A 107,500-nucleotide genomic window follows, 5' to 3' on the forward strand; every position below is an offset into this window, starting at 1 on the left:
AGGTGGTAGGTGCGTTTTATGATTGATACGTGGCAGGACTAATCGACAGTCCACACCACGAGGAAATGAGACTCAGATTTGGGCCAAAAAATCGTCCATTCAACTTTTAAGTGCATTTTCTGTGTTTGACCAGGGATCGAAAAAGTACTCAACTAATAAAAGTACAGATACAGGGAGCAAAAAATGAACTCGTATGTACACATAGATTTGGAAATCAAATGTAGTTAGGCTGCAGTTATTTTATTACTTGGTTTACAGATTTTTAAATGAAATATATTGAACAGGCGGGCGAAATATAAATATAAATACAATTTCAATTTCAAAAGACTTTTTCTTCCGGGTTTCCCAAAAACGCAGCGCGCAGGAGCGTGTAACAGTAGATTTAGCATGTTTTATATTGGTAGAACTGACGCCTCTAAGTGTGCAGTCTTAGTCACGGCAAAATGCGCTGGAGAAAATGTGGTTATGTGTATTTACGATATAAAGACGCGCAGCAGACACGGAAACAGGCGCGCGTCGTCACATGTTCTCTCGGGGCCGCGCGCTGGACGGAGCCGCTCCGTCACAACAATGCTTCCAAAATAAATGACTCCCGCAGGATTTTGGCGTACAATTGCTTCACGCGCCCTTATCTTTTGACTTAATACCGCTTTTTATATTTCATTTGAAGCTATTTTGCCTTGTCGGCGGTACTTTGTATAAAAAAAATATATAGATTATTTATATTGTAGAAATCAATAATCTAAGTGCGGCGGATCCGTAAACCAAGTAATAAAATAACTAAGGCCTAATCAAAAGAATGCAGCTGATTTTTGGTCAACAGAAGCGACAATTTTTAATATTTCAAGTCAGTTTTATTTAAATCTTCTCCATAAAAATGCTCTCAAACTATGAAAAAAAACGTTTATATTTTGAATTACAGTTAAAAAAGTAAAAAAAAATCCCATGTTAAATGTACTAAAGTAAAGTTACAGACACTTCATTGTAGTACTTTTAGTAGTTTGTTACACTTCTATCACTGATCAAAAGAAAACAATATGTGGGAAAAAATGAGTTCTGCATGTGAATTGATTCATTAAATTTCACGCTGCAGTTGTTCTGTCAAATGAAGCGTTCAGGACACATTATTTTTGTTGTTATTCATAATATGTAATTCCCAAACTAAAAGTGCCTATGTCAGGTTTTTACGATGTTCTAATTTTGACTTTATTTGTTGTATTTATACCTATTGTACATATAAATGATGGTTTTACACCAACCGAGCAGGTATTTGTGGAGAAAAGTAGAAACATCTGTAGAAAATGACAGGAAGTCCAGTCAAATTTGATGCAGAATTTACACAAAGAAACAACTTTTTTCACTCTCACTCACTTTACACATTAATTCAACAAAATAAAGTCGCTCTCATATATTTTTATTGGTCAAATAAAAAATGTGTGACATAAGATGAGTTTGTGCCCGGTGTTTCCCAGTGTGATGTCATAAATTACAAACAGGAAGTGGTGTTATAAACCGTGATGATATCTGTATAATTATTTAGCAAAATCCAATACATATTTATCTTAACTGCATTTTAGTTCAACGAGTCGTCCGACCTGTAGGGGGCACTTTAACTTAACGCAACAGCTGATTTACACCTGAAACACTGTGTTCCAAATTGACAAAATAGAAGAGAATTACGAACAATTACACTTTTTTCCGCGGAGGAGGCGGTCTGGCGGTGTATGTGAACACGAGATGGTCCAAACCCGAACACTGCACAGTGAGGGAGCAGCTATGCAACAAGGCTATTGAACTATTGGCTATTGGCATGAGGCCATATTATCTGCCCCGGGAGTTCTCACATGTGATTTTGATCGCAGTCTATGTGGCCCCGTCTGCCAATGCTGAATATGCTTGTGAAGCACTGCTCTCCTGCACTTGTAGGCTGCAAACACAGCACCCACAGGCTCTCTTCCTCGTCTCTGGTGACTTTAACCACGCTTCTCCCTCTTCTGTTCTACCAACATACACCCAGTACGTTACCTGCCCCACCAGGAACAATAGAACATTGGACTTGTTTTTGCCAACACCAAAGAGGCTTATTCTTCTTCCCCCCTCCCTCCCCTGGGCAGCTCGGACCACAACATTGTACATCTGAGGCCTGTGTATGAACCCATCGTGCGCAGGCAGCCTGTGGTGTCCCGTGAGGTGAGGATGTGGTCTGCTGAGAGCGAGGAGGCTCTGAGGGTCTGCTTCAGCACCACTGTCTGGACTGAGCTTTATGACCCACATGGGAAGGACATCAACACCATCACAGAGTGCATCACAGACTACATCAACTTCTGTTTTGAGAACATTGTTCCCTCCCGGACGGTGCGGTGTTTTCCAAACAACAAGCCATGGATTAACCGTGAACTGAAGGCTCTGCTGAAGGAGAAGAAGAGAGCCTTCAGGTCAGGGAACAAGGAGGAGCTGAGGACTGTGCAGAAGGAGCTGAGGAGGGAGATCAGGCAGGCTAAGGCCGGCTACAAGAGGAGGATGGAGGAGCAGCTGCAGCAAAAGAACATTCAGGGAGTGTGGAGGAGCCTGAAAACCATCTCGGGCTTCAAAATCCCCCCTGCCCAGACAGAGGGGTATCTACAGTGGGTGAATGATTTAAATGCTCACTTCTTGAGATTTGATCGGTCACCCGCCCCTCCCCCTGCACAGCTGCATGCTCCCTCTTCCACAGCTGGACAATGTCCTGCATCTGCTCCTCTTCGCTTATCTGCCCCGGACCATCAGCTCCCCACTTTGCCTGGACTCACCCATCCCCCCAGCACACGGTCCCCCTGCCAACCACTGACTGTCACAGCAGCACAGGTGAGGAGTGAGCTGAAGAGGATTAAAGTGAGGAAGGAAGCAGGACCTGACGGCATCAGCCCCAGGCTCCTTAAGTCCTGCGCAGATGAACTGTGTGGAGTTATGGAGCATGTCTTCAACATGAGCCTGAAGCTGAGGGTGGTACCACAGGTCTGGAAGACCTCCTGTCTGGTACCTGTGCCTAAGACACCGCGCGCCAAAGACTTCAACAGCTTCAGGCCAGTGGCTCTCACGTCATACCTGATGAAGACACTGGAGCGGCTGGTCCTGGACCACCTCCGCTCCACCGTGAGCTTAGCCATGGACCCGCTGCAGTTTGCATATTGGCCTGGCATCGGAGAGGAGGACGCCGTCATCTCCCTGCTGCACTGCTCTCTCTCTCGCCTGGAAAAGCCTGGCAGCTCTGTGAGGATCCTGTTCTTCGATCTTTCCAGCGCCTTCAACACCATCCAGCCGCTGCTCCTGAGGGACAAGCTGGAGACGGCTGGTGTGGAGTATGACCTGCAGAGTGGATCCTGGACTACCTCACGGACCGACCCCAGTTTGTGAGAGCCCGGAACTGTGTGTCTGACACTCGGACCTGCAGTGTGGGGGCGCCCCAGGGCACTGTCCTCGCGCCCTTTCTCTTCATCCTTTACACTGCGGACTTCAGACATGACACGGACAGCTGTGTCCTGCAGAAGTTCTCTGACGACTCTGCCATCATCGGACTCATCACGGACGACGATGATGCGGAGTACAGAGGACTGGCGCAGGACTTTGTGGACTGGTGTCAGCGGAACCACCTCCTCATCACCGCGGGGAAGACCAAGGAGATGGTGGTGGATTTCCGCAGACGCCACCCCACTGCCCCCTCACCAGTGAACATCCAGGGACGGGACATTGAGAGAGTGGACTCATTCAAGTACCTGGGTGTTCATCTGAACCACAAACTGGACTGGACTCATAACACAGACGCACTGTTCAGGAAGAGCCAGAGTCGGCTCTACCTCCTGAGGAGACTCAGGTCTTTTGGAGTGACAGGGCCACTCCTGAAGACCTTCTATGACTCTGTGGTGGCATCAGCTCCTGTACGGTGTGGCCTGCTGGAGCAGCAGCATCACAAAGAGGGAGAGGAAGAAGCTGGACAAAGTCATCAAGAAGTCCAGCTCCGTCCTGGGCTGCGTTCTGGACTCGGTGCAGGAGGTGGGGGACAGGAGGGTCCTGGCTAGATTCACATCTGTGCTGGACCATGAGTCTCACCCCCTGCAGGACACTCTGTCCGCTCTGGAGAGCAGCTTCAGTGAGAGACTGATCCACCCTCGCTGTGTGAAGGAAAGGTTTCGTAGGTCTTTCCTTCCTGCTGCTGTCAGACTTTATAACAAACACTGTTAGTCCTGAAAACTCGCAATACTGACCTAACCATGTGCAATTCCGTCATATGTGCAATTACTGTTGTGATTCATGTGCAATTACTGTGAAATTAATGTGCAATCTATGTGCTGTCGTGACACATATTCATGTGCAATTACTGTCGTGATCACATGTAATGGTATTTATGTATTTATTTATTCTACTGAAAGTGTTTTTCAGACTTCCTATAAGTGATCTGTTCTTTTCTTCTGTATCTGCCTCTGTATCTTCCTGCGTTGCAACAATGAAATTTCCCCATGTGGGACAATAAAGGAATATCTTATTTTTAAATTCTTCTTTTGAACTTTGGTTTAACGGTCGTTTCATCTCAGCGGACGCCATCAGTAAGAACCTCTCTCGCTTCACCGGCTCAGAGCGGTTAACGTAACTCGGCAGCAACGCTATTAAAAACATTAGCTCAAGTGTCCTGTCGATCACGCCTCTGGTCAAACGCTGCTGTGACTCTGGTCAAACGCCGGCAGTCCTAGTTTGGTCCTGGAACAGTCCTAGTTTGGTCCTGGAACAGTCCTAGTTTGGTCCTGGAACAGTCCTAGTTTGGTCCTGGAACAGTCCTAGTTTGGTCCTGGAACAGTCCTAGTTTGGTCCTGGAACAGTCCTAGTTTGGTCCTAGAACAGTCCTAGAACAGTCCTAGTTTAGTCCTGGAACAGTCCTGGTTTAGTCCTGGTTTAGTCCTGGAAGAGTCCTGATTTAGTCCTGGAACAGTCCTGGTTTAGTCCTGGAACAGTCCTGGTTTAGTCCTGGAACAGTCCTAGTTTGGTCCTGGAACAGTCCTAGTTTGGTCCTGGAACAGTCCTAGTTTGGTCCTGGAACAGTCCTAGTTTAGTCCTGGAACAGTCCTAGTTTAGTCCTAGAACAGTCCTAGTTTAGTCCTAGAACAGTCCTAGTTTAGTCCTGGAACAGTCCTAGTTTAGTCCTGGAACAGTCCTAGTTTAGTCCTGGAACAGTCCTAGTTTAGTCCTGGAGCAGTCCTGGTTCAGTCCTGGTTTAGTCCTTGGAATTGTCCTGGAACAGTCCTGGTTTAGTCCTGGAACAGTCCTGGTTTAGTCCTAGTTTAGTCCTGGTTTAGTCCTGGAACAGTCCTGGAACAGTCCTGGAACAGTCCTGGAACAGTCCTGGAAAAGTCCTGGAAAAGTCCTGGTTCAGTCCTGGTTCAGTCCTGGAACAGTCCTGGAACAGTCCTGGTTTAGTCCTGGTTTAGTCCTGGTTTAGTCCTAGTTTAGTCCTGGAACAATCCTGGTTTAGTCCTGGAGCAGTCCTGGTTCAGTCCTGGAACAGTCCTGGAACAGTCCTGGTTTAGTCGTTGGAATTGTCCTGGAACAGTCCTGGTTTAGTCCTTGGAACTGTCCTGGTTTAGTCCTGGAACAGTCCTGGTTTAGTCCTGGTTTAGTCCTGGAACAGTCCTGGTTTAGTCCTAGTTTAGTCCTGGAACAGTCCTGGTTTAGTCCTGGAACAGTCCTGGAACAGTCCTGGTTTAGTCCTGGAACAGTCCTGGTTTAGTCCTGGAACAGTCCTGGAACAGTCCTGGAACAGTCCTGGAACAGTCCTGGTTTAGTCCTGGTTTAGTCCTGGAACAGTCCTGGAACAGTCCTGGAACAGTCCTGGAACAGTCCTGGAACAGTCCTGGAACAGTCCTGGAACAGTCCTGGTTTAGTCCTGGAACAGTCCTGGTTTAGTCCTGGAACAGTCCTGGTTTAGTCCTGGAACAATCCTGGTTTAGTCCTGGTTTAGTCCTGGAACAGTCTGTTGCATAATACTTATCAAAAGACTTTAATCTCACCTGGAGTAACTGGAGCGTAGCAGGTTCCAACTGGGAAGAACTTTAATTGGAGGTCACCGTCTCTCCCTCTTTCTCTCCCTCTTTCTCTGGTCTGTGTGACCAGGCCGGGTAATCCCTGTAAATACGTATAATCCCCAAGAAAGAGTAAATATTACAACACGCTCCGCTCCAGTGGAAACCTGCTGCTGCTGCTGATCCTGGGCCACGGGACGTACGTTTTTCAGGAAGAAAGGCCGCGGGAAGAGAGCGAGACGGAAAACACAGGCCGGGCTGCAGTGGCGCTGAGCAGATTCCAGGTGGCTCTGAATGACAATCGCAGCCTCATTAGCATATTCAAACAGGGAAAATAAAAGTTTTTAAAAGACAAAGGGCAGCTCATATGCTAAGTGCTGTTAGCCACCGAAACAAACCACATACAGCACTGCAGAGAGCGTGTGCTTGTGCCTTGGCGGTCAAACACGTGGAAAAGAAGAACGTTAGAAGTTAAAATGAATCTTAAGTTTCTTTGTCTGTATTTCTTGGGCACGAGAGGGGGAAAGACATTCAGCAAACTCCCGTAGCCACAATTGAACTCACGACACTGAGGCGAGTTCTTATTTCAAACTGACTTAACTCGAAGCCGGACGGAAAAGTCACAAAACTGTTCCGTGAACTGCATATCTGCCTTAAAGGTGTACTATGTAACTTTTCTTGTAGGAGTGTAGGAACCCACTTGTCTCACAACGATGTCATTTCTTTTCCTGGAATGCTCCACAGTACGGCATTAAACGTACCCATGTTGTATTCATTCAATCACAAAGTATGTGTGGCTTTGTGGCTCAAAACCGCCTCGAAAAGCACGCACTCTTCCCGAGAGTCGCGTCGCCTCTCCACAGATCTGACCTGCTGTAACCCGGCACCACGCCGCCACCTGCTCGTCTCCACAGACAAGTTGAATGCCACACTGCGGAACATTCCAGTGCAAAGACCAGGTGGCCGGAAACGTCGCCCGGCGCAGGCTAAACAAAGACGAGTATTTCCGCAGCGCGAGGCTTCACTCGAACATTTTTGCAAACACAGTAAAACCATAAAAATTGCGCGCACATACCGGGGGGTGGGGGGGGACAAGTGTAGAGTCTTCTTTTGTCTGCACTTCTGAGCTGAAGGCGCCGACGGCCCGGATGCTTGTTCAAAGTCTCCTCAGTATTTGGAGCCTGGCGGTCCATTAGTGTCCTGCTGCTTCTCTAATCCTCATTCACATGTAATGGCCGACATCTCATCATAATGTGGTAATTCATTAGCCGCATGCTCAGCGGAGAGGCTCCGCGGAGAGACGGCTAAACGCTCGCGCGCTACCCGCCGCGTGCGTCAACCCGCTCGCCGGCACGTCATCGCTGACACTCGGACTGAGGCCCCCCCCGTGAGTGGAAAACGTTATAAAACTGCTGGACCGACGCCCAAAATCGCTGGAAACTGCGGACTTTCGATTATAGTTGTCAAAAGTGTCAAAACAAGATACTCAAATTATACGGACAGGACGATTACTTTGTGTTGAGAATGATGGTCTAATGTTTCAGAAATCAGCGTCGAGTCCATTCATTGGTATCAAAATAGAGTTAAAATGTTGTGACAATAAACTTGAGATCATATTATGGCCTAATTGTGTAGCTACCTTTTTACATTTTCTCTGTTCCCTATGGACTTTTTTGTGTTTTGAATCGATAACGAAAAATTATTCCAACAAACGATGGCTTCTCCGCAGTCTCCAGGTAAAAAAAGATGATCAGCATTTAGAAAAACAATATATTTTAGTTTTTTTACACTTGAAAAATGACTTATTGGGACCAGCAATGTCAATTATGAAGTGGAATGATCAAAGCAAAGAGTCACAATGAGTTCTGACGAGTGAGCAATACGGACAAAAACAATCTTGTAATCTTGTATTTCAGGTATTATTTTATTTCAAATGTTAGTATCCGAGTTAAAACACGTCTTTAAACATGTTGGTTGAGGTTTAATTGTAACAGAAACGCTGCTTGACTAAACTCACACCGGACGGGACGCAGACGAGAGACAGTAGGACAACATTTCATTCGACCGGGATCGCTGACCTCCAAACGCCGGGTGCAAACACACGCTCCCCCCTTCACCCGGGTCCCAGATGTGTCCTCCGGGTGCGGGGGCAGGGGACAGCTAGGGTGACGGGCCAGGGTGGAGCTCCTCATGGCTCCTGCTAGACAAGATGGGTCAGAAACGAGCAGATCTTGTTTTCCTTGTGTTAATGTCCCTGTTAAAGACGACACATTGTTTTGAATAAATCACATGTAACGCACTTTTAAACTTGTTACAACAATATTTTCTCTGCATCTTACGTACTCAGTGTTGCATTTTTCGATTGATTCCTGTACTTTTATTGATCCTGCGCACTGGAAATAAGGCTAGACTGTTTTGAAAATCCCCGTTTTCACCTACCCCCTATCCCTGCCCTGGAAAAAAAACAACGAAATAAACAGAAAACAGGAGTGACAAACGTTGTGTTTCAAATGTCACAGACACTTTTCAAAACACAACACATTGAAATCACGATATTGTGAAGCGTCATGAGGAAGAGGCGGGGATTATCGGTTGGTTCTGAAGCTTTGAACAGGAAGTCAATGGACCCGTTTCGATTGATTCATGTGCGTTTGAGTGATCTTGTGCACTAGAAATAAGACTAGACTGTTTTGAAAATCCCCGTTTTCACCTACCCCCTATCCCTGCCCACACCCTGAACTTAGTCGAGGTTATTTGAAAAAAAAAAACACAACAAAACAAACAAAAAAACAAAGAAAAAAACCCAGGAATGACAAACAATGGGTTTCAAAAAAGTAAAACATTTAAATCACAATGTTGTTGTGAAGCGTCACTCGGAAGAGGCGGGGCTTAGGTTGGTTCTGCCGCTTTGAACAGGAAGTCAATGGACCCGTTTCTATTACTTATAGACCAATCTGTATATATTTTCCCCCCAAAGAACAAAACGCAATTAAAGGCACGTTCGACCTCTGTTACGGTCCAACACCAAGCACCTGAAAGAGTCTAATATGTCTCCTTTAAAGAGGCATTTAAAGGTACATGAGAGGCAGAGGAGGGGCGCTTCCTGTCTACATAAGGGTCAATATGTGCAATGCTAAAGAGTGTGTGTGAGAGTGTGTATGTTGTGTGTTGTGTGAGTGTTGTGTGAGTGTTGTGTGAGTGTGTGTTGTGTGAGTGTGTGTTGAGTGTGTATGTTGTGTGAGTGTGTGTTGAGTGTGTATGTTGTGTGAGTGTGTGTTGAGTGTGTATGTTGTGTGAGTGTGTGTTGAGTGTGTATGTTGTGTGAGTGTGCGTTGAGTGTGTGGTGTATGTTGTGTTCTGTGTGTGTGTGTATGTTGTGTTCTGTGAGTGTGAGTGTGAGTGTGAGTGTGAGTGTGAGTGTGAGTGTGTGTGTGTGTGAGGGCGGGGTTGTGGTGGTGGCAGTAGACCCCACCCTCCCTCCCTCACACTAAAGGGCCGTATAAAGCCGAGGGGGAGCGCGCCACCTTTGTCACTTTGCTCTGGACCACGGGGACAATCGCTGGACACAAACACTTTGGACAAACACATTCCTTTAGGGCCATTCCTGTTCATCCAAAAGAAGAGGAAAAAGAGAGGAGCCGCTGCAGGACTATTCAGCAGGAGCAGACGGAGGGGGACAAATACACACACAAAAAAAAGACAACGGGGTCAATTGTCCAGCATCTTCTCTCCGCGGAGGACTTCACGCGCTGTGGAAAGACGCGAGCGCCATGAAGATATTTCACCTGTTTCATCTGCTGCTCCTGCTCGTGGCTCTGCTCGCGTCCACGTCCGCGGCCCGGCCAGGTAAATATCACGGGGGACACGGGCAACGTAAAGGGGGACAAACCCTGGACAAACCCTGGACAAACTTGCACGGATGCGCTGCTTTTTGCGCGTTTTTTATTATGATTATTGCAATGTTTCAAGTGCTTGGCGCGGATAAAACATAGTGTACAGATAGTCAATTTATACTCAACGACTTGTAATGAATTGTGCATTAATTTTTTCCACGACTAAATGACCCGTAAGTCGCAGAGTCGAGCACGAGCCTTCACGGCCTTTGACTTTTCCGGTAACTTTAAAGTTGAACGTGCTGCTAATTGGGCAAAAATCTTTCTTAAAACGAAAGGGAAAAACACAATCGACGGACACGACGTTATCATTTTAATAGATGGACAAAAAGCACATTTATATTGTTAGTTCCTTTCCTTTTGCAAGCAATTAGCGACGGAGCTTAAATTGGACAATTACACATTTAATCACGTGTCTCTTTTTTTCCCCCTGCTGCTTCTATTATCTATTATTTTAGCCAACACACTAAGGTTGCCAAAACGTTAAAAAAAAAACTAAAAAAAACTCTGGGATAAGACTTTTATTCCCCGTGCTGCGGCAGGTGCGCGCGCCGTGGCCCGTGCGTAAAATCCATCCCGTGCGTAAAAGCGCTCGCGTAATGGCGCAGAGAGGAGCGCGGAGAGGCTCGAGCGCAGCCAGAGGGAAAAGAGGGAAAAGGTGAGGAGGGCCACAGTGAAGCGCCGCCGGGGGAGCCCAGGGCCCCAGAGGGAGCCTTTGTCCCGGGCTGGAAGGCGCTCCGGCGCGCTTTTGTTAACGGCGGTGTAAAATGACATGCAAATACCAGGGCTCTATTAACATGACATGGAGCAGCGGTGCCAAGTGTAAAAGATAAAATAAAAGCCTATACCTTGAGGCGAGGGGAGTCGACCCTTTCAGGAGGCATCTCACCGGGAGCGGGGGGAGAGAGAGAGAGGGAGGAAGAAGAGCCATAAAGTCATCCGCACGTTTATCTCTTCCTGGGTTTGGCTCGCGGCTCGTGAGTTAAAAAAAAAGTGGATTTATTAGAGAGTTTAAACATAATCACGTGTTAGGTTCTCGAGCCTCCGTTTATTGCGGGGCAGAGGAGCACTACAGCTGTGGCTTCAGCAGTAAAACACAGGTTGGGTTGTTTGTTCAGAGTGGTAAAAAGGTGACTCCCAATTGTGAACCTCAACGGGAATAATAATGACTCAAATGCAAAAGACAATTGGATTCTGTCACCTGGAGAGACGTGTTTTATAGGAGTGAAGTCGATCCAAATACTGTAAAAAAAAAGAAATCACTCTTAAACGCTTTAGTCCAGGTCCAGGTGAATAAAGATGATCAACATTTCGAAAAACAATATAATTTAGGTTTTTTACACTTGAAAATGTCAAGCTATGTCAATTATGAAGTGGAATTATCAAAGTAAAGAGTCAATTGAATTTAGTCAACTGGGGAGACGTTTATTTTTAGAGTGAAGTCGATTCAAATACTGTAAAAAAAAATCCCTCTTAAACCTTTAGTCCAGGTCCAGGTGAATAAAGATGATTAACATTTCGAAAAACAATATGATTTTAGGTTAATTTACACTTGAAAAATTACTTATTGGGACCAGCAATGTCAATTATGAAGCGGAAGTTGTTGTTTTAGAGTGAAGTCAATTATGAAGCGGAAGTTGTTGTTTTAGAGTGAAGTCGATCCAAACACTGTAAAATAATCACTCTTGAACCCTTTAGTCCAGTTGACAGATTGATTTCCTGCTGCACAGACAATAATCCCAGTGTTCCTTTTCTTCTTTGTGTGTTGCAGACTTTCTAAACCTCAGGAGAAGGTACCACCGACACCACTGCCCGCACAGACGCTGCCTGCCGCTGCACTCCAGAGTACCCTTCCCCTGAGGTGAGACTTGTGCATTCACAGATGTGTTGGGTGGGGAAAAAGAAGGGGGGGATACGAGGCACACGACCGGGGCAAGAGCCAGCAGGTGGCACTTAAGGAGGTGTGTGTGATTGGTCGCAGAGGCGCACACTCGCTCCAAAACAGGGTTCAAGGGGACGTAAATCTCACTAACAAGGAGGTACAGAGCTTAGGGCGAGTTAGGGGGCGGGGCGCGCTCACTTAAACGTCGACCGGCCTTCGACAACTCATCGCTGTTCTGATTATTCGCAGATCGGGCGCACGGAACGAGGAGAAGCGGCACAAGAAGAGGCCGCCCCCGGCGCAAAGAGGAGAGCGGGCGTCGACGGGCCCCGGGCGGCGCTCTGCGGGAACGCCACGAGCGAAATGAACCCGGCGGGAGCTCGGAGCGCGGGGGAACTCGAAGCCGGCGGTCTCGTAACCCCCCGTCGCCCACGAGGGGAGATATTTGGACTCTCGGCCGGACCAAAGAGCTGCCGTCACCGTGTCTATATTGCGTGTATGCACTTCAGATGTTTATCCTATCGCATTTAATCCTTTTTAATAAATGTATATGTAGTAGAGTCTTTGTGGTTCTTTTTGTCCCCTTTTGGTCGCAGCGTTTTGTTTGTACCTTTACGATTCGGGAGTTGTAAACGCTGAGCCCCCCGCCGAGTTAAGAACGTCGAAAGCATAAAAGAATTACAATGGGACACGAACGCAGAGGAGTCAAATACAGAAATGTAGCGCGGAGAGGCCAAAGAGGGGACGGCCATCGCACCAGATGATGTTGACATTCCAGTGCGGGTTTGGCTCCTAAACTAAATTACACAGAGCAAACAGTCTCTAAAAACTCACTGAAGCAAGGTCACTTTCCCCCGGAAGTACAAACGAAGAGGCCGAGCTGAAATCAAAGATAAGAAATAGATTTTATTAGACTCAACACATATTATTCACCGATATAGAAAATTAATCAAAAAGGGGCGGACTGCAGCATATTTGGACATTATAAAACACAATAAACGTCATTATATACAGTACAACGGTCCCATGTCTTCACAGAGGGGCTTTTTTTTTTTTTAGTGCAGATCCTCTCTAAAACAGTGGTCCGACCTGGTTGCCCACAGCGGCGGCGGCGCGTGGGTCACTGACGGTCGTAGAGCGGCGATAAAAGCCCCCGGGCTGGGATCTGTGACCCCCGACGCTCCTCGTCCTCCTCCCGCTTAACCTCCTTAACGGCCCCCCCCCCCGCCGTCCCCGAGCAGGTGAGGAAGCTCGTCAGGTGCAAAGTGCGTTTCAGAGAGTGAGATGACAGATGCAGGTCGAGCGCTAGTGCTGAGCGGTGAGACTGAGCAGCCGCCGGCTCAGGAGCGTGTTGTGCTGTTTCAGATACTCGATCAGGTCCGCCTGCTTGTCCACCACCTCGGCCAGGTTAGAGCCGTCCCTGCGAGACACAAAACAGACCGCGGGTCAACCAATGTGAGCCTCTGCGGATGATAAAAGCAATGTGCAAGGAAGCTGTTCGATCATCCGAATAACAATTATAGTATGTAGGAAACAAAGAATGACAGTTGTGACAGTTTTAGAAGCTAAATTAAGTACTTTTAGGTTAAATATTTAGCCCAAAAATAGACCTTAAAAGTTGAATGGACGATTTTTTTGGCCTTTTGTGGACTGCCGATTAGTCCTGCCACGTATCAATCATAAAAACGCACCTACCGCTCACCTGCAGCCTCGTGTGGCTCGTCCCCCAAGAGCAGCACGTTTCTGCGCGTCTAAGCGCATGGATCTATCATAATATAGTTCCCTCAGTGTACGGGACAAAATTAGGACGGAGAAAGGCAGTTTGAGCTTATTCATAAGAGACTGAAATCTACGGGAGACGAGAGATGCGATGCGATCCGTCGCGCTGATAAACAAACGCACGTGTGTGTTGTATCAGTCCACACGGGGGAGTGCGCATGTCACGGGGGAGTGGCATGTGCACTTCCACCTGAGTTCTCAAATTGCAGAAAAATCATCCATTGCGCCTTTAATGTAAAAATAACTTTATTTTATCTGAACCTGAATCAGAAAAGGTTTATTGCCATTGTCAAAGAACAGAATTCATAAACATAGGAACTTGCTTTGGTGATTCATGCAACATAAAACAATGATATAAACAATTCTGTAAAGCTGGTCACAAACTTGAGGAACAGTCACATGTCAGATCTCGGGCATGAAAGAAAACTAAACATTTCACTGTTGTTGTTGCTCACAATCTGCAATAATCGTGAATAATCGATAAACTGCGATGCGTTTTCTCAAAATAATCCTGACACTAAACTTGGATATCGTGATATTCCTGTTCACGTCTTTCAAACAAATGATTCCGTCTGGATTTGAAGGATTTAGTGAGGACTTTTACCCATTTAAATCATGTATTAATTTGATTTTGAGACCGTTGCAACAGCTTAAAAGACCCACGAACATCAAATTTAGAATAACACTATCTTTCTGTGGAGTAAACTCTAAAGCCTTATTATGTTGCTCAATGTGATCAGATAACGTGAATAAAGTCAAGTCACAGCTGCATGACTTATACTATACTGTTGTAACTATGTATGTTTGAGTGTATTTCTGTGTTAATCCATTGCATATTCAGCTCAATAACTTAGACACATCTCATGACAGAATGAATAAAACCTTTACAGCCCCAAAGGGAACTCAAAGGGATCACTCATTCGTACCTGAAGCCCGTCTCCGTGGGAACGCTGGTCACACTGAAGTTGCGCAGAAGCTCCTCTTGGCTCACGTCGGGCGCCGCTCTCTCTCCGTTAAACTGCACGACTTTTACTGCGAAAGCGCAAAACGAATGAAAACGCGGCTCGTTCTTGGTGTTTGTTTTCCGTGTGTGTAGGTGTGTAGGTGTGTGTGTGTGTAGGTGTGTGTGTGTGTAGGTGTGTGTAGGTGTGTGTGTGTAGGTGTGTGTGTGTGTGTGTAGGTGTGTGTGTGTGTGTGTAGGTGTGTAGGTGTGTGTGTAGGTGTAGGTGTGTAGGTGTGTGTGTAGGTGTGTGTGTGTAGGTGTGTGTGTGTAGGTAGGTGTGTGTGTAGGTGTGTGTGTGTAGGTGTGTGTGTAGGTAGAGATGTGCGTGTGTGTGTAGGTGTGTGTGTGTAGGTGTGTGCAGTGTGTGTGTGTAGGTGTGTGTGTGTAGGTGTGTGCAGCGTGCAGTGTGTGTGTGTGTAGTGTGTAGGTGTGTGTGTAGGTGTGTGCAGTGTGTGTAGGTGTGTGCAGTGTAGGTGTGTGCAGTGTGTGTGTGTGCAGTGTGTAGGTGTGTGTGTAGGTGTGTGTAGGTGTAGGTGTGTGTATAGGTGTGTGTGTAGGTGTGTGTGTGCAGTGTGCGTGCGTGTTGGCCTTTCATTGCTCTCCCTTTCCTAAAACACACAGCGGGCGGCCGTTATGTCCCGCACTTAAGGCTAACGAGCCGCCACATCCTGTGCGCTCGCCTCTAATCGCACACCTTTACACAGGAGGCGGGGCAAGGTGGAGGGGCGTGTGCCTGGGGGAGGGCAGAGGGGCGTGGTCAGGGGGAGGCATCGCCGCTGGTGCAGATGTGGCTGAATCAAGATAAGGCCGTGTTGTTGTGTTGGATCGAATGTGGGGGGCATTGGGCGGGGCCAGAGGAAACTGTCAGCCAGGTTCGTCTTTAATGTGCTTAAAGCATCAAAGCAGCAGAAAAACTGAAAAAAAAAATGTGCTGGTTTGTGAGCACGTTAAGACAAAACATGCAAAGATGAAAAGAAATGCTGTTTTTAAGCTGTACAAAATTGAACAAAGATAGCTTGAAGTAATAAACGTAATAATACTGAATATACTGCTTTCTTTCTTGTCTACGATTACAGCGGTCACTAACAATCATTTAAGAATTAGATTAGTCAAGTGCTCATTTCTCCTTTAAAATACAGAGGCTTGAACAAGTATTAATACACCAGAGTTCAAGGAGGAATCTGTGGAGAAGTTTGTGTTATAAAAATATTTCCCAGCGTAAGGAACAAGGAGAGCTCTGACCAGAGCTGCAGCCAAGAGGCTCATGGAGGAGCTGCAGAGAGGACAGAGAATCTATCCACAGAGAATATGTCGAGCACTTCACAAATCTGGCCTTTAAGGAAAAGCCATTGTTGAAGAACGGCCATGAGAAGTCCTGTTTGCAGTTCACCAAAAGCCATGCGGAGGACACAGCAAACGTGAAGAAAAGTGTGTGTCAGACCTGGAGAATGAAGGAAAATGAAAGAGTTCACCGTTGTCAGAGTCTCAATAATCATCAAATCGTGATGTTTTTTCTCGGAATAATTGCAACACTAACATTCTATATCGTTAGACTTTGTGACGCAGCTAAATCACTAAGACGATTTTGTAGAGAAAACCTAAAGAATTGCTGTTGCTTTAGCGTCTTTAGAGCTCGTGCAGCCGTGACGTGCAGAGTCCAGGATCTGTCCCACGACAGGACACCCTAAAGGAATTCTGCACATTCCTGCATAACGGCCCGCTAAAGCCGTGCCCGTTTGTGTGCGCAAACAGGCCGACAGTAAGCAAGCATGTGCCAGAGAATGACCGGCATTCCAGGAAGGATGACACCAAGGCTTAAAAAGAAGAATGGAATAAAGAGGGACAAAAAAAAGAGCGATGACGCGGCGGCGTTTCAGTTTGTGACCGAGCGAAGCCACGGGACAAATGGCCAAATATTGACCAGAGTTAATCATTTTACTGCTTAATGATTGCTATGGAGATGTAAACGTGGAGCACGAGTCTGGTGTGAACCACGACAAGACTCATCTTATCTCCTCATGTGTTTAAGCAGCTGCTGTTGAAGCTGCTTTAGACTAAAACACTAGTGCCTTTGTTTTCACTAAATAATAGTAAGAAACATGAGGAACTACTAGATAAAATAATGTTAATGTGTCGTTTGTATTTAATTTTTTATATTTTGACCAATATTATTATTTATTAGTTATTTAAATGTATTTAATCAGTTTTTATTGATATAAATGTGAGAAGGTATTTGTCAATTTTATTCATTTTAGAAACAGTTGAGCTGTTTTGTTCTGTCAAATGTCTGTTGTGTTTTGGAGAATGACAATAAAATATCTTTCTGTCCATTACTGAATAGTCACAACAAAGTGTGTTTATAACACACTAATAAGGAAATTCTATTCTATTCTTGTGTTGAAAATTTTAAGTTCTGGCGTTTAATTATTTTTCTTGCATTTATTTGATTATTTTTCTGGTCTTTTTTCAATTTAAAATATTACACAGCACCTCATCCATCTACAATCATATTTAAGACGTTTATTTTGTGGAATTCACTTAAAAAGTTTAGAAGGGCAGTTTCAAAACGGCACAAAACCAAGGATATTTGTTCAGCCTAACGAAGAACGAAGAACAGATAATGGCCCATAACTGAATTGAAACAAACAGAGTTAAAATGAACACGTTCCACAGATTTAAAGGTCTGATCCACAGTCTGGACAATTGCCCGGTCCAGAGCGGTCACTGTCTCGTGGCCGAGGCCTTCAGTCCGGTCAGGAGGAAGTCTTTAAAGCCGAGTAACAACAGGGTCAAAAAGATCCCAGGAAGACTCGATTGATGGATGGAATGATGGATGGAGCCGTATAAAAGAAGTGACACATTTCACACGTCTCTGCTACGGCCGGGGGGGGGGGGGGGGGGGGGGGGGGGGGGGGGGGGGGGGGGACAGAGGGGACAGTGGGGACAGTGCCAGGGTCCCGCGCTGGGCAGACGACGCTCGGACCGTCGCCTCCACCAAGCGCACACTTACGGGCAATTGTCAGAAAGCAAACTACAGACGCTCGCATTAGAAATCTACAGGAAATGGAAATAAAACCCGACATCGTTAGTTCTCAGCGTGTGAAAAAGCCCCTCAAATACTTGAAATGGCAAACTTCAATGATGGAGGGCGTGGTAAACGCTTTAAGACGTAAGATTGACAAAAGAAACGCTGTAAAACACTTGAGTCGGGCTGGAACAAGCGAATAATCACACGCCAACAGAAGAAGTTTATGACTCGGACGAAGCAACGTTTACTTTACAGAGACATCTCGCAACAACTATTTATGCAGTACAGTATGCAGTACAGTATGCAGTACAGTATGCAGTACAGTATGCAGTACAGTACTAACTAACTCACTCACTCACTCCATTATATAGAAGCTAAAGAGAAGAATTAGACGACGAATACAGTTTTTGGTCGACTAAAACCCCAAACGTCTGAGCTTCATCTGCGTCAAACTTAAAAACTCAAATTAGCAAAATATTCATTAGTTTCTGTGCATGAGCTGCTCCGAGCGGCTCTTGAGCGGCTCTAAGCGGCTCTTGAGCGGCTCGCATGGACAGGGGGGCATCCTGAGACTTTGATGAGCAGGGCACAGCCTTTGAAGTGCGCGTGGCTCTGGAGAGCACTGCATTCATGTTGAAATGAGGGAGCAGCAAACGTAGCGCCTGAGAGACTTTAAACACAGCCCAAAACAAGTGACCCAAGAGCCATAAAACAAGTGACCCAAGAGCCACAAAACAAGTGACCCAAGAGCCACAAAGACAAGTGACCCAAGAGCCACAAAGACAAGTGACCCAAGAGCCACAAAGACAAGTGACCCAAGAGCCACAAAGACAAGTGACCCAAGAGCCACAAAGACAAGTGACCCAAGAGCCACAAAGACAAGTGACCCAAGAGCCACAAAGACAAGTGACCCAAGAGCCACAAAGACAAGTGACCCAAGAGCCACAAAGACAAGTGACCCAAGAGCCACAAAGACAAGTGACCCAAGAGCCACAAAGACAAGTGACCCAAGAGCCACAAAGACAAGTGACCCAAGGCTTGCACGACTTTAAGACATTAAAAGCTGTATTTCAGTTGTAGTAGTTGAAGCAGAAGTGAAAAAAGACTCAAATTCACATATTTTATGCCCTGTTTCTGGAAGGTTTTTGAAAAAGTCGAGGGTTTACGGGCTGGTGCTTTCACGTCATAAAAAGTTGTGCTTTTTTAATGTGAAAGTCATTTTTAAAGTTATTAGTCAATCACTTTTTCAAAACGATCATTATTATCATCATTATGGTGAGGCTTTTGAGGACAAGATATCACAACATTTCAGTTATCGTCCCTCGTCGCCCTCCGCAAACCCTCGCCGCAGCTCTGTTTCCACGCCGCCCTGACCCCGCTGAACGCGTACACGCTCGCCGTGGGCTTTAAAGGGTCTGCGGCGCTGCCACTCTCGGGCGTCCCTGGGTTTAGCCTTGCCCGACTGCACTGATCTGAGGTGGAATGCGAGCGCCGAGAGCTGGAAACCCCCCGTCACGTGGCCGTCCCCCCACTGTAAACAGCGGGACAATGCGAGTGTGTGCGCGAGCGTGTCTCCCTGTGCTCGGGTGGGGTGTTTGGGGCTCCCCTTTGGGCTAAGCTAATGCATGAGGGCCTCTTATCTTCACCGTTTGGCCCCCGGTATCTGCAAGGCTTAATCTGTGCCCCTCGGCTGCCAAACACAAGTGTCAGATGGATTTCCTTTCGACACACATTCTTGAAGAACTATATCCTATCGTTCTTCGGACAAATAAAAGCAGTTTTCTGCCTTTTCCCCGCAGAATACGGAGGAATGTGACGACTGCAACGAACAAAACTAATGTGACCGTTTTGTCATTTAACTTTATTTTGTCTTTCAAAAGTTCAATTGCATAAAACGGTACAAACTTGAGGAACAGTACAGATTTCACTGTCGTTTCTCACAATATTTGCAACATTAACATTTGATATCGTGACAACAAAATGTGAAACGATGAAAAACACACATTGGTTCATCTCGACACCGTATATTATTGTGCTCATGTTTTATTGTGAGAAAAGCAGTGAACTCTGGTCGTTTTAAAATGTGCTTTATACAAATCTGATATAACTACATTTTGCCATATTGTATTTAAGGATGTCAAGATTATTATATTTCTTATTATCGGTTATTATTATAGTCACAATAGAAATATGTAAAAAAACATAAAAATAATTTTCAGTTTCAGAAGCAAAATTGAGCACTTTTAATCCGATCAACCGTCCAAAAAACAGCCCTAAACGTAAAATATATTTGTTTAAATTTGGCTATTTTTGTCCCGTTAAGTTTATTTTGTCAATTAGAAAGATACATTTGATGAAGACGGTCTCAAAATGTAGGAAAGATTCAGCGTCTGCTCAGATCATGAACAGTCATTAAATGTTGACGCTTTAACACAAAAACGGAGACATTGTGACGTGTTTAACGGCGACAGCGTTACAGCGGTTCATAATATCTCTCTCGTGACTTTACTTTCTACAAATGCGTGCGGTCGACGCCGAGGCCGCTGAATGGTCGATTGTCGCGCTGTCGGGTCTGAAAAGGGGCGGGGTGGGTATTGTGATGCGGATGCCCTGACGTGGATGCGAGGGAGCGGGGGCTGGCGCATAAGCTAATCTACGTCGGGCCACAAAGGATTTACTTAAAATGCGTTGTAGAAATGCACCGGTGCTGTATGGGCAGAGGACTATATCACTTTATGACTTCTGCGGTTCACAAAATTGACATAAAAAACATTTTATTCATTTTATATTAAAGTCTGTTCAACAATGACACGATGATTTCATTCCTATTTCATTTTAAAACGATGTATCTAGGACAAAAAAACACAGCCTATGGAGAAGATTGATGGATACTTGTGGAATTATGTACCTTTGAGTCAAAACAAGCAATAAATATGAAATAAAAATAATATAAATAATGCAACTTAAAAAATAAATAAATTTCACTGTAGTACATTTATCCTGCCTGATAATACATCAAACTTTGTGCAAGTTTGTCTCATGTGGTCAGACCCAGTAATTACAGCAATATTGAGCATTAAACTGCTTTTTAACAGCTAAAAGGCCAAGTTGATGATACGAAACTGCATGTAACGAGCAGTGTATTAGAGCACGTTTTTATGCGTCGCCGTTGTAAGGAGTGTTTTACCTGTATAATACATTAAACATGGCACCGCTACCAGAAGTTCCACCACAAGAACTGCGAGCACAAGGTACATTCTCAGCTCCTGCTTCAGGTTTGCAGCCAGAATCCACAGCAGCAGAGCATTGCCTACAAAGAACAAAACACACCATCAGTTTCTCTCATCACTCGTCACCACAAGGGGGCAGCGTCTCCAGGAGCCTTTACCTCCGGAGTGAAAGACCAGAGGCATGTGGATGACTTCTTGCATGCGCCTGTAGAACTTCAGGTAGCCTCTGCTTCTGGCCTGCCGGTGGTGATACTTGGTGCAGACCGAAAACAGCAGAACAAGCACCCATAAAAAGACTTTACCGAAGACTATGGCGCCGACCGCTCCGACCGACTGTAAGACGCTGTCGCACTGGTCGACAGAGTCTCCTTTCAGTATGCACACGACGGCCACCAAGATCGACAGGACGACGTACACCACCTGGAGGAAACACGCGCATCATTAATCATACAAACGTCACATTTAAATGGAACATGGGACGTGAAAAATTGACTTTTAGGGGATTTCAAAACATGTTGCACCGGCTTTTCCCTCATCATTTGACCGATTTATCCATGATTGAGTAGAGATATAGATAGACAAGCCCTGTGAAGGATTAGTCAACTAAAAGAGAGCGTGGCACCAACATTTTTGAGTTCTGCGGACAAGAAAATGAATCTTCATAAAAAAACAGATTAAACTGTCCGGTCACTCCCAACTAACAAAAGTCTCAGTCGACTAAGACTGCATTAACCGAGTTCTCGAATAAACGACAGAATGCAACACCAAACACAAATAAAACTAAGCTAATGCTATTCACAAAGACAAAAGAGGGATTCACAGAACATTCCTACAAAAATAGAAATAGTTAAGTCCATTAAATATTTGCGTATTTTAACTGATTACAGTGCAAAAATTAAAGCACGTGTTGAACAATGAATTAAGAAAATAAGACTGATATAGACTTTTACTTCAGAACAAGATATACTTCTCTTTTAATGCACTATATTAAACTTGTAGGGATGTCGTTTTTGTCCACTTGGATTACGGTTATTACTGAATGCCCCAACCAACGGTCTGGAAATGGGATCTATGGTTCGTAACTGTTTCTGTGATTGTCTAAATGTGCTTGCGTTGCGATTGATCTGGGCTGTTGTCTTGGCTTTGAAAAGGAGATTTGCTGTAATGGGACTTTCCTGGTTAAATAAAAACACAACTACGACAAACGCCTGTATAAAGAAGCCCAAAAGAACCCACGTGCAGCACAGAGAGCAGAGCGGCCTGGCAGTACGTGGGCAGTGTCTGGAACTCCCTCCTGATGGCAGAGTGCAGGCCATCGGCCGAGATCAGAGGCCCGTCCACCATGGAGTCCTCGTCCAGGCTCCGGGTCAAGTCTGCTTCAGGAGCACACTGAGGATTCGAAGACAAAGATCAGATAAACATACAACCAACTCCTCAAAAACAAGTCTAGTATTTACTATTTTATCATTGCCAATGACAACAAACAACAGACACTCCTGGCCATTCTTTTTAGCTTAAAATTGTAAGTAAATAATATCTTTATAGCTAACAAAACCTTGTATTCTTCTGATTGTAGATTGAGATTGTGTTCTGTCTGGACCAAAATACCCGATAGAGACGGTCAGCGAGTAGTGCCAAGTGAAAGTAAAATAAATTTGCTTTCGAGTTGAATTGTTTTCTTTTTCTAATCAAAATTCGGTTTGATACAATAGATTATTTAACAGTAAACGCGTTTTCAGTTCAAATCGAGCTTTAAAAACAATAATTGTGAACCAAAATCCTTTACTGTGATGGAAAAGTCGAGCTAAACCCGTGAGCCACCTTAGCTCGTGCGATTTGTGCACAAGAAAACAATATATATATAAATCCTATCGACGTGAGAAAACAATACAATAAATACACACCAGATGTCGAGGAGGCTCTCGCGGGTCCATCGCAGTTTGACGTCAATTGAAAAGGAAGAATATTGTGCATTACACACATCAAAATAAGTTCACATTCTGTCAAGTGCCGTGGTCATGTGACTGTAAACTTCCGGGTTTTGTGTGCCCATCTGAAGGTTCCGCGGGTTCACATTTAGTTCCTAGCACAATGGTTCCGACCTGCAAGCGAATGTCGGGCTTTTAGGAAACACAGTGTTTTAGACATTTAACTTCAGCGACTCGACACTTACATTTATTGCAACCGTGACGAATACAGATTAGATTTTATTCTTGTTTCGTTAAAGTTCAGTTAAAATATCACCTGCGACAAGTGATCCAGGACGTAATCACTAGAGAGCGGTTGGAGATGAATAATGCGAGATTACAGCGCAGCAAGCACGAAGAAGCGTTGCAAAGACGTAATGTATGCTGGGAAATGTAGTGCTTGGGAACAAAACAGGAGACACGTGACTGTGTTAAGCCATGCTGACTTCAGGGTAAGGGCGTCCTCTGGTGGTGCTTCACTGCAGTGTGTGGATGATACCATGGACAGCTCCTCATAATAGAGGACATTATTCATTTTTCAAAAGAAAAAGAGCCTTTTATGAATTCAGAAGGTCTTGTAAAGAGCTCAGCGGCACACGAAGCATCCGCTCTGATGCCAGCTTTAGACTAGAGCACATTTCTGGACACGGAGATGATCAGACATATTTCATGATGAGCAAAGTGTCACAAAGTGTTGTTGAACGTCTCAGTCCGTCTCTGTCTTCAGCTCAAACACCTTGTACTGTGGAATATAATCAAAGCCTTTTTATGGTGCACATTCTCCCTCCTCCTGTGGGACACCAGCCGGGCACATGGGCTTTGGTCTAGGCCCACACTTTGTCAACGCTTCTGTTTTTTTACTCATGAAAAACATGCTTTCCCCTCCCAGTACACTGTGCAGCAAAGCAAGTGCCACTGTCATTATGTAAATATAATATGCTAATAAAATATTAACAGGAGAAATAGGGAGTGTCCCACCGGCCGGTAAGTCAGTGGACAACCTCAAGTCTCCACATTTACCACAATCAACATCAAAATAAAATCACAAAAGAGAAAATATAATTACATGTGTTTAGTTCTAAATGTCTTCAACATATTAATCTTAAATTCATGTTGTGTAAAGTAGATTTAGGGCCAGTCACGAAAACACATTTTGAAGTGCCATATATTGTTACAGAAAATATCACTATAAACCACTTTGTCACTGACATGAGAACTCTAAAGCGACACGATCAAGTGTTAGTCCATAATGAGTCTGTGAAGTCACTTATTTGACGCTCCACAGCTCAAATCTTATCATACTACCAAAAAGGTACACTTTATATACAAAAACTTGATAAAATAATGATTGTGACGGGCCTAGTGCAATTATTGAAATGAAAATAATCACAACAAAAAGAGACTCAGGGAGATTAAGTGAACGAACCCAACGTAATTCAAAGTAAACCTCCGCAGACAGTTTACAGGAGCAAAGAAAACAGTACATGCGGTGAATTGCTTTTCAGTACAAATACATCGCAGTGCAGTAATACTTCATCGTGTTACTTCACAAATGTGTCATCTGTCATTTGTTTAGAGGAAATTCTCATGTATTTGAACTTCTCAAATTCAAAAATGACAGTTTTACAAAATATGTGAAATAAATACATTCAATATCACAAAATAAAATAATCACCGCTACAAGCAATTACGATATTTTATTGATTAAACATACACTTGCTATAAAAGACAATCCTGCACTTTCTTTCAGCCGTGACACGATGCGGTACGTCCAGTTATGGTGATGCAACACTCGTCAGGAGCGTCGACAAAGCAGCAGCGTTAAGGACGGTCACCGGTTCAATCCTCAGTCAGAACAGACGCTGGTGTGGAGACATAAACTGTACACGCGCCGCTCAAACATGCACGTCTGCCCCTCGCGCCGTGTGCCACGCCCCCGAGGTCCATGTGAGCAGCCCTCCAATTCTTTACATAAGGCACTGGTTCGAAAGTGGCTAAAAACATCCCCTAAAAACACGTACTAATAATAACATGCGTTCCAGTCAAAGAAATGAACGGAAAACGACGGTGAACGGTCTACACCAGAAAACAGGATAAAATATATTGTGTTAAGAAACATACAGCACTCTCAATGTTCCAAAATAACTTAGAAATAGTCTTACTTTCATGCAAATCCACAAACAGGAAGTCAGAAGGGGTAAGGCATTAAAATGGGCACGCTACTCCGGTTGTAGTGTGTTATTTTCGTCATTACGGATGTGCAAAGGGAGTAAACGGAGCAAATATAAATCCACGCTACGCTTATTTATAAATAGCTGGACTTTTGGAATATTGTTTGTGTCCGTGTGCAGAGTCCAGAGAAAGCTGGTTGTGCCGTTTGTTTTTTTCGGGGGAAAGGTGAACAGGTCCGAGCCGTTTCAGGGAATTCCGGAAAGTTCCAAAAATGTCAAGAACGCGATACAGAATCCAGTCATTTGTCCGTCCGGTCGCTCGTGGTGAAAAGCCGGGGGTCGAGTCCGGGGCGTCGTCATAGAGTCGTGGGCTGACCTCTCCCTGGACAAAACAGTGTCAAATCAGCCATTGTTCCAGTTCTAAACACACACGTTCACCTCCTTTGTTTTTAAAGCTCGCGCAATCGCTCGGACTGCGCAGTATTGTGATGTAATATTCATTTTCTACAACTACTACTTTAACTACTACTTCTGCATATATGATGTACTCCCACACACGAGCAAGTAATGGCTGCGTCGTTAGGCGACTGTGGAAAACGAGCTTCAAACCAGGGAGATTAGCAGGCAGGCAAGTTACGAGTCATATTTGTGGAGAGGCAAGTCTGCTCACAGTAAAAAGAAATGTTAGGTACTTTTTGACATAAAGAACAGAATAAATGCCAGATATATACGTTCTTTTGTTTAATTTGTTGGCTTTACTTGACAGGATAGTACAGTATTTTCCGGACTATAAATCGCACCTTTTTTCATAGTTTGGCCGGGGTGCGACTTATAGTCCAGAGTGACTTATATGTGACATTATTTGTTATTTTCACACTGACCACCACAAGAGGGCGCTCTAGGCTCTATGCGACGCAGAAGAAGAATCTGCACTTCCTCTACCTCCAGAGTTTGTGGAGTTGTTTAGAAGTGACACAGAGGACGAAGAATTCAATGGATTTAGTGATTTGGGGTAATACTGATGCTTTGGTAAACTTGTTAGCATGTTCTTTATGCTATAGTTATCTGAATAACTGTTAATATGTTACGTTAACATACCAGACACTTACCACAGTTCTGTCTGTGCCTCATGTAGCTGAAGGTGTTAGCGTTAGCATACGTACACCTATTCACCATGTTCTCATCTGTTATTATTTTAAATTGCATTTCAAGATGAAATGTCTGGTCTTGGTCTTGGATTTGATCAAATAAATTTCCCCCAAAAATTCGACTTGTTATGTTTTTTTCTTCACTATTATGCTTTTTTTGGCTGGTGCGACTTATACTCCGGAAAATAAGGTACATTCTTTTAGGTTCTTTAATTTAAATGATTTTATTTTGTCTGTAGGTTTTATTTGACAGGATAGTACAATGTGAAATGGGGATGAGACAGGGGAATGACAGATGTGTGCTTTTCACACAAAATACATACGATTAATGCCATACTGTGGAACATTGGAAGCACTTGGCGTACCCACATCCAGAAAAGTGACATCGTGCCCCTTTTAAAGCTCATCTACCTCCTGCTAAAACGCTATACAAAGCCCCACCGGAGCGTGAGGAACGAAGCTGCTGCCGGCGTGTGACGTTCGCACCTCGGGACGCGATGTAGCACTCGTGACAACTGAGCTGCCCGCTGCGGATCCTGACGTCGGTGCCCGCGGTGGCGTCGCCCAGCTGCCCCTCGCAGACCCCGCACTGAAAACACCAACGTTCAGACATTACATGTATAACTTTGTCTCGTTACTTTCACGGCGCGGATCGTGCTTTCCGTGTCTGTATGTGCATCATGTCCGACACGTACCTTGAAGCACTGCATGTGGAAAAAGAGCCCGAGCGTGTCGATAATCATGGCCGCTCCTTTCCCCAGAGGCTGAGAACAACCGGAACAGAGTCGCTTCCCGCTCACGCACCTAAAAAAACAGCAGGAAACGGACAAAACAACACTTTACGCACACAAAAAAACCTACTGCGCTTGTCAGATGTGAACGACAGAACCTGCTCGAAGACCTTAATGAGATTCTTGAACGAGTCGGGCCTGATTAATAGAATTTAGTTTTGTTTGTTTTAATTGGTGGTGAGTAGTAATCTCTGGTTCATATTCACATACACTAGGTGGCGTAATGCACCTGATTGGATGAGCGTCATTCGCCAATAAACGAAACGAAGAAGACAAAGAAGACGGTACCTGCTCGGCGACGGTGGGTGGGGCGACGGATGAGCCTGCTGACGCCCCACGGCCGTGTCATGTGATCCGGACCTGTCGATGCAACCGGGGGCGTGTCAGCAGGTTTGTAAACACAGAGTGAATAAGACAGATATGCTCTCCTTCACGCGGCCTTTTACCTCTTGACGTTCTGCGGCTGCTTGGGCTGAGGGCTGTGGTCGAGCGATTCCGTCTTCTGTAAATCTTGTCTTGTCGACGCTTCGACTTCGCACGCTGAGTCTGCGCAGGAATAAAAGCTGCGGGTTATATATGAGCAGCGTCACTTTGATTCACTTTAGCGGGGCGGCCCACCTTGGAAAAAGTGCAGTTTGGAGGCGTGCTGGCCCTCATTTCCCAGCGGGACCCTGTGGCCGTTGTGCTGTGGGGGGTCGGGGCCGGCGTCGGCCTGTGGGGGGCGCTGTTTCAGAATGCCGACGGGACTGAGCGGAGCGACGGTCTCCTCCAGAATGCGCCTCTCCTGGGCGAGGGACGGACAAAACGAGGTCGTGGCGTTTTCGAATAAAGACTACATATAACAACGATCTACATCAAGTTAGAAATGTGGGGGGAATAACGGACTCAGACTTGAACTTTAACAGCCACAGCAAATCAATAACATCAGCAGCTTTTTATTATCTAAAAAACATTACCAAAAGCTAAAGTATAGTGACTAAACCAGACTTGGAGAGTACATCCAGAACGCTGCTGCTCGAGTCCTGACTAGAAGCAGGAAGTACCATCACATCACATCCTGTTCTCAGGTCTCTGCAACTCATTATTTGAATTTTTCTAAAAGTCAATGCGAAAATTCAATGAGAAATTTACTTCCGATGTTTCAATATGGCGGGATTTTCTTTTCTCCAAAAGTATCAAACTAGTATCAAGACTAGATATTCATTTGAATGTTTTTTTTGCATGTATCGATACTAAAACGTGACCAACTGTGACCTTTCCGGAACAGTTTGAATGCTCTTGAGCCGTCTCAGAACAAGTATAAGCCCACATTATCTTATCTAAAGCTTGGACCTGAAAAAGAGCATCTTTAATAATCATTTTGGTATCGAGAATCACGTATTATCCTAAGTATGAAAGTGAGTTTGACGTTCTAGTACTGCGACAACACTACAATCGTCACAGTACAGAAAGTTACAAAATACACATAAATGACACAGTAAAAACAACTCTCTCAAGGAAAAACAGACAAATCTCAGTCACATTTACAAGCAGAAACTGCGGATTCCACGCATAGATAAAAGCTTAACGAGACATTTAAAAGGATTTTAATTGGCTCAGGGCTCATTAGAAGCTGCAGCATTGAGGGCTTCTGTTGGGTCAAACTTAACTCTGCTCAGGTCAAGTCTGCATTAGATTTAAAAGTAATTTAACCTTAAAGTTGGTGCAGTAACTTTAGTGTTTTTCTTTTACTGATGTGTACGCAAGAAGTCAAGTAAAAAGTGACACTGAAAGCGATGTTCCCCTTTTCCTGAGCTTATAAAGTGACACTGTCTTTTCGTACGACCATCTCTCCTTTTACCTCCTCGTTGTGTTTCCTCTCCTCCTCCTGCACCTCCAGCTGCGCTCGCTCCCACTCCTTCTTCAGCTTCTGCTGCTCCATCTCGTACTGCTCCTGGAGACAAACGCCATCGCGTCAGGCCCGTCCCGCACACGCACAACGCCCCACAACCACACCGCAGCCACGCAACCGCGAGGAAAGCCGGCGCGTGTCACGCATCCATGCATGTGCGCGCGAGCCTTCTTTGTACCTGTAGGAGGCGCTCTTGCTCCCGCTGCCAGCTCTCCAGCCGCCTGCGCTCCTCATTGGGGTCCCACACCCAGTGATTTACACGCTTAGCCAAGTTCAACATGGGGGTCTCAGTCTACCCAACAGGCATTCCAATGACGACACGCACACGCACACAAGTGGACAGAGTAAAAGGACAGAAAGAGAGGAAAGGTGAGAGGACAAGTCTGACTACGGCACAACTGAAGACAAGGGTCAGGACAGGGTCAAATTTCAGAATGAAGGCGGGACACAGAGAAGAACGGGAGCGACTCCGGGATACATACGGTCGAGCTGCCGTCCTCCAGACTCTCTGTGGAGGAAAGAAGACCGTCCAGAAGTTAGACCGTCTGTTACGTCTGTAACATCTATAACAACTGTAACATACAACATGTAACGTCTGCAACGTCTGTCACGTCTGCCACGTCTGCAACGTCTGTCACGTCTGTCACGTCTGTCACGTCTGTCACGTCTGTCACGTCTGCCACGTCTGCAACGTCTGTCACGTCTGTCACGTCTGTCACGTCTGTCACGTCTGCCACGTCTGCCACGTCTGCAACGTCTGTCACGTCTGTCACGTCTGTCACGTCTGTCACGTCTGTCACGTCTGTCACGTCTGTCACGTCTGTCACGTCTGTAACGTCTGTCACGTCTGCAACGTCTGCCACGTCTGTCACGTCTGCAACGTCTGTCACGTCTGTACCGTCTGTCACATCTGTCACGTCTGTACCGTCTGTATCGTCAGCAACGTCTGTCACGTCTGCAACGTCTGTCACGTCTGTACCGTCTGTAACGTCTGTATCGTCTGTCACGTCTGCAACGTCTGTACCGTCTGCAACGTCTGTACCGTCTGTCACGTCTGTACCGTCTGTCACGTCTGTACCGTCTGTAACGTCTGCAACGTCAGTCACGTCTGTCACGTCTGCCACGTCTGCAACGTCTGTCACGTCTGTAACGTCTGTAACGTCTGTATCGTCTGCAACGTCTGTATCGTCTGCAACGTCTGCAACGTCTGTCACGTCTGTCACGTCTGTAACGTCTGCAACGTCTGTCACGTCTGCAACGTCTGTAACGTCTGTATCGTCAGCAACGTCTGTCACGTCTGCAACGTCTGTCACGTCTTTACCGTCTGTAACGTCTGTATCGTCTGTCACGTCTGCAACGTCTGTCACGTCTGTAACGTCTGCAACGTCTGTCCCGTCTGTACCGTCTGTAACGTCTGTATCGTCTGCAACGTCTGTAACGTCTGTCACGTCTGCAACGTCTGTAACGTCTGCAACGTCTGTAACGTCTGTAACGTCTGTATCGTCTGCAACGTCTGTCACGTCTGTAACGTCTGTAACGTCTGTCACGTCTGCAACGTCTGTAACGTCTGCAACGTCTGTAACGTCTGTAACGTCTGTATCGTCTGTATCGTCAGCAACGTCTGTCACGTCTGCAACGTCTGTCACGTCTGTACCGTCTGTCACGTCTGCAACGTCTGTACCGTCTGTCACGTCTGTACCGTCTGTAACGTCTGCAACGTCTGTCACGTCTGTCACGTCTGCCACGTTTGCAACGTCTGTCACGTCTGTAACGTCTGTCACGTCTGTACCGTCTGTACCGTCTGTAACGTCTGTAACGTCTGTATCGTCTGCAACGTCTGCCACGTCTGCCACGTCTGCAACGTCTGTCACGTCTGTACCGTCTGTAACGTCTGTAACGTCTGCAACGACGTCTGTCATGACTGTCACGTCTGTAACCTCTGTAACGTCTGTAACGTCTGCAACGTCTGTCACGTCTGCAAGGTCTGCAACGTCTGTAACGTCTGTATCGTCTGCAACGTCTGTATCGTCTGCAACGTCTGCAACGTCTGTCACATCTGTCACGTCTGTAACGTCTGTATCGTCAGCAACGTCTGTCACGTTTGCAACGTCTGTCACGTCTGTACCGTCTGTAACGTCTGTCACGTCTGTCACGTCTGCAACGTCTGTCACGTCTGTAACGTCTGTAACGTCTGCAACGTCTGTAACGTCTGCAACGTCTGTATCGTCTGTCACGTCTGCAACGTCTGTCCCGTCTGTACCGTCTGTAACGTCTGTATCGTCTGCAACCTCTGTAACGTCTGTCACGTCTGCAACGTCTGTAACGTCTGCAACGTCTGTAACATCTGTAACGTCCGTCACGTCTGTAACGTCCGTCACGTCTGTAACGTCCGTCACGTCTGCAACGTTCGTCACGTCTGTAATGTCTGTCACGTCTGTAACGTCTGTAACGTCTGTACCGTCTGTAACGTCTGTATCGTCTGCAACGTCTGCCACGTCTGCAACGTCTGTCACGTCTGTACCGTCTGTAACGTCTGCAACGACGTCTGTCATGTCTGTCACGTCTGTAACCTCTGTAACGTCTGTAACGTCTGCAACGTCTGTCACGTCTGTCACGTCTGCAACGTCTGTACCGTCTGCAACGTCTGCAACGTCTGTCACGTCTGTCACGTCTGCCACGTCTGCCACGTCTGTCACGTCTGTCACGTCTGTCACGTCTGTAACGTCTGTAACGTCTGTACCGTCTGTAACGTCTGTATCGTCTGCAACGTCTGCCACGTCTGCAACGTCTGTCACGTCTGTACCGTCTGTAACGTCTGCAACGACATCTGTCATGTCTGTCACGTCTGTAACCTCTGTAACGTCTGTCACGTCTGTCACGTCTGCAACGTCTGCAACGTCTGCCACGTCTGCAACGTCTGTCACGTCTGCAACGTCTGTCACATCTGTCACGTCTGTACCGTCTGTAACGTCTGTATCGTCAGCAATGTCTGTCACGTCTGCAACGTCTGTCACGTCTGTACCGTCTATAACGTCTGTATCATCTGTCATGTCTGCAACGTCTGTACCGTCTGTCACGTCAGTACCATCTGTAACGTCTGCAACGTCTGTCACGTCTGTCACGTCTGCCACGTTTGCAACGTCTGTCACGTTTGTAACGTCTGTAACGTCTGTACAGTCTGTACCGTCTGTAACGTCTGTAACGTCTGTATCGTCTGCAACGTCTGCCACGTCTACCACGTCTGCCACGTCTGTACCGTCTGTAACGTCTGCAACGACGTCTGTCATGACTGTCACGTCTGTAACCTCTGTAACGTCTGTAACGTCTGCAACGTCTGTCACGTCTGCAACGTCTGCAACGTCTGCAACGTCTGTAACGTCTGTATCGTCTGCAACGTCTGTATCGTCTGCAACGTCTGTCACGTCTGTAACGTCTGCAACGTCTGTCACGTCTGCAACGTCTGTCACATCTGTACCGTCTGTAACGTCTGTAACGTCTGTATCGTCAGCAACGTCTGTCACGTCTGTACCGTCTGTAACGTCTGTATCGTCTGTCACGTCTGCAACGTCTGTCACGTCTGTAACGTCTGCAACGTCTGTAACGTCTGTCACGTCTGCAACGTCTGTAACGTCTGTCACGTCTGCAACGTCTGTAACGTCTGCAACGTCTGTAACGTCTGTAACGTCTGTATCGTCTGCAACGTCTGTCACGTCTGTAACGTCCGTCACGTCTGTAACGTCTGTCACGCCTGTAACGTCTGTAACGTCTGTTACGTCTGTCACGTCTGTAACATCTGTCACGTCTGTCACGTCTGTAACGTCTGTAACGTCTGTAACGTCTGTCACGTCTGTAATGTCTGTAACATCTGTCACGTCTGTCACGTCTGTAAATAAAATTAAATAATAAAACATATCTAAATAAAACTCCTGTAACATCTGGAAATAAACTTATTCCGATTCTGAAACGAAACGCAACATACCGTATTTTCTGGACTATAAGTCGCACCAGCCAAAAAATGCATAATAGAGAAGAAAAAAACATATATAAGTCGCACTGGAGTATGAAATGCAGTTGCAAGTATGAAAATAACAAATAATTTCACATATAAGTCACTCCGGAGTACAAGTATATAAGTATATAAATATAAGTATAAGTCGCACCCCGGCCTTATATTCCAGAAAATACGGTAAATACAGGGAACCGTCCTTTACCTGTGGCTGTGGGCGAGACGTCCTGCAGGCTGTTGTGTAACGGAGACACTGGACTCAGCTGCTCCTCCGCCGTCTCCGGGGCAACGCTGGACGTGCCGTTTACCTACAAATAAAGTCATTACAACAGTTATATTTAGAGCACAACCGTGAGCTATTTATGCATTTGTGTAGGTTTATCCCTTCAAAAAGAGAGCAAAAATGTATCTTGAGAAGGAAAAAAACATGACTCGCAAAGGTGCACTGAGCTACTTTTCCAGAGGGAGGTGCCCGTCTCCATGGAGATGTTATTGCTTTGCCCGGAATGTTCCACAGCGCAGCATTAAACGTGTCTGTCGTGTCTTCAGTTACCGGTGGAAGGATTGTTGATTAAAAATAATTTAAAACAAATTTAAAACACATTCTCTTCTTAATGTGAGCGCAGTTGCCTCGCCCCAGATCTGACCCGTAACTAGGCCCGTCACCTGCTCGTCTCCGTGGAGATACTTGACGAGGTAAATGCCGTCGTGTGGCATGTTCCGGGCAAAGCGATAACTCTTATGGAGACCAGCAGATGGTGAACACTCAATTGAACAAATGTCGAAGTTGCGAAATGTAAATGTGCTAAAATGTATCAAGTATTAAGTATTGAGATGTCACGATATATACAATTTAGTGTTACGATTATTGTGGAACTAAACATCTAAACATCACGATTTAACAACTACTCAGTTTAGACTGTGAAATATTTCATTTTCCTTCGTTCTCGTGCTCTGACATGTCACTGTTCCTCAAGTTTGTATCCGGCTTTTCGAAAATTAACTTTCCGAATGACAACAAAAGTAAAAAAATAAAATTAAACTAAAAAATGTACAAAAACAGCCAGATAAAATAAAGTTCTTTACATTTCGGTCTATTTTTTTTTACTAAATATTGAACAAAAAATACTTAAGTTTTCTTCTAAAATTATCATGATTATAATTGGTTCTTACGATTATAATGTGACCTGAATAATGACTGTTGAATGTCGGCCATCATGTTATTTATTACTACAACCTTTATGAGCTTTAGCCGCTCAAAATGGCAACGTTCCTTTAGCGTTAGGCCAAGTTTTAATCTTAATCTAGAGGTAAAAAGCGATATTATATGTACTTCCTGCGGCCCACTATGATCATTTGAAAGTTGCTGATCCAGACTGTTCACACTTTCGCCCACGATCACGTTACATAACACGCAGCTCGGTCTCGACAAAAAGTTCCATATTAAATCTAACAATGCCCCCGCAGGCTGTTGATGACATTGCAGTCGCTCTCGATTGTAGAACTGCACTTGTGCCTCAGAACTCCTGACATGGACACAATAAACGGAAAGAAATGGATGACACAAACATCGCCGACGATCAAGGGCAGGATCGACATAGGAACAGACATCAGGCAAATGAAAAAAATTGCATTCGGACGTAATTTGGAAATCTGACAGAATTTGGACAAAATTTGACTTCATTTAAATGTGGCGTGATTTTGTTTGTGTTTAGGTGATGTCTATTTGTGTTATTATTTTAATGTACACTCTCTGTATGTTATGTGCTCTGTTCTGTGTTTATTTGTTTATAATAAAATAAATAAAATAAATAAAATAAAATAAATAAAATAAATTAAATAAATTAAATAAATTAAATAAATTAAATAAATTAAATAAATTAAATAAATTAAATAAATTAAATAAATTAAATAAATTAAATAAATTAAATAAATTAAAATAAATAAATACAAAATATTATCTTCATGGTAGGGATTGTGTTGGAATTGGTTGGTTTAATAATAGTAAAAAGGTATTTACAAAAAAGCTGCACTGTGTAACTTTTCTGTTGGATGCGTCTGTCACCGCTTGCTTGTTTCCATGGAGATATTCCCTCTTTGGCACTGTATGGCATTAAGCATATCTATCGAGCATAACGGGTATTTCTATTGCTGTGAGGACAAAGAATTGCACACGACAAGACCTCGCGCTGAAGACGGAGCTGAGCCAGTTTGCCGAATGTCTCGCCTCGTTTTCCAACCGCGCCCTGCTCTTCGCCCCCATTACCTGCGCCGCGACGACCGGCTCCACGTGCGTGAGCTCCGTGACGATGGTGGTGGTGACGACGTGGCTCCTGCCCCCGATGAGCGAGCTGATGGCCGAGCGGGTGGCGGACGCGGGCCGGTCCGTGCGAGGAGGCGACGGCGAGAGATCCGGCGTCTGTTCACGGGTCGGCGTTTGGGGCGAGGCGGGTGAGACAGGTGAGACGGGCGCAGCGGGTTGGACTCCCGCCGGCGAGCGCGCGGGGGAGAGCGGCGGAGGGTGACTCGAGGACATTTCGGCGGTCTCTCCGTTCACCCTCACCAGCCCGTCCATCTGAGGAACACATGAAATATAGATTATGACCAGAACACGCTTCTTATTTTATTCATAGCCTTTTTCCTTCTACGACTGATTCAGAGTAAAGAAAAGCCTTCTAAAATCTGCTGAGGACGATTACGGAGGCTTCATGTTTTAATCCAGTGACTGAGGGTCATTTACAGTAATATTTTGTATTATATGGCGAGACACTATCGGGAAAAAAATCATTTCCATCTATAGATTTAAATGGGACATTGTAACTTTAAAGGTTTTCTCAAAATGTGCAAAAAGATCAGTTTAAAGTTTAACAAAAATTGAGTGGAATTTTTACAGCCATTTTCAGTCAGATATGGTTGATTCAAATACTAAATATAAATGATGTGCAAAATCCCCTCAGTAAATTTTCATGTATTTAGTCTGTTGACTAAATGAATCAAGAAATCTAAACCCGTCTCCATTTCTCAGATACTTATGTCTGAAATATGTGCAATTTTGGCCATTTGTACACATAAAATGGCAAATAACAAAATAAAAAAAAATCCCCATACATTTAAGTGAGTAAACTACAAAGAAGTTTCGAATTAATAAAAAAAAGAATTAGAAAAAAAAAGTTCATTTCAATTCACCTGCAGGTAATTATGTTTAAAATATATATATTATTATAAAAGCAATGCTAGTTAATTGTTGAAAACTTAATGCTCTTGGTTGTTTTATTCTTAGATGTTTTCCATGTATATTATTGTTTTTGGTATTGGAATTATACCGCTAATTTACTGCTAATTGCATGTAACGTCGTCTCCTGCCAAGTCAATCCTCAATAAATCTAATAAACTTCAATCATGTCACAATCTGAAAGGGAATAGTGTTCAAAAATAATAATGATCTAATATCTGCTTAACTAGAACCAACACCAGGTGGCAGTATTGCACACACTTGTTGTAGGCCTTTCCTAGACATGATGGTATAAAGTACAAATACAGGAGCAAAAGTATCACATAAAATACTGAAGTAAATACTGTGTCAATATTTGGTCGGTAAAAGTTAATTAATTGGTAACTTATTTTTCCTCGTCACAATTATTTGTTTGTTTTTGTTTGCTCAAAGGGCCGAACGGGACTTGAACTCACTTTGTACTTTGTGTAGAAAGTACAGTTACCTGCTCTCAGATGTAATGTAGTAATGTAAAAGTAAAAAAGTAAAGATATCTAAATAACAGCAGACACACCTTGACTGACTTGTGTCCCGTCTGTGAGCTCCAGGGTTTGGCCGCCAGCAGGGGCACCGCTCTGGAGGGGGGCGGGGGCACGGTGCTGACGGGGGGAGGGGCCGCGGTGCTGACGGGGGGAGGGGCCGCGGTGGTGACGGGGCGATGCAGCGGCGAAGGGGCCGGACAAGAGGCGTTGACCTGTGACTGTGCGACCGGTGCGCGTTGCGTCCAGACGGGGGGTGGGTGCTGCGCTGGCGGTTCCGGCGGCGGCACGCTCTCTGGAGCCTTCACGGGGGCGGTGGGCGGAGCAGGGGTGGGCAGAGCAGGGAAGGGCGGAGCAGAGGTGGGCGGAGCAAGGGTGGGCGGGGCAGGGGTGGGCGGGGCAGGGGTGGGCAGAGCAGGGATGGGCGGAGCAAGGGTGGGCGACATACAAACTACATCTTCACGTTTATTGTTTGTAAAGTCCACTTGTTCTTGATTGTGCGTCTTGGCCGTTTTGACGAGCGTTCTTTGCGGTTCCGAAGTCTCGGCGTCGTTCACGGGCGACGTGGGCTTACGCTCCTTGTCCGTCGGCTCTGGAGCGTGAACAATGGGCCTGGGCACTTTTAGACTGTCCAGAGTGGCATCGCTGATGGTAAAACGAAGCGCGTATCGCTGCAGAACCATGGCGGCCTCTTCGGGGGTCGCGGCGCTCCTGTAGGCTTCGCATAGCTCCACCTCTCTGCGTTCCCTTTAATAAAGCGCGTACTAAAGTTAGACATTTTACATTTAAGTGCTGACAGTGCAAAACTAGTAGCCATAAAAGACCCGACATGTGTTTTTGTAAATGATTAAGTGTCTTGTTTTAAAGTCACGCGCCCGTATTAACGATGCGACGGACGAGTTACACAGATTTCCAAACCGACTTCCGGGTTTTGCACAGTGAAAATTATGTACCTCAGCTTTGGGCACGCGATACAACCAAAGTACAAGTAAGAATTCTTGTTTTTTTGGCCAGTAATTAAGAGGATTCTGCACTATAAAGTCTAATCAAACAAAAAAACCAAAACATTGATTTGTTATCATCAGGGTAACATTTAGTAAGAAGTTCCTGCTATATTGAAGATATGTATGTGTACTATTAGTCGATATCAGGCCAATATTTGCACTTTCTTTCTTTCTTTGTGTGTCTGCCATCTTCAGACATGGCCAATGTTTTGTTTTGGCTGATCTGCTGTCTAATGAATACATATGATGAAACACAAAATTACTAAAACTAGTTTTGCTTTCTCTCGATTCCTAACAATCTGTATCTGCATTGGCCACAAAAACCCTGTATCGATCCATCTCTAATCACAAGTACAGTATTGAGATCACTTCAATTCATCCTGAGCTCAAAAGTATTCTAAGCAACTTGGATACTTGTGCCGATACAAATGTGCAACTAGTGCGACAACGCGAGGAAGCGCGGTAGCCGGACGCCTTACTTCTCCTCGATGATCTCCTTGTAGGTCTTGATGCTTTTCCTCTTATCGCTCTCCTCCTTCATCTTCTTCTCGATCATTTTCCTCTCCTCCTCCTTCTTGATCAGGTCCTGGGAGGCGCTGCGGCGGCGGTTCTTCCACCGGGCCAGGTCCTGTCACCAACAGAAGCGTTAGCACGTCCTGCGCAACAGTCCTCGTCAAGTCTTTAAGTCATTTTTTGAGTGTGTCTCGTACGTCTTGCCACTGGTTCTCGTCCTCCTTGAAGCCGCTGTACTGCTCCTGGCGGGTGGGGCCGATGTGCGGCAAGTGCCCCGCCTCGTCTTCATTGAGGATGTCGCCCATGCTCGCACTCCTGCAGCGACGGAGAGCGACACGCGTGAGGGAAGCACATGTACACAAAGACAAGTGTTTTGTCCGTTAAAAAGTATCTTGACGAGAGCAAAGAGAAAAGTGTTCATCGTGATTCGAATAGAAAATGAAAAAGCAGTGTTGAAAAGAAGGAAAGGCAAGAAATGTGTGTTATGGTTAATCAAAATCTGTATTTCCCAAACGTCTTTCCGTGTCATAAAGGATTTTAAACACATTTTTCATTTGATTTTCATTTTGGTTAATTCACAATAGTGTTATTTTTGAATCCGTGTATGGGTCACTCTTTGGTATTTCAGTTTTGAATCCAAATTTAAAAAAAAAAGAAAAAAGAGAAACGCAAAATTCAAACAAAAAAAAACACACCAAAAAAGTAAGTTTTTCTTTATTTGCCTCAATCAGCTGAGAATATTCCACGGAAATCCACATATTAAATGAACAAAACAGAAAAACCAAAGCGTGAACAATAAACGTATTTCTCTGTCATTTTCAATTTGATAAAAAATTGATCCTATTTCAAAAACGTGTTTGGGAAATACCGATTTGTCAGTTTGAAAAAAAAAAAAATCAAACTTGCAAAGGGTTAGATTGATAATCAAGCACAATTACTACTACTTTAACCATTCTGATACAAGTATACTTTCCCCCCCTTTTGACAATCAAAACCATAAACTAGATTGTACCATTTTCTTACTAATCCTTTGCATTAACGGCAAAAATGAAACGCATGTTAGCGAGTGTTAGCAAGGTGCGTTGGAATGAAAGAAAAAAAAGCAGTCTTTTTAAACAGGAAATTAAGCTCTTGTCATGCCAATCTCTGGGACTTACTCTGCGTCCTCAGATATAAACGCAACTCGCCGACTCATCCTAAAACAACAAGAGCGACAGCAGCACAGTGTGAATGAACGGAAAACTCCCTCGTTATGAACACTTCTCAAGGGCATTCACACAGCAGAGTGTAAACAACGGGCCCTTTAAAGTGTCATCAGTGTTCAGCATCTGATCTAAATGCAAACAATTTTTAATCTTCATAACAAAAAACAATGATAAGTACAAGTTTTTGAGTTTTTATTGTCAGTTAGTTGGATTTTCCATTAAAAAGATGGACAAAATACTGCTTTCTAGACTTAAATTGTATTTGAGCTTCACAAAAATGTATAATTTGTGTGGATAAAATGAAAAACAATTGTGCAGTCAAGGTTTCTGTGAGTATTTGTCCGGTAAAACCTGAACAACAAGATTTTGCCTTGAATGAATTATGCCAAACTAAATAGTAAATGTGTTCAAACCAGACTCTGATCACATTCTGTTTTGTATTTTTTCTTATTTTGTGATAGTCTGAGGTTAATCATGTTCCAGTTCACTTCTGCCTCATTCCAGGATTTACATTTTTTTGATTTACGGTCAAATAAATGTCATTATTGCCAATCCGTCACTTGAGCAACACACTCATGCAAAAAGAGGCATCTCACATCATCGGCGGGAGTTCATCATCATCATCATCATCATCTTTCAGCCAGAATGGTTTCTTTGGTGCGTGTGAGCCCACCTCACGCCCCCACTCCTCTCCGCCCTGCTCTGCCCCTCCCACAGCACAGATTTGGGGCGTGGCAGGAGGGGTCAGAGGGCGCGGAGGCGGAGAATCGGACGGGGCGCTACTACGCACTGCCCGGTCTAGAGTCAGTTTGCTAGTGCCATCCTTCTCCTCTGACTCGGGCCTATCTCGCACCAAAGCACACTTCCTGGTTTGGTACTCAGGGGGCGGGGCCTGAGTTTCCACGGCGACAGTGGCAACGCTGCTGAGAAGTCAATCACAAGGCCCAAGATTATAGCAAGTGTGAATCACAGCTGCGCCGTAGAAGAACATCAACTGTTTTATTCAAGACATTTTGCAGTTTAAAAGCCTTTTTAATTGTTAGTAATATGTCACTATTATATTTTGCTCTTAAAGGTTGAATGGACGATTTTTTTGGCTAAAATCTGAGTCTTGTTTCCTCGTGGCGTGGACTGCCGATTAGTCCTGCCACGTATCAATCATATAACGCACCTATCGCTCACCTGCAGCCGCGTTCGGCTCGTCCCCACGTTTCCGCGTGTCTAAGCGCATTGATCTATCATAATATAGTTCCCTCACGGGACAAAATGAAGACGGAGAAAGACAGTTCGAGCTGCTCAGAAGAAGACGGAAATCTACGGGAGACGAGAGATGCGATGCGCTCCGTCGCGCTAATAAACAAACGCGCGTGTGTGTTGTATCAGTCCGCACGGGAGTGTGCATGCGCACTTCCACCTGAGTTCTCAAATCGCCGAAAAATCGTCCGTTGCGCCTTTAAGTTAATATTTTACCAAATTTGTGATATTTTTTGATACATTATGGTGAACATAATATTGGGCAAAATCATAATGAACAAAATTAAAATATAATAAAAGTGATTTAAAACACGTATCTATAATTACTTATTATAATATAAAAATAATGTATGAATTAATTGTTTTCAATTATTCATGTTTTATCACTTTAAGGCTGTCACTAACAATTATTTTAGTAGTCGACTAGTCAAATGATTATTTCTATTGTACATTGAGACATTTTAAACACATTATCAACCACATAAAGGTTGAAGTATGCTGTTTGAAGGCTTCTGGATAGAGAATATTTACAAATAAAGTGTAGTATTTATGCAAATAACAAATTGTTTATTCTTTTTTGACAATTTGATTTAATGATGCTACTGTCTCTGTTATAAAAATGTTTTGGGTAAATTACTTGAATAATCATTGTCGTCATGATTAAAATGAGATTACATTAACAGCCCTGTTGTGCACAGTAGACGAACAGCTATTAGTTTCCTTGGCTCAGATTAAATGTTTTGGTGTTACGATTGGGCTTGTACACGGAGCAGCTGCGATTCACTCACGACAACGGCAAACATTACCACGAGCTCGTCTCAGTCTATCTCACAGACCGACCCAAGACATGCCAGACCGACCCAAGACACGCCAGACCGACCCAAAACATGCCAGACCGACCCAAAGACACACCAGACCGACCCAAAGACACACCAGACCGACCCAAGACACGCCAGACCGACCCAAGACACGCCATACCGACCCAGAACACGCCAGACCGACCAAAGACATGCCAGACCGACCCAAGACATGCCAGACCGACCCAAGACATGCCAGACCAAACCCAAGACACGCCAGACCGACCCAAGACACGCCACACCGACCCAAGACATGCCAGACCGATCAAAGACATGCCAGACCGACCCAAGACATGCCAGACCGACCCAAGACACGCCACACCGACCCAGGACATGCCAGACCGACCAAACACATGCCAGACCGACCCAAGACATGCCAGACCGACCCAAGACATGCCAGACCGACCCAGACATGCCAGTGCGACCCAATACATGCCAGTGCGACCCAAGACATGCCAGTGTGACCCAAGACATGCCAGACCGACCCAAGACATGCCGGACCGACCCAAGACATGCCAGCCCGACAGAGCGACCCAAGACATAACAGACCGACCCAAAGACATGCCAGTGCGACCAAGACATGCCAGACCAACCCAAGACATGCCAGACCAACCCAAGACATGCCAGACTGACCCAAGACATGCCAGACTGACCCAAGACATGCCAGACTAACTCCAGCTCACAGTCCAACTTCAAAAAACCATTGCGTGAACCGGCGTCGAAACAGCAGCAGCAAAACCGATGCAAATACTGCGCTGTCAGACACGCCGGTTACAGAAAGCTCACCGCAAACTACAATTAGAACGACGTAAAACGCATCCTTCCCCGGTTGGCCACAGTTAGTCGGAGTGCACTGACACACCACCTCATCGTGCCTAGTACCTTTCCACGGCAGCTTTCTCGGGGAAACACGGTCGACTCTGCTTCGGAGCGACGTTATACTTGACCGAGCCGGGCACGGGCAAAAAACGATTGGCTTTGCTTCCGACGGGCTTCTGGCTCAGAGCGGCGCGTCGGGCCATCATGTCGTCCTTCTCCGGCTTGGGCGGGCTCTCATCGTCCTCCTCTTCGCGAGTTGACCGTGTGACTGTTTCGCCGGCGACCGGTTGAAGCGTTTCCATTGAGGCGTCAGTTTGCTCGGCTCTAAAAGAAAAACTTAATTGACGACACTGGAGGAGGACTTTGCGATCCAGACCGAGCGCGTTAATGGATCACAGGTCGGTCGTTTGTTTCTTTCTTTCGGTCCCCACCTTACGCTCCTGCCCACGTCGGCTTCCTTCTTGCTCCATGGGAAATGATCGGTGGCGTCTGGCGCTTTGTGCTTGGTGCCGGGCAATGGCAGAAACCGGTTGTGAGATACTTTAGTGATGCTACTACTTTGTTTATGGAAAACACCGGTCCGCCTTGCCATCATGTCATCCTTCTGCGGATCGGGACTTTTCCCATCGTCCTCGTCCGGCTCTTCCTCCGCCTCTGTTCTCTTCATGTACTGAGCGAGGCAGGCGTCCACCTCGGCGGGCGTAGGGGTGACCTCGCAGGACGTCTGGGGCGCGTTTTGAGTGAGCTCGGTGAACTCTGCAAGGCTGGGACAGGGATATGTAAAAGTTGAGCAGCTGAACACACTGAGAGGGAGAATGTGTGCATGCAAAGCACCAGCAGGACATGCAAACAGCAGGTAGTGGGAGGACACAGGCTCCGTGTTGCGTAAGAGAGGAAGGGACTCAAATATACTCCTACGAAAGAACAAATGAGAGATTGTGCTGTGCAGAGGAGCGACCAATCGAGTACAAATATATTAAACGCACAAATATTCATATTGGCATCAGGGGGTGGTTCCTAGATCGGTGTAAAGTAAAGTAATAAGGATACTTAGAAGTCGTCATAATGTTAAAACTCTTATCTATTACTCAAAGACAATGGGATCAGTTTTGTTTAAAGGAGACATATAAGGTATTTTTCAGGTACTTTGTGTTGAAATATAACATACGTAGATATTTAATAATTGTATATTTTGTTAATTGTAAATCACAATATTGATCTAAAAGGGCTGAGTAATAGAAACAGGCCCATTTATTTCCTGTTTAAAACTGCAGAACTGATAAGCTCCGCCCCTTCCTAGTGACATTTCACAGTAAAAAGCAGCAGATCGTCTTTATTGTTGAAAAGTGGCAAAAAGTGACATTTCAGAACTCCACAATGTGCCACTCAAAGACTTTGTTTTTCAAATAATCACACCAAGTGCAGGATGTGGGCGGGGATAGGTGAAAACAGGAATTCTCTGTGCACTCGAGCCTCAGCTGCGGAACAATACAAAATTAACTCATACGTGCACGAAGCAATCAAAATACAACTTTGAGTAAACTAACGATGAGGAAACACTGTTGTAACGAGGTTTAAAGCTCCTTACGGTTGATTTGGCTTAATACGTCTCCTTTAAACGTTCCTATATTGCTGTTCGATAATAGTTTTGCTTTTGTTTAACGTCTCTCCACAGACAAAGTATCGCAGTTTGTCCATAATTAGTTTTTTATCCCCCTGATATGTTATTCAGCCTATGGGAAAACAAACTGGTTAAACGTAACAGACCTCCAAGCCAAACTCGAGCATCTGCCTCATCCACTCACAGCAGTCTGTTCTACACACTGTTAAGGCCACTGAGGCAGGGCGTTACCCACGGTGCACATGCCACCGCGCCCGACCGGGTACGATCAGTGCGGTGCAAACGTCTGTGCCATCACAAACAGAACAGTTCCCCTCCAGCCACAAAACAGCACCCCCAAATGTACATTAAACGTTATAAAAGGTTACGTTTTGTGAATATTCACGAAATGTGAATATTCAATGTTTTCAACTTTGCCATTTTCGTAACATCCATTCACTCTGTCATTTGCTTGATACCTTTGCAAATCACCATTTCTAGACAAATCAGCTACTGCCATTGTTTCCCTCGGTAGAAATCCCACTTTTATAACACTGGGATGACAGAATGATGGAGGAATGCCGCTGTAAATGTTGTTTTAAAAAGCTCTGGAAGCATTGATTGGAGGGGGACTTTTAGATGCAGCAAAACAAGCGCACTAGCCGTCCCTGGCCCCGCCCGTACCTGCGTTCCCGCTCTGAGAGTCGGGAGCCAGGGCCTATGTTCGGCACGGTTACCGCTGCTTTGGACAGGAGCCGCCTTAGCAACTCGGCCTCCTCCCCCTCTACCGGCTGCTCGATCTCGGTCACGGCCCCGAAGGTCACCGCTTTGCCGCGACCCCGCCCGACCTTTGAAGACCCGGCGAGCGAGCTTCTATAGTTTTTCTCCAGACAAGCGCGGCACACCGGGCTCTCCTCGCTGGATGCAGTCTCTCGCAATGCAACACAGAGAGGAACGCACGCACCAATCAAACGGGGTGAGAAGAGAGACAAGAAGTTGGACAAGTTGGACGACCGGATGAAAGCGGAACAAAATGTGCAGTCATGAACTTCACTCGCACATTTCACTCATACGTTCACAGACTCGGCGCTCTTTTCTAGAAGCACAGGACACTCTTTATGCCGTGTCATGACATCAGCAGTGGGGGAAGGACAAAGGCTGCTGAGAGTAACCGACAGTGACCTCTCACAGCCACGCGGTTTGAACAAAAACGAGGAGCGCAAACGAGGAATGTACGACGTGGTCAACAGGAAAACGAACCGATGCGGGCTAATATTGTCGGAAATATTAAAAGATTTAGAACAAATTTAGAATCTGCGCAACTACTTTTGCTATGGAGCGTATTTTAATGTTATTTATCTACTGTATCCCAAGTAAAACTGTTATTATCCTGCAATTTAAGCAAATAATCAATGAATCAAAAGAAGAAGAATAACTACCAAAATAATCGTTGCAGCCCTAATCAACATGCTTCTTGTATCATCATGAAGTAATAGAATATGTGTACTGTGTAAATGCTGTTACTGTGGGCCAGTTCAAGAGGAAAACAATGTGAAACTATCTTTAGAACGCAGAAAAACACAAACAAAACGAGCCTTTGGAATTTGTTGGCTTGCGTTATTGTACGTGAGAATTTCCCTTTTTACAGCGCGCTTGAGTAACCGAATATAAGTAATGTGCGTCCCCCCCGCATGTGCCGAGCGACCACTTATGTCACAGCCGGGGGTGATTAAAAGATGAACATGCTTCACATTCCTGACGCGGGACAAATCAATCCATTTACAGTCTGCGAGGCGGAACGAGAGCGTCCATACTCTTTGTGCCACTCAACAAATGCGCACGTTAAATCCCTTTTCTCCCAGTGTTTGGCCATAAGGGTTATAAGGTTTGCCATTAAGGATCTCTTTTCTTACGATGGGGGAGGACGTATGTTAAGGACACGTCAGTCGCAAGTCGCCACGGCACAAGCGCTTCCACAATCAACTGTTAAATAATACAGAATAACCTAAAAGCATCCACAATTACAGTTTGTATGATTAAAAAGGGGCACCTGGGCTCGGACATCTTGAGCCGCTCCCACTTTTGCATGTCGGCGTGACTCATGGGCGCAGAGGCGAAGCTCATTGGCCCGTCCCTGTGAGGGAGGGGCCTGCTCTGAGCCCGCCTCAAGGCCAGGTCGTCCTTCTGTATGTTGGGCACGGCCTTCGCTTTCTCTTCTTCCTCCTCCTCTTCTTCCTCCCGCTCGCCTTCTTCTTGCTCGGTGCGAGGGGCGGGCTTTAGGAAGGGGTTTTCCCTGCGGGTGATGATGTCAGGGGTCGCTTCCTTGTCGCTGGCCAATCAGGCGAGGCAGGTACGCGGTGTGTTAGAGGAAAGGAGGCGGGAGGGAAATGCAAGGCACAGGGAAAGAGGAAACACTTTTAGATGAGCTGTTTATGAGGAAGGGTTTGAAAAGGAGTTACGTTTACTTGCACTTGAGAATCATTTTCAGATTAGAGGTGGGCAATTTATGGAAACATAAATAATATTGTAAATGTTGTCTTGAAGATATGAAAAAATAGAAAATCGAGTGTATCGTTTATAGTAGAAAATGTAACAAAAACATCAGATAATTTTTTTAATGAAACAGTAATCTTTCAAATAACAGTATCAGCTCATATTTTTGCACTTTTGTGTTTAATTGGACAGACCTTTCTCTTTTGTCTGATAATTAAACTTCGCCCTTCGAGGCAACCGCTTTTGTGATTTTGGGGGTTATAAAAATAAATTGAATTGAACTACAATATACGCAGAAGTATACATAATATTGTTTGAATATTGTTATTGTGATTCTCCCAAAAATATCTAGATATTATTTTTTGTCAATATCGCCCAGCTCTATGAGCTAATTTTTATAATCTATTCTAAAGAAATAACTTTGGACTTGTTTGGTCTTGATTTTACATTTTGTGACCACGTATGGAAGCCTAGCAGGGACATAGATACAATTATTTTAAATATTTAGCAAGAACATAAAAAATTGCACAGTAAAAGCTCAGCACTTAACTTTTTAGCTAAAAATTTACTAAAACAAAAGCCTTGCTTAATTTTTTTAAATATTGGATGATTTTATTGCACTAAAAATGTAGTTTCTTTGGCTATAAAATGTACGGTATTAAACTTATTGTATCTAATGTTCCGAAGTATGGCTTTAACTTTCTGTTTCCATGGAATTATGCAAGTAAATTTGCGTAATGTGCCTCATAGTCATATGATTTCATGAACTATGCTAAATTATATTTGATTTAATAACCCAGGGCATGTTTAATGTCACTTCAGTCTTCAGTCTTGACAGATGGACAGATGGAGGGGAAAAGGGGAACAAGGAAAAGCAAAGTGAAAAAAGCAGCATGCAGGGCGCTCACCTGCTCTCCCTCTCCTGCAGAGTTTGCTGTGAGGCGCGCCTGATGCCCTCCCAGCGCTCCAGGTCCTTGTTACTACAGACGGGTGGAGGGACAAACCGCTGGACTTTGGGAGCGGGGCCCCGCGCCGCCCTCCTTGACGCCAAGTCATCTTTACGCACGTCGGGCAACTTCTGCGCCTCCACCTCCTCCCCGTCTGACGAGGAGTCCCACGCCGCCTTCTGAGTCCTCAAAAACTCATTGTCCCGCCGGAGGATGATATTAGGGGACGGAGCCCTCACTTCCGGCTCCTCCTTGTCGACGGGGCTGGGGTCAGAGGTGGCTGGTTGGACGGTGACGTTTGAGAGTCGGGCAGTGACATGCACGGCGCGGGTTTGGCTCTCGTAAATATGGATTATTGGGGGATTAGTGTGCATTCCATGTTCATCTGTGAGCCTCCAGTCAGGATTATTTTACACAGCAGTCCCAACGCGGGACAACAACAACAACCACAACCACAACCAGTGCCAGACGCAACCAGTGCCAGACAAACTGTAGTTATGAAATTAAACCAGGCAGTTAGTAAGAAAGGGCCATGTGCACAGAAAGGAAGTATAAAGAACCTCCAACCTCCCCATTACAAGGCCTCTAGCACAACCAGCTAAGCCACCAGTTAGAGCAAACCACAAACGAGTTAATTCCAGATTCTATAAGCCTTAAAGGAGACGTATTGTGCTGCTTTTCCCGGTACTTATTATTGAAGCACAGCCCAAGTAGATCATCGTTGTACATTCTGTTCACAGTAAAACGTGATATTGATTGTAAACGGCGTAGTCGTAGAAACGGGTCCACCGACTTCCTGTTCAAAACTGCCGAACAGAAAACTCACATTTCTTTTTGAAAAGTGGCTCAAAAAAACCTTTTAGAACTCTTCATGTTTCATTTGGTGTCTGTGTTGTTTTTTTTCAATAATCACAGCCAAGCACTGGGGTATGGGCGGGGATAGGGGGTAGGTGAAAGCAGGGATTTTCTGAGCACTCGAGCTGCTGGATCAACTCAAACGTGCAGGAGTCGATCAAAATACAACTTTGGCAACGATAATGATGAGGAAACACACCGTTGCAGCAAAATTAAAAGCTCACCATGAGATTCTACACAATACGTCTCCTTTAATAACCAGTAACCAACATTTCTTTGCAAACACACATTTCCGAAATCACGTTAAGACAAGTCGTGATCAGCGCAAACCACGTCAAATCCTCAGAGAATCGGCCCAAGCGCTTCAGCTTGGACCCCCAAACCAAGCGAGCGCCATGCCAGTCCCGTCTGACCTGCAGTATTGGGCGGCGGCGGGCAGGACTCTGACGCCCGCCTTTTCCAACCTCTGCATCTTCCTCTGCTCCGCCGCCTCCTGCGTCTCCGCCTCGTCATCCTCCACTATCGCGTTCTCTTTCTGGTTAAAACTGCTGTCTGGCGCCCACGTGACGCACTTGGGGCCTCTGAAGAGCGCTTTTTTCCCATGCTCTAGATCGGTTTGGCTGGGAACAAGTGACAGCGTCAACAACAGCGAACTATCTCCGTGTTTACGTTTTTTGGCAGCTGTGAGTAAGAACTGGATTAGATACAGAGGTTGGGTCAGATTTGAGCTGGAGGGCAGGTCAGATTGATACTGTGCGGTTTGAATTTGATGTCAAAATGCAAATGTGTCGAGCTGGTTCGCGGTTAATATATTTCTGTTTTGTGTGTCTATTCACGTGAAACAAAAACGAGCATAAAGTGCATTTTCTTTCATTGTAAAAGCTTCAGAAATGTGTACTAATCAGATAAATGTGATCAGACGTGAACCAAATCCATCATAATCTTAATTTCAGTTCCATCATTTAAACAAACCGGCGAATCGCCCATGAGCGGTTTTACCTTCGTTGCTCGCCCTCCTCGGCGTGGTGTTTCCGCCGGGGCCCCGGGACGTAGGCGCAGGCGTTGGCGCGGTTCGGGAGGAACTGGTTGAAGGGCAGGGAGCTCCTGGCCTCGCTGCTGGCCGTGCGTCGCGCCAGCATGTCGTCCTTCCGCACGTCAGGCCTCTTTCCCGGGGCGTCGGCCTCAGAGTCGCTGCCTCTCCCTGTGGGCGAAAGAGGAGAGAGCGGGCTAGAAACGCACGACAACGGTTTGGAGTAGAAGCTGTGATCGCGCACGGGTGAACGGATACGCTTGTACCCGAGTGTTTAACTTATATATAATAGTAAGGAGAACACGTTTCATTTGGTGTTTGTTTTGTTTTTTTCAATAATCACAGCTAAGCACTGGGGTGTGGGCGGGGATAGGGGGTAGGTGAAAACATGGGTTTTCTGAGTACTCGAGCCTCTGCAGGATTAACTCGAATGTGCAGGAGTCGATCAAAAAACAACTTTGGCAACGATAATGATGAGGAAACACATTGTTGTACCAAGATTAAAAGCTTTAATAACCAGTAACCAACATTTCTCTGCAAACACACATTTCTGAAATCACGTTAAGACAAGTCACGATCAGCACAAACCACGTCAAATCCTCAGAGAATCGGCCAAAGTTTCCGTATTTAAATATTAAAGCGTAAAAATGCATCGACAACTGTACAATACAAGAATGAGAACGACAAAACTGCAAACACAATCCAAAATGAGTCTCCCATTTTAAAATGTGCAATCATTTAATTATATAAGCTATACTATGTGTGATTTGAATCAAAATGTTGCAAAAATGACAAATTTGCCACACAATTCAAATAACATTGTTCCAGGTAATTACAGATTAATTGACAGTAATGAATCTTCTCTAATGGAGGCTACATGTTTTATTTGTAATATCAACATATGTATTATTTCAATAAACCAGAATATATACACTACTATCTGACAGTATTGTGTACATTGGCAAGTTGGTCTAGAGACTTTGTTTTTGTTTTTCAACGTTATATTAGAGACAAATATAATGTGCTTTCAACATTCAATCCCTGAACATAAACAATACAGACTTTTAATGAGTTAACGCAAAAAAAAACTGTCAAATTCCTTGTTCCAAAGTCAGAACTCTCAATAATAATACGATGAATTGCACAGCCCACTTCTGTAAACATGACGTAAACGGACACAGGGAATCTTACCTCTGCAAAATTGGTTCATTGCAACTTTACGACACAATAAAAAGTTGTGCGCGAGCTTCAAATTCGCTCAGAATAATAAAAATACAAGCTCAAACTGCCTGGACAACAAAGCCGAGTTCATAAACGATACTTCGATTCCTTCAGACTGCTGCTAATGCCGACTTTGGATGGATTTAACTCTGCAAACACAAAAGCACTGGCTCTTACAGACTTAGAGCGATTGTATCGTGAGAACCGGCGTCCCGCTCGCCCGCTCGCCCGCCGCACCGCGCTCTCTCCACGGCGACCTTTGGGGAATGTGGCCAATGAATCTATCCCTGTCTTTGGGATAGTGTTTTTTCACTCGACAACTGTTTGTGCACATGTAACGCTGACTGTCGCCTCAGACACACACACACACACACACACACAGACACATAGACACACACACAGACAGACACAGACACAGACACAGACACATAGACACACACACAGACACAGACACACACACACACACACACACAGACAGACACAGACAGACACAGACAGACACAGACACACACACACACACACACACAGACAGACAGACAGACACACACACACACACACACACACACAGACACACACACACACACACAGACAGACAGACAGACAGACACAGACACACACACACAGACACACACACACACACACACAGACAGACACAGACACACACACACAGACACACACACACACACACACACAGACAAACACAGACACACACACAGACAGACACACACACACACACACACGCACACACACACACATACACACAGACACAGACACACACACAGACACACACACACAGACACACACACACAGACACACACACACACAAACAAACACACAAACACACACACTCACACACACAAACACTCACACACACACACACACTCACAAACACACACTCTCACTCACTCACACACACACACACACACACACACAAACACACACTCTCACTCACTCACACACACACACACACACACAAACACACACTCTCACACACACAAACACTCACACACACACACACACTCACAAACACACACTCTCACTCACTCACACACACACACACAAACACACACTCTCACACACACGCAGGATGTTGGACCATATCTGCAGCGATTGTAGCTTTAGACCCGGGTGCAGCTGTCGACGCCCCCGGGTCCCGCTCGCCTCACGCCGCGAGGGGCTCGAGGGGCTCCAGCTGCTGACCAGAATGACCACTATGGACTCGAGTTAAAAGCCTGTCGCACTGTCGCACTATTTACGGACGAGCGGTTTTGCCTTTCCGCCGAAGAGAAGCTGTTGACGTTTTTGAGTCTTAGACCGGTCACAAGAGAGTACAGTACGGTTACAGTGAGCGAGGAGGGGGAGCGACGGGGGAGGAAGGGGGCGTTTCATGTGTGCCCACCACCCGTTATTTATCGTGACTGACCGTCACCGTTGCCTCGGTTCACCACGTCCGGAGAAGGGCTGTGCTGCGAGCGGGAGCCGAACGAGTCCAGACTGTGCAAAGAGAAGAAAAAACACACCGTTTGAGAAAGAATTACCATACACACCATCTTTTTGAGGTAGAGAAACAATAAAAAAGTATGATATCACATTTTTTCATCAAAATGTCCACATATTTCAGCAGGAATATGATAAAACTGTTGATAATTGAATGATTGAAATGAAATCGTGATATCAGTTTTTGCCAGTGCTGGGCGTTATGATTTTTTTTTTGATTTATTTGTAAAAAATCTGTTTTCTTTCCCTTTATCTAATTTAAGCAAATAATATTTTAAAGTTAAATTAAACACTTGTATTCAGTGCCATTTAACAGAAAAAATAAGAAAAAAATAAAACCTAATTCTCCTCCAAAGTCTGACCCAAAGCTGATTATTATTATATATATTTTTTTGTCAAGGATTAAACCATTTTGAGATTTGATGTGACATTTTTACATTCATCAAAAAATAAAATAAAAATATGCATACAATTATTTAAAACAAAAATGGTCCAAGAACAGAACCTTGTGGAACACCATAGACTTTTATGATAAAAGAGTAAAATTTCCTAATACTTTGTGCCTCAGGAACAAACAAGCAAAAAAGAAAGAAAGAAAACAAACATGTGTAATGCAGTTGGGATGGAAATAGATTTTTTGGAGGGATCAAAGTGAAAAAAAGATATATGTATGACATGTTTTAATTTATGTATGACATGTTTTAATTTATGTATGACATGTTTTAATTTATGTATGACATGCTTTTTTTTTAGCAGATGACAATTAATGATCAACTTTTGTAACTTTTTCCATCTTTACTTCCAACTGTTTCATCTTATAACGTAAATACTCGTGCAGTCGTTTAATCAGTCAGCTGCGTTTCAGTCGACTCATCATTCGATCATAAAGATGTACATAAAGTGTAGGGCGTGAGCTGGCTGAAGCTCTGGACGACAGAAGCGTCCGAACGACACAAAAATAGCGCGCCTAGTGACCTGTCCAGAGAGTTGTCCCGGGTGTGGCGCGGGGGCGACAGCGACTCGCTCCGCTCCGAGTCCCAGCAGTCGTATCCACTGTCTCTGACGCTGCGCTTCTGTGAACTCTCCCCCGAGTCGTCACTCTCCTGAAAAAAAACACGCACACAGCAGTATTTTATCGACCGACTCAACAGCATCGAGTCGGAGCTCCTTGAACGGCGCGTGTCATGCATTACCAGTTACACGTTGTCTGCTCGATGTGTGTTTATGAACTGCACTTGATTATGTTGCTATCGTTTAAAATGTTCACGAGTTGGAAAGAGATAATACATCATCTATATTGAAGATTCTATTCATTACGTCAGATCAAACGAGTGTTTTCTGGGCGTTGTTTTTTTACTTGGGCAAACAAGAATTACATAAAAAAGACAGAGGAAACCACAACATTATTTGCTGCATCTGGGTCCAATTCTGTACAAATCTGATATTTACTGGAATTCCACAATCAACTAATTTATTAATCGATGGAAGTAATCAATTAGCAAAGTAATTGTTGCAGCTCTACTAAATACACCAAAAAGTTGAATCTTAAAAGTTAAAAATTCCCAATAAAAAAAAAATTTAAAATGTAATTAAGTTGGGAAATTGTGTTGTGACTGATGAAGAATGGGAACGTAATGTACACGCAATCTCAATGGAGTCGCACAAAATCCCACGTTTGGAGAGAAATCATGTTGGAATGGCATGTGTGGCGATATCTTATAACGCTGTGTAAAAGTAAACATTAGTCACGGAGAAACTGTGACTGTCACCACCATGTCCTCGGATGTAAAACTCCCGACAATGGAAACGATCGATGGATACATGTGGAACGTGCTTTTGTCTGCAGAAGATGGACAACAGGGACAGACCCGACCGTCAAGAGCTGGACTCAGGTCGCTTTGGGCATTTACAGAAACTGGAAATGGACAATCGTGCCGGACACTCGGACAAACGGGACGGATATAAAATGGGACGATGCCAGACTTTGGACTGCTCTGTTTTGTTTTGTCATTTTGCACTTCGCGGTCGGACCAAACTGATGATACTCTTCCCTTGAGTGTCATTATTTAACGCACCTGGCGCAGCCTCTCGCACCCGTAGAGCCCGTCTCTCTGTCATGTTCTGTATGTTTTTATTGTGCGTTCTCACTCTCCCGTGTCCTGTTCCCCTCCCGTGACCTGGACCCTTTGAACCTAATCACGGCTTGACCACGAAACACTGTGGTCTGTGTTTACACCTGTCACAGGCTTCTCCTGGACATCCTGACGAAAACAGGAAGCATTTACTCCCTCCCCCGTGTCCTCTGCCGCTCCCTCTCCCTGCTCCCTGTCTTCTGCACCACCCTCTCCCTGCTCCCTGTCTTCTACACCGCCCTCTCCCTGCTCCCTGTCTTCTGCACCGCCCTCTCCCTGCTCCCTGTCTTCTGCACCGCCCTCTCCCTGCTCCCTGTCTTCTACACCGCCCTCTCCCTGCTCCCTGTCTTCTACACCGCCCTCTCCCTGCTCCCTGTCTTCTACACCGCCCTCTCCCTGCTCCCTGTCTTCTGCACCGCCCTCTCTCTCCCCCGTGTCTTCTGCACCGCCCTCTCCCTGCTCCCTGTCTTCTGCACCGCCCTCTCTCTCCCCCGTGTCTTCTGCACCGCCCTCTCCCTGCTCCCTGTCTTCTACACCGCCCTCTCCCTGCTACCTGTCTTCTGCACCGCCCTCTCTCTCCCCCGTGTCTTCTGCACCGCCCTCTCCCTGCTCCCTGTCTTCTGCACCACCCTCTCCCTCCCCCGTGTCCTCTGCACCACCCTCTCCCTGCTCCCTGTCTTCTGCACCGCCCTCTCCCTGCTCCCTGTCTTCTGCACCGCCCTCTCCCTGTCTTCTACACCGCCCTCTCCCTGCTCCCTGTCTTCTACACCGCCCTCTCCCTGCTCCCTGTCTTCTGCACCGCCCTCTCCCTGCTCCCTGTCTTCTGCACCGCCCTCTCCCTGCTCCCTGTCTTCTACACCGCCCTCTCCCTGCTCCCTGTCTTCTACACCGCCCTCTCCCTGCTCCCTGTCTTCTACACCGCCCTCTCCCTGCTCCCTGTCTTCTGCACCGCCCTCTCTCTCCCCCGTGTCTTCTGCACCGCCCTCTCCCTGCTCCCTGTCTTCTACACCGCCCTCTCCCTGCTCCCTGTCTTCTGCACCGCCCTCTCTCTCCCCCGTGTCTTCTGCACCGCCCTCTCCCTGCTCCCTGTCTTCTGCACCACCCTCTCCCTCCCCCGTGTCCTCTGCACCACCCTCTCCCTGCTCCCTGTCTTCTGCACCGCCCTCTCCCTGCTCCCTGTCTTCTACACCGCCCTCTCCCTGCTCCCTGTCTTCTACACCGCCCTCTCCCTGCTCCCTGTCTTCTACACCGCCCTCTCCCTGCTCCCTGTCTTCTGCACCGCCCTCTCTCTCCCCCGTGTCTTCTGCACCGCCCTCTCCCTGCTCCCTGTCTTCTACACCGCCCTCTCCCTGCTCCCTGTCTTCTGCACCGCCCTCTCTCTCCCCCGTGTCTTCTGCACCGCCCTCTCCCTGCTCCCTGTCTTCTACACCGCCCTCTCCCTGCTCCCTGTCTTCTACACCGCCCTCTCCCTGCTCCCTGTCTTCTACACCGCCCTCTCCCTGCTCCCTGTCTTCTGCACCGCCCTCTCTCTCCCCCGTGTCTTCTGCACCGCCCTCTCCCTGCTCCCTGTCTTCTACACCGCCCTCTCCCTGCTCCCTGTCTTCTGCACCGCCCTCTCTCTCCCCCGTGTCTTCTGCACCGCCCTCTCCCTGCTCCCTGTCTTCTGCACCACCCTCTCCCTCCCCCGTGTCCTCTGCACCACCCTCTCCCTGCTCCCTGTCTTCTGCACCGCCCTCTCCCTGCTCCCTGTCTTCTGCACCGCCCTCTCCCTGTCTTCTACACCGCCTTCTCCCTGCTCCCTGTCTTCTACACCGCCCTCTCCCTGCTCCCTATCTTCTACACCGCCCTCTCCCTGCTCCCTGTCTTCTGCACCGCCCTCTCTCTCCCCCGTCTTCTGCACCGCCCTCTCCCTGCTCCCTGTCTTCTACACCGCCCTCTCCCTGCTCCCTGTCTTCTGCACCGCCCTCTCCCTCCCCCGTGTCTTCTGCACCGCCCTCTCCCTGCTCCCTGTCTTCTGCACCGCCCTCTCCCTCCCCCGTGTCTTCTGCACCGCCCTCTCCCTGCTCCCTGTCTTCTACACCGCCCTCTCCCTGCTCCCTGTCTTCTACACCGCCCTCTCCCTGCTCCCTGTCTTCTGCACCGCCCTCTCCCTCCCCCGTGTCTTCACTCACCATCCTCATCTGAGCCAGCAGCCCTTCAAACTCCTTGAGGTTCAGCGTGGGCCCGGCATAGGAGGCGCAGCCGCGTGCAGCTTTCCCGAGCCAGAAGACCGTGTTCAGCACCTGAGACAGAGACACGAGCACCTCTGAGCGAACGAAGACGAAGGACGGGTGAAAAACAAGAGAAGAGAAGGGAGGACGGGCTTACGTTTTTCAGTTTGCGGTTGCAGTCTGAGTCCCTGATGAAAGAAAGGACATTGTTAGGTTTGAAAAGCTTTGCAAACAAAAAGAAGGGCAAGAGTTTGTTTAACCTTAGACATTAGAGCTAAACGATTTGGGAATTATTCATTTCAGTGTTTTGTGTTTAGATTTGCAGAACATTTTTTAAATAATAACACACTGGAAACACACTCAGGAAACCTTCTAAATGAATGTTTGATTGGACATCTTTTTTCCATCAACCACAACATCAATAGTCTTTAGATACATTTTATGAGTGCACATTGTAAAACAAACTCCGGGAGCATTAAAGCGCCCCCTACAGGTCGGACGACTCATTGAACTAAAATGCAGTTAAGATAAATATATTTTGAATTTTGTTAAAAAATACAAAAGTTTTATCACAGAATAAAAAATTTTTTAGGTTTATAATTTTACTTCCTGTTTGTAATTGATGACATCACACTAGGAAATTACCCAGCAAACACTGGGCAAAAACTCAATTCACAATTGTTTTATTTGATGAATAGAAATATATGAGAGTGACTTAGAATTAGTGTTTAGAAAGTTAAAAAAGTTGTTTCTTTTGTGTAAATTATGCCTAAACTTGACTGGAATGAGTGTCCCTAGTGTGATGTCACTTCCTGTCATTTTCTACAGATTTTTCAACATTTTCTCCTCAAATACCTGCTCGATTGGTGTGAAACTATAACTGAAATGTACGAAGGCACCCACCAAATACAGTGAAATCAAATCAAGATGTGTCATGTGCACTTGAATACTGAAAAATTAACTGATAAAATAATACTATAATCCCAGGCTTTTCAGACCGTGTTAGTAGATGTCTTAACTAGACTTTTCCATAAAAAGACAATAAGTTTTATTCTTTGCACTCAAACATCCGAATCATGCTCCACATCACGACTCAAAACACTTGAACGCCGTTTTTTGTGAGAGACGCGCGACACAATTTGACACAGAAAAAGCACAAAAGCCGTTTTTTTTACTTGAGGTTGGCTCGTACGGAAGTGTCCTGGAGGTCCCCGGGGTCAAACAGCTGCGCCCCCTTCAGGCCCAGCTCCTCGCAGCCGCGCAGGAACACCGACAGGTTGTCCTACGCAGCGGCGGCAGGAGGTTAGCGCAAGTCACAGTTTTTAGGACAACATGGCTGAGTGTCCACTTACCAGGCCGGCGATGGGGGTGGGGAGCCTGTTGATCTTCTTGACCAGGCCCGGCTTGATGGCGCTGAGGAGCCTGCGCGGAAAAAAGGCCGGTTTAATGAGGCCCCGAGGTGTTTACAAGCGCCGGGGCAAAGATCAGACACAGAAATGGGGGTCATGTAATGGACTTACTCGCATAACAGGATGCCGTTCTCCAGCGCGCTGCGGAAGTCCTTGTCCCCGAAGCTTTTCCCGGTGACGGCCTGTGGACAGATGCGGGGGAAACGCGAGAAATGGCACTTAAATGTCAGGTGGAAGAAAGCGTTCCCTAATCAGATTATTTAGTGCTACACGTGCTTCAGGGTACAATATGTGCCCCTGTAATCCATGCAGTCGGAAAGCGATCTCGTGTTTACGCTCAAATGCTTCACGTTTTGAGGCACAATAAAGGGTTTTCTTTATTTCACGGCGATCTGTTGACGCGGACAGTGGTCATTTTGGGCGCGTCCTTCTCAGTGATGACAGTGTCCAAGATTAGGGTTTGTAAGAATAACAGACGGCAAGTTTGTAAATGAATATCTGAAGTACTCTTTGTCTGGTAGTGTTTTCAAAAGCCAAAGCTATTCCTGAGTAAACCCCATCAACTAAACTGTTACTACTACAAACTTTATGACAAATTCTGAGATGCACTGGGTTTGGATTTCCTAAAGCAAAGTAGATATACATCTCAAAACACATCTTTATGGCAGATCAAATGTAGAGATTGTATTATACTTGTCACATTCAGTTGATAATTGATACAACAACACAATAAAAATCACTCCTTTTTCAATGAATAGACTCAACACAAAATAAGTGCTACTCATTCAATATTATCATGTGGTCTTTTACTAGTTCTGACAAAGATCAAGATTCAGGAAATGTCCAGTTTTGTCCATCGTGCAGTATCTGGGTATGGATTTTTTCTAGTCAACCCTCCTTTACAGCTATGCTCATTGGTATGAAGATAGCGGACAACTACTTTTGCCCCAAACAGAGGATCCTGAAGCTGCCCTTCCCCCTCTTCTCCTTTGGCACAAACCAAATGAGAGAGAAGCCCGTCCGATGCCCTCATTCCATTTCCCCACAGCGCCCACACGCACATGCCTGGTTAAAGACACAGTGATAACCTCCATTCTCTCATGTACTCTGCTCTGTTTGGAGGAGACAAGCCGGGTCCCGGGAGCAGGTCTGACGCCGTGGTAACACACACACTGTTGTGCAACTGCAGTCAAAGTTGAAGGGAAAGGCTCCTTGGACCATTAATCCAGATTAATGGCGATTAGTGTGGAGCAAAACTGTTAACTTGGGGAACACTGATCTAACTGCTCACACTGGTGCCAAGACAGGATTATGTCGTCTGGGCAGGAGCGGGACAAAACAGCTCAGTACATTACGTTGTGCAGTATTATTTGAAGATTAGATGCGAATGTTGCCCGTGTCATATTGTGCAAATCAAATTGTATTGTTGGTCGTCAAAATACATGCTGTAGTAGCGGTTCACGTTGGATCTTATCAGCATCGTCGGAGATAAGCTCAAGTGAATTCGGCAAACTCCTTGTTGTGTATTAGAAAAGAACAAAACCTGAAGCACTAGAAGGTAACGTGGTACATTTAGACACGCCATCGAGTGAACAAAGATATACTTCTATATACCGTACTTTTTGGCTTGGGTGCGATTTATATGTGATATTATTTTCACACTGGCGACGCAGAAGAAGAATCTGCACTTCCTCTACCTCTGGAGTTTGTGGAGTTGTTTAGAAGTGACACAGAGGAAGAAGAATTCAATGGATTTAGTGATTTGGGGTAAAACTGATGCTTTGGTAAACTTGTTAGCATGTTCTTTATGCTATAGTTATCTGTTAATATGTTACGTTAACATATCAGACACTTACCACAGTTCTGTCTGTGCGTCATGTAGCTGAAGGTGTTAGCGTTAGCATACGTACACCTATTCACCATGTTCTCTCATCTGTTATTATTTTAAACTGCATTTCAAGATGAAATGTCTGTTCTTGGTCCTGGATTTTATCAAATACAATTCCCCCAAGTTACTCCAGTGCGACTTATGTTTTTTTTCTTCTTTATTATGCATTTTTTGGCTGGTGCGACTTATAATCCGGATAATAAGGTAATACACGGTTCCTAGTTCCAAACGATTCAGACGACGTGTTCCAATTTCTTTTCGGGAAGATAAAATCCACCTTATGCATCAATTCAAAAATATATTCAAACGTAGTGGGCTGGTTTGTGCTTTGGGTCAATCATGTCATTTTCAAAGACTATAAAAAGCTAATCAGTCCTTTTTTATTTATGTTTTGAACCTTTATTTAACCAGACACGTTTAGGCAATCACAAAAACATAAAAATAAACCATAGATCTAATTTCCAAACCTATCAACATTCATTTACATTCAAACTGACCAAAGCGAATGAGTTCTTTTACTTTCTGAACCTTTGGTAAATGATTCCAGGTGGAGGAAATGCTTCTTTACCAGTTTCTGTGCCAACACTTGGTACAGAAAGTAACACTGAGTCTTAAGAGTCTTCAGCTTTTAGATTTCAGCTATTCTAAAACACGCTGTTGGCTCCGGTTACCAAAAACCTGGACGTTGTCTGCCAAATCATGTAAGACAAGCTCCCGGATTCCTCTGCTGTGCACTGGAATGTCACCGGAACCATGCGGACCCCACTTGGATAGGAAGTTCTGATAAAGAATTTGCTTGTGGGGAATAATGACATTGTGAGCGGACGCACTTAATCCCGTTCAGTTCAGGAAGAGCCCATCGTGCGGTCTATGGGTGGGCAAGTCAACAAAACACAGTATCTCCACATTTCTTTGGAGTATACATTTCAGACCGTATTATGTGTTATGATACTAGTCCTGGTTTTGACCTAGTTTAGACTTGCTTTAGTCCAGGTTTACTCTTGCTTCAGTACTGGTTTAGTCTTGGTTTAGTCCTGATTTAGTCCTGGTTTACTCTTGCTTCAGTACTGGTTTAGTCTTGTTTTAGTCCTGGTTTAGTCTTGTTTTAGTCCTGGTTTAGTCCTGGTTTACTCTTGCTTCAGTACTGGTTTAGTCTTGTTTTAGTCCTGGTTTAGTCTTGTTTTAGTCCTGGTTTAGTCTTGTTCTAGTCCTGGTTTAGTCCTGGTTTACTCTTGCTTCAGTACTAGTTTAGTCTTGTTTTAGTCCTGGTTTAGTCCTGGTTTACTCTTGCTTTAGTCCTGGTTTGGACTTGCTTTAGTCCTGGTTTGGACTTGCTTTAGTCCTGGTTTGGACTTGCTTTAGTTCTGGTTTAGTCTTGTTTTAGTCCTGGTTTTAGTCTTGGTTTAGTCCTGGTTTAGACTTGCTTCAGTACTGGTTTGGTCTTGTTTTAGTCCTGGTTTAGTCCTGGTTTACGCTTGCTTCAGTATTGGTTTAGTCTTGTTTTAGTCCTGGTTTAGTATTGTTTTAGTCCTGGTTTAGTCTTGTTCTAGTCCTGGTTTAGTCCTGGTTTACTCTTGCTTCAGTACTGGTTTAGTCTTGTTTTAGTCCTGGTTTAGTCCTGGTTTACTCTTGCTTTAGTCCTGGTTTGGACTTGCTTTAGTCCTGGTTTGGACTTGCTTTAGTCCTGGTTTGGACTTGCTTTAGTTCTGGTTTAGTCTTGTTTTAGTCCTGGTTTTAGTCTTGGTTTAGTCCTGGTTTAGACTTGCTTCAGTACTGGTTTAGTCTTGTTTTAGTCCTGGTTTAGTCCTGGTTTACGCTTGCTTCAGTATTGGTTTAGTCTTGTTTTAGTCCTGGTTTAGTCCTGGTTTACTCTTGCTTCAGTACTGGTTTAGTCCTGGTTTAGTCTTGTTTTAGTCCTGGTTTAGTCTTGTTTTAGTCCTGGTTTACTCTTGCTTCAGTACTGGTTTAGTCTTGTTTTAGTCCTAGTTTAGTCCTGGTTTACTCTTGCTTTAGTCCTGGTTTGGACTTGCTTTAGTCCTGGTTTGGACTTGCTTTAGTTTTGGTTTAGTCTTGTTTTAGTCCTGGTTTTAGTCTTGGTTTAGTCCTGGTTTAGACATGCTTTAGTCCTGTTTTAGTCCTAGTTTAGTCTTGTTTTAGTCCTGGTTTAGTCTCACTCTAGTCCTGGTTTACTCTCTCTTGTCATTTTCTTTCTTTAAATGTATTTGTTCAGGTTTAAGTTCCCGACCAATGTGAATGAACTGTGAAATTACTCAAAAAAAGTGAAGAAATATCACTTTATACTTTTTTAAATTGTATTTTTGACTATAAAAAATATTCAATTTAGGCCTATCTCCAAAACACAATATTATCCATTTTATTTCATACATGGCCCACCTCTTGTGATATCTCAAAGTATTTGCATATCAGTCCAAACACTTAATGTAACAGTATTCCACAGGAGCACATGCACAAGGAGGAAACAAGCCGTGCACAGTTATAAAAACAGCCGATTGTGATGCCCAGATGTTTCCCATTGGCACTTTGTCTGTCATTATTACCTTCTGTGACCCTGTGACGCTGCTGACCGTCTGAAACATCTACACCGTCACATGCATTATTTACACACCCGGGAGAGCGCCGAGCTTGTGCTGTAGCATTAGACACACGTGGACTTAACTATTCCATTACAGCATAAAGCTTTTCCCAAAGTAATGGTCATTGGTCAGATAAAATGGGTGTGAATAATTATAAACCAAACTTATTTACGGTAATGTTCATGTTTACTATTGTTTGCTATTGATAAGACTAACAAAAGCTAATGGTTCATTCCAGATATTTCCTTTTGTCCAGAACCATAACTCATCGTTAGTGGTGACTAATAATAATAGACAATAAGGAATTTTTCAATGTTTTTGGGGATATTTGAGTGATACTTTCAAACTGGTGGAAGTATTACACATGTTTGTCTTGTGCTGGATTGATGTCTTTTATAGTTATTTCTCTTGATTTTGAGTGCATGTTCCTGTCTTGAACTGCACGTTGCATTACAGAAACAGCTTTTTACACTCATAGTCTAAACCAGGGGCCGGGCCGCGAGCATCGGTGTGAAAAATAATGATAATTATAAGCACTTTTCTTTAAAATACTAGCAACTGAATCTATCATTTCATTAAATTAATGTAATCTTAATTAAGGACACAAGTGCAGACACATGTTACAGAGCTAAGACTGATAAAAATAGAAACTAAAATCTTACAGGGGCCAGAGTAAAACAAACCACACACACGAGGGCCCCACAAATGAGGGCCACACATGATCCCTGGGGCCACAAATCTGGTCTAGACCTTTTGAGGCCAGGGACCCCTTATCTGTGTGAAAATACCCCCAAGGACCCCTTATCTGCATGAAAATACCCCAAAGACCCCTTATCTGTGTGAAAATACCCCAAAGACCCCTTTTCACACTCACAATAAAACTCAAACCATGTTTAGAACCTCATTCTCATAGTCCTTATTTTGTATAGTTGTTTCCATCAAAAACACTGTATGTTTGTGTATCAGAAGAAATTATAGTTTTAGTAATGATCAATGTTATATGGCCCCCAACACATGGCCCAGGGACCCTCAGGGGTCCCCAGACCCCACTTTGGAAACCACTGGTCCAGATAAGACTAAAGTATTCAGTTTGTTTTTATGTTAAGCAGCTTTTAAGCTTCAGCTTCCCGTCACGTGCAACATTTTGAGGAGTTTTTTTCCACATTCAGAAGATAAATTGTTTAAATTGTTTAAAATTGTTAATCACTATGGCAACGGTCCAAATTTCTAAACCCATGGATAGTTTATATTCTCCATATTCTACTCTTCTGTCTCAATCTGAATCCGATCATGCACAGCTCCACCAGCTGTTAAAGGTGCACTATGTCACTATGTCCAGCACCTGCTCATCTCCAAGGAGATGTCATTACTATGTTTAGAATGAAAGAAAAAGTTTGATGTTTAATGCCATACAGTGGAATATTCCAGGCAAGGCAATAACTCTCCCATGTGGACAAGCAGTGCCCCTTTAATGTTGCATTTGTGTACTTCTTATTAGGGTTCAAAGACAGATATCTCCTTATATTCTATTCCATTAACAACTTAGAAGATATTATGTGAATCCAACAGAAATGTGTCTTTAAATGCCATAGTTGAGGTTTAAGAACAAATGTGAAATGGAGATATTACCTTTTACCCTTATTTTACACAGGTTTTACTTTTGATCAGCTCTTTTTGTAGCATTTTGTACTTTATAATCTAATTTTGCAGGTCTTCAATAGAACATTCACAGCGTTATCTAAAGTGCATTATATTGCCCACCTCAACTGCCTCACCACTACAGAACTATACAAGACTATGAGGAAACCGCCGCTCGTCGCCTCTGCTTTGAGCGTAAAACTGGAGACCGTGCAGTTGTGAAGTGAGCATTCCTGCCTGCCACAAAAGGCCCCGGCTGTGGGGTGATTTCAGCGCCAGCGTGGGTAATCCGAGCCCCTCTCTCAGCCTCTCCCCCCCTCGCTCGCGGCGCACGGGTGAATGGCAGCGGCAGCGGCCTTCACGTGTGGGGACCGCGACACAAGTAGGCCACGGTAGCTTTTAGACAACTGTGAAAATAACATGTTGAGGTACAAGAGTCAGAAGCCAAATGCATTTTCTGCTGGACAATAGTCGGGCCGATGGAGATACAAAGAAGTGCAGTCGACGATCTAATATCACATCTAAATGCCCGTTCCATATCGAGTCTTGATGCGATTAAGGTCACGTTAACGGGCAAATGCAGCAGCGGTGTGATGTGTGACCTACTCCGGCGTTTATCCCTGTGCGAGACATATGCACCACATTCTGGAGCAGGGAAATAAGACCAGTGCTTAACAATGTCACATGAATTATACAAACACCGTCATATGATCAAAATAGTTTGTCATTGTATTCCCATATTCACAGTTTATAAAAAGATAACATCCATATAGCAGATAATGATGAATGAGAGCACGAGTGAGACAAAGGGATAAAGCCCTGATCCAGATGTTGTCTGAGGGCAAGATTAATCTGGATCAAAGTAATTAAAGAGCGAGTGAAGGGACGAGCACGTCCTCTGTGTCACATACGGAGACCACCGGGAGACGAGACCACCAGGAGCATCAGAATCACACCAAAAGGAGACGGTGCAAAGATAAGTAGAAGTCAGAAAATAAACATTTGACTTGTCTTTCTTCTTTGGTGCAACAGTGACACAGTGGGTTGAGTATTTGCCCTCCATTCACAGGGTGTGTGCCCTAAGCCTGGCCCAGCAGCTGTGCCTCTGGGACACCCACTCAGAATGTGGAGGGGCCAAATACAGTTACAGTTAGTACAAGGTAATAGGACAAAAAAGTATTGGTCATAATTTATGATTACATTTTTAAAACATAACTTCCTCTAAAGCACATGCTTTACAGGGATCAGAGAGAGAGTACCTCAGTTTAAACTGTGGCAGGAGACATTATTATACATCTGTATAACTAGTTGCTAGCTCTCAGAGACCACCCTTACACAGCCAATCAGCTCTCATTCCAAAGCACCTATTAAATTAGATGCAGACAGCATGCAGTGGTCTGATTGTGTCCCAACCTGCTGCTTTTACACACTTTGTTGAAAAAACGAATTTACTTATAACTTATTTCAAGTTTGGGAATTGGCTCATTGACAATTAGAGATGGTTGAATCTCAATCTTGATCAAATCTGATGAAGTGCACAGCTCCGGCCGGACCTGATTGTAGAGCGAGATGAGCCAACATACAAGAGCACTTTACTGTCGTGTAGTGGATTCAGAGTAGATTCTCTCTAACCACAACCCTGAAACACCCTGTATGCCTGGTACTGACTCTCTGCAGCTTGGCCTGGTACTCAAGACTCTTTCTGCAGCGTGGCCTGGTACACAAGACTCTTTCTGCAGCGTGGCCTGGTACTCAAGACTCTTTCTGCAGCGTGGCCTGGTACACAAGACTCTTTCTGCAGCGTGGCCTGGTACTCAAGACTCTTTCTGCAGCGTGGCCTGGTACACAAGACTCTTTCTGCAGCGTGGCCTGGTACTCAAGACTCTTTCTGCAGCGTGGCCTGGTACACAAGACTCTTTCTGCAGCGTGGCCTGGTAATCAAGACTCTTTCTGCAGCGTGGCCTGGTACACAAGACTCTTTCTGCAGCGTGGCCTGGTACACAAGACTCTTTCTGCAGCGTGGCCTGGTAATCAAGACTCTTTCTGCAGCGTGGCCTGGTACACAAGACTCTTTCTGCAGCGTGGCCTGGTACACAAGACTCTTTCTGCAGCGTGGCCTGGTACACAAGACTCTTTCTGCAGCGTGGCCTGGTACACAAGACTCTTTCTGCAGCGTGGCCTGGTACACAAGACTCTTTCTGCAGCGTGGCATGGTACGCAAGACTCTCTACAGCGTGGCCTGGTACTCAAGGCTCTATCTGCAGCGTGGTCTGGTACTCAAGGCTTTCTCTGCAGCGTGGCCTGGTACTCAAGACTCTCTCTGCAGCGTTGCCTGGTACTCAAGGCTCTCTCTGCAGCATGGCCTGGTACTCAAGGCTCTCTCTGCAGCGTGGCCTGGTACTCAAGACTCTCTCTGCAGCATGGCCTGGTACTCAAGGCTCTCTCTGCAGCGTGGCCTGGTACTCAAGACTCTCTCTGCAGCATGGCCTGGTACTCAAGACTCTCTCAGCAGCGTGGCCTGGTACTCAAGACCCTCTCTGCTGCGTCTGTACAAAGCCCTCGTATCCCTGAGGCAGCATGTGTCCCACAGAAGCAGCAGTCGCCACTGGTCTGTGTCATCATTCCTCCACATTCCTCTCTCATGCGTGGTAAATCCATCAATCCGGGCTCTCACTGCGGCCCTGTCATGCCCTCACAGCTGGCCGTCTGCGCACCACGACCAGAGATAATCTGCCCCTTACCGGCACGGCATCTGCTGCAAATACTTTACTGTCACATATATTCTGCCTGCATGTTCAGACACTAGCTTCCTACACACTCATGACAGCGGACGTAAACCCCTGCTAGCGTCAAAGTTGTGAGTCGTGAAAAGCTTACGCGACTTTAACCTGCTCAATGTCAGTGACAACGGGTTTAAGGCCCTTTGGACGGGCCGGTGCCAGCGCCGACACCGACTAATCCAGCTTCGTCTGACTATAAACAGACAGAAGAGGTCGAGTCTGTGCGAGTGTTCGCCGGGTCAAGATGTGATATACTGCTACTGTGTATTTGTAACCAGCCCACTGTCGCCACGTGTTTCCAGCTTACGGGGGCCAAATGCAAACACGGTTTGGTCGGGTCCTTTTTGTTGAACTAGAGCCGAAGACTGAAAAATAAGTCTGATTCATAAGGTTTAAAAACATCCACGGTCATTCCTTAATCTGATAAAATGGTAGAGATTGATAAATAACAGACGCGCAATTTCAAGCTAAAATAAATACTAGCAATGGGTTATTTAAATAAAAAAAATTGTATATATATATATATATATATATATAGTGAGAGTTTATGATGATTTCAAGTTAAAGTGCCCCCCACAGGTCGAAAAACTCACTGAACTAAAATGTAGTTGATAAATATGTTGAATTTAGCTAAAGATGATAGAAATGTCATCACAGAATAGCACATTTTTTAGGTTTATAATTTCACTTCATGTTTGTAATTGATGATATCGCAGTAGGAAATTACCCAGCAAACACTGGGCCAAAACTCATCAAATGTCAGTTTTTTTTATTTGACAAATAAAAATATACGTTGGCGACTTTATTTTGTTGAATTAATGTTTAGAGAGTCAAAGGATGTTTTTTGTGTAAATTATGCATAAACTTTGACTAGAATTATTCATGTGCCTAGTGTGATGTCACTTCCTATCATTTTCTACAGATTTTTTAAAGGTTTCTCCACAAATACCTGCTTGATCGGGGTAAAACTATAATTTATATGTACGACAGGTATAAACACACCAAATAAAGTAAAAATTTGAAAAACGTAAAAACCCGTCATAGGCACTTTAAGGATTGTTCATTTTTAGTACTTTTTTCGCCATGTACTGCTATATATCCAGTCCGTGTACTGCAGTATATCCAGTCCGTGTATTGCAGTATATCCAGTTCTTATCGTCAAAATTACACCACAGAGTGCTTCTTAGATTCAATTTGATCACGTTTTACTCTCCAAAAACCAGGAAGCGTGCGTTCTTCTCACACCAGCCCTGATGTGTCCAGACATTCAGCTCGGGGGGCCTCCATTGCCGATACGGAGCCACGCGCTTCGTTTGCCTGCGGTTGGAAACGCCTCTGCCTCGGAAAGGGACACCTGAGCCATGTTATGTTCCCATGGAGACCGGTGTCACCATACCTGGGTGTGTCCAGTGAAGGAAAGGGGGGGCTTGCCATTGCATATGTCGCCACTGTATTCTATGAGTCTGCTTTGCATACGCCGACCCACAAGGTGACGGAGAACGGGTCGACTGGCACATGTGAAGGGTAAAAATACACCCCTGGAAATAGAGTCCTTCTGTCCAGCCTGGAAATAACGTCAGGGAATTAGGAGACGGATAAGCGACAAAACAAGAGCGGTTTAGACGTAGATGGACTGAACTGCGATTGGCAATTGCTTGACCGCACCTCGAAACATCTCAAACGTTCAAATGCAACAGGCCTGAAACAAACTGAAAGGCGATACGTCCACTTTTCACACGGGTATCACTTATTCAACTGTTGGACAATTGGTCTGCTACTTTTCACGGGAAGGAATTTAAGATGGTAAATATTTAATAGTTTGACTCCAGGTTTTCTTCTTGTACTTTGATGGTGGAGCCAAAGGTCAACCTCGTCACGACGGGGCAGGGAGACGTGCGACGGGGCAGGGAGACGTGCGACGGGGCAGGGAGACGTGCGACGGGGTAGGGAGACGTGCGACGGGGCAGGGAGACGGACGCGACGGGGCAGGGAGACGTGCGACGGGGCAGGGAGACGGACGATGGGGCAGGGAGACGGACGCGACGGGGCAGGGAGACGGACGCGACGGGGCAGGGAGACGTGCGACGGGGTAGGGAGACGTGCGACGGGGCAGGGAGACGTGCGACGGGGCAGGGAGACGTGCGACGGGGCAGGGAGACGTGCAACGGGGCAGGGAGACGTGCGACGGGGCAGGGAGACGTGCGACGGGGCAGGGAGACGTGCGACGGGGCAGGGAGACGTGCGACGGGGTAGGGAGACGTGCGACGGGGTAGGGAGACGTGCGACGGGGCAGGGAGATGTGCGACGGGGCAGGAGACTGACAACACAACCGGGCAGGAGACGGAGAACCGGGCCATTGTAGGCTACTTTAGATACAAAGTTAGATTACATCACTAATCACTCAACTGAAGAGTAATCCAAGTCCTGCTCCTCTGTTTGGAGAAATGCAATCAGACTACTGAAGATATGAGAGTAAACGATCCAGGAAATCATTTTAATCTGACAAACATCTGAGACGATAGTGTCACATGGCCAGTTTACATCTGATAAACCAATAATTAGATCTGATCAAATAAATGTGATCACACAAAACACTTTCATCTTTGTCATCAGTTTGTCCTTTCTTGTGTGTGCATAGATTTCACTCATCATCAGTGTGGAGAAATCAGGAAGTCTCCGTTTACGTCACATTTCAATGATCTGATCACTCCAGAAATCAGATAATGATCAGATTTTGGGTGCAAACAGTGCTAGTGTTTCAGCCGGTCTCACCACTGCTCTAGTGTGAGAATAACGCACCCTTAGCTCGTATTTGGTTGAACTTTGCGCCATATTAGACAACTACAGGCTAAAAGTTAAAATATAGACATAACCATCAGTAATAATAGGTCATAAAACACGTGAATTAGACTCTTAGGGCTTTAGAAGAGCAGATGGAACAAGCAATGCACCAAATTATAATCTCATCCTGTACGATCGACTGCACGTTAGAGAACTGTGGAAGGGTGATATCCATGGCAACCGGAACCCCCGCGCGCCGAATGGGGGCGTGCCAGCTCCCGCAAAACAAGCTAGCGTCCCCAACAGTAAACAAAGGTATTTGAGTGTTATTCTTTTAACGTTTAACATGTGGGTTTTGTTAAATACTCCCGATATCGAAGAAATAGCTTTGTGAGTCATTGCAAAAATAAAAATTAATTAAAATCCCTATAAACTTTCCCCCGCACACGCCAGGCTCTGTAACCCGAGCCCGTGGTCCCAACAGCCCCCAACAGGTGACGGAGCTCCGCGCGTGTATTTTGGTCCCACATTCACCGCGTGTGGCCGCCTGACCCATTTGTTCAGTCCGCGGGCCACAGGAGCCACCTCACCTCTATCCACTTCTGAGCCTCCAGGCACACGGGCTCCGGGGGGCCCTGCTCCGATGGCCCCTGCTCTGTGCCGTTCTCTCGGGAAGCCATGTCCGGTCAGGCCGCTCCAGAGGCGGCTCTTAGCGCGGGGAAAGTGCTGGACGCTGCTGGACCGGGGGATATGCGATACGCGCGTTGGAGATAAAGCTTCTCCCGCGCGGACAGTCCCGTTATCCTCGCGCGGACAGTCACGCAAATATGTCCTCGGTCACCGCGCGAGCCTCGTCCCGCTCAGTGATGCAGACCCGACACTGCAGCACGAAGCAGCCGCTAAAAATAAGGCGTGTGGGCTGGAGTGAGACTGCGCTCCGCCGCCCGGTCCCGCTGTGGCCGCTACCGCCTCTGCCGCGCGGTTAAAGCACGCGTGAACGCGCAGGCAGGAATCTGCGCGGGGGACGGCGCGCGTCGCAGACAGAGGGGGCTTCTTTAGTTTGTTTCATCTAGTGGACAATCCCCTCATCTTTACATTCAGCAATGACACAACTTAAACATTGAAATTTTAACCTTCAATTTTATTACATATTCAGCAACAATCAATGACTCAGTCAAACTGACCCTGACAGTGCAGTGGGTTTACTTTAGGCTAACTGATGCTCAGAGCTAATTCACAGGATTTTTCTCTTTTCCGTTAGAACATGACTTGTCAGTGTAATCCTCATTCATCCAGAGCGTTCTATTGTAGAAAAAGGTTCAGTTGTCGTCATCTGGACTCTCATCCTAGAGTCATTGTTAGTCTGCGAATATATTCCCCACCCACCAGGACACAGAATAGAATCAGAGTTCCTGGTCTAAATTTGCAGATTGACAATAACTATTGGATGAAAGTTGAAACGTTTTGGTTTCTAAAACTGAATGCAGGTGATACAACTGAACCTTCTTCTACAATGGAACTCTCCTGGATAAATGAGGGACTACACAGACATTGGAACATGAGGCTTTTAAAAAGGTTTTGTGCCACCTCAACTTTGAACGAGTCGGCTCAAGGCATCGAAGCATTCATTTAGCACAGATTTAGGCATAAAAAGTGCCTAACATAAGCAGGCAGTGTCGGACACAGCTGAACATACATAAGGCTTGAACACTAAAGGTTTAACGACGGACACATGATGCGTCCAAGAACGCCTTGAACAGGACAATTGGTGGAAACAAATGTCCTTTAGAGTGCATAGTGCGCATGAACAGCAGACGGAACATCTAAACGCTTCAGGCAGAACAGTTGTGTAACTAGTGCTTAACATTGACACAGCGCCACAGAAGAGAAGCGCACTTCACCCTCTTCCCTCTTCATGAAGCCACGGCACACTTCAGCAGCATCCTGGAAATAAAGACTTACATTCTCATAACCAAATAAAATAAATGACTTGTAAAATTAATTATTGTACATACTTTAACAAAAGTGTCGTCTTTTGTAGCTCCGTGGTTCACAGCTCCTTTAATTCTGCCGTCTTCAAAATAAAAGTCATAAGTACATTTAAAGAGACATTCAGTTAATGTAATTTACACTTACCAAATTCATAAAGTTGTCCATTCACATTGACAAAGGAAATGAAGTGGAAGTTGACTTTATCGGCTTCAGGCTGCAATATTTTAATTAAGAGTTAAAGGGATGAGAAATCAGACGTTTATTTGCTCTCAAACTCTTACCCTGCACTGTCCCTGAGCAGCCACATCATTGTGAGCCTCTTTGATCGCCTGTGGAAACAAAGTCGTGTCATTTGCAGTTTCTAGTAGTTCTAAAGAGTCAGAAATTCTTTTTGTGCATAACTTCAAAGCACAAATCGCGCGTTACATCAGCACATTTCACTTGCAGTGTGTGTCGCCCCCCAGTGGCCGAATGGTTCACCAGCAACAACACGACACGTTCTCGCTCTAAACTTGCTTTTCTACGTTTCTCTTTCGAGCTCGGTGCAGAGACACTACCTGATCGTTCTCAAATCGTTTGGCTCGGTCCTCAGCAGACATGTCGGCGGTCTCGTCCAGAAACTTCTTCAGGGCGGAGCCATTGTCTGGAAAGAACAAAGCGATTGAGTTTCAAAATGGAGGAATATCAGGATGACACGGCCCCTTTACCCCGCTGCACGTTTGCACTCACTGAACGTCATCTTCTCCTTGTTGTTGCCCACAGAATGGAGCAGGGCGACTGTGCCACAGGAGTTGCCCACCGTCTGCTTCAGGAAGTAGAGCTCGGAGCCGGCTGCCACGTCGTCCGCCTGCTGCTGCCGGAAGGACTCGTGCTGGAAAAGAAACGGTGAAACTGTCAATGCTGAGGACGTCTGGAAGTTCAAGAGATTTAAAAAGTCAAGATGAACGATTTGATATGCACAGCTCCTTCATAGCAGAAAATAAAATAGATAAGTTTCCAAAATAGACTGCCATATAACAAAGACTAATATGGGCTAGTTTTGTGAAATATACTTTACTTCCCAGGGAAAGGATAAAAATACCCTTTAAGAGTCTATTACATAATCATGTAGTAGCTCATTTTCTGCGCATGTTGGCTTTTTTTATGTACAATTGATATTAAATACATTTTCTGTGCAGGTTATGTAGTATCATTTGCAACTTTAATTTAAGTTTCGCTGCTATTTTGTTTAGATTGACAAACTCATTTTAAAGGCTGCACTGCACAAATGTTACCAATTTCCTTATTTTCCATACTACCATATTCAAAATTGCAATACAAACATTTTTTGCTGAGGGAAAAATACTATACATCCAATACTACCAGTTTTCAGCAGCTCCATCTTTAATAAATACCAGTATTGCATTGGGCATGGAAAATGTAAACAATGCTGTGTTTCTGATGATCCTCCTCCAGGCCTATATGATGCACTACAGATGGGGTGGGAGGGGGGGGCAGGTGCCGATTTGTGTTGTGATCCAAGAAGTTAAAGTGTGTAGTCAAATACAAACTGTACCGTCAAAATATTTCAAAGGCAAAGTACAATCTACAGCTGCAGCTACACAATCTGCAGTCAGAAAACTACATTAAATTACTGCGACTGATATTTAGCCCATATCAAATACTTTAGGACTGCTGAAGACAATAGTGCACTACTATTATAATCTCACCCCACCACCAGCAGCCTCCACCCCACCACCCTCAGCCTCCACCCCACCACCCTCCACCTTACCACCCTCCACCTTACCAGCCTCAACCCCACCACCCTCCACCCCAGTCACTCCCAGAGGAAGTGTGGTCGGGGCAGCTCCACACGCCTCTGCCCGTGTCCCGTGTCCCGGGGGGAGGATCGTACCTGTGGCGTGAGCGGGAAGAGCAGCATCAGGGCACAGCAGGGCTTGGGCACGGCGGACAGTTGCTCGCCCTCCAACCCCAGCACATCCACGAAGCGCCAGTTTCCGCCCACGCCCAGTTTATCCATGATCTGAAAGAGAAAAAAAAAAAAAAAAAAAATCAATGACGCCAACGTTCATCTGATATCACATCACCACATCAGCTCGTGCGCGGTTTCCAGACGCGTGATGCCACACCCAGAGTCCAGACCGTCCAGAGCCGCACGTCACGGCCGCAGCGTGGACGGGACCAACAAGTCCATCACAGACGCGCAAACACGGCGGCTACAAGGCTAACGGCGCGTGCAAACCGTCAGAAAACAGACTTCTGCACGATTTAAAAAGTTAAATCCAAACATTTTACACGAGCGATGTGAAGTTGGCGGTTTTGATTTTGACGGTGACGCGCGAGCCTCTCACCTTGTTCAGCATCTGGAAGAAACAGAAAGAGACGCGGGTCAGTTTGGTGCCGCTAAATGTGTTTGATAACGACATATAAACGTCTTGTTCACCTCTGGGTTTATTTCCATCGGTGTCCACTCCATTTTTCTGGTTTTCAGCGTGAGCAGGTGAACTTCAGGTTGACGTTTGTTGTGCAGCTGCGCGTGAGGCGGGCGCGTGCGGCGGCGGCTCTTTATGCTCTGGACTGTACCACTTGGACCAGACGGAGGGGTGCGACCACAGACTCACACATCACACATGCGAGCGCTGTGTTTCTATTTCAAATTCAAACTAATAAAGAGAGAAACACGTGTCGTTGGCAGGAAGTAAATCAATCTGAATCATGAATCTACAGAAAGCTGAAGCTAAAAAAACATTATTTACACGAGTACGTTCCCCAACTTTCCAGAAACGTCGATTAGGTTAGCCTATGATTTGCTTAGTCAGTTGCAAATCTAGAATAAAGAATAAAGTTTGAAGAATAACGTCTTTAAAGAATAAGTTCTAAAGAATAAATTCTAAAGAATAAAGTCTAAAGAATAAAGTCTAAAGAATAAAGTCTATTTTTTTTAAATTATTATTATTATTATATTGTATTATAATTTATTGTATTCATTGTATTCATTTTTTTCAGGCATAAATTAAAGTATTAAAACATTAAAAATAATACAATATATGTCACGCTCATACAACTTACGTGCCAGTGTTTATTTATTATGTTTTTAATCCTCTTATTATCTGCAACATTTGAATCACTTTTCACCATTCAAAACATCCGGTTGTAAATAAACGACTATGATTCAAAAGAGGATGACCGGCTGCATAATGTGTGTCCGCTGTCCACTACGAGAACTGACCGGCTGCATAATGTGTGTCCGCTGTCCACTACAACAACTGACCGGCTGCATAATGTGTGTCTGTCCACTACGAAAACTGACCGGCTGCATAATGTATGTCCGTCCACTACAACAACTGACCGTCTGCATAATGTGTGTCTGTCCACTACGAAAACTGACCGGCTGCATAATGTATGTCCGTCCACTACAACAACTGACCGGCTGCATAATGTGTGTCTGTCCACTACGAAAACTGACCGGCTGCATAATGTATGTCCGTCCACTACAACAACTGACCGGCTGCATAATGTGGGTCTGTCCACTACAACAACTGACCGGCTGCATAATGTGTGTCCGTCCACTACAACAACTGACCGGCTGCATAATGTGGGTCTGTCCACTACAACAACTGACCGGCTGCATAATGTGTGTCCGTCCACTACAACAACTGACCGGCTGCATAATGTGTGTCCGTCCACTACAACAACTGACCGGCTGCATAATGTGTGTCCGTCCACTACAACAACTGACCGGCTGCATAATGTGTGTCCGTCCACTACAACAACTGACCGGCTGCATAAGTGGATCAAAGCTTGGACGGTGAGGTCATTACATTCCGCTGCACTATAAAAGGCTAAACTGCATTGCTGTGTAAAAATGGGCTCTCAAACAGTCCAAAATCAAATGTGTCGTGCTTAATTAATACTTAGGGGTCAAACCAAAAACATGTTGAACTGTAGAAGGTCGTGCTACATTTAGGCCCATGTGAGTTTATGGAAAATATATCAAAAAACATGTTCTATAAAGGTTGTATTCTATAAAGGCAGTGTTTGTGTCACAAGACTTCACAGTGTTGTCATGATATTGAACGACTGGTTTGTTCAGGTTGTTTTCTGTCATGTTCTTACTTGTTGAGGTAAGAAATCAAACTCCATTTCCCTAATATATAAATTCTATCTGTGTCCATTTAAATGTAACAATTGTGACTTTTTTAGTTAATAATCCTGTTGTATCTGGGTTGAAACAAAACTAAAGATGACCAAAAGATTTCAGCTGATTTTATGTTGAGCAAAAATGTTGTAAAAATCTTCATCTAGACTTACAGGAAGTACTTCATTGTTTGTAAGTATTTTTATTTAATGGGTACTTCAACACTTTTATGGCTAGTTTTTTTTTTCATATCAGTCCAAGAATTGCACCACAAAAATCTATCCATCCATTCATTTTCTATCACTTGTTCCCTTTCTGGGTCGCGGGTGACTGGAGCCTATCCCAGTGACTTCGGGCCTTAGGCGGGGTACATCCTGGACAGTGGCCAACTTGTCGCAGGGCCAACACAGAGACATGGACATTACAGACAGTTCACTCTCACAGTCATTCACTAGGGCCAATTTAGAGTTACCAATTTTACCTAACACATGCATGTCTTTGGACGGTGGGAGGAGCCGGAGAACCCGGAGAGAACCCACGGTAACACGGGGAGAACATGCAGACTCTACCCGGAGAGATCAAGTGATGTTGATCTGGTCCGGGAATCGAACCCATGAACCACAAAAATCAAGACTCAAAAAAAGAGGCTTAAACCAAACGTAGACTTACATGATGAGTGCAGCAGGTGGCGCCATTGCCTTTGCCATCACTTTTAAGTATTAGTACGATCTGCTGCTCACCAAAAACATGAATTCATAGTTATCACGTACTTTTTCTTGTCATCATCTGAAAGTATGCAATAATAATAGTAATCTCCCTCTGTTAGAACAAAAGTGAAACATTTTACATTGGGTTGTTTGGTGTCAAAATGTGTAACTTTTGTAACTTTAGAGGTAGAATTATTGTACAAAAAACTGTGATATCAAATAAGATAAGATAAGATAAGATAAGATAATCCTTTATTGTCCCACATGGGGAAATTCCATTGATGCAACGCAGGTAGATACAGAGGTAGATACAGAAGAAAAGAACAAATAACTTATAGGAAGTTTGAAAAACACTCTCAGTAGAAGATCTCTTATAAAAATCTCAGGATGTCCGCCGGGATAACGTGACGATCTCCGGGTAAGACGACTGTTTCATGAGTACATAAACAGTATAATATGATTATGAATGTACATTATCTCTGATAGTATTGATACTGTAATATTTATCTAATCATAATAAAGGAATATTTTAATATGATTAGATAAATATTACATTATCAATACTATCAGCGATAATGTACATTCATTGCTGATAAAAAGGTTTAGCATCAATAAAAGTAACTTGCATCAGGTAGAATCGATCTCATATCCAAGGAAACTTCACTGAACTCAATTAAAAAAAAAAGTCGATATGTGCATAGAATTCCAGAAACACCCCTAAGAAGGCCTATGGATGCATTTTTATTTTTATTTGACTGAATTCATTATCTAAACGATTATTAAGCTTTCTAGTTGGAACCATTGGACCAATAAGACAATCAAAAACAATTCATAGTGATACAGTCCTAATATATTTGACCAAACCTTGCCTAATTTGAAGCATTTCCTTCATAATGTCCAATAATGATAAGGTCCACTGTGTATACACAAACATAAAAAGCTTGTTATTTCTCATTGGTGACCCGCATTTTGACTTTTAGAAAGATCTACCTGGGTGTAGTTCTTCTTTAAGATTCCTCAACAATTCTAGATAAACAATGTACACCTCTTCTTTTTTTTTTTTTACAACTACAAAGAAAGGCCTTGGAAAATGTATACTTACTTGAGTGGAGTAAAACAACTTCAAGATTTGTATGACAAAGCAAAAGAACCTGTATTCAAAACTCTACAACTGGCAAAAGTTAAAAAAGTAGGTTATGGATTACATTGTCTGAAAAATGACTTTATTTCAGCTCAGAACAGAGAGTTTGGTGTGATCCAGAATAAGAGACTCAATACTCTTCTGAAGAGCGTTACAGGTGAGACTAAACAGCCTCTGCACACAGAAGACATTGGAGTTCAGGACCACAGAGCGCTGTGCATCTTCATCTTAAATCCAATAAATCCAATAGATTCGACCGCAGACACGTCCAAACTAGGCGCCCATCGTCCCGGAAGTCCCCTATTTCACAGTCAGTTTTTAACAATTTATCGTATTTCGTCAATATTGTAAATATAAATATAATATTAACATTGACACCTATTTCTTTATCAATTTAATGTAATTTTTTTTAGAAAGATTGTTTTGCAAGGCTGGCAAAATATTCACAAAATGATCGTATGAAAAGCTTTGATATGTTGAAAGAATTCTTTGGCCTGGAAAAACAGAACTTTTATAGGTATTTCCAAATAATATTGTTTTAATGAAGAAATTAAACAAAGTAATCACCATTATGACTCTCTGCCCGAAAATGTTTATCAAGGCTTACAAATCTGAACTTTCGAGATCAGATTGTAAGATTGGTGGTAAACGAGTCTCTGCAAGTAAAATAAGGGCATGCTAAATAAAGATCCAAATATAATATATGTACAACAAGTGTTCATGAGTCCAACTGCAGAGGGAAAGAAATTATTCTTGTGGCGGGAGGCTACGGTCCATCCGGACCAGAACTTCCTGACACAAGAACAGTTTCTTTCCCTCTGCAGTTGGACTCATGAACACTTCTTAAACACTGTCACTTTAACCATAATTTAATCACTCACTGTTCACTTTCTGCACTACATCAGTCTGTACAACTGTAAATGTGTGTACATATTAGGTGGGGGACAGAAGGGTCCTAGCTAAATTCACATCTATGCTGGACCATGAGTGTCGCCCCCTGCAGGACACTCTGTCCGCTCTGGAGAGCAGCTTCAGTGAGAGACTGATCCACCCTCGCAGTGTGAAGGAGACGTTTCACAGGTCTTTCCTTCTGCTGCTGTCCGACTCTACAACAAACACTGCTAGCCCTGAACATGTGCAATGCTGATGTAACCATGTGCAATACCATCATATTCATGTGCAATACTGAATCAACCATGTGCAATACCTGTAAATAAGAGTGTTCTATTTTGTTTTTTATACGGTTTACTTACCTGCTAATAGTATTACCTAGTCTTGTGCTAGCTATTTTTACTTTATTTTATTTTTATTTTATTCTATTATCATTATTTTATTATTATTATTATCTGAGTTTTATCTTTATTTTTTATTTTTTTTTATCTATTTTATTTTATTTCCCCCCTCCATTTCCCTATTAAGATAGGAGAGGAGTTTTGTTAATAAGAATTTTTTTGTTTCTGTTCATAAGAGTTCTATTAAGAGTGTGTTTTTGAAACTTCCTATAATCTGTCTTTCCTCCTGTTTCTACTGCGTTGTAACAACGAAATTTCCCCTTGTGTGGATATTAAAGGATTATCTTATATTAAGCCTACTTTTTATTGTATTCTATTATTATTTTTTGTCTGATAGCTTGTTGTTATGACATGTTCATTGTTCGTTGTTTTATTGTTTTATTATTTTATCGTTTTATGTTGCATTGAACCATCAAGACAAGTTCCTATGTTTTTGAATTTTGTTCATTGACAAAGGCAATAAACCTTTTCTGCTTCTGCCTTCATGACTCCAGACGTCAGTGCCAGAGGCGGAGCCAGACATTCTAAAGATCCAGGGCTTAGCCCAAAAAGAAAGGGAGGGGTTCATTCAGGCCGATATGCTGTGGTTTTAGTGCCACCAAAACTGTATTTCCTGTACATAGAGTAACCTCCGAAGGCAAAGACAGACCATGGCCTTTTTGCCTTCTGAGAGAGCTCCTCCCTCCACAACACGTTGAACAGAACAGCAGAGGTGGTAGCATTAGTTACATTTACTTTATCAAGAAATTTCACATCTTGGTATTCCAATTTAAAACAAACAGTGATAAAACCAACATGAAAATCCAATTTCTCTCAACATGGGGCTTGAACTAACAACCCTGAGATCAAGAGTCTTAAGCTCTACCAACTAAACTAACAAGACTGTCTAACAAGACCTTGTTAGCTCCATGGTCAGATCGCATGGCGTGCTGTCTGCTGTAACCACCGCACACAAAATTTGAATATGAAAAGAACAACATGATTAAATTGAGGTCTGGTCCACTGCACCCTTTACCTGCTGAGCTCATTTTCCAGAGCTGCATATCGTTGCGTTGCCTTTTTTAAGACTCAAAAACATCCAGGGCTTTTGGAAAAACATCTGGGGCTCAAGCCCCAAAGCCACCGCTCTGCTCCGCCCATGGTCAGTGCCATGACTCCAGGGAGGTGTTAAAAATGTCCCAGCACAACAAAACAAGGCATGACGGTCCGGTAAATGCATTGGCCACATTCCAATCTCTCTGTCTTTTGTCTGTTTTCTATGCAGGACCTGTCATGTGAGGGTCGTCCTGGTAAAGGTCTGCAGCCAGATGCCTCTAATGTCTCCGTCTGTCCCTCTGGACTCGGGCTGGTCTTGGTCTTGACTTCTTCACTGGACTGTAATCTGTAATACTTCCAAAATGTAATGTTGAATTGTATATGTTATAGTTTGTCCTAAGCTGTCAATCTTAAATGCTCACATTTTGTACAAAAATGTCTTTCAATGCTAACAATATTCGTAAACTTGTTTAGTTGTAACAATGTAATTGTTTTAAACTAAAGTTCAAATAAAATATCAAGCTCAGATACAAGTAAATGTCCCTGACAAAGCAACTATGAAAATAGAGAATGAGAAGCGACAAGAGATAAAAACACTATTAGTGAACAAACATTTACAGTGATAATAAAATGTTTTGCAAATTATGCTTGCTAACTTTCCCGTCTTTAACAATTGACTATGAGCAATGTGAACACATTGATTTTTCTATTTAATATTTGACTGAACATAGCTTAACATTTTTTTTAAACTCTTGTTAACATCATTATTAAACAATAGTTTGAGAGGACAAGCACAGAAAGCACTTGTGATTTTGGTTTCTTTGTCACATCTAGGTCTGTTGTTTAAGAGTCCATCCTTCCTGTTACTACACACACGACATGTCCACGTGACCGTAACGTCAACAGACTTATGAAGTTTCTAAATCAAATGTGACCCTCATGTCCCTCATGTCCCTCATGTCCCGTACAAAATCATCGTGTTTTCTGCCACATATTAAAGCTATGAAACTAAATGTCCCAGAAGTCTCCGCGGGGCGTTGAGCGGAGTCTCGTGCTCCGGGGTGTGGCCCCCGCGCGCGCTCGCCGCCCGGCTGACGCACACACGCACGCGCGCACAGCCGGGTCTATAATCTGGGGTCTGCGTGCCCCGCCCCTGTTCCTCTGTCTGTGCTCGGTGCCGGTTCTACCTCCGCTCCACAGACTGTCTGCTCACGGTAAGTTTAATACGAGCTTTATCCTCCTTTATACTCCTTTATCCTCCTTTATACTCCTTTATACTCCGTTATACTCCTTTATACTCCGTTATACTCCTTTATACTCCTTTATACTCCGTTATACTCCTTTATACTCCGTTATACTCCGTTATACTCCTTTATACTCCGTTATACTCCGTTATACTCCGTTATACTCCTTTATACTCCGTTATACTCCTTTATACTCCGTTATACTCCGTTATACTCCGTTATACTCCTTTATACTCCGTTTATACTCCACACTGAGCCTGGGGCAGCTCTGGGTCTATCTTTATTTACTTTAGTCACTCACCAAATAAAACTACTTGTTGAACCTGGAGGACCTGGAGTTGTTTATCAAGTGGTTTCTTTTGCTTCTTGATGTTTGCTGTAAAGTTTGCCTTAGCGGTTTGTGTGCATACTTTTGAATATAACTCCTCCTTTTCCCCCCTCACAGACTCGCTTCTTGTTTCCTAGTCCTACTTCTTCTGACCTCCAGACTTTGAAAATGGTGAGTACCTTTTACATTGTCTTAACTTAAGAAGATGCACCAAACTAACAGCCCATGTCAAGTTGTGAGTCATGATGCTTTTTATCATGACTCACTGACGACGCCCACCAACTGTGATGTAACCCCTTTTCCTCTCATGTGTTTTTATTCTATTATAAAGTCAGAGTCGGTGTTGTGACGTGGCAGTGTGTGATAAAACTCCAAGCAACTTTTTGTCATGTTTCCAAACTCTTGTTGTGAAGGCAGTCCCGTTACTTCTGTCGATTCTAACTTCCTTTTTATTTGATCTGACCTGCATCCTGAAGCCTCTGACTTTGCATCTACTACACAGGCTTTGTTCTCAGATGTTTCTCTTCGATTAAAACTAGTTGGAGCAAAAGTGCGGCTGCGGCATGAAGAGTGAATCATGAGGGGAAGTTAGAGGTTTGGTGTATGAGTCATGGTGCGTGGGCTTCGGTTCAGGCGGGTGGGTCTGTCTCTCTCTCTTTGGGTCTGTCTCTCTCTCTTTGGGTCTGTCTCCCTCTCTTTGGGTCTGTCTCCCTCTCTTTGGGTCCGTCTCCCTCTCTTTGGGTCCGTCTCCCTCTCTTTTGGTCCGTCTCCCTCTCTTTGGGTCTGTCTCCCTCTCTTTGGGTCCGTCTCTCTCTCTTTGGGTCCGTCTCCCTCTCTTTAGGTCCGTCACTCTCTCTTTGGGTCCGTCTCCCTCTCTTTGGGTCTGTCTCCCTCTCTTTGGGTCTGTCTCCCTCTCTTTGGGTCTGTCTCCCTCTCTTTGGGTCCGTCTCCCTCTCTTTTGGTCCGTCTCCCTCTCTTTGGGTCCGTCTCCCTCTCTTTGGGTCCGTCTCCCTCTCTTTGGGTCCGTCTCCCTCTCTTTAGGTCCGTCACTCTCTCTTTGGGTCCGTCTCCCTCTCTTTGGGTCCGTCTCTCTCTCTTTGGGTCCGTCTCCCTCTCTTTGGGTCCGTCTCCCTCTCTTTGGGTCCGTCTCTCTCTCTTTGGGTCCGTCTCCCTCTCTTTGGGTCCGTCTCCCTCTCTTTGGGTCCGTCTCCCTCTCTTTGGGTCCGTCTCCCTCTCTTTGGGTCCGTCTCTCTCTCTTTGGGTCCGTCTCCCTCTCTTTGGGTCCGTCTCCCTCTCTTTGGGTCCGTCTCTCTCTCTTTGGGTCCGTCTCCCTCTCTTTGGGTCCGTCTCCCTCTCTTTGGGTCCGTCTCCCTCTCTTTGGGTCCGTCTCCCTCTCTTTGGGTCCGTCTCTCTCTCTTTGGGTCCGTCTCCCTCTCTTTGGGTCCTTCTCTCTCTCTTTGGGTCCGTCTCCCTCTCTTTGGGTCCGTCTCCCTCTCTCTCTCTCTTTGGGTCCGTCTCCCTCTCTTTTGGTCCGTCTCCCTCTCTTTGGGTCCGTCTCTCTCTCTTTAGGTCCGTCTCTCTCTCTTTTGGTCCGTCTCCCTCTCTTTGGGTCCGTCTCCCTCTCTTTGGGTCCGTCTCCCTCTCTTTGGGTCCGTCTCCCTCTCTTTGGGTCCGTCTCTCTCTCTTTGGGTCCGTCTCCCTCTTTTTGGGTCCGTCTCTCTCTCTTTGGGTCCGTCTCCCTCTCTTTGGGTCCGTCTCCCTCTCTTTGGGTCCGTCTCCCTCTCTTTGGGTCCGTCTCCCTCTCTTTGGGTCCGTCTCCCTCTCTTTGGGTCCGTCTCCCTCTCTTTGGGTCCGTCTCTCTCTCTCTTTGGGTCCGTCTCCCTCTCTTTGGGTCCGTCTCCCTCTCTTTAGGTCCGTCACTCTCTCTTTGGGTCCGTCTCCCTCTCTTTGGGTCCGTCTCTCTCTCTTTGGGTCCGTCTCCCTCTCTTTGGGTCCGTCTCCCTCTCTCTCTCTCTTTGGGTCCGTCTCCCTCTCTTTTGGTCCGTCTCCCTCTCTTTGGGTCCGTCTCCCTCTCTTTGGGTCCGTCTCTCTCTCTTTAGGTCCGTCTCTCTCTCTCTTTTGGTCCGTCTCCCTCTCTTTGGGTCCGTCTCCCTCTCTTTGGGTCCGTCTCTCTCTCTTTGGGTCCGTCTCCCTCTCTTTGGGTCCGTCTCCCTCTCTTTAGGTCCGTCTCTCTCTCTTTTGGTCCGTCTCCCTCTCTTTGGGTCCGTCTCCCTCTCTTTGGGTCCGTCTCTCTCTCTTTGGGTCCGTCTCCCTCTCTTTGGGTCCGTCTCCCTCTCTTTGGGTCCGTCTCCCTCTCTTTGGGTCCGTCTCCCTCTCTTTAGGTCTGTCTCCCTCTCTTTGGGTCTGTCTCCCTCTCTTTGGGTCCGTCTCCCTCTCTTTTGGTCCGTCTCCCTCTCTTTGGGTCCGTCTCCCTCTCTTTGGGTCCGTCTCTCTCTCTTTGGGTCCGTCTCCCTCTCTTTGGGTCCGTCTCCCTCTCTCTCTCTCTTTGGGTCCGTCTCCCTCTCTTTGGGTCCGTCTCTCTCTCTTTGGGTCCGTCTCCCTCTCTTTGGGTCCGTCTCCCTCTCTTTGGGTCCGTCTCCCTCTCTTTGGGTCCGTCTCCCTCTCTTTGGGTCCGTCTCTCTCTCTTTGGGTCCGTCTCCCTCTCTTTGGGTCCGTCTCCCTCTCTTTGGGTCCGTCTCTCTCTCTTTGGGTCTGTCTCCCTCTCTTTGGGTCCGTCTCCCTCTCTTTGGGTCCGTCTCCCTCTCTTTGGGTCCGTCTCTCTCTCTTTGGGTCCGTCTCCCTCTCTTTGGGTCCGTCTCCCTCTCGTTGGGTCCGTCTCCCTCTCTTTGGGTCCGTCTCCCTCTCTTTGGGTCATTCTCTCTCTCTTTGGGTCCGTCTCCCTCTCTTTGGGTCCTTCTCTCTCTCTTTGGGTCCGTCTCCCTCTCTTTTGGTCCGTCTCCCTCTCTTTGGGTCCGTCTCTCTCTCTTTAGGTCCGTCTCTCTCTCTTTTGGTCCGTCTCCCTCTCTTTGGGTCCGTCTCCCTCTCTTTGGGTCCGTCTCCCTCTCTTTGGGTCCGTCTCCCTCTCTTTGGGTCCGTCTCTCTCTCTTTGGGTCCGTCTCTCTCTCTTTAGGTCCGTCTCTCTCTCTTTTGGTCCGTCTCCCTCTCTTTGGGTCCGTCTCCCTCTCTTTGGGTCTGTCTCCCTCTCTTTGGGTCCGTCTCCCTCTCTTTGGGTCCGTCTCCCTCTCTTTGGGTCCGTCTCCCTCTCTTTGGGTCCGTCTCTCTCTCTTTGGGTCCGTCTCCCTCTCTTTGGGTCCGTCTCCCTCTCTTTGGGTCCGTCTCCCTCTCTTTGGGTCCGTCTCCCTCTCTTTGGGTCATTCTCTCTCTCTTTGGGTCCGTCTCCCTCTCTTTGGGTCCTTCTCTCTCTCTTTGGGTCCGTCTCCCTCTCTTTTGGTCCGTCTCCCTCTCTTTGGGTCCGTCTCTCTCTCTTTAGGTCCGTCTCTCTCTCTTTTGGTCCGTCTCCCTCTCTTTGGGTCCGTCTCCCTCTCTTTGGGTCCGTCTCCCTCTCTTTGGGTCCGTCTCCCTCTCTTTGGGTCCGTCTCTCTCTCTTTGGGTCCGTCTCTCTCTCTTTAGGTCCGTCTCTCTCTCTTTTGGTCCGTCTCCCTCTCTTTGGGTCCGTCTCCCTCTCTTTGGGTCCGTCTCCCTCTCTTTGGGTCCGTCTCCCTCTCTTTGGGTCCGTCTCTCTCTCTTTGGGTCCGTCTCCCTCACTTTGGGTCCGTCTCTCTCTCTTTGGGTCCGTCTCCCTCTCTTTGGGTCCGTCTCCCTCTCTTTGGGTCCGTCTCCCTCTCTTTGGGTCCGTCTCCCTCTCTTTGGGTCCGTCTCCCTCTCTTTGGGTCCGTCTCCCTCTCTTTGGGTCCGTCTCCCTCTCTTTGGGTCCGTCTCCCTCTCTTTAGGTCCGTCACTCTCTCTTTGGGTCCGTCTCCCTCTCTTTGGGTCCGTCTCTCTCTCTTTGGGTCCGTCTCCCTCTCTTTGGGTCCGTCTCCCTCTCTCTCTCTCTTTGGGTCCGTCTCCCTCTCTTTTGGTCCGTCTCCCTCTCTTTGGGTCCGTCTCTCTCTCTTTAGGTCCGTCTCTCTCTCTTTTGGTCCGTCTCCCTCTCTTTGGGTCCGTCTCCCTCTCTTTGGGTCCGTCTCCCTCTCTTTGGGTCCGTCTCCCTCTCTTTGGGTCCGTCTCTCTCTCTTTGGGTCCGTCTCTCTCTCTTTAGGTCCGTCTCTCTCTCTTTTGGTCCGTCTCCCTCTCTTTGGGTCCGTCTCCCTCTCTTTGGGTCCGTCTCCCTCTCTTTGGGTCCGTCTCCCTCTCTTTGGGTCCGTCTCTCTCTCTTTGGGTCCGTCTCCCTCTCTTTGGGTCCGTCTCTCTCTCTTTGGGTCCGTCTCCCTCTCTTTGGGTCCGTCTCCCTCTCTTTCGGTCCGTCTCCCTCTCTTTGGGTCCGTCTCCCTCTCTTTGGGTCCGTCTCCCTCTCTTTGGGTCCGTCTCCCTCTCTTTGGGTCCGTCTCCCTCTCTTTGGGTCCGTCTCCCTCTCTTTAGGTCCGTCACTCTCTCTTTGGGTCCGTCTCCCTCTCTTTGGGTCCGTCTCTCTCTCTTTGGGTCCGTCTCCCTCTCTTTGGGTCCGTCTCCCTCTCTCTCTCTCTTTGGGTCCGTCTCCCTCTCTTTTGGTCCGTCTCCCTCTCTTTGGGTCCGTCTCTCTCTCTTTAGGTCCGTCACTCTCTCTTTGGGTCCGTCTCCCTCTCTTTGGGTCCGTCTCCCTCTCTTTGGGTCCGTCTCCCTCTCTTTGGGTCCGTCTCTCTCTCTTTGGGTCCGTCTCCCTCTCTTTGGGTCCGTCTCCCTCTCTTTGGGTCCGTCTCCCTCTCTTTAGGTCCGCCTCTCTCTCTTTTGGTCCGTCTCCCTCTCTTTGGGTCCGTCTCCCTCTCTTTGGGTCCGTCTCTCTCTCTTTGGGTCTGTCTCCCTCTCTTTGGGTCCGTCTCCCTCTCTTTGGGTCCGTCTCCCTCTCTTTGGGTCCGTCTCCCTCTCTTTGGGTCCGTCTCCCTCTCTTTGGGTCCGTCTCCCTCTCTTTGGGTCCGTCTCTCTCTCTTTGGGTCTGTCTCCCTCTCTTTAGGTCTGTGCACACATTTCCACTGGAGCCAGCCTCGCTCGCCCTTAAAGGGGAATCGCCACATCGGTGTGGAGACAAACCGTACACGTATTCAGTTTTACGACGATTCGCTTTGACTCATACGTATCCGTGTGTTTCGGAATGATGGAGTAGCTCGACCGTTGCCATAACAATCGACTACTTGGAACAAGAATGAATTGCGAAAAGCCCAAAAAAGATGAATAAAGTGGTGAAATGTAGTCTAATTAAATGTGTTCCGTCATTTAATTCCATCTAATCCATTTATTATTTTCTTTAAAAGATTTGGAGGCTTTTGTTTAACGGGAGAGAAGAGCAGGGAGGACATTCAGCAAATTGCTGTAGTAGCCAGGAGTTGATCTCTTAATGCTGAGGTTGGCACTGAGTCTGGCACATGTGCTGCTGCTTGGACCACTCGGCCATTGTGCTGTGACTTGTCTCCATGGAGATGTTGTGTACTTTGACTGGAATGTTCCACAGTGTTGCATTTAACTGATCACATTCCCGTGAAGACAAGCATTACAGGTCAGATCTGTGGAGCAATAACAACACTTGTGATTGAAAGTGTGGCGGATCAAAGTCAAACTTTAATGCCATAATGTGGAATATTCCAGGGAAGGCCATGGAACCAAGCAGTTTGTGACATAATAAATGTATAAAAGTCAATATTTGACAGTGGAACGTCAAGTATGTTGTAAAGCTGTAAAAACACATACCAGAACCGTAACATCATAATAATACCGTAAACATTCCGTGTGCCGTCTGTAACTAAAGCTAAGCATAAAAATAAACCAAAGTAACCATGGAAACCAAATCAGATGTGATGGAACAGGCTCTGCCTTGACTAAGCCGCGCAATAAACAAACAAATGGCAAGTTTATGGTCACAGGTCACATGTTTTCATTCTTGTGTTTGAGATGGAACATCCATCCATCCATCCATCTTCTGCCGCTTTATCCGGGGCCGGGTCGCGGGGGCAGCAGTTTGAGCAGGGACTCCCAGACTTCCTTCTCCCCAGACACTTTCTCTAACTCCTCCGGGGGGATCCCGAGGCGTTCCCAGGCCAGCCGAGAGACATAGTCTCTCCAGCGTGTCCTGGGTCTTCCCCGGGGCCTCTTCCCAGTGGGACATGCCTGAAACCCAGGCATGCCCAGGAGGCATCCGGAACAGATGCCCGAGCCACCTCAGCTGGCTCCTCTCGACGTGGAGGAGCAGCGGCTCTACTCCGAGCTCCCCCCGTGTGGCCGAGCTCCTCACCTTATCTCTAAGGGAGCGCCCAGCCACACGGCGGAGGAAACTCATTTCGACCGCTTGTATCCGCGATCTTGTTCTTTCGGTCACTACCCAAAGCTCATGACCATAGGTGAGGGTAGGAACGTAGACCGACCGGTAAATAGAGAGCTTTGCCTTTCGGCTCAGCTCCCTCTTCACCACAACGGTCCGATGCAGCGACTGCATCACTGCAGCCGCTGCACCGATCCGCCTGTCGATCTCACGCTCCATCCTTCCCTCACTCGTGAACAAGACCCCGAGATACTTGAACTCCTCCACTTGGGGCAAGGACACCCCACCCACCTGGAGAGTGCAAGCCACCTTTTTCCGGTCGAGAACCATGGTCTCGGATTTGGAAGTGCTGATTCTCATCCCAGCCGCTTCACACTCGGCTGCAAACCGTCCCAGTGCATGTTGCAGGTCCGGGTTTGATGGAGCCATCAGGACAACATCGTCTGCAAACAGCAGAGATGAGATCCTGTGGTCCCCAAACCGGACACCCTCCGACCCCCGACTGCGCCTAGAAATTCTGTCCATAAAAATTATGAACAGAACCGGTGACAAAGGGCAGCCCTGGCGGAGTCCAACATTCACTGGGAACAGGTCTGACTTACTGCCGGCAATGCGAACACAGCTCCTGCTCCGGTCATACAGGGACCGGACAGCCCTGAGCAAAGGGCCCCGGACCCCGTACTCCCGAAGCACCCCCCAAAGGACACCCCGAGGGACACGGTCGAAAGCCTTCTCCAGATCCACAAAGCACATGTGGACTGGTTGGGCAAACTCCCATGAACCCTCGAGCACCCGATGGAGGGTATAGAGATGGTCCAGTGTTCCACGACCGGGACGAAAACCACTCTGCTCCTCCTGAATCCGAGGTTCGACTATCGGTCGGATTCTCCTCTCCAGTACCTTGGAATAGACCTTACCTGGGAGGCTGAGGAGTGTGATCCCTCTGTAGTTGGAACACACCATCCGGTCCCCCTTCTTGAACAGAGGGACCACCACCCCGGTCTGCCAGTCCAGAGGCACGGTCCCCGAACGCCACGCGATGTTGCAGAGACGTGTCAACCAAGACAGTCCTACAACATCCAGATACTTTAGGTACTCAGGGCGGATCTCATCCACCCCCGGAGCCCTGGCACCGAGGAGTTTGCGAACAACCTCAGTGACTTCAGCTTGGGTGATGGATGAGCTAGCCTCCGAGTCCTCAGTCTCTGCTTCCTCTTCGGAAGACGTGACTGAGGGATTAAGGAGATCCTCAAAGTATTCCTTCCACCGTCCGACGACATCCCCAGTCGAGGTCAGCAGGCCTCCACCCGCACCGTAAACGGTGTTGGTCACTGCTTCCCCCTCCTGAGGCGCCGGACGGTTTGCCAGAATTTCTTTGGTGCCGACCGATAGTCCTCCTCCATGGCCTCCCCGAACTCCTCCCAGGCGCGGGTTTTTGCCTCTGCGACAGCACGAGCCGCGGCTCGCTTGGCCTGCCGATACCCCTCGATGACCTCCGGAGACCTACAAGCCAGAGTGGCCTGATAGGCCTCCTTCTTCAGTCTGACAGCATCCCTTACTTCCGGTGTCCACCACCGGGTTCGGGGGTTGCCGCCACGACAGGCACCGGAGACCTTGCGACCACAGCTCCGAGCAGCCGCATCAACAATGGAGGCGGAGAACATGGTCCACTCGGACTCAATGTCCCCAGCCTCCCCCGGGACATGGGAGAAGCTCTCCCGGAGGTGCGAGTTGAATACCCTACTGACAGAGGGCTCCACTAGACGTTCCCAACAGACCCTCACAATGCGCTTGGGTCTGCCAAGTCTGTCCGGCTTCCTCCTCCGCCAGCGGATCCAACTCACCACCAGGTGGTGATCGGTTGACAACTCTGCCCCTCTCTTCACCCGAGTGTCCAAGACACGCGGCCGGAGGTCTGATGACACGACAACAAAGTCGATCATTGACCTCCGGCCTAGGGTGTCCTGGTGCCATGTGCACTGATGAACACCCTTGTGCTTGAACATGGTGTTCGTTATGGACAATCCGTGGCTAGCACAGAAGTCCAATAACTGAACACCGCTCGGGTTCAGATCGGGGAAGCCGTTCTTCCCGATCACCCCTCTCCAGGTGTCACTGTCATTGCCCACGTGGGCGTTGAAGTCCCCCAGTAGAACAACGGAGTCCCCGGTCGGTGCACTGTCCAGTACCCCTCCCAAGGACTCCAAGAAGGCCGGGTACTCTGCACTGCTGTTCGGCCCGTAGGCCGCCACAACAGTGACAGACCTGTCCCCCACCCGAAGGCGGAGGGACGCGACCCTCTCGTTCACCGGGGTAAACTCCAACACGTGGCGGCTGAGCTGAGGGGCTATCAGCAAGCCCACACCAGCCCACCGCCTCTCCCCGCGGGCAACACCAGAGAAGTGGAGCGTCCAGCCCCTCTCGAGGAGACGGGTTCCAGAGCCCAAACTGTGCGTGGAGGTGAGGCCGACTATATCTAGTCGGTATCGCTCAACCTCCCGCACAAGCTCAGGCTCTTTCCCCCCCAGCGAGGTGACATTCCATGTCCCCAGAGTTAGTCTCTGTGTCTGGAGATCTGGTCGCCGAGGCCCCTGCCGTCGACTGCCGCCCAGATCTCTCTGCACCGGCCCCTTATGGATCCTCCTGCGGGTGGTGGGCCCACGGGAGGGCGGCCCCACGTCGCTCTTTTGGGCTGTGCCCGGCCGGCCCCCGTGGGGTAAGACCCGGCCACCAGGCGCTCGCCATGGAGCACCCATCCCAGGCCTGGCTCCAGGATGGGGCCCCGGTGACGCCGATCCGGGCGACGTAAACTGCCTTGTTCGTGTTGTCATCATAGGGGGCTTCTGAACCGATCTTTGTCTGACCCGTCACCTTGGACCTGTTTGCCTTGGGAGACCCTACCAGGGGCATGAAGCCCCCGACAACATAGCTCCCGGGATCATTCGGGCACTCAAACCCCTCCACCACGTTAAGGTGTCGGTTCAAGGAGAGGTGAGATGGAACAGTTTTATACTTATAGAAGCGATTTGATCCAATAGCGTGTAAAAGGAGTGCAACGATAACAGTGCGATCCTATAGCGTGTAAAAGGAGTGCAACAATAAAAGTACGATCCTATAGCGTGTAAAAGGAGTGTGACGATAACAGTACGATCCTATAGCGTGTAAAAGGAGTGCGACGATAACAGTACGATCCTATAGCGTGTAAAAGGAGAGCGACGATAACAGTACGATCCTATAGCGTGTAAAAGGAGAGCGACGATAACAGTACGATCCTATAGCGTGTAAAAGGAGTGCGACGATAACAGTACGATCCTATAGCGTGTAAAAGGAGTGTGACGATAACAGTACGATCCTATAGCGTGTAAAAGGAGTGTGACTATAACAGTACGATCCTATAGCGTGTAAAAGGAGTGTGATGATAACAGTACAATCCTATAGCGTGTAAAAGGAGTGTGATGATAACAGTGCGATCCTATAGCGTGTAAAAGGAGTGTGACGATAACAGTACGATCCTATAGCGTGTAAAAGGAGTGTGATGATAACAGTACGATCCTATAGCGTGTATGAGGAGTGTGATGATAACAGTACAATCCTATAGCGTGTAAAAGGAGTGTGATGATAACAGTGCGATCCTATAGCGTGTAAAAGGAGTGTGACGATAACAGTACAATCCTATAGCGTGTAAAAGGCGTGTGACGATAACAGTACGATCCTATAGCGTGTAAAAGGAGTGCGACGATAACAGTACGATACTATAGTGTGTAAAAGGAGAGCGACGATAACAGTGCGATCCTATAGCGTGTAAAAGGAGTGTGACGATAACAGTGCAATCCTATAGCGTGTAAAAGGAGTGTGACGATAACAGTACGATCCTATAGCGTGTAAAAGGAGTGTGACGATAACAGTACGATCCTATAGCGTGTAAAAGGAGTGTGACGATAGCAGTACGATCCTATAGCGTGTAAAAGGAGTGTGACGATAACAGTACGATCCTATAGCGTGTAAAAGGAGTGTGACGATAACAGTACGATCCTATAGTGTGTAAAAGGAGTGTGATGATAACAGTGCGATCCTATAGCGTGTAAAAGGAGAGCGACGATAACAGTACGATCCTATAGCGTGTAAAAGGAGTACGACGATAACAGTACAATCCGATGGCGTGTAAAAGGAGTGTGACGATAACAGTGCGATCCTATAGCGTGTAAAAGGAGTGTGACGATAACAGTACGATCCTATAGCGTGTAAAAGGAGTGTGACGATAACAGTACGATCCTAAAGCGTGTAAAAGGAGTGTGACGATAACAGTACGATCCTATAGTGTGTAAAAGGAATGTGACGATAACAATACGATCCTATAGCGTGTAAAAGGAGTGTGATGATAACAGTGCGATCCTATAGCGTGTAAAAGGAGTGTGATGATAACAGTGCGATCCTATAGCGTGTAAAAGGAGAGCGACGATAACAGTACGATCCTATAGCGTGTAAAAGGAGTGCGACGATAACGATACAATCCGATGGCGTGTAAAAGGAGTGTGACGATAACAGTACGATCCTATAGCGTGTAAAAGGAGTGTGACGATAACAGTACGATCCTATAGCGTGTAAAAGGAGTGTGACGATAACAGTACGATCCTATATCGTGTAAAAGGAGAGCGACGATAACAGTACGATCCTATAGCGTGTAAAAGGAGTGTGACGATAACAGTACGATCCTATATCGTGTAAAAGGAGAGCGACGATAACAGTATGATCCTATAGCGTGTAAAAGGAGTGTGACGATAACAGTACAATCCTATATCGTGTAAAAGGAGAGCGACGATAACAGTACGATCCTATAGCGTGTAAAAGGAGTGCAACGATAACAGTACAATCCGATGGCGTGTAAAAGGAGTGTGGCGATAACAGCAGTGTTCACAGCTCCAAAAATTAACTAGTTAATTTTTTTTTATCAATATTATGCAATAATTGTTCTAAATTATTTCCACTGCCCAAATACAACCACAGGCAACAATTATTGTATTAGTTTATTGCTGAAACTATGTGTCAGATTTCATCTTCATATCCAATTTTTAATCCTTACACAACCAGGATTTACATTCACATGGAAGAGACAGACTTCAGAGGCAAAGTTTGCACAGATAGAGTGCAAATGGGGTGCGACGATAAGGGTGTTTGCTTCTGGACGGCGTGAGCATGCCACAGTCAGAAGACCCCAGCCTCATGTTCTAACTCGCCTCAGTGACACAATCTGAGCAGATGAGCCGTTCCTCTCGAAATGATCGGAATTGTGTTGTTTCTTGGTTTCCAGCCTCTCGTTGTCTGCGCTGATTCGATTTATTTTAACTTGTGAGCACAGAGAAGTGAAATGTGTTAGCGTTTCTGTTTCCCTCCTGGATATTCACTGGGTCAAAATTCCAATGAAATTCCAGTGGTTTCAGCGCCGTCATCTCGCCACAGAAATCAAGAGGAGAACACTTCTGCTCTTTCACTGTTGATTAGTTTAAAGGGAGTGGTGTGAGGGGCTGTTACTGTGGTAGAAAAACAAATGTAAATCTTATGTTTGGGTGCAAGTTGTGTTGTGACGTATGACAGGTTTTTACGATATTCTAATTTAGACTTTATTTGGTGTATTTGTACCTGTTGTTGTATTCATAGTGATAGTAAACATGATAGTTTTACACCAATCGAGCAGGTATTTGTGGAGAAAACATTGAAAAAATCTGTAGAAAATGACAGGAAGTGACATCACACCAGGGACACTCGTTCCATGTATGGAGAATTTACACAAGAAACACATTTTCTAACATTCTAAACATTAATTCAACAAAATAAAGTTGCTCTCTTATGTTTTTTGTCGAATAAATAAAAAACAAGTGACATTAGAGTTTTTTCCCAGTGTTCGCTGGGTAATTTCCTAGTGTGATGTCATCAATTACAAACAGGAAGTGAAATTATAAACCTAGAAAATGTGATATTCTGTAATAACATTTAAATATTTTTTAGCAAAATTCAAAATATATTCATGTTTAATTCATTTTAGTTCAATGGGTCGTGCAACCTGTCAGGGGCACTTTAAGGTTAGGTTTGGTTACAGTTTATTGTCTTAGTTTGACCCACCCTTCAATGCAGCCGGGGAAACCGGAGCTCCCGGAGGAAACCCACCCAGACACGGGGCGGTCCAGCACAGAAAGGCCCAGTCCAGCCTAGAATGTTCCACAGTGTAAACACCAGGCCAAGTTACAGGTCAGAACTGTGGAGAGGCTCAATTATTTTGAACATTTAATTGAATAGATGCGAGGTAATCTACTGCATTCCATGCAAAGCTTTAACGTCTCTATGGCGGATCCCCCTCCAGAAAAATTATATATTGCACCTTTAATTAAACTGGAATTTTTAAATATATATTTTTTTGTGTTTTTTTTTGTATTTTTCCAACAGCTCCAATTCAAATGACACATGGCAAATAAATATGAAGCATCTTTGTAATGGCAAGAGGTTCCGTTTTATCCACTATAAAACTAAAACCTGTGGAATTGTATTTAGATTAAAAATATTGCTGTGTTTGCGAAATAACCTAAACCATATGTGTGTACCCTCGGGTGCAAATAGTTTACACGGCGACATCTGGAACTTAATAGGTTCAGGCAGTTTCTCCTCTCTTAATATCATCAAGTATTTGAGTCTAAGTATTTAGACAAAACTGTGCTCACTAGCAAATGTCTTTTTTTACAGTTTGTGTTTGATTTATTTGTATAGTTTATTTTATTTTTCCAACTGAAAGCAAAGAGAGAAATTCAAAAAGGAAAAAAATAGGGTGGGAAATAAAAGGGCGGGATTGGGTCTTTTTTTTTTCTAAAATCACAAAAAAAGAAAAGAAAAAAAGGGCATGCGTTTGTTCCCATGAAACAGAAATGTTAAGGCACAAACGTTTCAAAGTAATTGTCCCAGTAATTTAGTCCAGATTCTTATAAATATGTCCGTTTCCAGGTCAGTTAAGTCCTTATTGTCGGTGCAGTTTGTGTCATCCATTTTTTTGTTCCATAGGTATCTATATTGTCCATGGCAGGGGTTTTGAGGCCCAGGTGGATCAAAAACAGTCTGCAGTGCCTTGTTGATTTCACATGCGTCTTTTATTTCACGTCAATCCTTTATTTGACATGCATTTTATCCGTCTGTTTTCAAATTTCAATCGTTTTTTTTGCGTGGCAGGCCGGCAGAGGAACCGTGAAACCCGCCGCTAACTTCAACGCCGGTGCAGACGCCGAGGTCCTGCACAAGGCCATGAAAGGACTGGGTAAGAAGACGCCATATTTCATTCATTTTATTTATTTATACTGGGAAAACCCAATTAGAAAAGTTCTCTTTTTCATGGCTCCTGTTAAAACACAACAGAATAAACGACAAACAAACAGGATTCTAAAACACAAATTAAGAGATTGAGAGATCAACAAAACAGCAGCACATTCTTCATGAATCCAATGCAGTGACAATATCATTAATTGATGACTTTGTAGCAGCTGTGCCCTGGTATAAATCCAGACTGGTAGTTAATATTTGGTTAATATTTGGTTAAGAAAGCACACACCTGGTTACTTATTAGCTTTTCGCTAGGCAGGATAGTTTTGATGGATTAGATTTATAGATTGATAGATCAATTATTCAAATAATTTTTCTGGCCTCCTTTGTGCGAGAACAAAAGCAGTTTTCCATAGTAACGGGATACTTTCAGTGCTCCTGCTGTAACTGGAGCCGGGACACGAGAGAGTCGGTCACGTGTGAAACGCCACGGACCAATTAGACAAACCTCTATTTGATATTCTGTAAACGATGGCTACAGGAAAGTCCTTTTGGAGCCCCGCCCAAACAGACACTACACACAAGGGCGGAGCAAACGCACATGCAAACCAGACATGTGATCACGTTGGTCGTGCGGTCAACAACAGCTCACCTAGACCCGGCTCGTTATCTCATGTTTATTACACTGGAGCAGATAACATTCACTTGTGTTCTCGATGTAGCTGATACAGGAATTGATTCTTTGGTTTATGTTTGATAGAGGAAGTGTTTTATCATGTTTATTGTGCTCTTCTTTGTCCTAGCTTAGAAGAACATCACCAACTTAGTTCTGCATAGCACTGTTCTGTGTTCTTTGGTATACAATTACTTTTACTGTCCCTAATTTGTGCATCACACATGACATGCTTTTTAAATGTGCTAAAACGTATAGTGTTAAGTTTGGGGTACGTGATTTTGAAAGCTTTCTAGCTCGTCCATAGCTCGCACAAACCCTTTGTATTGGCGTGCGTTCATTTTCAGGCATTTACAGCTTCAGAACAGCTTTTGTCAGACGATGAAAGTGAAGCGCAGCCAATCAGAACACTGCGTTTGACTTTTACTTCCTGGTTAACAAGAAATACAATACTTTGTTATTAGCTGCAGACAGAACTCAGTGGTCTCATTTTTGTCATCACGTGCTGCTTCTCTTTGGAGGAAAACACAAAACTCACTCATTTATCACAAATAATGTCAGGTGCAGCATCTTTAAAGGTGATTAATATTTGTAAAAGTAATGATAACGCAATCCATCAGAAATGTGCCTTAACCTTCATGTGGATGACGTGTTTGAGCTTTAACTGTACTTATAACCACAAAAGTCCTGAAATATGACTTCATGCCATTGTTCGTAGTGTTCGGATCATAAACCTTTCTTACTTTGCTCATCTGCACAAAAACATGATTTCGACACGATCTTGTAGACAATATATCATCTTATTCTGCAGCTACGGACACTAGCTTAACCGTAGCCAGCCTTGGTGTTAGTTCAGAAGCACATCCTGTACTTCTGCTGTTTGCTGTAGCTTAATCATCACCGCAGGCTCCGTAAACGAGCTGTTGTCAGATAACCATGGGGATTGTCGCCGTAGGGACCGACGAGGACGCCATCTTGCAGCTGTTGACCGCTCGCAGCAACTCCCAGAGGCAGGAGATCAAGAACACCTACAAGACCCTCTTTGGAAAGGTTGGCGCGCACCACCGCTCGCGAATCTGAAAAAACACAACATAAATCGACTGAATCCAGAAAATGCAACTTCAAAGGGGACAGAATATGCTAGATCTATCTTAACGATTAACCTCAAAACTGGCTCATTTGGTCTTCTTTTGATTGCAACTACTTTTATTTCTTGGGTCAGACCAGTGTTTGTTGTCATACCTGGGCCTGTCTGCCGTAACCGCCAGGAGAGTCGGGTTTCAGTGACGTGTCTTTAGCGCGTTTCTGTTCAGCGTATGAAGGACGACGGCGCCCTCTGCAGTCCGACATGTATGACAACAACAAACAAACAAACAAACAAACACTGCTATGATAGAAGAACTAAAAGTAGAGCTTATGACCTTTTTACTGCAGCGTTTCCTCATTGTTAGCTCACTCAGAGTTGTATTTTGATTGATGTTTGAGTAATTACTGACTTGCAATGTCAGGTTTGTGTGCTGAGAAAAATCCTGTTTTCACCCACCCCGTATCCCCGCCCACATCCCTGCGCTTGGCTGCAATTATTTTTAAAAACAAAGACTCCGAGTGACGCATTTTAGGGTTCTGAATTCAAAAATAAACGAAGCCACTTTTAAAAACTTAAAACATGTAAATCTGCAGCTTGTTGTGCTGAAATGTCACTATGAAGGGGCGGGGCTTATCAGTTCTGCAGCTTTGAACAGGAAGTCAATGGACCTGTTTCAGTTTCCGAGCCGTTCGAGTGCCGTTCACAATGAATGTAAAATGTAAAATTATAATCTACTCATGTTACAATTCAATACTAAATTACCTCAATAAAAGCACGACATGTCTCCTTTAATCGCCTGCTTGTGTTTAGGACCTGATTGATGACCTTAAAGGGGAGCTGGGGGGTAAATTTGAAACCCTGATCGTATCTTTAATGACTCCGCCCCTCACCTACGACGTCACGTCCCTCCGCGACGCCATCAAGGTAATAATACGTGACAGACCTGCGCACGAAACCGCATTACGCTCAATTAAACGTCATTTTCACGTCTCCTTTAGGGCGCCGGGACCGACGAGAAAGTGCTGGTTGAGATTCTGGCCTCTAGAACCGCCCGGCAGGTGAAGGACATGGTGGCCGCGTACAGACAGGGTATTGCACATCGATGATATATATGTATTATACGAAAAATCAAGGACTCAAGCTAAATTTAAGACATTTGAGGATTTTGACACTGGCCACGGGTGCCGCAGTCTCTCTAATAAGATGATAATTGGCGCGATCTTCCCCAGAGTATGATGACAACCTGGAGGAGGACGTTTGCGGGGACACTTCAGGACATTTCAAGAGGCTTCTGGTCATTCTGCTGCAGGTGACTTTCACTTTTGACCCAAGATGTGATTTAACGATTGGCCACGATTATTAGCGTCGCGACCGAAACGGCAATGAAATCCAAACAAATCTTCTGTCCTTCTTGTTTTCTTCACACCTCGCCACTCCTTAGTGTGTGACCTACTTTATGACATCAAACTTTCTGAATGATCAATTTGGCAAGATAAAAAAAGCACTTTACGTTTTAGATTTACTTCATGAGGGAAGGGACGAGCAGAAAGGATTATGTTTTGCTTCGAAAATGGTCACATTTGAACTTATTGAACAAAAAAAACAACACTTAATTTAGTGTAAAAAATTGTCATTCTTCTCAAATTTGATAGTTTGGACTAAACGTTTTCGTTGGGTTTCTCTCTTTTTTTATTTTGCTTTATTATTTATTGGATATCTACTGTTTTTTATTCAATGTCGTTTCTCTCTCTGGTCTTGTTTTCTTTTTTTCATTGTGTTTGTTTCTATGCTGTTAGATTATAAAAAAATATTCAAAATCAAAGAAATGTACTCAAAAAAATGTCTCAATTAAAATATTTTGGGCTTTATTATTATATTTTGACCTAAATAGTCACGATTATTGATCAAACCTAATATTCATTACATCTCTACTTTTAATCTCATCTCTGATTTTATGTTTTGATTGTTGTTGGTTTTTTTTAACGATGTGCTGCGTGTCGTCAGGGCAACCGGCAGACTGGCATCCAGGAGGGAACCATCGAGGCCGACGCTCAGGTTAGTTTCTTCTCTCAAATCGTTTAATCTGAAATATGAAAGCCGCCATTGTGTTTAGTGGAGCGTGACGTCAGGTGCGTTTGCTGGTTGGCGGGGCAAAGATTCAGTGTTATAGCTCCCTCTAGTGGCGCATCATTAAACAGCTGCAGTTCCTCTGTGATTTTAGGCCCTGTTCAAGGCAGGAGAGGAGAAGTTCGGCACAGATGAACAGGCTTTCGTGACCATCCTGGGCAACCGCAGCGCCGAGCACCTGAGGAAAGGTGAGGGAACGCTTATTGTCTGTCGTGAACGCCTATTGTAAGTCAGTCGTGAACGCCTATTGTCAGTCGTGAACGCCTATTGTCAGTCGTGAACGCCTATTGTCCGTCGTGAACGCCTATTGTAAGTCAGTCGTGAACGCCTATTGTCAGTCGTGAACGCCTATTGTCAGTCGTGAACGCCTATTGTCTGTCATGAACGCCTGTTGTCTGTCGTGAACGCCTGTTGTCTGTCGTGAACGCCTACTGTCTGTCGTGAACGCCTACTGTCTGTCGTGAACGCCTACTGTCTGTCGTGAACGCCTACTGTCTGTCGTGAACGCCTATTGTCAGTCGTGAACGCCTATTGTCAGTGGTGAACGCCTATTGTCTGTCGTGAACGCCTATTGTCTGTCGTGAACGCCTGTTGTCTGTCGTGAACGCCTGTTGTCTGTCGTGAACGCCTATTGTCTGTCGTGAACGCCTATTGTCTGTCGTGAACGCCTACTGTCTGTCGTGAACGCTTAATGTCTGTCGTGAACGCCTATTGTCAGTCGTGAACGCCTATTGTCAGTCGTGAACGCCTATTGTCAGTCGTGAATGCCTACTGTCAGTCGTGAACGCCTACTGTCTGTCGTGAACGCCTACTGTCTGTCGTGAACGCCTACTGTCTGTCGTGAACGCCTACTGTCTGTCGTGAACGCCTATTGTCTGTCGTGAACGCCTATTGTCTATCGTGAACGCCTATTGTCAGTCGTGAACCCCTATTGTCTGTCGTGAACGCCTACTGTCTGTCGTGAACGCCTATTGTCAGTCGTGAACGCCTATTGTCTGTCGTGAATGCCTATTGTCTGTCGTGAACGCCTATTGTCAGTCGTGAACCCCTATTGTCTGTCGTGAACGCCTACTGTCTGTCGTGAACGCTTAATGTCTGTCGCGAACGCCTATTGTCAGTCGTGAACGCCTATTGTCAGTCGTGAACGCCTATTGTCAGTTGTGAACGCCTACTGTCTGTCGTGAACGCCTATTGTCAGTCGTGAACGGCTATTGTCTGTCGTGAACGCCTATTGTCAGTCGTGAACGCCTACTGTCTGTCGTGAACGCCTACTGTCTGTCGTGAACGCCTACTGTCTGTCGTGAACGCCTACTGTCTGTCATGAACGCCTACTGTCTGTCGTGAACGCCTATTGTCAGTCGTGAACGCCTATTGTCAGTCGTGAACGCCTATTGTCAGTTGTGAACGCCTATTGTCTGTCGTGAACCCCTATTGTCAGTCGTGAACGGCTATTGTCTGTCGTGAACGCCTACTGTCTGTCATGAACCCCTACTGTCTGTCGTGAACGCCTATTGTCAGTCAGTCGTGAACGCCTATTGTCAGTCGTGAACGCCTATTGTCAGTTGTGAACGCCTATTGTCTGTCGTGAACGCCTACTGTCTGTCGTGAACGCCTACTGTCTGTCGTGAACGCCTACTGTCTGTCGTGAACGCCTACTGTCTGTCGTGAACGCCTACTGTCAGTCGTGAACGCCTATTGTCTGTCGTGAACGCCTACTGTCTGTCGTGAACGCCTACTGTCTGTCGTGAACGCCTACTGTCAGTCGTGAACGCCTACTGTCAGTTGTGAACACATCTCCTCGTGTTAACCGGGCCTCGCTCTTTTCCAGTGTTTGACGCTTACATGAAAATGACTGGATTTGAGATCGAGGAAAGCGTCCAGAGGGAGACGTCCGGACATCTCAGAGCTCTGCTTCTCGCCGTCGGTACGAACCCAGATCTGGTCTGTTGTCGAGAGTTACAAATGAACTTGATGGTCACAGACTTTCCTTCTCTTTAAAGTGAAGTGTGCCAGAAGTGTTCCAGCCTATTTTGCTGAGACCCTGTACTATGCCATGAAGGTGAGGAGTTTGCACCGTTGTATTGTGAATATGTTCATCGGGGCTGATGGCATAAAGTGTAAACATTGTGCACAAAAATGTATAGACTCTTTAGAACATGAATCAGAATGTAATATGTAAGTAAAAGCAGCCCTAACACTTTTTAAATATTGAATGACATCAAATCCAAACACTGATTTGAAGTGTCTAAGAAAGAAAATAAGCAACAGTTTGGAATTTCTGTGGTAGAAATGTCTGTATTTTTCCATCTGCTGTAATAGAGAAGCAAACTAACAATTGTGAGGCTAAGATAAGTATTTGAGCTTCAGAATATAACGTATCCGTGGATAAAATGAAAAAGCATGTGTGGGTTGACATATCTGTTCGTATTTGTCCAGTAAAACCTCAAAGTGTCTTTTATAAAGTTATTTTAAATAAATAGATACAGTAGTAAATGTGTTTGTATCTGAGTGGAATGTAATTTGTGATATTCTGAGGTCAAGTTTCTCAAATTTGATAGTTGTTTTTTGTTCACTGGTTTATATTTCAGTTCTTTTTGCGACAAATTGTTTATAGCAGTTATTAAAGGCCATAAGGTTGTTGAAAGCTAACAGCAGCCTTGTGCATGTCAGGGGGCCGGGACAGACGACGACACTCTGATCCGGGTGATGGTGTCCCGCAGTGAGGTGGACCTGCTGGACGTCCGGAAGGAGTTCAGGAGGCTGTTTGCCTGCTCCCTGCACTCCATGATCAAGGTGAACACACGCTCTGGTCCACACGGTCGTGCTGCTGCCGTTTCCGTTGTGGCTAGTGAGACACTGACTTTCTCAGAATCAGATTTACTCATGCGAATGAACCCAAAAGAGCACCTCAAACATAGTTTGATTGACAAGAGTTATGCTTTAGATCATATCAGCATTCTTTACACAAACATGTGACACATGTTTTATTTAAGGTCATAATGTATTCAAATTGAGCCTATTTCAAGCCAAAATAAACCTTACCTTTACATTTTGATAAGCCAGATTGTAAATAAGAAATAAAGCAGTTCAAGAACAAAGAACACCTGTCCATGGGCTCAGAGGCGCCCTCTGCTGTGAGTCAGGCGTATCGTTTGCCTCACAAAGTAAGAACTTTTACTGCTGTTATATAATAATCTGCGAGCCTAAACACGTTTCAGAAATGAATTTCACACAATATCCAGAACATGGAATTACAGGGCATAACATCGGAGTGATTGACAGGTGAGAAATGCACGTCACTGCCCTTTTCTGACCATTCTGCATTTGACTGTGTTGCAGGGCGACACCGGTGGAGACTTCCGTAAGGCTTTGCTCATGCTCTGTGCAGGCGACGACGCATGAACACAGAAAAACCAAACCCTTTTTTAAAGAACCGTACCTGAAGTGCCTCTGGTAGTGGAAGTCTCTCTTCATATGAACCCTGCCTGTGAGTGACAGACGGCTCTCAGGCTTTTAAACTGTATATCTCCTCCAGTAACATGTCTGAACGGTAGCTAACATTGTACCTACGACAGAGTATACAAGCAGCTTTGGTCTACTAATATTTTACCACTGAAGTCATTATGTTGTTATCATTTTAAAACTATTTGTTATTGTCTCGTTGCACTTTGTAACCAAAAAAATGCAGTAATAAACAGAACTGATCAAGCAAGTTATTGATTTCTTCAATTGCACTACCTCGTTTTGGCCACAAGGTGGTAATAAAGCTTTAAGTTCCAGTGGGAGAGTCGTTGGCAGAACAGTATTGTTTGAAGGATTTCCTCTTCTTACTCTCTGTTCTCACTCATTTTTGGCCCAAAATGTTGCGCAGTGAGGCTTTAATAGTTGATCATTGAAGCACGGCCGGTTCTAGGCATTTGGTGGCCCAAAACAAGAGTTTGGTTGTGCCCCAGGAAATTAAATATATGGACACAACAGTGGATAAGACTGGAGGCACAATTTAAATCCACTGCAAAATGATTGTTAAGAAATGAGGCGTGCTCCTGAGGGAAAAGTGATTCAGGGTTTGGTTTGAAATGAGACTAAGTTATAGCCCATGATAACGGGTGTTTGGGGGTTTCAAGAACATTAAGAAATCACATGGCAAGTTTATTTGAAGAGCACAATTCGTACACAAGGCAAATCAAAGTGCTTCACACGACAGGAGAAAAGGCATTAAACTCACAAAGACATGACAGAAATCACAAAAACAGTTGAAGACATGAAAGAGAAGAGTACAAATAAAATACTTTCAGTCGTATGCACAACTAAACAAAACTGTTTTAGCTTAGATTTGAACATTGTGAGAGTAGAACCTGTCTCACATCTTCAGGACGAATGTTCCAGATTTTAGCTGCATAAAACTGAATTATTACAGTCCGTGTTTAGTCCTGACTCTGGCACCAGCAGGAGGCCGGTCCATGTTTAGTCCTGACTCTGGCACCAGCAGGAGGCCGGTCCATGTTTAGTCCTGACTCTAGCACCAGCAGGAGGCCGGTCCATGTTTAGTCCTGACTCTAGCACCAGCAGGAGGCCGGTAGGTGATAGGTCATAGGCTTGGGTGAAGAGGTATGTTTTTAGGCGGGATTTGAATGTTGTGAGTGAGGGAGAGTGGCGGACAGGTTGGGGGAGGGAGTTCCAGAGTCGGGGTGCTGGTCGGGAGAATGCTCTGTCGCCAAAAGTTTTGAGTCGGGATGTTGGTGCAGCCAGGGTGAGAGTGGAGGAGGATCGGAGAGCTCGGGAGGGGCGGTGGGGGATGAGGAGGTCAGACAGGTAGGGGGGGGCAAGGTGGTGAAGAGCTTTGAAGGTGAGGAGGAGTATTTTAAAGTTTATGCGCTGCTTGATGGGGAGCCAGTGGAGAGAGCGGAGAACGGGAGTGATGTGATCACGGGACCGGGTGTGGGTGAGGAGGCGGGCAGCGGAGTTTTGGACCAATTGGAGTCTATGGAGGGAATGGGAGGAGATGCCAGTGAGGAGGGAGGTGCAGTAGTCAAGGCGGGAGGAGATGAAGGCATGGATGAGGGATTCAGCAGCGGGGAGGGTGAGGCAGTGTCTGATTTTGGCGATGCGGCGGAGGTGGAAGTATGAGGTCTTGACGATGTGGCTGACATGGGGAGTGAAGGAGAGGGTGGGGTCCATGATGACACCGAGATTGCGCACCAGGGTGGAGGGGGTGATAGTCGAGGTATCGATGGTGAGTGAAAAGGGACCAGTTTTATTGAGAGTGAATTTGGTGCCAATGAGGAGGAGCTCTGTTTTGTCACTGTTCAGTTTGAGGAAGTTGTGAGTTAGCCATGTTTTATTGTAGAGATTCAGGTTTGGATGTGGGTGAGGGAAGGGTTTGGATGTGGGTGAGGGGAGGGTTTGGATGTGGGTGAGGGGAGGGTTTGGATGTGGGTGAGAGGAGGGTTTTGGGTGGATTTGGTGGTGACGTATATCTGGGTGTCGTCAGCGTAGCAGTGGAAGTCCAGGTTGAGTTGGCGGAGGATGTGACCAAGGGGGAAGACGTAGCAGATGAAGAGGAGGGGGCCGAGGACTGAGCCCTGGGGGACCCCCTGCGTTACTGGGGAGAGGGTGGATGAGTGACCGGAGAGGGAGATGAACTGTTGCCTGTTGGTGAGGTAGGATGTGAGCCAGTCAAGTGCAGAGCCCTCAACACCCAGTTGGCGCAGCCTTTGTAGGAGGATGGAATGGTTTATAGTGTCAAAGGCTGCGCTGAGATCTAGAGTGTGTCCTTTGCTGTGGGAGGGGCCTCTCACATGCTGAGTAAGACTGAAGGTTTCAAGGACAGCATCAAGCTCTTTAGCGTTTCTGTCACAAATATTATCAACATGCACATTGAAATCACCTGTAATGACCAAACCATCAAAGTCTGTGCATACGACTGAAAGCATCTCAGAAAAATCATCAATACAACTTGGGCAGTGCTGGGCAGTGCAAGAGGCTTGAAGGGAATGGATGGAGACTGTTTTAGCTCCATTTTAAAAGATACATACTCAAATGATGAAAACAGCCCAAAAGACAACCTGTGGGTAATTATTTAATCTCTAAAGACAGCACAGGCACCTCCCCCCTGTTTGTTTTCTCTTGTTTCAGATTCAAACTTAAAGTTGGGTGGAGCAGATTCTATTAGAACTACATTTCCTGTTTTGTCAAGCCATGTTTCAGTTAAAAACATTATTAATTAAGAGTGATTCGTTATATAAGGATCTGACATTTATCACAGCAAGTTTCAGACTAGTTTCAGTGGGACTGGGTCTTATCTTTTCACAGGGAATATGAATCAAATTGCTCAGATTGAGCTGCCTGACTCTCATTGTGTTTTCCCATCTGTGTGATGTGACTACAGAAATAGCACTAGGGGGAGGGCTATTTTTACACAGGGCCCCGGGTTGGTTTGATTTTGAATACGACTAAGTCCTGGCAACGCTGAAGCACCTGGCTAAACTTCTTTATCTTCCTGTGGATGTTTGGAAGAGGTCCACTTATGGATGTTTTGATTTCCACTTTATCAAGCACGTCCATTAACTTCAAGAAGTCTCTTTTCAAAGGAAGGAGTGACATTATCTCAGAAACGGTAGCGCTGGGAAAAGAATGTGTGTTGATTTTTTCATGCGTCATGTGATGTATTGCAGCATCTCCAATTAGGACAGACCTATCAGTGACCTTGACATTTGACACAGATTCGCTGCCTTTTGGCCACGTCATGTATTACATTTTTTCTTATCTCATTTACTTCAGTCTCTGAAAGCGGTAAAAATCAGTTTGTAAGCTGTATTTTAGGTGACTTTACGTTATCTTTGTATAGTTTAGGCTTTGCACCGAGTTTGTTCCAAGAAACAGGCTGCTGTTTAGACAGTTTTGGGAAAGACACAGAGACACAGAGTCACTCCGGTTTAGGTTGAAAGTAGCCATTTTTCTTGTAAAAAAAAGTGGACTTCTTACCACTGGATGACACTGGAATTGTGTCTTGAAGTCCTTGTTCAGATTCTATAGCAAATATCTGTGCTTGTAGCTCATACATTTCTTGTTGATGTTTCCGACAGCGTTCACAAGAGTCTGTTTCCCTTCTTCTCCAGAACATGTCGCTGGCAACAGATATGTTCTTAAAATCCTTAGTTTACTTAAAAAGAATGTCATAACCAAAAATGTTTGGAAGACGAAAACTGATTAAAAGTAAAATAACTAAGGAAAGCAGCTAAAGCAAGCTGGAGCGAGCAGGAAAGCGTCTGCACTCTTCGGAAGCAGGAAGTACACAAAATGTAATGTAATATCTTAACTCATACCTGTTTCAAAAGGCCACACACAAAACATTATAATTGTATTATTCTATTATATGATTTATTTGACCAGGTCAAACCAGGTTATGCTTGAAGATAAACTAGAGTTTTAGAGTGAAGACTTGCATTCTCTATGTACATTTTCTTGAGTGTATATGTTTGAGATAAAGTTATTGTTGCTGTTGTTGTTGTCATTGTGTCAGTCCAGGTCCCGCCAGTGTCACTGCCTTCTGTTATTTCCGGTGGTGTGAGGCGGTTGCTGTTAAACGTTACCGTAGAAACCGTCAGCCAATAACCAGGTCTGAAGTGCAGGGTGTGTGGGGTCAGGCCACCTCGAGCCACGGCGGGAACAATGCCCCTGGCTCCTCCCCCCGCCCCACCACCACCACCCGGGGGCAGGAGGTGGAGGGTGGGCATGTGTTGGGTTTGTAGGTCAACCCACTGGAGCGTAGAGAGTTAAGATGTTTTTCCTCCTCTGAGTCGCCTCCAGCTCCGTGAACGTGACAAGCTGGGAACAGAAGTAAGAGACAAACACCAGAAGTTCATGTTCAGAGAGGACTTGAAAAAAGGTGGCACTGCCCAGACAACTGGATATTTGTAAGGAAAAGATGCCACGCTCGATCTGTCCTACAGAAACACATCCGCAAAAACAGACACCAAAGCCTCTCATAGATTAGTATGTCACCAAGCATGACCTTTGACCTTCATCATACTGTCAGCGCACAGTCTTAGGAGCCAGAGGCGAACACGCAGGTTCCTTTTGTACGTGGATGTAAGGGGTGTGATGTTTCCATAGACAGATAAAGTATTTCAAGTGTACAAATTGACAGAAAATGACATTTTTTGGGACATAAAACTCAAAACGGACAGAGCCAAGTTTAAATGTAGTGGTTCATTTTGTTTACACAGCAAATACACAGAAGATTCCAGAAGGGAATTTAGAAGTCTTATTCAGTTTTTAAGCAAACTTGATCTGATCTGCTTGAAAATTCAAATTCTGCCTTAATTTTTTTAGTTCAAACTTTCATAAATAAAATGTTATATCAATGGAACCTTATACTGTGTCTCACCTTTATATTAACAATAGACTTGAAGTGTCTATGACGGGTTTTTACGATTTTTACTGTTTATTTATAATAGTTTTACACCAATCGAGCAGGTATTTGTGGAGAAAATGTTGAAAAATATGTAGAAAATGACAGTAAGTGACATCACACTAGGGACACTCGTTCCAAAATGTATGCTGAGTTTACACAAAGAAACTTTTTTTACTCTCTAAAAATTAATTCAACAAAATTCGCAAACATTCTCATTTATTTTTATT

At 45.4% G+C, this 107,500-nt stretch overlaps 5 protein-coding genes across 8 annotated transcripts; 2 read left to right on the plus strand and 3 right to left on the minus strand.

Annotated features, from left to right (window-relative positions):
- The first annotated feature begins 9,816 nt into the window (after nt 1-9,816).
- Nucleotides 9,817-11,800, plus strand: apela (apelin receptor early endogenous ligand). Its single transcript, XM_072464004.1, has 2 exons — nt 9,817-9,893; nt 11,712-11,800. Exons 1-2 carry the CDS (start codon nt 9,818-9,820, stop codon nt 11,798-11,800), a joined length of 165 nt encoding a protein of 54 aa, XP_072320105.1. The 5' UTR covers nt 9,817.
- Nucleotides 11,801-13,060: 1,260 nt separating this feature from the next.
- tmem192 (transmembrane protein 192) lies at nt 13,061-22,892 on the minus strand. Its single transcript, XM_072463995.1, has 6 exons — nt 22,767-22,892; nt 22,099-22,251; nt 21,021-21,282; nt 20,820-20,942; nt 14,528-14,633; nt 13,061-13,242 (listed from the first exon to the last, which is right to left on the minus strand). The coding sequence occupies exons 1-6, from the start codon at nt 22,794-22,796 to the stop codon at nt 13,128-13,130; spliced, it is 789 nt and encodes a 262-aa protein (XP_072320096.1). The 5' UTR covers nt 22,797-22,892; the 3' UTR covers nt 13,061-13,127.
- A 1,631-nt stretch (nt 22,893-24,523) lies between these two features.
- On the minus strand, nt 24,524-70,254 carry LOC140378235 (uncharacterized). Of its 4 annotated transcripts, XM_072463977.1 has the most exons (31): nt 69,904-70,254; nt 57,744-57,814; nt 57,576-57,645; nt 57,399-57,505; nt 56,381-56,411; nt 56,185-56,295; nt 52,857-52,984; nt 51,808-51,878; nt 49,133-49,334; nt 48,547-48,753; nt 47,240-47,542; nt 45,889-46,167; nt 44,523-44,756; nt 42,670-43,002; nt 42,302-42,562; nt 39,905-40,231; nt 39,261-39,299; nt 38,301-38,418; nt 38,070-38,218; nt 36,622-37,333; nt 35,103-35,411; nt 33,042-33,144; nt 29,313-29,338; nt 29,009-29,122; nt 28,780-28,872; nt 27,558-27,723; nt 27,386-27,485; nt 27,228-27,299; nt 26,844-26,952; nt 26,635-26,737; nt 24,524-25,382 (listed from the first exon to the last, which is right to left on the minus strand). In XM_072463977.1, exons 1-31 carry the CDS (start codon nt 69,991-69,993, stop codon nt 25,357-25,359), a joined length of 5,064 nt encoding a protein of 1,687 aa, XP_072320078.1. In that variant the 5' UTR covers nt 69,994-70,254; the 3' UTR covers nt 24,524-25,356. The 4 variants fall into 4 exon arrangements, with proteins under 4 accessions (XP_072320078.1, XP_072320080.1, XP_072320079.1 ...); XM_072463979.1 differs by lacking the exon at nt 44,523-44,756; XM_072463978.1 differs by lacking the exon at nt 29,009-29,122.
- A 316-nt stretch (nt 70,255-70,570) lies between these two features.
- On the minus strand, nt 70,571-73,351 carry uchl1 (ubiquitin carboxyl-terminal esterase L1 (ubiquitin thiolesterase)). Its single transcript, XM_072462772.1, has 7 exons — nt 73,200-73,351; nt 72,035-72,176; nt 71,863-71,948; nt 71,587-71,634; nt 71,450-71,519; nt 71,329-71,387; nt 70,571-71,257 (listed from the first exon to the last, which is right to left on the minus strand). The coding sequence occupies exons 1-7, from the start codon at nt 73,323-73,325 to the stop codon at nt 71,174-71,176; spliced, it is 615 nt and encodes a 204-aa protein (XP_072318873.1). The 5' UTR covers nt 73,326-73,351; the 3' UTR covers nt 70,571-71,173.
- Nucleotides 73,352-94,874: 21,523 nt separating this feature from the next.
- Nucleotides 94,875-102,569, plus strand: anxa5b (annexin A5b). Its single transcript, XM_072462913.1, has 11 exons — nt 94,875-94,968; nt 96,599-96,693; nt 97,541-97,654; nt 97,729-97,819; nt 97,960-98,039; nt 98,735-98,785; nt 98,952-99,045; nt 100,686-100,781; nt 100,858-100,916; nt 101,528-101,650; nt 102,197-102,569. The coding sequence occupies exons 1-11, from the start codon at nt 94,956-94,958 to the stop codon at nt 102,257-102,259; spliced, it is 879 nt and encodes a 292-aa protein (XP_072319014.1). The 5' UTR covers nt 94,875-94,955; the 3' UTR covers nt 102,260-102,569.
- Nucleotides 102,570-107,500: the final 4,931 nt, after the last annotated feature.

Source organism: Eucyclogobius newberryi, unplaced genomic scaffold (assembly GCF_026437365.1).
Source record: "Eucyclogobius newberryi isolate DKJ021-1_F unplaced genomic scaffold, fEucNew1.0.hap1 SCAF_4, whole genome shotgun sequence".
NCBI lineage: Eukaryota > Metazoa > Chordata > Actinopteri > Gobiiformes > Gobiidae > Eucyclogobius > Eucyclogobius newberryi.

Bases quoted from the DNA above. Each gene is read 5' to 3' on its own strand.
- apela (XM_072464004.1), top strand. From the start codon at position 9,818: ATGAAGATATTTCACCTGTTTCATCTGCTGCTCCTGCTCGTGGCTCTG. The intron at 9,894-11,711 runs GTAAATATCACG...TGTGTGTTGCAG, and splicing joins CACGTCCGCGGCCCGGCCAG to ACTTTCTAAACCTCAGGAGA.
- tmem192 (XM_072463995.1), bottom strand. From the start codon at position 22,796: ATGGACCCGCGAGAGCCTCCTCGACATCTG. The intron at 20,943-21,020 runs GTAAAGGCTCCT...TGTTCTTTGTAG, and splicing joins TCTGGTCTTTCACTCCGGAG to GCAATGCTCTGCTGCTGTGG. The intron at 14,634-20,819 runs GTAAAACACTCC...GCGCTTTCGCAG, and splicing joins ATGTTTAATGTATTATACAG to TAAAAGTCGTGCAGTTTAAC.
- LOC140378235 (XM_072463977.1), bottom strand. From the start codon at position 69,993: ATGGCTTCCCGAGAGAACGGCACAGAGCAGGGGCCATCGGAGCAGGGC. The intron at 38,219-38,300 runs GTACGAGACACA...TGTTGGTGACAG, and splicing joins ACGAGAACCAGTGGCAAGAC to GACCTGGCCCGGTGGAAGAA. The intron at 26,953-27,227 runs GTACCGTCTTCT...CTGTTTTTTTAG, and splicing joins CACCCACCGTCGCCGAGCAG to GTGCGTGAGCGGGAAGCGAC.
- uchl1 (XM_072462772.1), bottom strand. From the start codon at position 73,325: ATGGATAAACTGGGCGTGGGCGGAAACTGGCGCTTCGTGGATGTGCTG. The intron at 71,388-71,449 runs GTAAGTGTAAAT...TTTATTTTGAAG, and splicing joins TGGACAACTTTATGAATTTG to ACGGCAGAATTAAAGGAGCT. The intron at 71,258-71,328 runs GTATGTACAATA...CTTTATTTCCAG, and splicing joins AAGACGACACTTTTGTTAAA to GATGCTGCTGAAGTGTGCCG.
- anxa5b (XM_072462913.1), top strand. The intron at 100,782-100,857 runs GTACGAACCCAG...TTCTCTTTAAAG, and splicing joins AGCTCTGCTTCTCGCCGTCG to TGAAGTGTGCCAGAAGTGTT. The intron at 101,651-102,196 runs GTGAACACACGC...ACTGTGTTGCAG, and splicing joins CCCTGCACTCCATGATCAAG to GGCGACACCGGTGGAGACTT.